Below are 117,952 nucleotides of genomic sequence, written 5' to 3' on the forward strand. Positions count from 1 at the left end.
GCTGCTCTTTATCTCCTAGCTGGGGTCACTATCTATTAAATGAAGGTAAATATTAAAATCTCAGATATTAACTATTTGCACACAAAATGACCTGAAGCTACTTTTAGTTTTCCTAACTCTTTATGTGGTATCCTTTCTTTTTGTTCTATGCCATTAAAATGATTGAATGGCTAATTAAAGACTTTGTTTAAATTAAATCAATCAATAACTGTATTTTTACATACTTGATCTACCTGTAACCTGTGTGTTTGCATCTCTGTCTCGTCCCCTTTAACTCTGCTCCTATTCTCCAGGAGCTAGGGGTTCAGCCTAACACCCAGATGCAGATCCACCTGATGTCCCCCATTACCAACCACCCTCCAACTTTTCATTATATAATCTACAGCTACTCTTATTGGCATTATCTGCTAAGAAAGCTGGCTTGCTTTATCATACTGGGCACATAATACAGTATGTGAGATACACAGATGCACTAAAAACACTAGCACTGCAAACACTCAGAATGAAGAGAGCAGCAGTGCCTGGACTCCAAAGTCTCCTTCTTCAAGTCCTCCTACCAAGACTGGCTGCCTGTTGAGAACAAGTGACAGGCAGAACCACCCACACAGCACCACCCACCCACCCACCCACACAGCACCCTACTCCTCTCTATTCCACACACCATAATTGAGTGTTTGAGTCTATGATTGCCATGTAGGTGTAAGAAAAAATCTGCACAAAAAGATCAAAGTTTATATTCAGTATTTAAATCTTAAATATTGCCAGCTGTTTCACAAGGTGTCCATTGTTATTGTTGTATCCTAGGACCTGAAATAGGCACATATACACTCCGTGGCCAGTTTATTAGTTACACCATCCGTTCACGAAAACGGTTCGCTACTACAGACAGTGAATCACGTGGCTTGCTATATAAAGCAGACAGACGGGAATCCAGTTACTGTTTGTTCTATTGAACGTTAGAACGGGCAAAACGAGTGACCTAAGCGGCAGCCAGGGGCGCCGGTTCCAGTATCTCCGAAACGGACGGCCTCCTGGGCTTTTCATGCACAACAGTGTCAAGGGTTTACAGAGAGTGGTGCGACAAACAAAAAACATTTAGTCAGTGTGCAGTTCTCATGGGCAAAAACAGCTCATTGATGAGAGATCAAAGGAGAATGGGAGGAAAACGTGCAAGTAACTGTAACAGGTGGCCCACAAACAGGCAAATGACGGCGCAAAACGGCATCTCGGGAATGCACAACTCATTGGTCCTTGTCATGAATGGGCTATTGCAGCAAACGACCACACCGAGTTCCACTCCTATCAGCTAAAAACAAGAAGAAGCGGCTCCAGTGGGCACACGATCATCAACACTGGACAATTGAGGAGTGGAAAAACATTGCCTGGTCTGACAAATCCCAGTTCCTGTCTAGTCATGCTGATGGCAGTGTCAGAATTTGGAATAAGCAGCAGGAGTCCATGGTCCCATCCTGCGTGGTGTCAACAGTACAGGCTGGTGGAGGTGGTGTAATGGTGTGGGAATGTTTTCCTGGCATACGTTAGGTCCCTTGATACCAGTTCAGGCTGTTCTGGAGGAAAAGGGAGTCCAACCCGCTTCTAGATCGGTGTACCTTATAAACTCAGTAATACATTCAACCACAAGGTTGTACTAATAAGATATGCAAAAAAAAAATCATAACATAACTACTGAAAACATATTATTTCAATGTAGACAAGACCAGGTGAGGGAACCTCAAAATAAAAACATGCCAGCAACACCAGCCTGTGTGTGAATAAAACGGAGGAGTGGAAATTAGCTGACTTTGTGATTTGTAAGGTAAGTATCTTTAATGTGTCAAGCAGATTAGACATTTTCTTTGCTCTTTCCAAAAAGTAGCAATGTTTAAGACCTTGATTTCATGTTGTTGAAATGTTAACAAAGTACCCAAAGGTAGTTCAAAGTAATGTTTTCATCTTTTAACTAAGCAAAACTAATTTAAGCAGTGAAATTGTCGCAGAAATCAGCTTCGTTTACATACCCAGGATGAAAAGAACGTCAGTTTGGCTGTAATGATGTCTGAAATTTGAGGCATTATCTCATCACACCGTTGATATGGCAACAGACGCTAATAGCTTATCAAATCTCATTGTGATGCAGGGGGGGAGGGGGACGTTTTCTCAAGTGGACATTATTTGGCATGACATGCCCGGGGCCGGGTCTTTTTTTACTGAGTCCAAATAGTTTTTAATAGTTTGCAGCTCAAACTATCTATGAAAAGATGAGACTCACAAACACAAACATGTTTTTCTCTATGACGCTCACAAGCTACACAAGAGTCATTAGAAGGTGACCGGGAGTTGCATAGGGTGGCACATAATTGGCCCAGCATTGTCCGGTGGGGCTTTACTAGGCTCACCGCACTCCAGTGACTCCTTGTGGTGGGCCGGACAACTGCAGGCTGACTTCGGTCGTCAGTTGAACGGTGTTTCCTCTGACACATTGGAGCGTCTGACTTCCGGGTTAAGCAGGCGGGTTTTAAGAAGCGCGTTTTGGCGGGTCATGTTTCGGAGGACGGATGACTCGACCTTCACCTCACCCAAGCCCGTTGGGGAGTTGCAGCAATGAGAAAATATTGTAATTGGATCGCAATTGGAAATCACAAAATTGGGGAGCAAAAGGAGGTAAAAATAACATTTGGAAATAGAAGGTTAAGGGTTCTTCTACAAAGGAAATCCAATGACATAGTGTCTATAATACTATAATGAGCTCACAGTTGCTGTCACAAACTCCAAACAGTTGTTAAGTTTTATATTAATTTCCCATTGAGCAAACAATTTATGTACTTACAGCAGTCAAATACATTTTTTTTATTTTATTACGTTTTCGCTTTGGTGGACCTTACTTTTTGTGTTGTTGGCATTTGTCAATAACACTCTTAAATGCAACTGTTTATGGTTGTCCTGACAATAAAATGATAAAACACTTCATTGTGAGGCTAAATATAAGCGCTGGACATTTAGATAAATAATGTGTCTAGTCAGTGAGATAATTTTTTATAACTGGATGAATTGCGGAGGTGTGCCTCAGCACCACCATTTTTGCCCACCATTTGTGGATGAGATGACAAAGACTGTAGTCTACATGAAATGTTGGAGTATTTAGAAATCATAACGTGATTCACTTCACCTGTTTTTCCAAAGAAAATTCTGTACTACTTATTAATTGTTGTTTGTGACTGTCTTTCTGCTGCTATTGGACAAGCCTATTAAAGAGATGAAAATAAACTGTTATTGGTATTCTGGTAAACTTTGGTAAACTTTCATTGGTCATCTGCAACCACAGAGCTTAATGTAAACTTTTCTTGCACTGAACATTCCACATTCAATCCATTTAAAATAGAAGTGGAACTACACTTTTACATGTCTTTAAAATTGGATTGTATTGTAACCAAAACTGTAAACCATCTATAACTGACAGACAATGTAATTTTTGCCTGGATTAAGCTAAATAAAAACGGAAGTGCTAATCCACTGTGGGCTCTGCCGCCTCAAACATACTGTCAATCAATCATCAATTCATCCACTCCTATTTTCTGTATAGGGGCAGTTTCTTGGACACAGATTAAGCCTAATCCTAAAACTCAATTTCACTTTTAAACCGGACTGCCTGAAATTGCATTTCTTAGACATGTTTTTAATTTTTAATTGAACCTTTATTTAACCAGGAAGGGCTCATTGAGATTTAAAATCTCTTTTTCAAGAGCGTCCTGGCCAAGATAGGCAGCACCAAGTCATTACAAAAATTAAAGACAAACAACATGAAAAACTAAAAGTATGCTAGTAAAAACCATAAAATCAACAAGAGTATAACAAAATCAAAAAGAGCTAATTAAAAACATTGACAGGTCAGGGAATCAGTCTCAAGATCATTCATCAGTGATTTAAAAATACCAATCGGGACAAGTTCTTCCAGTTTAAAAGTATTTTGTAAGGCGTTCCAAGACGATGGCGCAGAGTACATAAAAGCCCTTTTACCATATTCAGTTCGGACATTTGGAACAGTTAGCAGGATAAAGTCCAGCGAACGAAGAGAGTACCCACCACATTTCTGAACAATAAAAATGCCAAATTAAAAAGGTAGTAAACCCAAAATGGCTTTGTAAATTAAAGTATACCAGTGCCTGAGCCTACGATTGACTAGAGAAGGCCAGCCAACCCTGGTATACAAAGTGCAGTGGTGCGTAAGGGTTTTGCAGTTAAAAATAAATCTCAAAGTGCCATGGTGAAGGGTGTCAATTGATCTCGAACACTGAGCGGAAGCATTCATATATAAAATATCCCCATAGTCAAGTAAAGGCATAAATGTAGCTGATACTAGCCTCCTTTTGGTTTAAAATAGTCTCAGACTTGCCATAGTCTAGATTTTAAAAGTCTGATTTTAAAAGTCTGATTTCCAGAAGGACAATTAGAGTTAACCTAGATCTAACTGAATATTTAAATTGAACCTGGCCAGAGGCAGGTTTAGCTTCAGATTAAGCAGCAACCCATTGAATGATTAAGGAGCAACCCATTGAATGATTAAGGAGCAACCCATTGAATGATTAAGGAGCAACCCATTGAATGATTAAGAAGCAACCCATTGAATGATTAAGGAGCAACCCATTGAATGATTAAGAAGCAACCCATTGAATGATTAAGGAGCAACCCATTGAATGATTAAGGAGCAACCCATTGAATGATTAAGAAGCAACCCATTGAATGATTAAGGAGCAACCCATTGAATGATTTTGATTAAATCAATTTACATGACCGTTTCTGTACGTACAAAGAAAACACGGCTGACATTTGTTTGTTTGAGCCAAGGCTTTCTTTGGGGAAGGTGACCGTACTGGTCACCTTGAGATTTTTGGAATCTGGAACATTCCTTCGTAAAAAAGGAGATTTGTGTGGTGTAAGTGAATGGACTGTATGCAGAATAAATAGTAACTATGTTTGCAATGCTATATGTGAACTGAAGGACATTTACATCAAGTTCCCTGATGCTACTGCCCAAACCAACTACAAGGTAGAGTTATATGAATATGGGAACTTCTCGAGAGTCATTGATTGCATAGATGGATGTCATATTCTCATCAAGTGTCCCTCTACAGCAAATGCTGAGGAGCACAGGAATCTTAAAAACTTAAAAACTGGTTCTCAATAAATGTACAAAGTGTGTGCACTCCCAATTTGCAGTTCTCCAACATTGTTGCACATTGTAAAGGTGGAACTCATGCCTCAAGGATTTTCCCAAAATCCGCTTTGTATGCTCAGGTTGGAGGAGGACAACATAGTGGAATCATACTTGGTGACAGTGGGTATGCACAGACCAACTTCTTGTTCACCCCCTGTTTTCATGCAATAGGACCTGAGCAACAACGATACAACCAAGCTCACTACCAGAGGTAGTGTTTCTCTCCGCTTCATAGCCAACTCAACATGAAGGATGAGCATCTTCATATCATGCTCTACTTTTAAATACATTAGTTTTCACTAATGAAATTCCATGGACAGTTTTTTTGGTGATACGCACAATTAATATTAGCAGCACAGATGTGCAGCACAGCTCTGTTAAGCAGTGGGAAGGACGTGCCACACCCGGCACACACAGCCTACATCAGCTGGTGAGCTGCGGGGGAGCAAGCGATGAGTGTGGGCAGACAGCCACACTGGCTCCGCATCGCGCAGGCGACTCTTGCTTCCCTGTAGCTAACCAGTCACCATCAGCCTTTTTGAATTTGTAGACTCAGTCAACCCTCCCAATTTCCTCACTGCATTTCATAGACAGGTTCTGTAGACAATGTTACCCAGTCTCCCTCTTTTGCTCAGAGAACGCGGCTTGATTCTAACCCTTACTGTTCAAAAGATATGACCCATAATGGCTAAGTTTGTTTCTATCTTGCGACTTCAGGAGGTTGAAGAAATGTGGCTTGTCACCCAAAACCCTGACAAACATTTATAGATGCACAATCGAGAGCATCCTGTCGGGCTGTATCACAGCCTGGTTTGGTAACTGCACCTCCCTCAACCGCAAGGCTCTCCAGGGGCGGTGCGGTCTGCAAAACTCATCACCGTGGGCAAACTACCTGCCCTCCATGACACCTACAGCACCTGATCTCACAGGAAGGCCAAAAAGATCATCAAGGACAATAACCACCCTAGCCACTGTCTGTTCACACCGCTATCATACAGAAGGCGAGGTCAGTGCAGGTCCATCAAAGCTGGGACCGAGAGATTGAAAAACAGCTTCTATCTCAAGGCCATCAGACTGCTAAACAGCAATCACTAACTCAGAGAGGCTGCTGCCTACAATGAGACCCAATCATTGGACACTTCAATAAATGGATCACTAGTCACTTTAAACAATGGCAATTTAAATAATGCCACTTTAATATTGTTTACATATCTTACATTACTCATATCACACAATACTAACACAATACTTATTTTCCACCATAATTTGCAAATAAATTCATTAAAAATCCTACAATGTGATTTTCTGGATAGTCTTTTCTCATTTTGTCTGTCATAGTTGAAGTGTACCTATGATGAAAATGACAGGCCTCTCTCATTTTTTTAAGTGGGAGAACTTGCACAATTGGTGGCTGACTAAATACTTTTTTGCCCCACTGTACATACTGTATTTTATACCATCTATTGCACCATGCCTATGCCGCTCGGCCAACGCTCATCCATATACTATCCATATATGTACGCATTCTCATTCACCCCTTTAGATTTGTGTGTTTTAGGTGGTTGTTGGGCAATTGTTAGGTTACTTGTTACATATTACTGCACTGCCGGAACTAGAAGCATAAGTTTTTCACTATTCTCACATTAGCGTCTGCTAGCCATCCAACGTCTAGAATTTGAGCGAGGTAGGCGGTGAAAATACTCGGAAAACTAAATTGGTAACAACCCTGTTAAAAAATCTGCTATGACATTCTCGGCAATGTCTGGACGGATCACCAAGGAGTGTGTTGTATACCTCCAATGAAGTTGATAAATACACATAATATGCTAGGGGAATAATTATGATTGTATGTATTGTAGACTAGGAGCTACGCTATTATTAGTGTGATTATTAGACCTTGGCCAGTGCACTGAGGGTTAGTCCTGCTACAGTTTGATTTATGACTTCCGTGAGTCAAGGCCTGGCTGAGGCCACATCATCCCAAGATGGGTGAATTGGGATCTATAGTACTTGGACTAGAGGGAGGATGCCCTCTACTGGCTTCTCAACACCACTTCCTGCATTACGTGTACTTTATTAATGCCAGTCAGTGTAAGTCTACCACAGACAGAATCCACGAGAGAAAACGGAGCATGACATTAACATGGTTCTTAATATCCATTTGACAAAGATGTTTATTTGACATACATTAACGTGGGGTTCTGATCAAAGACGTCATACCCATAGGAGGCACAAGGGCACGTGCGCCCCCTCTGATGTCTTTCTTCCAGATGTTAAATTAATGACTAAACTTAAGTTATCACAATGATTTATAAAAATATCTCTCAACAGTATTTTGCGGAGGGGTCACACTGACTGGACCAGGCAAAGTCCCCCCCCCCCCTCCCCCATTATCCCTAGTAAGTGGTTTCTTCCAAGGTGCACAATGGGGAAAAGATATGCTAGGCAGGATGCTAGATACTCCAGTGCATGCAGACAGTATCGCCGGGGGAGTAGGAGATCCGGTGATGGGCAGGTCTTGCAGGAGGTATGTTTGTACATTTAGTTTTGATAAAGCTATGTAGCCTATTGATTCCTTCTTGATGAACAAATCAAATGAAAATATTTTGTTTCCTTGTAATACTAGCCACCTAGCAATTTTATAAAGTTGGTTTAAGCCAGCCAGCTAGATAGGTTCCCAACCTCATAACTAAGCAACCAAGCCATTTCAGGCTATCAATCAAGTAGTAGCTTGTCTAACTATCTTAGCCTGCATGCCTGTTGGCAAGGTTGCTAGACTTTAGAAAAGCAAGCAATTACTAAATGCACAGAATAAGGCTCATGTTCCTTTCAATCTATTACCCCGATTTTTAGCAACGTTGCAGAGAAGCCTATTTTGTTTCTTTAAAAAAAGAACCACCAGTCAGGAGGATACAGAGAGCTTAGATATGCAGAAAAATACTTGGTTTAAATGTTATCTGGCACCTTATAATATCATGATATTTGTGTATCAATTATGATGCCATGATATGTGCCTGTATTGATGATGCGTGTTATTATCCCATGTACTGTGTTGTAATTAGGATGTAATATTCTAAGCATGTTAGTGCATTATATTGAGATGTGTGATTTACAACAGTCAGAATGACACTGTCATTAAAATGACCTATGCAGAATTATATTTATGTATTTATACATAGAAATAGGCCAAATGATTATGGCTCTAGATTGCAGGAAAAAACTGTTTCAGGTGTTTAAGGAAATGTCAAATTCTTCAACCTCATATACTTTGTGCCCCCTCTAAAATAATGCATGCATGACACCCCTGGTTCTGATGAATTGAAACCGGTTGTGCCTTCAATTCAATACAACTATCGATCCCAGTAAGAGCATTACCCGCATGGCCACACACTGGTTGAATCAGCGTTGTTTCCACGTCATTTCAATAAAATGAAGTTGAACCAATGTGGAATAGACATTGAATTGACATCTGTGCCCAGTGGGTAAGCATACATAGCATGAATAAGTCTACACACAAGTCTACACATAGCATGAATAAGTCTACACACAACTCAAACCTACTCATACAACTCAAATTCCTTAAGCTGTCTGAATTTATTTAGAGGAACAATATACTGTAATAATTAGCTGATTGTGAAAGAGATGGCTTTAAAATTATATATATTTTCAACCCTTTCCTGCCCTAAAGTTTTATATCTATAGAAGTCATTTGATCAAATCATCAGATTTGTTGGTTACACAACTGACGTGGCATTTCCTGTCAAAGCATGTTTTAACCCTTCTGACACACCTGTGGCTTATCTGTATTGTGTCATCCCTTAGTGACATGCCCTTACTTGTCAGTCAAAGTTATTTCCAAGTAACTATTAAGTAAATATGACTATTTTAGCCTTTTGGTCATAAATTAAGGTATACAAATACATTTGAAATACTTTTTTAAAAAATTGGTCAAATCCACCTCGCAGGGATCAGTGCTACGCCACTGCTTTTAACTATAAGTTGCGTATAACTATAAGAAATCTAAGATGTGTCAAATAAATGACATCCAACTCAGGACTCCAGCTATGCATTTGGTTTGTTAACTTGCTAGCTAAGTGGCTGATGTCAAGATCAAGCTTCTTGGTTACAGCAGAGACATTCAAATCCCTCCTGGATCAAGATCCCTGTTGCCTAAATTGTTTTGTGCATCATTTTTTTTGCTGTTGAAGTAGTGCCCCTTGTGTGCACTTCCGGTAATACTGTAAACCCCAGTATGGAAAAGAAATGGTAAAACGGTATGATAATCTGGTATTGTCCAACCCTAGTATGAGTAAAGACCTTAAAGCAGTAACTATAGAATAGTGATAATTCAGTTGAAATACATTAGATTTTCCCAAGGGTGCTTTAAATACAAAATATATATATATTTTTTTAATTTGCTGGATTTTTTATTATACAATGTTTTGCTGACTTTATGATTATATAACTGTGCCAGTTTTGCATGTGAGCAAAGAATGACCTCACATTGATTACATTCCTTCCTGGTAAAGGAAACAAGTTTTATCTGCAAAGCCAACCCCCAGGTGTGGTGGACAGTATCTCAACAGTTCATGTTCTAAGAAATCTATGCTCTATTTTCACCTTTTGTGAAACCTATGTTCTAGGTTTAATTTCTGAAAAAACTGACAAAGGAAGTGTAGTGTCATTGTTGCTAGGTAACGATCTAGTGGTTGTTGATCCACAGCATAAATACTGAAGCAGCACTTCCTGAAATGCCCACACAACACTGTGACTGACGTGTAAGCACACTAGATGTGAGACACACCACAATGGTTTGGCCATTTTATACGGTGGGTTCCATAACATGCAATACATGTGTTGGTGTCATCGTTGCATGGGTGGGTAAGTGTGAAATATTGATTTGCAAAGTCAAACAGAAGGGATTCAGGGACTTTGTGGTAATCAAATCAAATCAAATGTATTTATATAGCCCTTCGTACATCAGCTGATATCTCAAAGTGCTGTACAGAAACCCAGCCTAAAACCCCAAACAGCAAGCAATGCAGGTGTAGAAGCACGGTGGCTAGGTGGCCATTCCTCTTCTGGCTGTGCCGGGTGGAGATTATAACAGAACATGGCCAAGATGTTCAAATGTTCATAAATGACCAGCATGGTCGAATAATAATAAGGCAGAACAGTTGAAACTGGAGGAGCAGCACGGCCAGGTGGAATGGGGACAGCAAGGAGTCATCATGTCAGGTAGTCCAGGGGCATGGTCCTAGGGCTCAGGTCCTCCGAGAGAGAGAAAGAAAGAGAGGAGAGAATTAGAGAACGCACACAGGACACCGAATAGGACAGGAGAAGTACTCCAGATATAACAAACTGACCCTAGCCCCCCAACACATAAACTACTGCAGCATAAATACTGGAGGCTGAGACAGGAGGGGTCAGGAGACACTGTGGCCCCATCCGAGGACACCCCCGGACAACGGATAACCCCACCCACTTTGCCAAAGCACAGCCCCCACACCACTAGAGGGATATCTTCAACCACCAACTTACCATCCTGAGACAAGGCTGAGTATAGCCCACAAAGATCTCGGCCATGGCACAACCCAAGGGGGGGCGCCAACCCAGACAGGATGACCACATCAGTGAATCAACCCACTCAGGTGACGTAATCAAGCAAGTGAAGTGAAATGGAATCCACAGTGGCAAGAAAAAGTATGAGAACCCTTTGAAATTACATGGATTTCTGCATAAATTGGTCATAACATTTGATCTGATCATCTAAGTCACAACAATAGAAGAACACGGTATGTTTAAACTAATAACACACACACACATTTATACGCTTTCATGTCTTTTTTGAACACACTGTGTAAACATTCACAGTGCAGGGTGGGAAAAGTATGTGAACCCTTGGATTTAATAACTGGTTGACCCTCCTTTTGGAGCAATAACCTCAACCAAATGTTTTCTGTAGTTGTGGATCAGACTTGCACAACAAGTCAGGAAGAATTTTGGACCACCTCTTTACAAAACTGTTTGGGTTCAGCAATATCCTTGGGATGTCTGGTGTGAACCTCTCTCTTGAGGTCATGCCACAGCATCTCAATCGGGTTGAGGTCAGGACTCTGACTGGGCCACTCCAGAAGGCATATTTTATTCTGTTGAAGCCATTCTGTTGTTGATTTACTCCAGTGTTTTGGGTCGTTGTCCTGTTGCATCACCCAACTTCTGTTGAGCTTCAATTGGCAGACAGATAGCCTTACATTCTCTTGATACATTTGGGAATTCGTTTTTTCCGTTGATGATAGCAATCTGTCCAGGTCCTGAGGCAGCCCCAAACGATAATGCTCCCTCCACCATACTTTACAGTTGGAATAGGTTTTTGATGTTAGTGTGCTGTGCCTTTTTTCTCCAGTGTTGTGTGTTCCTTGCAAACAACTCAACTGTAGTTTAATCTGCCCACAGAATAATTTGCTAGTAGAGCTGTGAAAAATCCAGGTGCACTTTTGCAAACTTCAGACGTGCAACAATGTTTTTTTTTGACAGCAGTGGCTTCTTCCGTGGTGTCCTCCCATGAACACCATTCTTATTTAGTGTTTTACATATAGTAGACTCGTCAACAGAGATGTTACCATGTTCCAGAGATTTCTGTAAGTCTTTAGCTGACACTCTAGGATTCTTCTTAACTTCATTGAGCATCCTCGCTGTGCTCTTGCAGTCATCTTTGCCTTACGGCCACTCCTAGGGAGAGTTGCAAAAGTGCTGAACTTTCTCCATTTATAGACAATGTCTTACTGTGGACTGATGAACAACAAGGCTTAGGTCTCCTCAGATCTCTTTTGTTCGAGGCATGGTTCACATCAGTCAACCTTTCTTGTGAGTAGCAAACTCAAATTTTGTGAGTGTTTTTTTATAGAGCTAGGCAGCTCCAATCTCATCGATTGGACTCCAGGTTAGCTGACTCCTGACTCCAATTAGCTTTTGGAGAAGTCATTAGCCTAGGGGTTCACATACTTTTCCCAACCTACACTGTGAATGTCTAAATTATGTATTCAATAAGACAAAAAAACTACAATAATTTGTGTTTAGTTTAAGCACACTGTGTTTGTCTATTATTGTGACTTAGATGAAGATCAGATCAAATTGTATGACAAATTTATGCAGAAATCCAGTTAATTCCAAAGGATTCGCATACTTTTTCTTGCCACTATGTTAGGAAGCGACAGTAGACCACCACCACCTTTGCTCAGTCCAATGTTCAGAAACGCATGCATTTGTGTAAGGTCTGTAATAAGAGATTGGTGGCCAAATCAGTAAACGTGAACAGATAATGTAATAACTTTTCCGGTGGGTATTACATTCAGGTGAGTCCATTTTTTTGTGAATAAACAAACCACAGATAACGTAATACCATACTCCACCCTGGTGACAAGGGTTTGAATAATCCTCCTTTCATGTCTGTTTTCCTCTCTTCATGTGTAACCCACTCTACTTTCCTACAGTTTTGTAAAAAACTAAAATATGAATAAAGGAAACGGAATTTTGATGTGATTAATAGAAAGCAGCTGACTTTCTTTACATTTCTTCACCACACTAACATCTAAAAGCGAAACAACAAGTCAAACAAAAGTGTCAACTGTTTATTACATCTTCATAATGTCATTCAAATAGGCTTTCAGCCTGATCATTGGAGATACTTTGCATACGTCACCAGGTTAGACAGAGTAAAAAGTGGGAGGATGCCGCTGGGGACACACCTATTCCCTAAATAGGGAAGTGTTCCATTTGGGACTCGACTGTACACATACACCACACACACACACGCAATTTCAAACTATAAAACTAGTATTTAAACATGTCCTGTCAATGAAAGGGAAGTCATTTATATCGTTGACCCTCTGTACAATTCCATTACATGTAGCATCTTTGCATAATATAAATAACAACTCAAGGTTGTGCCAAGGTTCATCCTCTTACTTAAAAAAAAACTCAAGCATTGGGATGAAAAGTAAAATAATCCATATCAATTTGATTCATATGATCTAAAAGGAAAAGTTGATACTAGATCAGCACCCTACTCTGGGACGCTTTATGAAGACGGATTATACTACCGAAGGGAAACGGAGGTACTTGAGCCAGATAAAAACTTTATTGACTTGACACTGTTATGCTTAGATCAGAATGCCTCAAAAAGCATTTCACCCAAATCAGAGTACATATCCAAATAACATACAATAATCAATAGTTTCCCAATTGTTTACCCCTGATGCTAAGCTGTATCTGAAAAATAGACTTGAGTTCACAGCACCCACTCAAATAGGATGAGAGAGTTAGAGAGAGAAGTTCATTGCCAGGGCATGGATAGAATCCATCTCGGTTTCTGAAAGTCCCACTGTAGCAAAACGGGCGCCTGGGTCGTATTCAACAGGGCAGAACGTAGAAAAATATTTTAAAGCATATTTCAACTGAAAATGATTTTTATTGGACTGGAAGTCTAAGTAGTCCCTTCTTGTTTCAGTACGTTTTCTACCATTTGGTGCCTAATGAATAGGACCCGGTTTCAGGAGCCCTAGTGGGGAAGCCATGGCTTGCTCTATGTGATGTCCTTCAGTCTCGGTGGCCGGTGAATGTTTCTGATGACGCACTTCACCATCCACTCGATGCCTTCGTTAACCCCCTGCCTGAGAGAGAACTCATTATGAGCAAAGAGTACTGCTTTTCTTAAAGCAAAGATGACAAATAGTCAATTTCACATTTCTCTCTCTCTCACACACACACACACACACACACACACACACACACACAAAGGAGTTCTCTCAGACCAGATGCACAACAGAGTAAAGTGGAATAGAAGACTGTTCTTACCCTGTTAGGGCTGTGCAAGGCTGCACCAGGCAATCTCGTTTACCGATCTTTGGAGCGCAGTCGCTAAAAGCGGTTTTGATGTCCGGCACAGACATACAGTTCTACCGAAAAAACACAAAGAAATATGCCTAAATGGATACGATCTTAGAGATTTTCAAAGAGACAGAATTGACCTAGCAAAGGGATAGCTGTATGTGGTGGAAATTGTCAATCACATTTATTTCAAGAGTAAAATAACGCCGCATTAAGATGAGCTTGAACACTGAGTATACCAAACATTAGGTACATCTTCCTAATATTGAGTTGCACCCCCCTCCCCACCTTTTGCCCTCAGAACAGACTCAATTTGTCGGGTTATCCACAAGTTGGGATGCTGGCCCATGTTAACTCCAATGTTTCCCAAAGTTGTGTCAAGTTGGCTGGATGTCCTTTGGGTGGCGGACCATTCTTGATACTCACGGGAAACTGTAGAGCGTGGAAAACCCAGCAGCGATGCAGTCCTTGACACAAACCGCTGCGCCTGGCACCTAATACCATCCCCCGTTCAAAGACACCTACATTTTCTGTATTGCCCATTCACCCTCTGAATGGCACACATACACAATCCACGTCTCAAGGCTTAAAATCCTTCTTTAATCCGTTTCCTCCCATTTCATCTATACTGATTGAAGTGGATTGAAGTGAAATAAACAAGGGATCACAGCTTTCACCTGGTCAGTCTGTCATGAAAAGAGCAGGTGTTCTTCATGTTTTGTACACTCAGTGTATAGTACGGGTATGGTGTAACATATTATAACACAGAGTCATCTACGACAAGTATGCATGAGGGATGGAGGACTACTTTGTTGTATTATATATATCATATTATAGGCCAAACAACTTCTGCTGGCAACAGGCCGTGTCATATTTTAGTTTATACAAGGCATGGTTAGTTTAGACTTCTTTTCAAAACAACCCCAGACTGGATTATATAGGCCTACCTCCACATCCTGCTTGTTGGCGAGCACCAGGAGAGGCACACCTTCCAACACCTCACTGCTGATCATTTTCTCTGGAAAAAAGAAAAATGGAACCGTCAGTCCAAGCTATGGTTCAATACTCGATTGACTGGATTTGCTGACTCCCTCTCATGAGATGCTAAAACACAACATCACCGTTTTTGCTTTGTACTGCTCGATCTTGAAAACTTGACTGCTGACATGCACAATTAGGGTCGCTGCATTGCATTGGGTAGGATTAGGCAAGATTTGGCAGCCGGTTATAGCGGCACTTTGGTAATTGGCTGCCCCTGTCAGGAATCCCTCGTCGGCTACTACACAGCCGACGGCGCCCCAGCCACCAGCTCAGAGCCGTTGCTCATAGCCGCCCCCACCCCATTCCCGCTTCCCTCGAAGTTCACAACCACTAGCTATGGTGATGTGTTTTTTGTGATTATCCAATTGTGAAACTCACACTCTCTCTGATTGTATTAACAGTGAATAAAATACTAAACGATTGAATGAACTATCCCTTTAAAGTCGTTATATTGGTGCAAGGCAGGGGCTAGGGAGTTTCCACCATATTTCTCACACCAGTATATTCCTTTTACATCCATAATGTGGAGTGTACATTCAGTTAGTCAATCAGACTGTAGCCCATGACAAATACCACTCTATTTGCCCTGTTGGCGTTTGGCATTCTTCTCTAAATGCTTCAGGCAAGCTAGTGAGGAACTCACCAAATGCCTCTTTTGATTCTGCTAGTCGCTCCTCATCGGTGGAGTCTATAACATAGATCACACCGTGGGACTCGGCGTAGTACTGTGGATTCACAAAGTCATGTTTCAGTAGTCAACCTCAAATCATTGTACTTGAATAACAAAAACAGACATGACATCTAGCTACATATGGTGTGTGTGTGTGTGTGTGTGTAACTTGTCGGTGCTGCTCACTTTGTCCCATAGCGACTGAAGCTCCTCTTGACCACCAAGGTCCCAGAACATTAGACGAGCTTTGCCCACATCGATTGTGCCGACTGCGTGAAGGAAGCAGTCAGAAGAACATATTAGAATGGCATGGACTCCTGAAAACCAATGTGCTACAATTGAATGCAGCACAACAAGCTCAGTCTTACTGGTTGTCTATACTTACTGTTAAGTCCAACTGTAGTGGTGATCTTGGACAAATTCATTCCCTTGTAGTTCTTACTGAACTTGGTCTTGGTCTGTTCCAAAAAGGTCTGTGTGTAGAACATACATGACTAAATCAAACAAGCAGCAGTTGTTCATCCAACAGAGACAAACAAGGGCAATGCGCGGTGCTCAGTGTGCTCTTCCAACGAGAGAAAACTGCTATGAGACAGACTTACGGTTTTTCCTGCATTGTCAAGTCCTAGGATCAAGATGCAGTATTCGTCCTTCTGGAACGCGTATTTGTACAGACCAGATAATAAGGTGTACATCTTCGAATTGTAAAAAATATATATATATATATATACAAAAAATAAACACTTGCTGGTGATGCGCAAGGCAATAGACAACTCACATTGTGGAAATATTCAGCTGTGTGGCTAGCCACGTTAGCAAGTCAAGTTAGCTAGCTGTTGTTATGACTTGCTATTTGCCTGTGGTTTGGGGCAAGCAAGCTAACATTACCTGTCCGTAATCGATACTAGCTAGCTGACTTACTGCCACCAAATACTAAAGTGAAATATAATGCGCCAATCAAGGCACAAATACCTGGCTAGCTACAGTGCAGTAGCTTGCTAATGCTAGCCAACGTTAGTTAACTGTCTAGCTCAAGTTAGTGCTGCTGCGTGTAAAACGAGATTTGCGAGCGGACAACCTTCAGCAACTTACAAACTGAATAAGGAAATCAAGCTAAAAGGATGAGCTATGTCGACAAAATGTCATCTAGCTACCTTGACAGATGGATATTATTTTATCTCAACTACTTTGGATGTAAACACGGTGGCCATCAGTATTTAGGAAGTAGCTGGTAAAGCAATGCACTGTGGTACTTCTTCTTCGATGGGGTTTAACGGCGGTTGGCATCCAAATGTTAATGATCCATTACCGCCGGCAGCTGGACGAGGCATTGAACAAGAAACAACAAAAAAACATTCCGGGAAAGGGGTAAAACGACTTCAAACAAAATAAAACACGTTAACTAAAAATGGTTTAAATAAAATAAAACATCATACTTCAATCACTGTCCACTCCAAAATACATCCCTACACATTCACCGACAGAATTGATTGCACAGCCCCAAAAACGTTCAGCGGCATTCTTTTCCGCTTGTGTTGTACAGTTTATGACCATTCAAATGAATAATACAAAGTCCCCTTTTTTAACATGCAGCATTTCACTATCCCTCGGTTGATGAGAAACCTTGTAGTCGTCGTGGCTCTACTAACGTTTCTTCTTCCCAGCCCCTCCTTATTTCAAATGGTATCACCGCCTCCAGATAGAAGACACGCTGAACACATGTTTTTTTTTCCTTTCTCACCAGATATGAGTGTTTTGTCACATCCTGTCAGTATCATTTGTTTTCATTAATTTAGCGCATTGGGCCAGTAACCGAAAGGTTGCTAGATCAAATCCCGAGCTGACAAGGTAAAAATCTGTTGTTCTGCCCCTGAACAAGGCAGTTAACCCACTGTTCCTAGGCAGTCATTGTAAATAAGAATTTGTTCTTAATTAACTGACTTGCATATTTAAATAAAGGTAAAAAATAAATGCTGTGGTGATGTTTTTCAGCAGCAGGGACTGGGAGACAAGTCAGGATCAAGGGAAAGATGAATGGAGTAAAGTACAGCTCCTGAGCGCTCAGGACCTCAGACTGGGGTGAAGGTTTATCTTTCAACAGGACAACAACCCTAAGCACATAGCCAAGAAAACCCAGGAGTGGCTTCGGGACAAGTCATTGAATGTCCTTGAGTGGCCCAGCCAGAGCCTTGACTTGAACCCAATCTAACATCTCTGGAGAGACCTGCAAATAGCTGTGCAGCGACGCTCCCCATCCAACCTGACAGAGGTTGAGAGGATTTGTAGAGAAGAAGGGGAGAAACCGGGGAAAGGTCATGATAGCCACTGAAACTTCTGAGTCTGTCTCACTAGTAACTATAAGCAGTAGTATAATTTCTGAAATTGTTATACAGTAAATCACCAGTATACTAAACACAAGACAAAGTGGAATCCACATTTATTCAAATGTAGTACTTTCTACAATGTCTGTGTGCATCACAGTTATCATAAAGATATCAACAACACATTTGTTTAAAACTGACTTACCTTGAAGAGCAAGCAGAGACCGTTAAAATTCCTACATGATGATAACACTACCGAAGACATTTTCTCGACTATGTGAACTTCTCTTTTTACCCAGATTTGCTTCCATCCACTCATCTTCAAATATTTACATGTTCACCTTCTGTGCCATTTCTTTTCATGATACATTCACATTATTATTAGTGATATATTTTCTCTTTTCACTCTTCATGAGTGTCATCTCCCTTTGTATGTTTATTTTGACTACATTCCGTTGGAAATCAAACTCCTCTTTAGCACAAAATGCAGGTGGCACAAAAAACTGACTGCCATCCATTGTCACTTTGTGTCACCACGCTGTCAGATCATCTCGCTCTCTCTTTCTCTCTCTCTCTGTACACTATAGAGGGGACTGCCTTTCACTAAAACACAAGACAAATGCTGCCAGTCCCTGTCCTCATTCAACCCAGGACACTCAACCCTAAGGCACTTACACGATCACTTCAAATGGGTTGATACATTGTACTGTATTGTATGCTTGCCATTATCTATTGAAAATGCATCCCTTTTAATATTCTTTTAAATTTTTTCATACAATTATAATACTTTTTTTAATTAGATGGAACATTTTATATACAATTTATAGAATTTGATCATGTGTTCAACAAATGTATTTCCCTGGTCAAAACTGTTCATTTGAATGTACATTGCACAAATTATATTGTTCAGTCCATCATTACTGTACATCAACAAGAAATGATGTCACTGTTAAGGCATGTTCTGTATTGTCCTGATAGGAGTCATGCATTTGCAGTATTATAGTATACCAAGTCTTTCCATCAGCAAAAACAGTGGCATACTACAGTTTTGTTCACAGCTATAGGTGAAAACATCACAGAGTGCGCTTGAGAATAAGGAAAACCAGTTTTTGTTTTTCTCAGAGAAGAGGAAGACTGACTAACCCTCCATTTTGTGACAATACAGCTCAAGAGTGTGAAAATGTCCTCCCGTTGCCGTCGGGATTCTCCACCTTGATGACACACTTTGGATTTGGACTAGAAAACAACATGTAATATACTCACCTGTATGCTGCTCTGAAAGCTTGAGCATTTTGTTCAGAAAACAATATTGTGAAGAATTGAGTAATAGTCGACATGTAAACTCAGCAAAAAAAGTAACGTCCCTTTTTCAGGACACTGTCTTTCAAAGGTAATTAGTAGAAATCCAAATAACTTCACAGATCTTCATCGTAAAGGGTTTAAACACTGTTTCCCATGCTTGTTCAATGATCCATAAACAATTATTGAACATGCACCTGTGGAACGGTCGTTAAGACACTAACAGCTTACAGACGGTAGGCAACTATGGTCACAGTTATGAAAACGTAGGACACTAAAGAGGCCTTTCTACTACCTCTGAAAAACACCAAAAGAAAGATGCCCAGGGTCCTTGCCCATCTGCGTGAACATGCCTTAGGCATGCTGCAAGGAGGCATGAGGACTGCAGATGTGGCCAGGGAAATCAATTGCAATGTCCGTACTGTGAGACGCCTAAGACAGCGCTACAGGGAGACAGGACGGACAGCTGATCGTCCTCGCAGTGGCAGACCACGTGTAACAACACCTGCACAGGATTGGTACATCCGAACATCACACCTGCGGGACAGGTACAGGATGGCAACAACAACTGCTCGAGTTACACCAGGAACGCACAATCCCTCCATCAGTGCTCAGACTGTCCGCAATAGGCTGGGAGAGGCTGGACTGAGTGCTTGTAGGCCTGTTGTAGTAAGGCAGGTCCTCACCAAACATCACCGGCATTGATTTCTTTCTGCTTAAAGTATAGTCATTCTAAGAATTATTGTTCATGTAACACAACACATAGTTGTCGTCTTCCCGGTCCTGACCATTCTGCCTAACCTGACCTCGAGCCTGCCTGCCGTTCTGTCCTTGATTGATGCTGCCTTACATTACTGACCTCTGCCTGCCCTTGACCTGCCGGTTGCCTGCCCCGTTTTGTAATAAACATCTGAGATTCGAACTGTCTGCCTCCTGTGTCTGCATCTGGATCCTGAGTCATGTTAGTACGAACTGGCCATGACTGATCCAGCAGACTCGGACCAGCTCCGCAACGCCGTCTCCTCCCAAGGAGCCACCATTGGAAAATACAAGGAGTTACTTCAAAATCTTATGGAAGGATTCCAGACCTACGCGGAACGCCATGACTGCGCTTTCAATACATTGCTGGAGCATTTCTGCTGATTATCTATTACGCAGCCAGACACAACAGTACTCTCCCAGCAACCCCGCTGTCAGCAGAGAGTCTCCCCAACTCCGGCTTCCCGAGAACCCCCTCCAGAGCGCTACGCTAGAGATTGCACAAACTTCTCTCTTTGACGAAAGCCCAAGCACTTCCCCAGCGTTTCCCCAGATCAAGTATGCAGACATTTGCGCATCTCTAGTCAGAACAGGCCTTGCAAAAACCTTTTCCCCCTGGCACATTTTCTGGCTGGAGCCCACATTGCCTTCATTGTTGTTTTCCTTATAAATAATAACTTTGCATTCCTATCTACTGTAGCATACCATATGTAGATACAGTGAATTCGGAAAGAATTCAAACCCCTTCCCTTTTTCCACATTTTGTTATGTTATGTCGAAACTGGCAGTTCTAAATAATCGTTCTAATCACATGGGTGTGATCATACGCTTCAGGGACCACTGTAGAATGATCACACCTGTGTGATGGTACATGTGAAAGGGTTAATCAGAGAGGCAACAAAAGAGACCAAAGATAACCCTGAAGGAGCTGCAAAGACGTACACTCCACAGAGCTGGGCTTTAAGGAGGAGTGGCCAGAAAAAAGGCCATTGCTTAAAGGAAAAATATAAGCAAGCACGTTTGGTGTTCGCCAAAATGGATGTGGGAGACTCCCCAAACATATGGAAGAAGGTACTCTGGTCAGATGAGACTAAAATGGAGCTTTTTGGCTATCAAGGAAAACGCTATGTCTGGCGCAAACCCAACACCTCTCATCACCCCGAGAACACCATCCCCACAGTGAAGCATGGTGGTGGCATCACCATGCTGTGTTGTTCATCGGCAGGGACTAGGAAACTGGTCAGAGTTGAAGGAATGATGGATGGCACTAAATACAGGGACATTCTTGAGGGAAACCTGTTTCAGTCTTCCAGAGATTTGAGACTGGGACGGAGGTTCACCTTCCAGCAGGACAATGACCCTAAGTATACTGCTAAAGCAACACTCGAGTGGCTGAAGGGGAAACATTGAAATGTCTTGGAAGGGCCTAGTAAAGCTCAGACCCCAACCCAATTTAGAATCTGTGGTATGACTTAAAGATTGCTGTACACCAGTGGAACCCATCCAACTTGAAGGAGCTGGAGCAGTTTTGCCTTGAAGAATGGGCAAAAATCCCAGTGGCTAGATGTGCCTAGCTTATAGAGACATACCACAAGATTATTGCAGTTGTAATTGCTGCAAAAAAGGTGGCTCTACAAAGTATTGACTTTGGTGAATAGTTATGCACACTCAAGCTTTCTGTATTTTTGTCTTATTTCTTGTTTGATTCACAATAAAAAATACTTTGCATCTTCAAAGTGGTAGGCATGTGTAAATCAAATGATGCAACTCCCCCCCCCAAAAAAATCTATTTTAATTCCAGGTTGTAAAGGCAATAAAATAGTAAAAATACCAAGGGGAGTGAATACTTTCGCAACCACTGTATCTATCCTGTTGACTAGTCACATTATCCCTACATATCTGCCTCGACTCGGTACTGGTACCCCATGTATATACCCAAGTTATCGTTACTCATTGTGTATTTACTCTTCGTGTTATACAGTAATTCTTACATTCTTTTTCCTCTCTGCACCTGTTGTTTACAAAGCATGTTACAAATATACTTTTATTTTATCCAGCACAGTGCTTTTTCTCTCACTCACACACTGCCTCACTGCTGGTAACAACCAACCAAGAGTGAGAATGAAGCAGTCAGTGGAGGCGGGAGAAGTTGCTCACTTTCTAGCAGCAGATGCCTTTTGAAAATAAATGTCCCTCGAGGAATACAGCGACTCGTTTTTCAAAATTATTCATTTATTTATTGGGGAGGACCATTTAACCTGCTTCTAACAATTGGCGGAGCTCCAGCTCCTGTGCCATTGGTCAGAAGCATATCTTCAGGTTTTAATCATGTGTCTAATCTAATTCTGGGATGTGGTGAAACTCACTTTCATGAGATGAATTTGGAATAACTTGCATTCTGTGATTTTGTTTGTTTTCACATGTCGAGTCTTGTTTCTCTGTAACATAGACAGCATATAGACATAAACTAAAACAGGAAACACCCATGCTCAGGTCTGTTCAACGCTGGTCCAACCAATCTGATTCCACGCTTCAAGATTGCTTCGATCATGTGGACTGGGATATGTTCCGGATAGCATCGAACAACAACATTGATGTATACGCTGATCCTAGGATAGGATAAAGTAATCCTTCTCACCCCCCCCCCCCTTAAAAGACTTAGATGCACTATTGTAAAGTGGCTGTTCCACTGGATGTCATAAGGTGAAAGCACCCATTTGTAAGTCGCTCTGGATAAGAGCGTCTGCTAAATGACTTAAATGTAAATGTAAATGTAATTCAGTGAGTGAGTTTATTAGCAAGTGCATCGGTGATGTTGTACCAACAGCAACTATTAAAACCTTCCCCAACCAGAAAACGTGGATTTATGGCAGCATTCGCACAAAACTGAAAGCGCGAACCACTGCTTTTAATCAGGCAAGGCGACCGGAAACATGACCGAATACAAACAGTGTAGCTATTCCCTTCGCAAGGCAATCAAACAAGCTAAGTGTCAGTATAGAGACAAAGTAGAGTCGCAATTCAACAGCTCAGACATGGGAGGAATGTGGCAGGGTCTACAGTCAATCACAGACTACAAAAAGAAAACCAGTCCCGTCGCGGACCCAAATGTCTTGCTCCCAGACAAACTAAACAACTTCTTTGCTCGCTTTGAGGACAATAAAGTGCCACCGACACGGCCCGCTACCAAAACCTGCGGACTCTCCTTCACCGCAGCCAACATGAGTAAAACATTTAAACGTGTTAACCCTTGCAAGGCTGCAGGCCCAGACAGCATCCCTAGCCGTGTCCTCAGAGCATGCACAGACCAGCTGGCTGGTGTGTTTACGGACATATTCAATCAATCCCTATCCCAGTCTGCTGTTCCCACATGCTTCAAAAGGGGCACCATTGTTCCTGTACACAAGAAAGCTAAGGTAACTGAGCTAAACGACTATCGCCCTGTAGCACTCACCGTAATCATAAAGTGCTTTGAGAGACTAGTTAAGGATCATATCACCTCCACCCTACCTGACACCCTAGACCCACTCCAATTTGCTTACCGCCCCAATAGGTCCACAGACGATGCAATCTCAATCACACTGCCCTAACCCATCTGGACAAGAGGAATACCTATGTAAGAATGCTGTTCATCGACTACAGCTCAGAATTTAACACCATAGTACCCTCCAAACTCTGGGTCTCGACCCCGCCCTGTGCAACTGGGTCCTGCCTTTCTGACGGGCCGCCCCCAGGTGGTGAGGGTAGGAAACAACATCTCCACCCCGATGATCCTCAACACTGGGGCCCCACAAGGGTGCGTTCTCAGCTCTCTCCTGTACTCCCTGTTCACCCTTGACTGTGTGGCGATGCACACCTCCAACTGAATCATCAAGTTTGCAGACGACACTACAGTGGTAGGCTTGATTACCAACGACGAGACGGCCTACATGGAGGAGGTGAGGGCCCTCGGAGTGTGGTGTCAGGAAAATAACCTCACATTCAACGTCAACCAAAACAAAGGAGATGATCATGGACTTCAGGAAACAGCAGAGGGAGCACCCCCCTATCCACATCGACGGGACAGTAGTGGAGGTGGAAAGTTTTAAGTTCCTCGGCGTACACATCACGGACAAACTGAAATGGTCCACCCACACAGACAGCATGGTGAAGAAGGCGCAACAGCGCCTCTTCAATCACAGGAGGCTGAAGAAATTTGGCTTGTCACCAAAAACACTCACAAACCTTTACAGATCCACAATCGAGAGCATCCTGTCGGGCTGTATCACCGCCTGTACGGCAACTGCTCCGCCCACAACCGCAAGGCTCTCCAGGAGGGTAGTGAGGTCTGCACAATGCATCACTGGGGACAAACTACCTGCCCTCCAAGACACCACCCGATGTCACCACCCGACAACAACCATCCGAGCCACTGCCTGTTCACCCCGCTATCATCCAGAAGGAGAGGTCAGTACAGGTGCATCAAAGCTGGGACCGAGAAACTGAATAACAGCTTCTATCTCAAGGCCATCAGACTGTTAAAACAGCCATCACTAACATTGAATGGCTGCTGCCAACATACTGACTCAAATCTCTAGCCACTTTAAAAATAAAAAATTGGATGTAATAAATGTATCACAAGTCAATGCCACTTTAAATAATGTTTACATACCCTACATTACTCATCTCATATGTATATACTGTACTCTATACCATCTACTGCGTCTTGCCTATGCCGTTCGGCCATCGTTCATCCATATATTTATATGTACATATTCTTATTCATTCCTTTACACTTGTGTGTATAAGGTAGTTGTTGTGAAATTGTTAGATTACTTGTTAGATATTAATGCATGGTCGGAACTAGAAGCACAAGCATTTCGCTACACTCGCATTAACATCTGCTAACAATCTGGTTAGTTAGAGACTGAAGCATTCACTGTACTCGTACCATATTGATCGAATCAATGAAAACAATCTTATGATAAACAACGTTTATTATACAGTTTTCATTAGGTTCATGGATTAGAGTGTTACTACATGGCAATGCTACATAATAAGTAAAATATATATTCAAGGTATACTTAAGCAATAAGGCACGAGGGGGTGTGGTATATGGCCAATATACCACGGCTAAGGGCTGTTATTAAGCAAGACGCAATGCGGAGTGCCTGGATATAGCCCTTAGCCGTGGTATATTGGCCATATACCGCAAACCCCCGAGGGGCCTTATTGCTATTATAAACTGGTTATCAACGTAATTAGAGCAGTACAATCTATGTTTTGTCATACCTGATATACCACGGCTGTCAGCCAAACTGCATTCAGGGCTCGAACCACCCAGTTTATAATAAGGTTCAAAACATGCCGGCTAGCATTGATTCCAAAAGATGGAGTATTTCAGTTAAACTAAAACAATAATGACTGAAATCATAGTCAACATTTTCATAACAGCTTTGAAATGCTTACAGCAGTGTTAGGCAACTAGATTCAGCTGTGGCCCGATTTTTGTCAGAGTGAATGGTCGGGGGGGAGGAAAATAATAATAACTTGTACACTGCAAATTGACCACTACTAAGCCCAAAAAGACATTGCATTTCAAAATAACAATAATTTCATAGCTTGATTACATTGAGACACAATCACATGCCTCTTTTTTTATTTGTAGAAATACAGATTATATATTTTTTTTTTGCTGAATTCTTCGTCTTTTTTTTCTAAAAACTTTGGTGTGCCAAAAAAACATAAAATCCATGTGACTGTGAAATTGATACTTTCAGTAAAATAAAATGAATATAAGTACAATAAGTCCCCCCCCCCCCTCTCAAAACAAATGTAAGCTTGCAAGGGTTGAAAAATACAAGTGACATGAAGTATCGCTCTGTCTGTAGTCCTTTTCAGAACTTTGTCTTTCTAATACTTATTTGTTTCTGTTTTGCTCCAAATAACTATGTTTAAGCATGCTGTGTGCTAACAGTGATGGTAATACCTTGAGTGAGACAACATTCAAAAATACATTCACAAGCATATTTTGTGTTCAGAATAGCTCTTTCAAACGTGGCCTGTAACAAAGGTTGGAAAAAACCAAACGTAAAAGACATCCAAGGCATTTGAGAAGTATACTCTTTGGAAAAGAATTGAATGTAAACAAGCAAGAAAGGCAGCGTAGATGTGAAAATATGTAACAAACAAAACAAACAGGATATTTCTTGATATCTTTGCGGAGTTGATAATTGTTGAAAATGTGTATTCTTCCCTGCAGTAAATTGTGTTGCCAGTTGAACCTAGGAAATATAATTGCTTTGCGTCTTCTGGGTCTTTTCATTTAGAATGACAGGAGTGAAGATATGTCACCAGGACATTTACAAGGCAGTTGCTGAAAAGATCATTTTATCTCATGCAAGTCTGCATTTTAAAAGGGTTTGAAGGTAGCTCTCTATTTGATTATTCATTTAATAATTTATGGAGTAATTTAATCTCTGGATGAACCTATTTAGATCCAGTTGCAGAATGTATCTGTTCAATCATTGTGTATCCACAATACAGAGTGTGAATAAAAAATGTCTGCTGTCAGTAATTCATACGTGTGTACCTTTGCCATCAATATTTGTCTAGATATTCTGATCGGCACTGGAGGAAATGGAGGGAAAACAGCAGCCAAAATATTGGCAGAGCGAAGTTTGACTAAAATAAATAATCATAAAGTAAAAGTAAAACATTACACATACATTCTTAAATGTTTTTGCCTTGGAAAGGACACAATTAATTAAAAAATATATATATATGTTGAAATATCAATGGATAAAGGGGCTTTTCAAAGGATAAAACAGTTTGTTAAATGCCCCCATTTGGCTTAAATCAAATATCATGTCAACGCTTGTGAGTAAGGCTTTTGCAAAAAATATGAAATGTTAATTAAATAACATGCCTGAATATTTTGTTAACATTTCTATCATCATGAAATGATATTATAAACTTTCATAAAAATGTGATGCAATCAACAAATATAAAGCGTTCATCTAACTATAGCTGTTGTAATTTTATGTTAGTGAATTCTGTTAATGTTTCCAGTTGTGTCATATTATGGATGTAGTTGGCAAATAGTGCATTTGAATACTATTTGGCAAACAGCTGCAAGGTGTTTGTGCTTGCACATGCAGCTTGTTTTCCAAAAACGTCACATATTTGTCTTACAGCAAATGAATAAACAAATAAACATAATTACAATTATGTGATATAAAAAAAAACAATAAAATACATCTTTACAGATCATAAAGACCAAACAAAATGTTCCAATATTGGTTGTACTCCACCACTTGCCAAAGAAAGCATCTTTGTGGATATCACAAATATAATATTGTGGGTATCGAATATGTACAATCTCTATAGTGAGTAGTGTAATGTGAACATCGTCAGTGCGTTTGTGCCTTGTGCACATTTATGCAAAGAAGCCTTAAAGGGTTGTGTACCACAATTACTGCTAAAATAGTGCACATAGAACTGGTTATCACATGTCCTTATATCCAAATAGGGTTTATGGACACGAGCCATAATGTTGACTATAATATTACATTCCTTTGAAATAAATATATTTAGCTGATCAACCATAAAGCAAAACATGTCATCTGTTATCCACTGTAAATAACTAAGTCATTTGGGATGTAAATACAATGCATGACAAGTTAGATGAAATTGGGAATCTCTTATGCCACAAAAACAATCAAATGCAACAAAAGAATATGGATGTCATAGTTTTGAACAAATTCAAGTGAATTCTTTAAATCTGTAACCATCTCAATGATAATATAAGGTTGGCAATTAATATGCATTCCGTTCCCGAGTAAAAGATCAAAACATTCACTGACAAACTTAACCTTGAGTTAATGAGTGTGCGAATACTTGAGAACAAATGTGTGTGCTTTAAGTCAAGTTTCCGCAATCATTCCCAGCATGAAAAACTACAGGCGCTTTCTCAGCAAAAACCGTTGGAGCGTGGTCTGATAACCATTTTTCTCACTCATTCAAGAGGAGCCAGGTTATTCGGTTCTCACAAGTACCATTGGTGGTAACACCTAGCATATTGGGCAGTCAACTCTGAACTCTAAGGCAGAGTGACCATTTATATGAGCAGTTCCAGTTTTGGCCTACTTGGATCCTGACCACCCTCTGCCCCCGTAAGCACCTTCCCCGGTGGCAGAGTGGGGCGAGGGGGCACAGAGGTCCGAGTCAGTGTCGGATTCACCTTCTGCGATGTAGGGCCTTACTTTGGCGCAGCGGGCTACAACGCTGAAGTAGCTGTTGTTCAGGAAGTCCAGATTTTCCTTGGACTGGGAGATGCTGAAGCCGCTGAACGAGCGCTCCAGTTCCTCGTGGTCCACCGAGGGGATAGAGATGGACGTGTCGCTGTCTGCCTTGCCCTCTCTATCCCCCTCACCACTGCCACCACCGCTGTTGCGGTGGGACCCCCGATTGCTCCCACTGTGGCCTCCAGATGAGCGCTCATGGGCCGGTGGAGGAGGGATGCGGACCAGGGAGGGATCCCCTACGGGGGAGGGGGAGTTGTCCTGGCTGCGCTGGTGTACCTCACTGACGGGGTGCTGCTGCCAGGAGGTGGAGGGGTAGTGTCCCCCTAGGCCGGAACAGGCTGGTGGGGGGTCGAAGTTCTTCTGTCCGGCCGAGCTGTTGGAGCGGATGATTTTGGTGATGGAGCCACTCTTCGCCATGTGGTCCACAGGGCTGTGGTAGGGCGGTGCCGGGTCGGGCTCTTTGGACCCAAAGTAGGCGTCAGTCTCCGACTGGGGGATGCCCATGCGCTGGATGTAGATGTTCACCAAGAAGTCCAGTTTTCTTTCCATTGACATGACCTGCCCAGAAGGAAAGACACCATGACATGATGGAGAATTGGAAAGCCCAAGGGACAGACATTGACACAGTCAATACTGCCATTAATTGCTAAATAGAATACCTTACCTTTTTCTCCACTTTCCCCAAACGCCCCATCATGCTTGGGTCCTCCTCAACCCCCCCGTCTGTGGTTCCTTTGGGACGGTCTTTATCTGTGATCGGAGTACCTCGACCAACAATCTGGTCAACTCTACCGGTTCAAAACACAAAACGGGAAATGTCTAGAATAAAGCCAATAGAGCCAACCTGTTTGAAATTGACACAGCCGGCAACATTTCTTTTAATCAACCTTCAAAAGTTATGTCCACAATTGTAAAGAAAAAGGATGTATATAACCCCAGACATTCTCTGACCCTATTGCAATAGGTAGATGAGTGCAGGTTTAGAGAGGAGAGCACCACACACTCAGGTATATATCTCTCACCTGCCTAGCGCTGAGCACAGTGGGAGTGGGAGTGGGATGGGCACATGCATGGGATGGCATACGGAGAGATGGAGGAGGAGGACCCAGGGCCTCACAGGGTGCAGGGTTAGGGTCATCTTTTCTTTCAACTACTCATCATTGCCATTCATTGGCTCTTGAACCCAGCAAGACAATACAGCAATACATTCATTTATGTTTGTATGCCTACTTAAAGCTGTTAAAAGAATGACATAATACCTGTCTTAAGAGGGTATTACAGGTTCTATCTAACAAAGGACGTAACACCCTATGAAGTTGCCAGGGATGGTAATATAGTTGCCACAGACGGTCTGCTTTATAACATTGTTATGCCAGTTGTCAGAAATGTAAAGCAAGTTGTCACAATCAGTCATGACAAGGGATCTATGACTGCTATGACAAAGGTTCTGTACGCGTTCTGAAAGTAAAGTGTGACTCGAATGTTTACACTTCAAGGGAAGGTTGTTTCAAGTAAAGTGTCACTGAAAAATTGCTTGGACATATTGGATCAGCTATACTTATTGCCCTAAAGCACAGCCTGGTCTCAGACTAGAAGTAACATAGTAAATGTAAATCCGGGATACTCAAATATGAATAGAATCAGGAAACTAGGCGTATGTCGCAAGTCATGACTTAAACACGAGAGTCGTTTGAGCATAATTATAATTTTTTTAAATCAAAATGTTTTTCTTGACAGAAATGCGAACATTCATGTGCCTTAATAACAAACTTGTATATCATCTGTAAATACGAATAAAATTGTTAAATTACAGTTGGTTAAGCCACAGAAAAAGTTAGCAACCTTCCCACTAGCCATGATTGGCTGAGATAATGCGTGGGCTGGACATGTCGAGAGAGGAGTTCGGATTGGTCTGCCATAGAAGCTCGTCAGTCTGGGTTGGTAATTCTCTCAAACGCAACTTTAAAAAAAAATGTATTGTGTGCAGCTGCATAAGTGTGGCTCTCCACTTTCTGGAGGATCACATTTTTAAATCAGTGGAATTCGAGTATGATAGCGAAAGAGATGGAGGAAACACCTGTCTCCAGATTTCATCTTCAAACTAAGGGCAACCGTGGCATGGCATTCCTGACAGGGAGACGCATCCATGCACAATGATGTATACAGGTAAGAAAGTCTAGCGATAGCTAGCTAACATGACATTTTCAGATATTACACGTTTTCTAATTTTGACAGAAAGGGGTTTAATTTAAAGCTAACATTAGCTGGCTGGCTCCCTAGCTGATGTTATTATTTTTTTCCCAGAGACGCTTGCTGTTCTAGTTAGAGCCTAATGTTAGCTAGCTAAAATTGAATATGGTTGGTTATCTTCCAGCACTGTGGCATTGTTGGCACTGTTCATTGTTGTTTGACTAGCTAACGTTAGCTGGCTGGCTCGTTAGTTAACGTTTTGTGACGTGTGTGAACTTACACTTTGTTTACCTAACTAGGTACATTGTTTACCTAGCTAGCAAGCTATATGTCTTAAGCTAAAGTGTACTGTTAGCTAGCTAGCTAACATTAGCTGGCTGGCTCCCTAGCTGACATTCTTTTCCCAGATATGTGTACTGTTCTAGTTAGAGCCTAATGTTAGCTAGCTAACATTGAACATGGTTGGTTAGCTCCCAGCACGGTGGCATTGTTGGCACTGTTTATTGTTAAACTAGCTAACGTTGGCTGGCTGGCTGGCTCGTTAGTTGACGTTACTTGAAGTGTGTACAACACCCGCTGAATATGGCCGGTGTCAGTAAACGTCTGCAAAAAAAGCGTAATTAAATTGTTGCCAGCAGAGCTGGTTAGGCTGTTTTCATGTTATCCAGAGGTAAACGAATCATCGGCCAGAGCGTCAAGTGTGCGCTTTGAGATCGAAACGAGACGGATGGGGCTAAAGCTTAGGATGAGAACAATGCTGAATGGGTGTAGACAAAGAAGAGTTATTCACAAGATAGCAAAACCGGCGATTTTCTCAAAAGTGAGTTTACAAGTTTCAAAGCAGAATTACTTTCCTGTTGTTCCTCAAATGCAGTGTTTGATTTACCATTTTGTAGCTCTGAGTCTCTACTTTTATAAAACGTTTTTAAAAAAATCTAATTTTGCTATATAAGACTGAATCCAGGTTGTGAGTCACAAATTAGTATGATATGCTACATTTGGTATGGCAGAAGACAGAAGGTTACTTAAGGCAAAACGGTTGGTCAGGTTGAATAGGTGGGCGGATATCGCAATCGCCTAGCAACCCAAAGGTTGCGTGTTTGAATTTCACCACAGATAACTTTACCATTTTAGCAACTTTTCAACTACTTAATACATTTTTATAGATTTTTTATACCCCTTTTTATCCCCAATTTCATGGTATCTAATTGGAAGGTACAGTCTTGTCTCATCGCTGCAACTTCCGTACAGACTCGGGAGAGGCGAAATTCGAGAGCCGTGCGTCCTCTGAAACACAACCAAGCCGCACTGCTTTTTGACACAATGCCCACTTAAGCCGGCCGCACCAATGTGTCGGAGGAAACACTACACAACTGGCGATCATGTCAGTGTGCACTGCGCCCGGCCCGCCACAGGAGTCGCTAGTGCGACAAGGACATCCATGCCGGCCAAACCCTCCCCTAATCAAAATGACGCTGGACCACTGCGCCACTCAGGAGGCCCTACTTAATACTTTTTAGATACTTTGCAACTATTTACATTTTAGTTAACCCTTAAGCCTAATCTTGACCCTTTTAGCTAACCCTAATTTTAACCCTTGAACCTAACTCCTAACTACTAAACTTAACCCTAACCTCTAGCCTAGCTAACATTAGCCAGGTAGCTAATGTAGCTACAACAAATTGGAATTGGTAACATGTAAGTTTGCAAATTCGTAACATATTGTACATTTAGCAAATTGTAACACATAAAACAAATTGTAATTCGCAACATTTCATACGAAATGGATGATGCACATCCACAGATTAATACATACCATACAAACGTAACATATTATACTAAACGGAGTGTTCCGGATTTACATACAGAATAATACTAAATGCTCTTGAGACCAGGTTGTAAAGCACCATGAACCTTATAAAAACCATCCATAACATCTATGCAAGATTGAAAACTGACTGAGGCCTATTTATAAGAGAGTTGGCACTGAACTAGACATTTTAAACATCTGAATAAGAGAGCAATATCCTGGAAGAAAAAAAATTCACAGAACGGCTCCATGGTCAGGCAAAACATGCTTACCAATTTTGCAAATATCCGAAGCGGCCAAGAATAGAAAACTATCCAACTTCTAAAATGTAGATTGTGCATCATGTGGCATGCTTCAATACACTTCATGCCAACATGCATCCAAAACCGAAGAATTTACTGTATTGTTCATAGGCGCCTCACAGGTCATAGGCTGTAAATGAATTTGGCTATCTTTACATATAAGCCCTTCACATTGTCAATGTGTTGCAGGCAATATCAATTAATCGAATGTATTTATAAAGACATTTTTACATCTGCAGCGCAACCCTTTTTTGCTCGGCTACATGACTTGACTACTTACCTATGAGCTTCACTTCTCCTATGTCCTACAGGAGCATTTACCATATTCTTAACTATTGGATAAACCATGCTAGTCTTCTTTTACTTTAATTGTACTTTCCATTAATTCTCTAGTACGATTGTCACAGTATAGTGAAAGAAAAATAGGAATTTTACGTGTTCGATACACCGAGTGCACAAAACATTAGGAACATCTGCTCTTTCCATGACAGACTGACCAGGTGAATCCAGGTGGAAACTATGTCCCCTTATTGATGTCACTTGTTAAATCCACTTCAAATCAGTGTAGATGAAGGGTTAAAAAAATATTGTTAAGTCTTGAGACAATTGACACATGGATTGTGTATGTGTGCCATTCAGAGGGTAAATGGGCAAGACTAAAGATTTAAATGCCTTTGAACATTGTATGCTAGTAGGTGCCAGGCGCACCGGTTTGAGTGTGTGAAGAACTGCAATTCTGCTGGGTTTTTCAAACTCAACAGTTTCCCGTGTGTATCAACAATGGTCCACTACCCAAAGGACATCCAGCCAACTTAACACAACTGTGGGAAACATTGGAGTCAACATCAGCTTTCTACACCTTGTATAGTTCATGCCCTAACGAATTGGGCTGTTCTGAAGGTAAAAGCAGGTGCAACTCAATTTTAGGAAAGTGTTCCTAATGTTTTGTACATTCAGTATATGTGTATACTCCCGTATATAAAGCTGATCAGCACTCAAATGGCGTCAAAGAGACTATGAATCACTGAGTTTGAGTGATTTTATCCTGAGAATAACTGAATAATTGCTGCAAGATGCTTGCTACTTTGATCAAGTCACTGCATCACATTGCGATATAGACACAACTAGTCACACGCTGTCATAGTAGGCCGAGACAAAAAAAGGTTTCTCGCTGCTTGTCAAGAGAATAGATAATGAACTAAGGGATAAGCTCTTGATGAGAGAGATGTAGTCTGGTGAGGCCTAACCTATGAGAGTTTTTTGGTGACTCTTTGGGTCCATCAGTTGAATACTTCTTATGGCGGGGAGTTGAGGGTCCAGGGGGACCAACAATCATATCTATCCTGGCAAAGTGAATAGAGAAGACACCAGCACAATGCAGGATGACGGCGCAACAAGGACCAGTCCGACAGGCACACATCAAATGAACGAAACCAAAACAACAGAACCAGGAGACAAAAGACAAGGACAAATAAGTGAAAATATATTCCAGACATATTTGCCAATAGTAAAACAGCAAATTGCTGATTTCATTTGGTAAATTAAATTGGCCACTACACTGTAGCTGATATGATATGACAGTGCAGCCATCATTTTAAGAAAGTGAGGAGATTTTAAAGTAATTTTTTTTCGTCTTCTAAGTAGGAATATATTTACATATATGTGGTACCATTTGTAAACTCACAACATATATTGTACTTATTTGACAACGATGCCCCTGAGATGAGACTGAATGCTCAAGATCTCGCCTTGTGTTATCCATGGTGGACAGACACTTACTATTGTTGTGTAATGCGTATAGACGTTGAATTCAGATTCAATGCGTTCTGACCTTTGGGGGAACAAAACTCACAACTCTATAATTGCAACAACAAAAAAATGTCTGGGTTCACTTGGTAAGAACAACCTCATGGAAAATGAGCTTGGTCATGGTTATCAGGGTTGTGTCTCTGGATATTGAACCCTTTATGGTAAGTCTCTTAACATCATAAAATATGCATGAAGCAGGTCAGGCCAAATGCTAATTGGCTTGATAAGAGTTGTATTAACATGCATATGGGACAGTTAGAAAGAAACAGACTACATCAACGTTTCATTGAAATAACCACTTATCGTCACTGAATCGTCATCCGTATCGTCATCCGTAGCCTATCCAGTGATGTGGGTGGGACTCAGGAATATCATGAATTATCAATCATCCAATGATTCCAGCCAACAGGGGCTGTTGTTTGCTCACGCCATTGACAACATGCCATTTGGTTTAGGAATATTTGATTGACAGATCATAACATAGTCAACAATAGGTTTAAGGAATTGAATTTAGCTATGAATTGTGTGACAGCAAAGCATGGCACTGAATCAAGTATAATTATTTTAGGTTGTTATTATAAAAAGAGAACTTGTTCTCAGTAACTTACCTGGTTAAGTAAAAGTAACAGTATTTTATTTGGCCCCTGAATCTTTTTTTATTGTTGGACATGAGACTGTAAAAACACCAGAAAAGTGATTTCATTTTGGAAATCTGTTTCAAAGTATTCCCACGCATCATACAGTACATGTGATTTTTTTAAATTTTATTTATTTAACCTTTATTTAACCAGGTAGGCTAGTTGAGAACACCTTTATTTAACCAGGTAGGCTAGTTGAGAACAAGTTCTCGTTTGCAACTGCGACCTGGCCAAGATAAAGCATAGCAGTGTGAACAGACAACACAGAGTTACACATGGAGTAAACAATTAACAAGTCTACACATCTTTTGTAATTACACTACTGTTCAAAAAAGTTGGGGTCACTTAGAAATGTCCTTATTTTTTAATGAAAAGCAACAAAAAAAAGTCCATTAAAATTACATCAACTTGATCAGAAATACAGTGTAGACATTGTTAATGTCCTAAATGACTATTGCAGCTAGAAATGGCAGATTCTTTATGGAATATCTACATAGGCGTACAGAGGCCCATTTTCAGCAACCATCACTCCTGTGTTCCAATGGCATGCTGTGTTAGCTAATCCAAGTTTATCATTTTAAATGGCTAACCAGTCTCAACGTCAACCTTGAAGAGGCGACGGGATGCTGGCCTTTGGGATGCTGATCATGGACTCTGATTATTCTGACACTGTCTTTAAGGCCCTCGATTAGATCAATGCAATCAGTGATCGATATAGAGGGGGACTGGAGGGCCTTCATGGTAAAATCACTGATATCACATAACTTCGCAAATTCTTCCACATCCTTTTAACATTTTTAACAGTGAGCTTTGTTTGGACATTTAGCTAACAAGCTAACGGTGAATAGCTACACAGTGTAGCCTAGCCTACACAGCGATAGCTACTGTTTACTGCATATTGTATCAGTGCGAAGTGAACCCACTCATTATTTTGAAATTGATAAGATTAAAGTTTTTTTTAACAACTTCCTTTTACTGTTCTTTTCCAGGTAAATAATCAAGATAATTCAATACATAGCCCTAAAAAAAAATGTTTTAAGTACAGCACTAGATTTTATGTAAGAAGTCCTTGCGTGTCCTGAAAGGCATCTGCCAAATACAATTTAGTATTATTATTGTCAATACATATCCCTTTTTGTTTTCCCACCCCTATCCCACTGCTGTGCATGTTTAGGCCAGTGCTTGACTTAGACTGAAATAGGTGTCGGTACCATTTATATTTAGGTGCAGAAACTCCTCAATACTTTTGAGCAAATATTCTATAGGAGGTGCAAGAAGTCAAGCAGAAGAAAAAGGTACTCAGTTCCGGTGAGCTCCTGCCCAAGTCAAGTACTGTTCTTAGGTAAAAAATACAGTAGAGCAAAATAATGTATATTTTTTATATATATTTTTTGCTTAATCTGATTGGTTGGGCCTTTGACCACCCACGCCCACACCCCTGTGGAACACTCAGGAACACTCAAAACCTCTGGCAAAGCCATTCTGGTGTGTCTTTGGCATTCAAATCAAATCAAATGTTATTGGTTCCCTTCACGTGTTTTAGCGATGTTATTGCAGGTGTAGCCAAATGCTTGTGGAACTGACAGTGTTTTAACTATTTGAGGATATGAAATACACAGACAATCATAATAGCAGTCAAAATAGTACCGGCACCTATTTCAGTCCAATTGACTGGGAAGTTTGTCAGGATCAGAAGAAATTTGAAAGTAGCAAAGCACAGGTAAAAAGTTAGAAGAAAACCCACCGTAGTCTTCTGAAAACCTAACCCTGGGATAGAGTTAAAATAGCAGGACAATTACACATATTTTAATGCCACACCTTTGAATGGCTTTCCATGAGGTGTTGATTGTTCCTGAGTGGTTCAGTCTGAGTTCTGACTTAAATCTGCTTGAAAATCGGAGACACGGTTTGAATATTGCTGTCCATCAATGATTCCCAACTAAATGTACTGAGCTTGAGCAATTGTGATGTACTTTGAAGGTTGGTAGAATCTTTTCAAAATGATTCACAGTTACAATGGTTTCAAAAGGTGCTTCCACCAAGTATTACCCCTGCGGTGTGAAGACATACGCAATCAATACAGGTCTCAGAGTGAGATAGAGAATAAGAGAGAGAGAATAGGAGGGAGGGTATCTTGCCTGGACTGGAGATTTTTGATGCGGGCCAGCATGTCCAAGTGGCCGGCTGAATACTGCTCTATGACATCCATCACGTCGTACGGCCGCAGGCTCTCTTTGAACTTCCTCTTGGAGACCATGAACCTCATAATGCTGAGGAGAGAGACGTTTGCGATATGAACACAACCTCAATAGGATATTTTAATGGGACATTTCATCGATCATTATATTGGGTTGGGGACAACTATGTGGGCCATGAGATACCTCAATTCAACTTTTTACATGTCTGTATAACAGTGTAAACCGATTTTCCCAGATTGAGATTGGGATATTCTTATCAACCTCCTGCTCTTCAAACTTGAATATACCAGCGCTGGGTAAAATAAATCATACAGATAATGAGAGATAGAGATTGACCTGACCCAGACACACTCTGAAAGACAAAACTTGTCTTGGCTTACCAAATGGACCTGATAGTGACCTTGAGTCCGGGAGTTAGGTCCTGAGGGACAAACTCACAGTGGCAGCTCTTATTGTCGTCTGCTATGTCCTCTCCAGGGAGGCTGGCTTCTACGAAACACAACAAGCACACGAGAGCTCCGGTGTTAGCGTGTTCCTGTGGCATGGGGCGGATGGAAACACTGAACTGTCACCTGCACTCTCCCCTAACCTCGACTCATTCAGTCTTTAAGGATATCAGTCTGCATGGAACCAAGCGAAGGCACGGCTATTAACTTGCACAGCCCAGGGTTACAGTGTGGGATTGGGCGTCGAATCGAGGGCAGGTTAATGGCAGTGTCGGTTCATCTCATTGGCTGATGCAGGATAAGGAAAAGGAAAGAGGGGGGGAGGGGGGGGGGGGACATAGCGGTACCAGTTTCTGAGGTTAATGGCTTCACCTGACTACTGTGGCCCAAAAATATTAAATACGGAGGCGTGACGTGGCGTGCCGAAGCCAGTGTGCTCTTATCTTAAGCTACGCTAGCAGCTAGCGTCGTTGTGCATGACACTGAGACAGTCAGCAGACAGGCCACTGCAGTGGACCACAGCCTAGTCAATCTGCAGTTTGAGACACTTGAGTTCAAGGTGTAGGCCTATTCAGAGTGGGATACAGAGAAAGTTGTTACAGTATTTCCAACTTCCGAATGCCTATTATGGCAGAAGGGGGACTATGTGCCTATATGAGGTTCAATGCAGAGACATAACAGTACAAAACATGGATGTTCAATAAGCATCTATATACAAGCCATAGCAGGACAGCTAACTCCGCAATCAATATATCTAGCTATATCTTGAAAGTAAACTTAATAATGGAAACAGTGTAACACTGTAAACCGGTCCTACTCTATATAATTCATTATATTTGGCATAAAATATACTCCTTTCAAGATCAAACTTTTTTTATGTGTGGCTGAGTCACTGGATTTATTGTAAATTTGACTGGCAGGGGGAGCAGAGAAGGAGTTTGGATATTGGCTTGTGCAGTCACACATTTAACTTTCAATTATTGTAGAAGTTGCTTTTCTATTTTTGGGATCTAAAGGCCAGACTCAAGTTGGCAGCAATTTGCATCAGAGAAATAAGAGGTTCAGACTGGTGACAAGGCTGAGTAAATCTTTCCCTATATATTTCAATGTTGGTGTTGTATTCGAGATGGTAAGGATTTCTCCCTTTTCAAGACCATAATGGTTTATGGTGTGCAGGAGGCTTTGTTCATCTTTAGTTCTGTGTATCTAGTGTATGTAGTATGTGTATCCAGCATAATCAAGTATGTCTATGAGCTCAAGTATGTGAACTCTGAGCTCAAGAAATTTGAGGTAGATATCTGTATTGACATATAAAGAGCTTGAACTTGCCTGAAGGTGTCAATAATTTTGGGCCACAGCATTGACCTATCCCAGTTTCACTCCAACAGACAAAAACCTTGTGCGCCTAATGCCAAAATACAGAGCCGTGAAACTGCATCACTTCTTCCCCAACATGGCTTCCATTTTTAGGGGAGGGGGATCTAGTGTCACGGTTCTATAGTGCTGTGCTTAAAAGACCCTTAGTGGGCACCGAAGGCCAACTGACAGATCAGACAGCTTCCTTCATGCAGGTTAGAATGCAACAGCGGCAGCCATTTTGAGTTGAGTGCATGGCTTTCGGGCTGCTTGCTTGTAGTTGGAGTGGGCTATTATGAAAATGATGGGGCCCACCCATTACTGTGCTCATGGAATGGGTCTACAGTTGGGCATGCATTATATTGCTTCAATCATATAAACACTTGTTTTTATTCATTTTGATCTGGTGGCCATCCCCCAAGCAGACATGGGATTTTTTTCTTACTGATTAACCCCTCAATTGCTGCAAAGGAGGTGGAGAGGAGAAGGAAAAGACAATAAAATAAACCTGGTTAAATTGTGGGATGAAATCATAATACAATCACCAAAAACCAGGCTTATTAGGAAATTATATACAATATCATGATGTAAAGAACCCGAGGGCAGTGGTGATATTCAGTTGTCTCAGTGGGTATCTTGTCATGTATTACAGAATCTCTCTGAAGGTACAATGCAATATGGACAGCAGGGGTATTGGCCAGATCTGCATCGTGGGGTGATGAGTAAAAATGATGGGCATCAAATGTAGTTTAGGACAGTAATTAGTGGAATGGACTGAAGAAGAAAGGACTGCTGCAACAGGATTTAATAACCCCTTAAGAAATACGCAAAATCCATTATAATGCAAAACATAGGCGCTTACATTTCCTCATGATTAGGGCATTCACAGAAAGTGTTACCAAGATTTTCATACTAGTTGCAGTCACTGTTTCTAAAGCAAAATTGTGAAAAGGAATGTTGTCACAATGGTTATTTGACAGTGAAAACCCTACACTGTCATGCAGCAACCAGTGACAAAGCTGTGGAAATTTGCATCGGGATGTTAAAATAAGTTACCAAGCAAACTCAATTAAAATGTCACTCTGAAAACAAGGTTCCAAAGCTGTTTAAGCTAAGGCTTCATATGAACATGACCCAACTGATATAGTATCGTAATGAGGCTAAAGCAGCAACTCTGTAAAGCAGCCAACTCATTTAGAAGTATACACATTGGTATATTTGTCAGATTTGAATTCATTTCAATGCTCAGATATGACAAGATGTGATATATTGTACAATGGTCAAATAGTGCCAAATCAGTATATTCAAAAGCATTTCCCCAAAGGATGGATCAATCTAATGTCACATACTTGAACATATTATGTGCATAGTGTTACAACTATGAAACATATTTGTAGGTTTTGTGATAAATGATCAGTAGGTCTCTCACAACTGCACTTTGTAACATGTAAGTAAGCATGTCGGATCTTTTGTTTTCCAAAGGTGTGCAGTTGAGGATTCCTCCCAAGTCACAACTGGTTGCTGCATTAGAGTTACAGGCAGTGGAAATCAGTAAATGCAGCATCATAATGCCTTCATAAGACTGCCATAGAAGTGGCATAAGGCCTGCTACAGTATCCCATTACATGTAAGCCCAGATGGCATTATGAAGTGTCGAAACATACAATCAGATTCAAATGTCTCACAGTTCTCGCTTTGTAAGTGTTACGTCACTTTGCAAAATGGTAATGACATATCGTGACAGGCTTTATGTCATCATTTTGACACTATAATTTGTCATGATCGTGTTGTGTTATAGAGGCATCATGTCAGGCTAACTGAAATGTAACAGTTAACTTGAGTCCTATCAATTCTTTTTTTTTTTTTACTAGTCTGGGAATCCAAAATGAATTGCTGTTTTACCGAGTAATAATAATCATGACGTAACAGACATATCAACAGAGGTCAGTAACAGTCATTACTATAAACTGACAGATTGTTATGGCTTGTTACTGAGGTTGAGATGTTACCTTAACCATGCTACTAAATGATTGCTGTAATTTAGCCAAATAATTTTGCAACAGTCATCAGCTAATGGCATGAGACTGAAATCAATGAGAGACTGATAAGTGCACAACACTGATTACATGCACACTCGGTTTTTGGCACTAATTTAACTCCATATAATAACTTTAGAAAATTGTTTTAAGCATCATTTAGCATTATTTTGATCTGGTTGATCACCAGAACATATGTGAGAAATCGGATTTAGGCAGATTTCTCTCATTTCATGTTCAAATCCTCCCAGTGTCTAAAATGTATTGTGTAGCTCAATGGTTCCCAAACTTTTATAGTCCCATAACCCTTCAAACATTCAACCTCCAGCTGCATACAACCTCTAGCACCAAGGTCAGCGCACTCTTAAATGTTGTTTTATGCCATCATTGTAAGCCTGCCACACACACTATACGATACTTTTATTTAAACAGAAGAATGAGTGTGTTTTTATCACAACCCGGCTCGTGAGAAGTGACAAAGAGCTCTTATAGGACCAGGGCACAAATAAAGTAACTTTATTGAGCTACGCCAGGTATTCCCTAACCCCCCAGGGGTACATCAGGGGTACACCAAGTAAAAATGTGATTCACAATTCTTTTCTTTTTTTAAACAAAACTTTTTTTTTTAAGCATTTTTATTCACATTTTCAAACAGTCCATTTAGTCCATCTATACACGTGGGTGAGTTTTTTTCTCTCGCCTGAGTAGCCTTGTTTCACTGCCAAAAATAAAATTAAACCATCTAGTTTTCAGCCGAAATAACAACACAATGTCAAATACAGGTAGCCTAGTCAAATAATTAACATCCAATCAAATTAACTGTTACTGTCTCGCGGGAATACTTATTTTCCACCATAATTTGCAAATTAATTCATTAAAAATCCTACAATGTGATTTTCTGGATTTTTTTTCTCATTTTGTCTGTCATAGTTGAAGTGTACCTATGATGAAAATTACAGGCCTCTCTCATCTTTTTAAGTGGGAGAACTTGCACAATTGGTGGCTGACTAAATACTTTTTTGCCCCACTGTATGTTGTTAGCCCAGCTAGCATGGACACTGAAAGTTGTGAATCTGGTGCCACCGAAGAGCTACTGCCCCCTTACCCGGGAAAGCACCGAACAACTACATTGTTCTGGGGTTCACTTATATTCGAAGTAGAGCCTTTCCTCAGGCACAGTGTGTTATATGTGTAAAAGTACTATCTCACAACTCGATGAAACCTTCACTCTTGCACAGATATTTAGAAACAAAACATGCCAATTTGAAAAACGAAGCCACAGGAGTTTTTTGAGCGAGAATTAAGACAAATTTCGAGTAGTAAGACATGTATAAATCCAACAGATACCACTAATAAGAAGGGACTAGAAGCGTCTTATATGGTGAGCTACCGAGTGGAGGACACTGAGTGGAGGACACTGCTAGGACACTGTCACGACTTCCTCCGAAGTCGGTCCCTCTCCTTGTTCGGACGACGTTCGGAGGTCGATGTCACCGGTCTTCTAGCCATCGCCGATCCACCTTTCATTTTCCATTTGTTTTGTCTTGTCTTATCTTCCCACACACCTGGTTTCAATTCCATCAATTACAGGTTGTGCATTTAAACCTCTGTTTCCCCCCCCATGTCCTTGTCCGGTATTGTTTATTGTAGTGCTTGTGCACGTTATGTCTGGTGTGTGTCGGGTTTTGTACCCATTTATTGATTGTTCTGGTTTCCGGTGGGTTTTTATTATTAAACTGCACCGTTGGAAACACAGTTTTTGCTCTCCTGCGTCTGACTTCTCTGCCGCCAGTACGCACCCATTACAGACAGGCAAGCCCCATGCTATTGTGGAGGACTTAATTCTTCCTGCTACCGTGGATATGGCTGGGAAACTGCTGGGGCAAAAGGCCCCAAAAAACTATACAGACAATATCTTCATCAAACAACACTGTTTCACGATGCATCAGTGACATGGCAGGAGATGTTTTGAAACAATTACTGCTTTGCATATAAGCCAGTGAATTATATGCGTTACAGCTGGATGAGTCAACAGACTTGGCGGGCCTGGCACAGCTCCTGGTATATGTCCTTTATGTTTATGGGGGGTTAATTAAGGAAGACATCCTCTTCTGCAAACCATTGGAAACCAGGACAACAGGAGAGGATATTGGACAGCTTTGTGACATCAAATGGACTTTGGTGGTCAAGATGTGTTGGCATCTGTACTGATGGCGCAAAATATATGACAAGGAGACATAGTGGAGTGGTAACGTGCGTGCAAGCAGTTGCTTCCGATGCCACTTGGGTACACTGCAGCATCCGCCGAGAGGCTCTTGCTGCCAAGGGAATGCCTGACAGCTTGAAATAAGTTTGACACTACAGTGAAATGGTTAACTTTGTTAAAGCAAGGCCCCTAAACTCTTGTGTATTTTCTGCACTCTGCAATGATATGGGCAGCGACCATGTAATGCTTTTACAACATACAGAAGTGTGCTGGTTATCAAGGGGCAAAGTACTGACACGTTTTCTTTACTGACCATAACTTTCACTTGTCAGACCGCTTGCATGATGATGAGTTTCTCACACGACTGGCCTATCTGGGTGATATTTTGTCTTGCCTGAATGATCTGAATCTAGGATTACAGCGACTCTCCGCAACTATATTCAATGTGCGGGACAAAATTGAGGCTATGATTAAGAAGTTGGAGCTCTTCTCTGTCTGCACTAACAAGGACAACACACAGATGTTTACATAATTTTGTGTGCAAATGAGCTCAAGCTTACGGACAATGTCAAATGTGATATAGCGAAGCACCTGAGTGAGTTGGGTGCGCAATTACACAGGTACTTTCCTGAAACGGATGACACAAACAACTGGATTTGTTATCCCTTTCATGCCCTGCCTCCAGTTCACTTACCGATATCTGAACAAGAGATCCTCATCAAAATTGCAACAAGCTGTTCTGTGAAAATTTAATTTAATCAGAAGCCACTGCCAGATTTCTGGACAGGGCTGCACTCAGAGTATCCTGCCTTGGCAAATCGCGCTGTTAAGACACAGATGCCCTTTGCAACCACGTACCTATGTGAGAGTGGATTCTCGGCCCTCACTAGCATGAAAACTAAATACAGGCACAGACTGCGTGAAAAATGATTTTCACTCTCTCCAATACAACCCAACAATGCAAAGTTATGTGCATCCTTTCCAGCACAACCTTTTTATTAACCTGTGGTGAGTTATTCACAATTTTCAATTAACAAATAAGTTTTTTTATGTAAGATGGTTAAATAAAGAGCACAATTATTGATTATTATTTGTGCTCTGGTCCTATAAGAGCTCTTTGTCACTTCTCACGAGCCGGGTTGTGACAAAAACTCACACTCATTCTTATGTTTAATAAAGGTATCGTATAGTGTGTGTGTGGCAGGCTTACAAAGATGGCAAAAAACAACATTTGAGAGTGCGCTGGCCCTGGTGCTAGAGGAGGTACGCAGCTGGAGGTTGAATGTTTGAAGGGGTACGGGACAATAAAAACAGTTTGGGAACCACTGAGCTACACAATACATTTTAGACACTTTGGGAGAATTTGGACAGAAATAAAAAAAATACGTCTAAATCTGATTACTCACATGAGTTCTGGTGATTAGTATTGACAGTACATGGTTTATGATGATGTTATCATAATCAAAAACAAAGTAAATCAAACAGACAACAGGAAGGTGATGCCATTGCCAGCAAATAAAAATAGATGTTATCCTGTACTATATTCTAACGTCTTTACAGCTGCGGCAGGGTAGCCTAGTGGTTAGAGCGTTGGACTAGTAACCGAAAGGTTGCAAGTTCAAATCCCCGAGCTGTCGTTCTGCCCCTGAACAGGCAGTTAACCCACTGTTCCTAGGCCGTCATTGAAAATAAGAATTTGTTCTTAACTGACTTGCCTAGTAAAAAATTAAATTAAAAGTTTGCCAAACGGAACAAATAAAAAAAACGAATTCCAAACATGGGCTGGGTTCTCAGACACAGATCAAGCCTAATCCTGGACTGGAAGACACTTTAAAAATGGAGATTCTTCATTGAGCATGCTTTTTAGTCAGAGACTGGGCTTCTGTGTCTGGGAAATCAGCCCAAAATGCACAACAAACCAAAAACAAAACATGATAGCATATCTGTACATGAGGTAATAAATCCCTTTATATATTGCTTAACGGTGTGTTGATTGTGGATGTTGAAACAAGCATCTCTGTTTGCCTGACCTGGTGAGCTCTTCTGTCTGAATTCTTCATCCTGCATCTCAATCAGCACTTTAGCACACCGTCAAATAGAGAAACGAAAAGGAATCGATGAGGATTGCGTTTTGCCTAGCGTGCATCAAATGATTGTTTTCTGTCAACGTACAGAGAAAAACGCCATCGAGAGCAACAATTGGATGAACACAGACACATAAAACAGACCGGACATGTTTAACAGAACTGCCTCGTGTAGGGCAAACATATGCTGCCATGCTGTTTAATTCATGATTCATATCTATGCTTAATTAACAGTAACACTTAACCACTTTAAGACTTGAACATCTAAATACTTTAAGGGGTGGTGACAATGCTCATAATATACTACCACTAGGATTGTTATAAGACATGTAATGGGAACTCATGAGTTCGCCATGAAACTGTTTTATAGAGCTATATAGAGGACAGCCGTTATTACACTGTCATCATCAGTTCAAAGGTTTGTTATAACCTGCTATAGTCAGAGTAATGTAGCCAACCAAATCCTTATGACAGCATTAAGTGGCATTATGACCATTGTTATAACTGGTCTCTGTCACCTAACTTTAAAACGTCAACGACATCAGCAGAACACAATCACCACACTGTATGTCTTTCTCTAATTGTACTGTTCCAAGTCTGTTTCAAAGGAACCAAACAGAAAGGTAACAAAGATACCACAGATAATAGACAAAAAAAGTGTGACACCCGGGAAAGAACAGGGCCACAATGGATACAGCACATAACACAACATGCAATTTGAACTCTCACAGCACAGCACATCACACCACACAAACAAACTCATTTCCAAGACGGCCGCTTGGATGACATTGCAACACTAAAGCCACACAGAACAACACATCATTCAAAAGCTAGACGGAAACTCAACATATCAAGTACCACAGAAACACACTGTGTAAAGATACTCCTACCTTCCGAGTTTTGGCGCGAGGCGGCGCCCTTCATGCGGAAGGCTTGACGTGCCCGGCTGCGTTCTCCGAAACTCCAGCTCTTGGGCACTTTGTTGGGGCTGTCTTCATTGCTGTTGTCGGCGCTGGGGGACCTGTGAATGGGTTGGCCTTGGCCTTGACCCTGGCTGCCTTGTCCACTGGGGCCCTGGGGTGAACCTTTCCCTTTGGTCCCTGAGCTCCGGGGACTGGAGAAAACACGCTCCTTCAGGCTGACCTTCTGACTGGAGGGGTCAGGGGATCAAGAGACGTTGAGAGGAGATGTCATGTGATCGCCACTCAATCAATACGAGTCAGTGTTGTTCTGTGTATTCATGCAGATCTTTATTTACCAACTTGCAGTTATGGTAATCAGATGCTATTGATGTTGCCAAATGTAGTGGTTTACTAGCTGTACAATGTTTTGGTATTGCATTCATTCAGCCCCAACTGAATATTGTCGGAGTATCACAACAGACGCCTCACAAGTTACTCTAATTACTTGGCAGTAAGTAATCAGTTAAAATATGCTTTTCAATAAATCTCATTTTATAGGACTTGTCTAAAACACAAACACCTTACCCAGTCCTTTTCACACTCACAAGCTCAACATATTGGTGACCGTATGACTAAATCTCCTGAGTAAGTATGTGCACTACTTATGAGCATGGCCACGAGTTCATGAGAGGACAAGGTCAGAGCACAACATTGTGCCACGCTCATAAATAACGTTGTCATTGACGCCACGCCGTCATGCAGCATTAGTCAGAAATTTGATGGGTAAAAAAAAAGGGACTAGTGTCAGTAGGTAGCCCACAGGCTCTCTGTGTTGTTGTGTCCTTGTTTGTGTCCCAAATAGCACCCTATTCCCTATGTTGCGAATTTCGGGTGCCATTTGGGACACAATCCTTGAATGCAAAGAAGTTTGTTTGTTTATTTATTAGGATCCCCATTAGCTGTTGCTTATGCAGCAGCTAGTCTTCCTGGGGTCCACACAACATACAAAACATAACATAATACAAATCATTGATAGACAAAAACAGCTCAAGGACAGAGCTACATACAAATAAGACTAATACGTCTGAAACCTGTTTTCACTTTGTCATTATTTGTCATTACGGGGTATTGTGTGGAGATGAATGAGGAAAAAACAAACAATTTAATTCATTTTAGAATAAGGCTGTAACGTAACAAAATGTGGAAATAGTCAAGGGGTCTGAATACTTTCCGAATGCACTGTATGTGTATTAAAAGTAGTCAAAAGTTTAGCATTTGGTCCCACATTCCTTGCATCCAATGATGACATCAAGCTTGTGACTCTACAAACATGTTGGATGCATTTGCTGTTTGTTTTGGCTGTGTTTCAGATTACACTTCTACGTTAATGTGGATGCTACCATGGTAACGGATTGTCCTGAATGAGTTGTGAAAAATAATAATATTGAGTGAGAAACAGATTCCTCACAAGTCCTCAACTGGCAGCTTCATTAAATAGTGCCCCCAAAACACCAGTCTCAACATCAACAGTGAAGAGGCGACTCCGGGATGCTTTGTTGAAGCACCTGTGGCAGCGATTACAGCCTCAAGTCTTCTTGAGTATGGGAGTTTCTCCCATTCTTCTCTGCAGATCCTCTCAAACTCTGTCAGGTTGGATGGGGAGTGTCGCTGCACAGCTATTTTCAGGTCTCTCCAGAGATGTTAGATCAGGTTCAAGTCCAGGCTCTGGCTGGGCAACTCAAGGACATTCAGAGACTTGTCCCGAAGCCACTCCTGCATCGACTTGGCTGTGTTCTTAGGGTTGTTTTCCTGTTGGAAGGTGAACCTTTGCCACAATCTGGAGGTCCTGAGCACTCTGAAGCAGGTTTTCGTCAAGGATCTCTCTGTACTTTGACCCTGTTCATCATTTCCTCAAACCTGACTGTTCTCCCAGTCCCTGTCGCTGAAAAACATCCCCACAGCATGATGCTGCCACAACCATGCTTCTCCATAGGGATGGTGCCAGATTTCCTCCAGATGTGACGCTTGGTATTCAGGCCAAAGAGTTCAATCTTGGTTTCAGCTGACCAGAGAACCTTGTTTCTCATGGTCTGAGAGTCCTTTAGGTGCCTTATGGCAAACTACAAGCAGGCTTTCCTGTGCCTTATACTGAGGAGTGGCTTCCGTCTGGCCACTATACCATAAAGGCCTGATTGGTGAAGTGCTGCAAAGATGGTTGTCCTTCTGGAAGGTTCTCCCATCTCCTCAGAGGACCTCTGGAGCTCTGTCAGTGACCATCGGGTTTTTGGTCACCTCCCTGACCAAGGCCCTTCTCCCCCGATTGCTCAGTTTGGCCAGGCAGCCAGCTCTAGAAAGGGTCTTGGTGGTTCCAAACTTCTTCTATTTATGAATGATGGAGGCCACTGTGTTTTTGGGGATCTCCAATGCTGCAGAATTCTTTTGGTACCCTTCCCCAAATCTATGCCTTGACACAATCCCATCTCGGAGCTCTTCCTTCGACCTCATGGCTTGGGTTTTGCTCTGACATGCACAGTCAACTGTGGGACATTATATAGACAGGTGTGTGCAAGTTGTAGAAACATCAACCATGTTCAATGGAAACAGGATGCACCTGAGCTCAATTTCAAGTCTCGTAGCAAAGGGTCTGAAAACATATGCAAATAAGCTATTTCTGTTTTTTCTTTGCAATACATTTGCAAAAATGTCTAAACATGTTTTCGCTTTGTCATTATGGGGTATTGTGTGCAGATTGAGAAGGGCAAAAAAATATCAAATCAATTTTAGAATAGGATGTAATGTAAGAAAATGTGGTTAAAAGTTAAGGGGTGCACTGTATATACAAACAAGTTATTTAGGTCAGAGCGGGGGGAGTCGTGGGTCATGTGGTACTGTTTTATTTGTTTTTTAAAGCTCATTTTGCAGATTGTAAAATGAGATGGGAGTTCCATGTGACCATGTCTCTATATAAAAATCATTCAGAAAGTGTTCATACCCCTTGACTCATTCTACATTTTGTTGTGTTACAGCCTGAATTCCAAATAGATTAAATTGATAAAAAACATTCTCCCATCTACAAAAACATTTTTGCACATATATTGAAAATTAAACACAGAAATATCTCATTAACATAAGTATTCACACCCCTGAGTCAATACTTTGTAGAAGCACTTTTAGAAGTGATTACAGCTGTGAATCTTTCTGGGTACATTTCTAAGAGTTTTCCACACCTGGATTGTGAACATTCTTCAAGTTCTGTCAAAATGGTTGTTGATCATTGCTAGACAACCATTTTCAGGTCTTGCAATGGACATTTCAAAGTAGATTTAAGTCAAAACTGTAACACGGCCAACATTCTTCTTAAGTAACTCCAGTGTAGAGTTGGCCTTGTGTTTTAGGTCATTGTCCTGCTGAAAGGTCAATACATCTCCCATTGTCTGGAAAGCAGACTTCACCAGGTTTTCCTTTAGGAATTTGCCTGTGCTTGGCTCTATTACGTTTCTATTCATCCTGAAAAATGTGCCTGTCCTTAACGATTACAAGCATACCGATAACATGATTAAGCAACCACTATGCTTGGAAATATGAGTGGTACTCAGTAATGTGTTGTATTGGATTTGTTGCAAACATAACACTTTGTATTCATGACAAAAAGTTTCCTTCCTCTCCTGTATCTTTGTAGTGACTCTGTGTATTGATACGCCATCCAAAGTGTACAGTTGTGGCCAAAAGTTGAGAATGACACAAATATACATTTTCACAAAGTCTGCTGCCTCAGTTTGTATGATGGACATTTGCATATACTCCAGAATGTTATAACGAGTGATCAGATGAATTGCAATTAATTGCAAAGTCCCTCTTTGCCATGCAAACGAACTGAATCCCCAAAAAACATTTCCATTGCATTTCAGCCCTGCCACAAAAGGACCAGCTGATATCATGTCAGTGATTCTCTTGTTAACACAGGTGTGAGTGTTGACGAGGACAGGCTGGAGATCACTCTGTCATACTGATTGAGTTCGAATAACAGACTGGAAGCTTCAAAAGGAGGGTGGTGCTTGGAATCACTGTTCTTCCTCCGTCAAGCAAGGAAACGTGCCGTCATCATTGCTTTGCACAAAAAGGGGGCTTCACAGACAAGGATATTGCTGCCAGTAAGATTGCACCTAAATCAACCATTTATCAGATCATCAAGAACTTCAAGGAGAGCGGTTCAACTGTTGAGAAGAAGGCTTCAGGTCGCCCAAGAAAGTGCCAGGACTGTCTCCTAAAGTCGATTCAGCTGCGGCATCGGGGCACCACCAGTACAGAGCTTGCTCAAGAATGGCAGCAGGCAGGTGTGAGTGCATCTGCATGCACAGTGAGGCAAAGACTTTTGGAGGATGGCCTGGTGTCAAGAAGGGTAGCAAAGAAGCCACTTCTCTCCAGGAAAAACATCAGGGACAGACTGATATTCTGCAAAAGGTACTGGGATTGGACTTCTGAGGACTGGGGTAAAGTCATTTTCTCTGATGAATCCCCTTTCCGATTGTTTGGGGCATCCGGAAAAAAGCTTGTCCGGAGAAGTGTGTCATGCCAACAGTAAAGCATCCTGAGACCATTCGTGTGTGGGGTTGCTTCTCAGTCAAGGGAGTGTGCTCACTCACAATTTTGCCTAAGAACACCGCCATGAATAAAGATTGGTACCAACACATCCTCTGAGAGCAACTTCTCCCAACCATCCAGGAACGGTTTGGTGACGAACAATGCCTTTTCCAGCATTATGGAGCATCTTGCTATAAGGCAAAAGTGAAACTAAAAGTGATAACTAAGTGGCCCAGACCTTAATCCCATTGAGAACTTGTGGTCAATCCTCAAGAGGCGGGTGGACAAACAAAAACCCACAAATTAAGACAAACTCCAAACATTGATTATGCAAGAATGGGCTGCCATCAGTCAGGGCGGATTGCAGAGGTCTTGAAAAAGAAGGGTCAACACTGCAAATATTGACTCTTTACATCAACCTCATGAAATTGTCAATAAAAGCCTTTGACACTTATGAAATGCTTATAATTATACTTCAGTATTCCATAGTAACATCTGACAAAAATATCTAAAGACACTGAAGCAGAAAACTTTGTGGGAATTAATATTTGTGTCATTCTCAAAACATTTGGCCACGACTGTAATTAATAACTTCACCATGCTCAAAGGGATATTCAATGTCCGCTTTTTAAATTTTTACTACCAAGAAGTGCCCTTCTTTGCGAGGCATTGGAAAACCTCCCTGGTCTTTGAGGTTGAATCTGTGTTTGAAATTCACTGCTCGACTGAGGGACCTCACCGATAATTGTTTGTGTGGGGTACAGAGATGCGATAGTCATTCAAAAATCATGTTAATCACTATTATCGCACACAGCGTGAGTCAGTGCAACTTATTATGTGACTTGTTAAGCACATTTTTACTCCTGAACTTATTTAGGCTTGCCAAAACAAGGGTGTTGAATACTTATTGACTCAAGACATTTCAGCTTTACATTTTTATTCATTTGTTAACATTTTTATTCATTTGTTAATTTTGAAAAACATAATTCCACTTTGACATTATGGGGTAATGTGTGTGACAAAAAAAACGAATTTGAATCCATTTTCAATTCAAGCTGTAACACAACAAAATGTGGAAAAAGTCAAGAGGTGTGAACGCACTGTAACATTGTGCGTTGCGTTAAACCCACTAAGTACAGTGAAGGGCAAGGTGTGCTGTTCTATTCTGGGCCAGCTGACGCTTTCTTATGTTATTCTTTGCTGCACCTGACCATATATAACCGTGAAATAGTCCATATGTGATCAACTAGAAACAGTAGGACTTGTTTGGTCGAGTGTTGGTCACCTTAGTGACATGGCTGGTACTCTCAACGTTGGTGACTGTTTTGAACAGTCTTCAGGTTCAGTGTCGACTTTGGAACTGACCAAAAATTTGGGTTGGAGATGAGTGAAATAGATTATTTTGACCTCGTTGTAAAATTATGTTTTGATACTGACCTTGGGGAGGACTCCGGTTGGGGTTCCTTCCTGTTTGGTCAGGAAACACAAAACACACACACACACACACACACACACACACACACACACACAGAGTACATTATATTGTCAATAATCTGTCAAATCTGATATAGTAGTATTGATGCTATATTTTTTTATAGATATAGTAGCACACTATATTTTCCATGAATGATGAATTCAGATTTTGTTTCTGACCTGAATGACAGTCCCGACTTGCTCTTCAGATTTCTTAGTAGATCCAGTTGATTTAGTGGCGGGATCAGTCTACTTATAAATAAAAGACAAAAGATGTGTTGGTGTTACAAGGAAGAAGAGAAAAACATACCCCAGCACAGCTTTACTGCATATAGAATGGCTTGGTTTTGTTTCAAATGTTCTATATGAATGTATATTATTCCCGATGCAATCACTGCCATTTATGGGTAGTAGGCCATTTATGGGTAGTAGGTAGTAGATTTCAATTTTACTTGATTTCAAATGCCTCCTTACCAAGAGCTTGAATTCTGTGAGGATGTTTTCAATTCCCCTGTAACCAGAACTACTTCATAATTTTTTGGGAATGCAGATAAGAGAATGTGACACAGTAACAAACAACTGCAATTACTATCCCATTCATTAATCGTCCAAAGTTTTGGAAAAGATACTTGTCTTACGTAATATAATGTTTCATTAAACTTCACTGTAGTCATACAGCCTTTGAATTCAATTTGACACCCCAACTTTCAAAGTAGCCTGTTGTTCTTTATGAGACAGGCACATTCATTTATCGAAGACTTGCAGTACCTATCCAATGGAAACCTTTCTCTGCAGATGAGATAAAAAGTACCCAGTCCTTCGGCTTTGGGCCCACTATGCGACAATCAGATATGGCCCAGTTGCAGGCCCGTTTGCCTTTTCCCCTTCAGCAATCAATCAATACTCAAGCTCAAGTTAGCCATCTATACACCTGGCATAGAACATTCACATTAACAAAGACTAATCACTACCAATACACTTAGACAAGCCTGTGACATCACACAGGGGACCAAATAGTCACAAACTAACTAAAATTATGAACCAGAATTCATTAAATTGGAAAACATCACAATAAATCCATTATTTATTTATTCAGGTCTAAAGAAACATTATGATATGAATAACAATTTATTTTATAAGAACAGAATATGAGTTGGTCTACTGTATGTTATCTGGCAATGCTCAATGCCATAGGCTTGTTCATTTAGCTGAAAAGATATGCTTATAAGTCCTGTGCCATTATTTAAAATCTGCTTATTTCTCCAACGCTCAGTTGTCCTGAGTCTGCACAACACTGCCAGGACCTAGAATCAAGGGAGACATTCAAGTTTTTTAATCCTATATCGCTTGACACATTCATGAAAATAGTAATGGCCTCTAAACCTTCAAGCTGCATACTGGACCCTATTCCAACAAAACTACTGAAAGAGCGGCTTCCTGTGCTTGGCCCTACTATGTTGAACATAATAAATGGTTCCCTATCCACCGGATGTGTACCAAACTCACTAAAAGTGGCAGTAATAAAGCCTCTCTTGAAAAAGCCAAAACTTCACCCAGAAAATGAAAAATTATCGAATCTCCCTTTCCTCTCAAAAACCTTTGAAAAGCTGTTGCACAGCAACTCACTGCCTATCTGAAGACAAACAATTTATACGAAAAGCTTCAGTCTGGTTTTAGACCCCATCATAGCACTGAGACTGCACTCGTGAAGGTGGTAAATTACCTTTTAATAGAGTCAGACCAAGGTTCTGCATCTGTCCTCATGCTCCTAGACCTTAATGCTGCTTTTGACACCACATTCTTTTGGAGAGATTGGAAACCCTAATTGGTCTCCAAGGACAAGTTCTGGCCTGGTTTAGATCTTATCTGTCGGAAAGATATCAGTTTGTCTCTGTAGATGGTTTGTCCTCTGACAAATCAACTGTATGTTTCAGTGTTCCTCAAGGCTCCGTTTTAGGACCACTATTGTTTTCACCATATATTTTAACATAATGTTAACATTCATTCCTATGCGGATGATACACAGCTGTACATTTCAATGAAGTATGGTGAAGCCCCAAAATTGCCCTTTCTGGAAGCCTGTGTTTCTGACATAAGGAAGTGGATGGCGGCAAATATTTTACTTTTAAACTCAGACAAAACAGAGATGTTAGTTCTACGTCCCAAGAAAAAAGAGAACTTCTGTTGGATCTGACAATTAATCTCGATGGTTGTACTGTCGTCTCAAATAAAACTGTGAAGGACCTCGGAATTCCTGATCTCTCTTTTGACGAACATATCAAGACTATTTCAAGGACAGCTTTATTCCCATCTTCTTAACATTGCAAAAAAATCTGAAAAGTTCTGTCCAAAAATGATGCAGATAAATTAATCCATGCTTTTGTCACTTCTAGAATAGACTACTGGAATTCTCTGTTTTCTGGCTACCCGGATAAAGCAGTAAATCAACTTCAGTTAGCTCTAAACGCGGCTGCTAGAATCTTGACAAGAACCAAAAAATTTGATCATATTGCTCCAGTGCTAGCCTCGACACTGCCTTCCTGTTAAGGCAAGGGCTGATTTCAAAGTATTACTGCTAACCTACAAAACATTACATGGGCTTGCTGCTACCCATCTCTCCGATTTGGCCCAGGGGTGTGAAGGTAAACAGAAAGGCACTGGAGTGACGAACCACCCTTGCTGTCTCCGCCTGACCGCTTCCCCTCTCTCCACCGGGATTCTCTGCCTCTAACCCTATTACGGGGGCTGAGTCACTGGTGCTCTTCCATCCCATCCCTAGGAGGGGTGCATCACTTGAGTGGGTTGAATCACTGACGTGATCTTCCTGTCCGGGTTTGGCGCCCCCCTCAGGTTCATGCCGTGGGGGAAATCTTTGTGGGCTATACCCTGCCTTATATCAGGGTAAGTTGGTGTTTGAAGATATCCCTCTGGTGGTGTGGGGGCGTGTCATTAAGCAAAGTGGGTGGGGTTATATACTGCCTGGTTGGCCCTGTCCAGGGGTTTTGTCGGACAGGGCCACAGTGTCTCCTGACCCCTCCTGTCTCAGCCTCCAGTATTTATGCTGCAATAGTTTGTGTCGGGGGGCTAGGGTCAGTCTTATATCTGGAGTATTTCTCCTGTCTTATCCGGTATCCTGTGTGAATTTAAGTATGCTCCCTCTAATTCTCTCTCCCTCCCGGAGGACCTGAGCCCTGGGACCATGCCCCAGGACTACCTGGCCTGATGACTCCTTGCTGCCCCTAGTCCACCTGGTCGTGTTGTTGCTCCAGTTTCAACTGTTCTGCCTGCGGCTATGGAACCCTGACCTGTTCACCGGACATGCTACCTTGTCCCGAACCTGCTGTTATCGACTCTCTCTCTACGGCACCTATTATTATTTGACCCTGCTGGTCATCTATGAACGATTGAACATCTTGGCCATGCACTGTTATAATCTCAACCCGGCACAGCCAGAAAAGGACTGGACACTACTCAGACTCTTGTTCCTCTCTAGGTTTCTTCCTATGTTTCTGCCTTTCTAGGGAGTTTTTCTTAGCCACCGTGCTTCTACATCTGAATTGCTTGTTGTTTGGGGTTTTAAGCTGGGTTTTTGTAGAGCACTTTGTGACATTGGCTGATGTAAAAAGGGCTTTATAAATACATTTGATTGATTTGATTAATGTATATTAAAAACAATATAACTGAACTTAGCTGAATCAAATAGAAAGGATATTATTCCCATTCTGGAGCATGTGCGCATATGAAGTGTTTATGTTGACCATAAAAGTGACCATTTGAAACAGGTCCTAGATGCTAGTGCGTATGGCCCATCATTATTTTCTTATCAAACAATAACCCATAATGACAAAGCAAAAACAGGCTAATTTATTTATTTAAAATAAAAAACTGAAATATCACATTTACATAAGTATTCAGACCCTTTACTTTGTTGAAGCACCTTTGGCAGCGATTCCAGAATCGAGTCTTCGTGGCTATGACGCTACAAGCTTGGCCCACCTGTATTTGGGGAGTTTCCTTCCATTCTTCACTGCAGATCCTCTCAAGCTCTGTCAGGTTGGATGGGGAGCATTGCTGTACAGCTATTTTCAGGTCTCTCCAGAGATGTTGGATTAGGTTTAAGCCCAGGCTCAGGCTGGGCCACTCAAGGACAATCAGAAACTTGTCCTGAAGCCACTCCTGTGTTGTCTTGGCTGTGTGCGTAGGGTCGTTGTCCTGTTGGAAGGTGAACCTTCCCCCACAGTCTGAGGTCCTGAGCGCTCTGGAGCAGGATTTCATCAAGGATCACTGTACTTTCCTACATTCATCTTTGCCTCGATTCTGACTATTCTCCCAGTCCCTGCCGCTGAAAAACATCCCCACAGCATGATACTGCCACCACAATGCTTCATAGTAGGGATGGTGCCAGGTTTCCTCCAAAAGTGATGCTTGGCATTCAGGCCAAAGAGTTTTATCTTGGTTTCATCAGACCAGATAACCTTGTTTCTCATGGTCTGAGAGTCTTTAGGTGCCTTATGGCAAACTCCAAGTGGGCTGTCATGTGCCTTTTACTGAGGAGTGGCTTCTGTCTGGCCACTCTACCATAATGGCCCGATTGGTGGAGTGCTGCAGAGATGTTTGTCCTTCTAGACGCTTCTCTCATATCCACAGAGGAACTATAGAGCTCTGTCAGTGACCATCAAGTTTTGGTCACCTCCCTCACAAAGGCCCTTCTCCCCCGATTGCTCGGTTTGGCCATGCGGCCAGCTCTAGGAAGAGTCTTGGTGGTTCAAAGCTTCTTCCATTTAAGAATGATTGAGGCCACTTTGTTCTTGGGGACCTTCAATGCTGTAGAAGCTCTATGGATAATTCCTTCGACTTCATGGCTTGGTTTTTGCTCTGACATGACCTGACAACTGTGGGACCTTATTTAGATAGGTGTGTACCTTTCCAAATCATGTCCAATCAATTGAATTTACCACAGGTGGACTCCAGTCACGTTGTAGAAACATCTGAAGGATGATCAATGGAAACAGGATGCACCTGAGCTCAATTTCGAGTCTCATAGCAAATGGTCTGAATACTCATGTAAATAAGGTATCCGTTATTTTAAAAAAAATACAAATTCAAAAACCTGTTTTCGCTTTGTCATTTTCCGTTATTTAAAAAAAAATACAAATTCAAAAACCTTGTCATTTTTCCGTTATTTAAAAAAAAATACAAATTCAAAAACCTGTTTTCGCTTTGTCATTTTGAGGTATTGTGTGTACATTGCTGAGGAAAATGTTTTATTTAATCAATTTTAGAATACGGCTGCAACATAGAGTGGCAGAAGTCAAGGGGTCTGAATACTTTCCCGAAGGCACTTTATATCTACATACAGTTGAAGTCGGAAGTTTACATACACTTAGGTTGGAGTCATTAAAAATCGGTTGTGAAGAAATTTGTGAACAAACTATAGTTTTGGCAAGTCGGTTAGGACATCTACTTTGTGCATTTTTCCAACAATTGTTTACAGACAGATTATTTCACTGTATCACAATTCCAGTGGGTCAGAAGTTTACATACACTAAGTTGACTATGCTTTTAAACAGCTTGGAAAATTCCAGAAAATGATGTCATGGCATTAGAAGCTTCTGATAGGCTAATTGACATAATTTGAGTCAATTGGAGGTGTACCTGTGGATGTATTTCAAGGCCTACCTTCAAACGCAGTGCCTCTTTGCTTGACATCATGGGAAAATCAAAAGAAATCAGCCAAGACCTCAGAAAAAGAATTGTAGACCTCCACAAGTCTGGTTCATCCTTGGGAGCAATTTCCAAATGCCTGAAGGTACCATGTTCATCTGTACAAACAATAGTACACAAGTATAAACACCATGGGACTACACAGCCTTCATACTGCTCAGGGAAGAGACGCGTTCTGTCTCCTAGAGATGAACGTACTTGGTGCGAAAAGTGCAAATCAATCCCAGAACAACAGCAAAGGACCTTGTGAAGATGCTGAAGGAAACAGGTACAAAAGTATGTATATCCACAGTAAAACGAGTCCTATATCGACATAACCTGAAAGGCAGCTCAGCAAGGAAGAAGCCACTGCTCCAAAACTGCCATAAAAAAAAGCCAGACTACGGTTTGCAACTGCACAACTGCACATACTTTTTGGAGAAATGTCCTCTGGTCTGATGAAACAAGAATACAACTGTTTGGCCATAATGACCATCATTATGTCTGGAGGAAAAAGAGGGAGGCCGAAGAACACCATCCCAACCGTGAAGCAGTTGTGGGGGTGCTTTGATGCAGGAGGGACTGGTGCACTTCACAAAATAGATGGCATCATGATGAGGGAAAATTATGTGCATATATTGAAGCAACATCTCAAGACATCAGTCAGGAAGTTAAAGCTTCGTCACAAATGGGTCTTCCAAATGGACAGTGACCCCAAGCATACTTCCAAAGTTGTGACAAAATGGCTTAAGGTCAACAAAGTCAAGGTATTGGAGTGGCCATCACAAAGCCCTGACCTCATTCCTATAGAAAATGTGTGGGCAGAACTGAAAAGCGTGTGCGAGCAATGAAGCCTACAAACCTGACTCAGTTACACCAGCTCTGTCAGGAGGAATAGGCCAAAATTGACCCAATTTATTGTGGGAAGCTTGTGGGAGGCTACCCAAAACGTTTGACCCAAGTTAAACAATTTAATGGCAATGCTACCAAATACTAATTGAGTGTATGTAAACCACTGACCCAGTGGGAATGTGATAAAAGAAATAAAAGCTGAAATACATTATTCTCTACTGTTATTCTGACATTTTATATTCTTAAAATAAAGTGGTGATCCTAACTGACCTAAGACAGGGAATGTTTAATCGGATTAAATGTCAGGAATTGTGAAAAACTGAGTTTAAATTTATTTGGCTAAGGTGAAAACTTCTCACTTCAACTGTATCTACCTCAATTACCTCATGCCTCTGCACATCGACTCGGTACTGGTACCCTGTGCATATAGCCAAGTTATCATTGTGTATTTATTCTTTGTTATTATTTCTCTTATTTATTTATCTGAATTGTTATGAAGGGCCCTCAAGTAAGCATTTCACTGATAGTCTACACCTGAAGCATGTGACAAATAAAATGTGACAAATAAAGTGTTCTATGGATTTGCTCCAAACATAGTATTCAGGACAAAATGTAATTTCTTTGCCTAATTCTTTGCAGTATTACTTTAGTGCCTTACTGCAAACAGGACGCATGTTTTGTAATATTTGTTATTCTGTACAGGCTTCCTTCTTTTCACTCTGTCATACATGTTAGTATTGTGGAGTAACTACAATGTTGTTTATATATTCTCAGTTATCTTCTATCACATAAATTCAGGCTGTAACAACAAAATATGGAAAAAGTCAAGGGGTTAAATACTTTCTGAAGGCACTGTATTTCTATAATAATGATAATAATAATAATAATAATAATAATAATAATGTCATGCTTTAGAAATTAATTCACATGGTCCTTTATGGTTGAGCTGATAGCGCACGGTTGTTGTGAGTTACCTCGGATAAAAGCTGCTAAATGGAATTTATTATTATAAATGAGGTAAATGTCTATTGGCTTGGACTAGGAATCCATCAGCCCCTTAGCCCCTACGCAGATCCTGATTGGACGGCTTCATTAACCTTCAGTTTGAGGGGGAAAAAGCAGTGGGCAAAGGTTAAAGCTGGGATCGATCCTGGACACTAGAGAGGTGCAGACAGGCCCAATGTAAATATTGCCGCTGATTTGCTATATGATCAATACCTGTACATCGGCACGGACACGGTGCGCTCGTAATAATCCCACGTCGACTCCAGGTCTGGCCGGGTGAGATTGGTGGCGTAGAAGCGCCACGCGGCCTGAAGGGGGAGAGAGAAAGAGACAGAGAGAGAGAGAGAGAGATGAAATAGAGAAGGATAGAGAGATGGATGAATAATACATGGAAGAGATAGAGACAAATAGAGAGAGTGAGGGAATGGGAGTAAGACAAATAGAACGCGAGCGAGAGAGAGCAGGTCATGGTTTTGAAGGGTAGGTAATGAATACAGCGGTTTCTTTATGTTCACTTTGCTGCTATCTATCTCGGTGCTCTGATAGTGCTTTGAAATGAACGAGATCATTCAAATCTTTACGTGTTACAGTATTACCTTTTTTTGGAAGGAAAACTATTTCACTAGTATTCACTAGTATTAATTAGTATTAATGAATTACAGGTCGTATTTCATAGAAATCTGGAAACGCTGGACAGTTACTTTAAGGTAGCGAGGTGTGACAACCACATAAAGCAGCTATCAGCAAAGTCAGTGCTAGAAAATACAAGGCATGAGTGTCAGTGCAAGAAAGGCAAGGGTGTTAGGTTTTTGTCAAAAAAATTTTTTTTAAAGAATACTGCCCAAAAATGAATTATAGAAGTTGACTAAGAGGTGGGTCCAGGATCCAAGGACTAGAGTACCAGGCATTGTGACAAGGTGTGTGCCACATGGGACTTTTTGCGACATATAAACAAGTGAGCATGGTAACATCATGTACAATGCGTCTTGAAAAGTGGACCCTGAAACCGTTATTTTCAGCTCTTGTAGATCAAAGAGTATATTGTGAAATTTCCAGTAATGGTCTAAGGTACTCCACCAGGATACCAACACTCTAAATGTTGTTGTTTTTTTAGAGTGGGTAAGCGCCCTGCTTTGTTCACCTGAATAAGCCCTGCCGCAGGATTCCGACGCTTCTCAAAGTGTTTTTGTCGATGTTGCTCCTGGACCTTCAAGGCAAAGCCGGAGCCCAAGATCCCCTTAAAGATACAGAGAAACCATTAGTCACAACAACAAGCCTTTGGAAAACATTATCGATTCACAATTAAAATTGCCAAGTCCAGTGAGTTACTTCAGAGTAACACTTGACTATCAAATTGCAGATGCTTCAGGCACTCATTCTGAGTTTCCTATAAGCACTTCCTTGCATTCAGTGCACATTAATAAGTTAGCTCAGCCATTTCTTCACAAATCAATAGTCTTTAACTTACTGCTGGAAGTGCAAAGAAAGACACTCCAATCAAGGTGAAGGTTGCGGCCAGAAGACGCCCGTTCCACGTTATGGGAAACTTGTCTCCATACCCAATGGTAGTCAGGGTGATCTGAGAAGGCAATCGGCAGACATCTTGAATGACATCTTTTATCAATATTCAAAGTGTTTCTTCATCTGGGCTCCCGAGTGTCACAGCGGTCTAAGACACTGCATCTCAGTGCAAGAGGCGTCACTACAGTCCCTGGTTTGAATCCAGGCTGTGATTGGGAGTCCCATAGGGCGGCACACAATTGGCCCAGCATTGTCTGGGTTTGGCCGTCATTGTAAATAAGAATTTGTTCTAAACTGACTTGCCTAGTTTAATAAAAAAATAGCTATTAAATGTATTTCACTTTCATGGTAATTGTGGAAGTGTGACACAAGTGGGTTAAATACCACCGGCATGTTAAGTCCCAAAGTTGAATCACACTAGTATCCTTTAGATTTCACACAAATACTGGGTGTTTTATGAGGACCTATAGAAATGTTCCTATTAAGAAATGCTGGGTTGTGGGGACATGATGAAATTCTTCTGTCAAGCACTGGGTATTTTTATGGGGACATGCAAATATTTGGCTTTAAACAAGTGTTGAATGTTTTGTGGAGACCCGCAGAAATGATCTTATAAAAATGAGCGCTGAGTGTTTTGTGGGACCTGCTGACAATCTCCTGTCCAGCCACTGAGTGTTTTGTGGGACCTGCTGACAATCTCCTGTCCAGCCACTGAGTGTTTTGTGGGACCTGCTGACAATCTCCTGTCCAGCCACTGAGTGTTTTTTGGGGGGACATGCTAGCATTGTCCTATTAACAACTGCTGAGCGTGGTTTGTGAGGACCGGTGAAACAAGGCTTAGAGTGATGACTTACCAGGCCCCACCACAGCGCGTCTGCGTAGGTCTCAAACTGGTCGTTGTCCTCTTTCTCGGCCAGATAAACCAGGAAGGACGCCAGGATGAGGCAGAGGAAGCCAATGTACCACGCTGTGATCAGCTCCTGCAAAAACGTCAAGGTGTCAGGAAGGACTAAACAATATACTGTAGCTCCTTCATTTAGTTCAGGGACAGAGTATCGAAGCAATAATACTTATGAGCAAGGAAAACCTTGCTTTATCAAATCAATATATGCCAGGTATCGCGTATTTACGTTATGACCAGAGTACCAAAGCAATATTAACTTAACCTTTTACACTCGTGGAAATCGGCCTATATGGAGAGGGCCGAATTTAAACGTTTCTAAAAGAAGGACTATTAAGGGATGATGCGAATTTTCGCAGCTTTTCGCAGCTTTTTGTTAAAAATCGCGCAACATTTCAAAGTCCTGCTACTCATGCCAGGAATATAGTATATGCATATGATAAGTATGTGTGTATAGAAAACACTCTGAAGTCTCTAAAACTGGTTAAATCGTGTCTGTGGCTATAACAGAACGTGTTAGGAGTAAAAATCCCTGGGAAAACTGTTCACCAAAAACACAAAAAAAATATTCATCCGCCAGTCAATGTTTTGTCTAAGGCGATAGAAAATAGATGAGGCTCCGTTTACAATGCCTACAGCTTCCACACGATGTCGCCAGTACTGGCATTTCATGGCTGGTTTGTCCTTGGTGAGATGACGTATAGGCGCACCGGAGGAAGTTATGAAAGTGAAAACATGGACGATGATTTCAAGACTTGCTGCTATCGAATACAGATCGCCCCGTGATCAATTTGATAGATTATTAACGTTTATTAATACCTAAAGTTGGTTTAGAAAAGTAGTTTGAAGTGATTTGTAAAAGTTTATAGGCAACTTTTTTCATTTTAAAAAGTGACGTTGCGTCTTGTAAAGGTGAATTTTCCTGGATCAGACCGGCCTTCATAAAATGACATTTTGGGTATACAATGACGGATTTCATCGGGAAAAAGACCCAATTGTGATGTTTATGGGACATATAGGAGTGCCAACAAAGAAGCTCGTCAAAGGTAATGAATGTGTTATATTTTATTTCTGCGTTTTGTGTAGCGCCGGCTACCGCAAAATCTTTTGTTTAGGTCTCGTTCAGGTATTTCGGGGGGTGCATGCTATCAGATAATAGCTTCTCATGCTTTCGCCGAAAAGCATTTTACAAATCTGACATGTTGGCTAGATTCACGACGAGTGTAGCTTTAATTGAGTATCTTGCATGTGTGTTTTAATGAAAGTTTGAGTTTTATCGAGTACTATAGGTGGCGCTCTGAAATTTCCGCTGACAGGTTAAAAGCACAAGCATTCTGCATGTCATCCTTGTAACTGCGGATCAAACATAGCGATCATAAATGTTGATACTGTACATCACATGAGCTTTTAAATAAGGAAAAGTGACGTGCACATTTGGACTAACGGGGGCGTGTGGTTTGTTTGTATAGTATTTATTATAATCCTCAACGTGTCATCTTTCAGAACACATTGATTTACAGCATTTCCCTCACAACAGCAAAATGTGTAGAAGTTGCCTAATCAGTGGCAGGAATGGAGGCACTGTACAGCCACTGCATTGCAATTTAGGCACTTATCAGTGACAAAATCTGACATTTTCAACCCTTTATGGGATGACACTGGCTGTGAGTGGAAAGGGATACAAAGTAAAAATAAATTTAAAAAATGGTTGTATGGAACAAGAGGATGGGAGTGTGGTTACATTGGATTTATAAATGAATGAAATTGCCAGAGGAGTCATACACTAAGAATGAGTTCCTATAGTCTAAATGGACAGTTCAACATCTCCAAGTGTTCCCAACACCAGTCCCAAATGTGTATGAAAGTATTTATTGCACACCGTATCATGTCCCAAAACAATTGATGTAACTAAGACATGTTATCACGGTTATATTCACCTACGTGATCAAATATTGAGAGAACAGAATGCCACAGCTACATGGGGTTATACACTGAGTGCACAAAACATTAGGAACACCTGTTCTTTCCATGACAGACTGACCAGGTGAAAGCTATGATCCCTTTTTTGGTGTCACCTGTTAAATCCACTACAATCAGTGTAGGTGAAGGGCAGGAGACAGGTTAAAAGAAGGATTTTTAATCCTCAAGACAATTGAGACATGGATTGTGTATGTGTGCCATTCAGAGGACAACATTTTGAAGTGCCTTTGAACGGGGTATGGTAGTAGGTGCCAGGAACGCCGGTTTGAGTCTCAAGAACTGCAACACTGCTGGGTTTTTCCACACTCAACAGTTTCCCGTGTGTGTCAAGAATGGTCAACCACCCAAAGGACATCCAGCCAACTAGACACATGTATGGGAAGCATTGGAGTCAACATGGGCCAGCATCCATGTGGAATGCTTTCTACACCTCGTAGTCCATGCCCCGACAAATTGAGTCTTTTCTGAGGCCAAAAGGGGGTGCAACTCAATATTAGGAAGGTGTTCCTAATGTTTTGTGCACTCAGTGTACACGGTATAGTAAACACTATTAGTGCATTGATTAATCAATATAAGAACAACCTGATGTAATAGGTTTGACCTACAACTCACATACACAGAGGGACCATGTCCTTCAATAAAACGGTCAACCCAAAGAATGAGGTTTAGGAGTAAATACCTCCTTTAGTGAAGTTCCTACATGAGGGAAATAAAGGTCAATATCAATTGTCAAAGTGCTGTAAAACTCAACGCTTTACTATTGATGAGAAATAACCCTTTTATTGGGCATCACTGAGCAGCGACTAACATGATAAAAACCTGTCCGTAAACCCAAAATGCATAAACTAAAAGTCAGATTTTGTACCACAGGAAATTCTCTGAAACCAAATGTGTTTTTCAATCCAGCAAATGTTGTAACCTAGAAATATGTCAGGTTATAATTTGGTAATAAAAGATCCAGTGCTGGATAGAGTATCAGGTCCACTTTGTTTGAGGGACTGACTGGTGCTGAAGTCAACACAAGGAAATACTGTGGTTGGCTACTCTGAGAAATGGGCACTTTCCCCCTCTTCAAAGAGAATGGCATTCCCTGGCATTACCTATCATTCCGGCTGCTGAGGCAGCTCCCCCTGTTATCCATATTTAACCATATTTAACCATGGGGAGGAGATATAGAGAGAGACAGAATTGGGGATGAGATGGAGAGAGAGGGAGGAGGTAAGCGAAAGGGAGAGAGACAGAGGCAGAATAAGTGACAGAGAGACAGAGATGGCGAAAGAGAGAGAGAAACAGAGAGAGAGAGTGAGAGAGAGAGGAACAGAGAGAGAGAGTGAGAGAGAGAGAGAGAGTGAGAGAGAGAAACAGAGAGAGAGAGTGTGAGAGAGAGAGAGAGAGAGAAACAGAGAGAGAGAGAGAGAAACAGAGAGAGAGAGAGTGAGAGAGAGACAGTGAGAGAGAGAGAGAGTGAGAGAGAGAGAGAGAGAGAGTGAGAGAGAGAGAGAGAGAGAGAGAGAGAAACAGAGAGAGAGGGAAACAGAGAGAGAAACAGAGAGAGAAACAGAGAGAGAGAGGAAAGAACGAGTGATTGAGGGGGCATCCTGGATGTGAAACATCAATGTGGCAAAATAGTCATGACCCTGACAGATGGCTGTGTGGAAATAGGCACAGCTCAACATCACAGAGACAGACATGGTGGTTAATTATCCCTGATTCCCTGGCTTATCCCTTCAGTGTTGGCAGAGTTGGGATTTTATTTACACCTAAAAAGGACACGTAGAAATGTACTGGGTTTTTCTCACTGACACAACAGCTTCCCTATTCCCCATGTGGCAAGCGCTGGTTTAGAAAAGACGGGAAACTGCTGAGACGACAAAAACGAACTAGCAAACAGAATTAGTTGGGCTAAAAATAGCCTCCACTTTCTGGGCTGGTTCACGTGGAATTCTGTACCAGGTTTGTGAGGACACAACGTGTAAGAGAGCCTGCATCAGTCATTGATAGATCATAGTCTACAGTCCGTTCAGAAAGTATTGAAACCTCTTTTGTTTTTCCACATTTTGTTATGATACAACCTGCATTTTAAAAGGATTAAATTGAGATTGAATGTGTCACTGATCTACACACAATACCCTATAATGTCAGTGGAATTTTGTTTGTAGAAAATGTTAGGAATTAATAACAAATGTAACGGTGAAATGATTGAGTCAATAAGTATTCAACCCCTTTGTCGTGGCAAGCCTGAATAAAAAATGTGCTTAACAAATCACATAATAAGTTGCATGGACTCAGTCCATGTTCAATAATAGTGGTTAACATTATTTTTGAATCACTAACCTCTCTCTGTACCCCACACATACATATTATTGTAATTGAGTAGGGAATTTTAAGCACAGATTCAACCAGTGAAGTTGTTCAATGCCTCACAAAGAAAGGCACCGATTGGTAAATGTGTAAAACAAACAAAAAAAGCAGACAATGAAAATCCCTTTCCCTTTCAATCAATATACCAAATCCTTATAAAGATACTGGTGTCCTTCCTAACTCAGTTGCTGTGTAGGAAAGAAACTACTTAGGGATTTCACCATGAGGTCAATGGTGATTTTAAAACAGTTACGGAGTTTAATGGTTGTGATATGAGAAAACTGAGGATGGATCAACAACATTGTAGTTAATCCACAATATTAATCTAAATGACAGAATGATAAAAAGGAAGTCTGTACAGAATAAATATATTCCAAAACAGGAATTCTGTCTGCAACAAGGCACTTTTTAGGATAAAACTAAACGGAATAAAGCTAAGCACAGGTGAAATAGGAGAGGAAACCCTGGTTCAGTCTGCTTTTCAACAGACACTTGGAGACAAATTCAACATCAACAGTGTTTATTGTCTGTTGCTTAAGACGCAACAAAATTACAGCCAATTCTGAATGAAAAGTTCTGATATCGAAATCCCTAATTTCTTTAACATTCCCTAATCCCTCAACCCTTGCTCTATTTACGTGAAACATGCATCAATCACATGCACGTGAGAAATAGAACCTGACCTTTAGCAGATCATAATTACATCAATAAATTGGTTATAACAAACTCCGAACACACGTGACTGCAAAATGGATACAGATGTGACAAATAAACTCGAAACAGGGGAATGTTTACTGGTTGCTCAGGAGGCAAGGGGGAAGTCAGATGTGTGTAATACATTTGAATAGTTGCGGAAAGATACTGGAGATCAAGAAAAAGAAGGTAAGGAGCAAGTGTTGTGTGTCAAACAGGTGCTGTTAGATTACAATATAAATTTTCGGACCGTTTGGAACAATGTAAACAACACTAAATAAATCATAAGTGTACCAGTGAGTCTGTTGTAAGCAGACTAAAAGTAGTTGCATTCATTCGTGAATGTAATTTCCGAAATAGATCTGTTTATTTATTGTTTACACAAATTATTCAAGGGTCCCTTGATTGTATTTCAAATCATGAATGACTCATATCCTGTATGATGACATGAACGAATGAATGATTGATTGATACAGTACTGTAGCCTATATAATAAGTATTGAAAAATACAGTGCATTCGGAAAGTATTCAAACCCCATGACTTTTTCCACATTTCGTTAAGCTACAGCCTTATTCTAAAATTGATTAAATAAAATAAATCCTCATCAATCTACATACAATACCCCATAATGACAAAGTGAAAACAGGTTTTTTTAATTGCTTGCAAATTTATAAAAAATATAAAACAGAAATACCTTATTTACATACGCATTTCAAGTCCTTTGCAATGAGACTCGAAATTGAACTCAGGTGCATCCTGTTTCCATTGATTGTACTTGAGATGTTTTTACAACTTGATTGAGTCCACCTGTGGTAACTGTAATTGACTGGACATGTTTTGGAAAGGCATACACCTGTCTATATAAGGTCCCACAGTTGACAGTGCATGTCAGAGCAAAAACCAAGCCATGAGGTCGAAGGAATTGTCTGCAGAGCCCCGAGACAGGACTGTGTCTGACAAGATTCTCGGGTCTGATGAAACCAAGATTGAACTCTTTGGCCTTTATGCCAATTATCACGCCTGGAGAAAATCTGGCACCATCCCTACGGTGAAGCATGGTGGTGGCAGCATCATGCTGTGGGGATGTGTTTCAGTGGCAGGCACTGGGAGAATTGTCAGGATCGAGGCAAAGATGAACGGAGCAAAGTAGAGAGAGATCCTTAATGAAAACCTGCTCTAGAGCGCTCAGGACCTCAGACTGGGGAGAAGGTTTCCCGTCCAACAGGACAACAACCCTAAGCACACAGCCAAGACAACGCAGGAGTGGCTTCGGGACAAGTCTCTGAATGTCCTTGAGTGGTCCAGCTAGAGCCTGGACTTGAACCCGATCGAACATCTCTGGAGAGACCTGAGAATATCTGTGCAGCAACGCTCCCCATCCAACCTGACAGAGCTTGAGAGGATCTGCAGAGAAGAATGGGAGAAACTGCACAAATACAGGTTCGCCAAGCTTGTAGCATCATACCCAGGAATACTCGAGGCTGTAATTGCTGCCAAAGGTGCTTCAACAAAGTACTGAGTAAAGGGTCTGAATACTTATGTAAATATTATTTAAGTTTTTAATATTTTATACATTTGCTAAACAGATGAATGAATACTGTTATGGGGTATTGTGTGTATATTGATGAGGGAAAAAAACAATTTAATCCATTTTAGAATAAGGCTGCAACATAACAAAATGTGGAAAAAGGGGCTGAATACTTTCCGAATGCACTTTGTTTTAAGACTAAACAGAATGCGCTCTTAGGCCTACAGCTCGATGGTGGTTATACAAGGCTGCTATTTTAAGCCTACTAATGACAATGACATTACTTATTATTATTATTATAATAATAAATGATGATCATGACAATAATAGCAATAATAACAATAAGTAGATCAATACATTTTTTTGATTTATTATTAATAAAAAAAATTAAACACTAAATCAATTATAAATAATACTAAAGATATCAGTAGGCTATTAAACAAACACTCAAACAGGCAACATGAGCAGGATCTGTCACTATATAGATATATATGGATGATTTATAAAGCCAGGCTCATTTAACAGTTAGGCTATTGATTATAGACTTAATTCAGTTTGGGTTTCTTCTCTTCTCACTTTTCTTAGACGATTAAGGCAAGGGATGTTTTCTCGTCTCCTAACTCCGCTGCTGCCACCACATCATTATTCTCAACACTAATATGCTGGTGAACTTTGCTACCTAGCAACATGGAAGGTTCTCCCGTCTCCACAGAGGAACTCTGGAGCTCTGTCAGAGTGACCATCGGGTTCTTGGCCACCTCCCTGACCAAGGTCCTTCTCCCCCGATTGTTCAGTTTGGCCGGGCGGCCAGCTCTAGGAAGAGTCTTGGTGGTTACAAACTTCTTCCATTTAAGAATGATGGAGACCACTGTGTTCTTGGGGACCTTCAATGCTGTAGAAATGTTTTTGCACCCTTCCCCAGATCTGTGCCTCTACACAATCCTGTCTCAGAGTTCTATGGTCAATTTCTTTGACCTCATGGCTTGGTTTTTGCTCTGACATGCACTGTCAACTGTGGGACCTTATATAGACAGGTGTGTGCCTTTCCAAAACATGTCCAATCAATTTAATTTACCACAGGTGGACTCCAATCAAGTTGTAGAAACATCTGAAGGATGATCAATAGAAACAGGATGCACCTGAGCTCAATTTTGAGTCTCATAGCAAAGGGTCTGAATACTTAAGTAAATAAGGTATTGTTATTTATTTTTAATACATTTGCAAAAATGTCTAAAAAACTGTTTTTGCTTTGTCATTATAGGGTATTGTGTGTAGTTTGGCAACTTTAAAAAAATTCATTCATTTTAGAATAAGGATGTAATGTAACAAAATATGGAAAAAGGGGTCTGAATACTTTCCGAATACACTGCATATTATGAGGTAATCAATTAGCAACAATATGCATTAAGCTTAGACAGAACACCAGTAAGAACACTCCCAACCACCTGCCTTGGTGCATTCTGCTCATTACTCCCAAGGCTCTGTTAAAGATCAACTTACAGTAAAAACACACTGCCTTCATCATTGTTAATATATTAGATCACGACAAGGCTGCACAGCAATCTAGCTGTTCGATCTCACAGACAGACAGAAGAAAGACACGGTGTGACAAGCCAAATTCAATAAGAGGAAATAGTCCATGGCCGCTTCGGCTTCTGTCTGTGTCAGACTCCGGACCTGATCCATTTTGCCCTGACACTCCTCTAACAGAAGATCCCTTTAGGTTCTCTGCACATCACTGCCCTCTGCTCTTTCTCTCTGGCTCTCTATGGGGATTCTGTTGCTATGCATCTCTGGGACTGGGAGAGGGAGACACTCTTAATTCCCAATTGAGAGTGCTCCATTTATCAGACCAAGTGTGTGTCCCGAATGGCACCCTATTCTCTATATGGGGTACTACTTTTTACCAAAGCCATATAGGTCAAAAATAGTGCACTACATATGGGATAAGATGCAATTTGGAATACAAACCTAAACTTCATGAGCTTTTGACAAATTGGAGGGTACATTTAGTCGTAGTGGGTATGGGATTGGTCACAGCATGTCTCGTGGAGAGCGCGATGATGAGTGTGTTGTTTTCTGTGCTACGGGTGTAGTAGAACAATCTGAGAGCCGTAATGTTTCTAGAAGTTATTATTTGTTTGAGCAGCCTGTCAATCAATCTGGTTAGGGGGAGGGGACAGTCATATGGCAGTTTGATCAATGAACTTGGATAAATACACTTGACATGTGGTATCAGTTGACTTGACTTGTCTGTGGAAGCACATGTCCAGATACTGGATTTATAGACACATGCTGCAATGAGGGCAAAGAGCCAGATTGGAGTGGTGAGGTACACGCATCAGTTCAATGAATCAAATCTCACACACGTGCACACATAGATACACGTGTACGCACACACGCAAGCACCCACCCAGTCATTTATTACCTTGCTGTGAGCGTAAACAACAGATCCCAGGAGTTTCCAGGTGCCTCCACGGCGGTCCATCCGGATCATGCGCAAGATCTGCAGGAACCTCAAACTCCTGATGGCAGAAGTAGCAAAGACATTCCCCTGGGTTCCAGCCGCCAGCACAGAGATGGATGCAATCAGAACCATGACGTCTGGGAAAGAAACATTTTACTTTTATTTGTGCGCATATATATATATATATATATACACACATACACACACACACACACACATATATATACAGACACACCCCCCTTCAAAAGTTTGGGGTCACTTAGAAATGTCCTTGTTTTTTAAAGAAAAGCACATTTTTAGTCCATTAAAATAACATCAAATTGATTAGAAATACAATGTAGACGTTGTTCATGTTGTAAATGACTATTGTAGCTGGAAACGGCAGATTATTTATGGAATATCTACATTTTCAGCAACGTTCACTCCTGTGTTCCAATGGCACTTTGTGTTAGCTAATCCAAATCCATCATTTTTAAAAGGCTAATTGATCATTAGAAAACCTTTTTGCAATTATGTTAGCACAGATGAAAACTGTTGTTCTGATTAAAGAAGCAATACAACTGGCCTTCTTTAGACTAGTTGAGTATCAGCATTTATGGGTTCGATTACAGGCTCAAAATGGCCAGAAACAAAGCCATTTCTTCTGAAACTCATCAGTATATTCTTGTTCTGAGAAATTATGGCTATTCCATGTGAGAAATTGCCAAGAAACTGAAGATCTCGTACAACACTGTGTACTACTCCCTTCACAGAACAGCACAAACTGGAGTGTGATGAGTGGGAGGCCCCGGTGCACAACTGAGCAAGAGGACAAATACATTTGAGTGTCTAGTTTGAGAAACAGACGCCTCACAAGTCCTCAACTGGCAGCTTCATTAAATAGTACCCGCAAAACACCAGCCTCAACGACAACAGTGAAGAGGCGACTCCGGGATGCTGGCCTTCTAGGCAGAGGTCCTCTGTCCAGTGTCTGTGTTCTTTTCCCCCCCATCTTAATATTAAATTTTTATTGGCCAGTCTGAGAGATGGCTTTTTTTCTTTGCAGCTCTGCCTAGAAGGCCAGCATTCCGGAGTCGGTTGACGTCAGAACTCAGACTGCGCTTCACAGCACTGTATGGGTATCGACTGATAGCCGTTCTGAACATGAGCACCGCATGCAACAAAATGTTGCCCCATCCCTCCTGCTAATTGGTCAACTTTTGCACATTTTCTGTTGTCGGAGTGAAGGAAAATGCTGTAAATTAAGAGGACTCAATGTATTTTGAAAGATGAGACGTTAAGGGATTATAATAAATACTGCTTTGATGTCAAACAAGCAAGCCAAACACAGTCCAAATGTGCACTTCACATTTCCATATCATAAAGCTCATCTCATATACAGCGTCAACGTTTATGATCACTACAACCATAGGCTCGTTCTTTTCAGAACAAACCATGTTTGTTTATTGTGAAGAAAATTTCCCGCGGCACACGCACCTGAATGCACTCAAAACAAAATGAATTATGATCTGTTTCTCTGAATTGCCTTGTGAAAACCTAACACTGTAAGATTGGATTTTATAACTTTGCTAGTCATGTTGGCAATAGAACAAGCTTTCAAATGATGCCCACCTGACCAAGATTGCGATTGATAATTGTCAAGTTTTGCATTGTGTAAACAGTAATTCTGTGATGGCGGTGATTCAGGGTTGTGTTCCAAACAAAACAACTTAATGTGCTCGCTTTAATTCCTCAACGGCACAACTAGGAGATCTCAAAAAGGCACCATATGCACTGATCAAAAATATAAACGCAACATGCAACAATTTCAGAGAGTTACAGTTCATATAAGGAAATCAGTCAAATGAATTCATTAGGCCCTAATCTATGGATTTCACATGACTGTGAATACAGATATGCATCTGTTGATCACAGATACAGCATAAGTCGGAAGTTTACATACACCTTAGCCGAATACATTTAAACTCAGATTTTCACAATTCCTGACATTTAATCATAGTAAAAATTCCCTGTCTTAGGTCAATTAGGATCACCACTTTATGTTAAGAATGTGAAATGTCAGAATAATAGTAGAGAGAAGGATTTATTTCAGCTTTTATTTCTTTCATCACATTCCCAGTTGGTCAGAAGTTTACATACACTCAATTAGTATTTGGTTGCATTGCCTTTAAATTGTTTAACTTGGGTCAAACGTTTTGGGTAGCCTTCCACAAGCTTCCCACAATAAGTTGGGTGAATTTTGTCCCATTCCTCCTGACAGAGCTGGTGTAACTGAGTCAGGTTTGTAGGCCTCCTTACTCACACACACTTTTTCAGTTCTGCCCACAAATTTTCTATAGGATTGAGGTCAGGGCTTTGTGATGGCCACTCAAATACCTTGACTTTGTTGTCCTTAAGCTGTTTTGCTCCAACGTTGGAAGTATGCTTGGGGTCATTGTCCATTTGGAAAACCCATTTCCTCCCTCATGATGCTATCTATTTTGTGAAGTGCACCAGTCCCTCCTGCAGCAAAGCACCCCCACAATATGAGGCTGCCACCCCCGTGCTTCATGGTTGGGAAGGTGTTCTTCAGTTTGCAAGCCCCCCCCCCTTTTTCCTCCAAACAATGATGGTCATTATGGCCAAACAGTTCTATTCTTGTTTCATCAGACCAGAGGACGATCTTTGTCCCCATGTGCAGTTGCAAACCGTAGTCTGGCTTTTTAATGTCTGTTTTGGAGCAGTGGCTTCCTCCTTGCATAGCATGTTATGTCGATATAGGACTCGTTTTACTGTGGATATACAGTGGGGCAAAAAAGTATTTAGTCAGCCACCAATTGGTCCCAGCTCTCTGCAGGTCATTCACTTGGTCCCCCCGTGTGGTTCTGGGATTTCTTCTCACCGTTCTTGTGATCATTTTGCCCCCACGGGGTGAGATCTTGCGTGGAGCCCCAGATCGAGGGAGATTAGCAGTGGTCTTGTATGTCTTCCATTTCCTAATAATTGCTCCCACAGTTGATTTCTTCAAAGCAAGCTGCTTACCTATTGCAGATTCAGTCTTCCCAGCCTGGTGCAGGTCTACAATTTTGTTTCTGGTGTCCTATGACAGCTCTTTGGTCTTGGCCAAAGTGGAGTTTGGAGTGTGACTGTTTGAGGTTGTGGACAGGTGTCTTTTATTCTGATAACAAGTTCAAACAGGTGCCATTAATACAGGTAATGAGTGGAGGACAGAGGAGCCTCTTAAAGAAGAAGTTACAGGTCTGTGAGAGCTAGAAATCTTGCTTGTTTGTAGGTGACCAAATAATTCCACCATAATTTGCAAATAAATTAATTAAAAATCCTATAATGTGATTTTCTGGATTTTTTTTCTAATTTTGTCTGTCATAGTTGAAGTGTACCTATGATGAAAATTACAGGCCTCTCTCATTTTTTTATGTGGGAGAACTTGCACAATTGGTAGCTGACTAAATACTTTTTTGCCCCACTGTAGATACTTTTGTACCCGTTTCCTCCAGCATCTTCACAAGATCCTTTGCTGTTGTTCTGGGATTGATTTGCACTTTTCGCACCAAAGTACGTTCATCTCTAGGAGACAGAATGCGTCTCCTTCCTGAGCGGTACGATGGCTGCGTGGTCCCATGGTGTTTATACTTGAGTGCTATTGTTTGTAAAGATAAACGTGATACCTTCAGGCATTTGGAAATTGCTCCCAAGGATGAACCAGACTTGTGGAGGTGTCCAATTTTTTTCCTGAGGTCTTGGCTGATTTCTTTTGATTTTCCCATGATGTCAAGCAAAGAGGCACTGAGTTTGAAGGTAGGCCTTGAAATACATCCACAGACACACCTCCAATTGACTCAAATGATGTCAATTAGCCTATCAGAAGCTTCGAATGCCATGACATAATTTTCTGGAATTTTCCAAGTTGTTTAAAGGCAGAGTCAACTTAGTGTATGTAAACTTCTGGCCCACTGGAATTGTGACACAGTGAATTATAAGTGAAATAATCTGTCTGTAAACAATTGTTGGAAAAATGACTTGTGTCATGCACAAAGTAGATGTCCTAACCTATAGTTTGTTAACAAAAAATTTGTGGAGTGGTTGAAAAACAAGTTTTAATGACTCCAACCTAAATGTATGTAAACTTCCGACTTCAATGTACCTAAAAAGGTAGGGCCGTGGATCAGAAAACCAGTCAGTATGTGGTGTTACCACTATTTGCCTCATGCAGCGAGATACATCTCCTTCGCATAGAGTTGATCAGGCTGTTGATTGTGGCCTGTGGAATTTTGTCCCACTCCTCTTCAATGGCTGTGCGAAGTTGCTAGATATTGCCAGGAACTGGAACAGGCTGTCGTACAGGTCGATCCAGAGCATTCCAAACATGCTCAATTGGTGACATGTCTGGTGAGTATGCAGTATCATGGAAAAACTGGGACAATTTCAACTTCCTGGAATTGTGTACAGATCCTTGTGACCTAGAGCCGTGCATTATCATGAGGTGATGGCCATAAAAGTGATTTGAAATGGCTTAGGAACTGTGCACACTTGTAGACACTCTTTAGTCCTCTCACTTAAACTCTTGTCATTTTTGTTGTCTTGTTTTGCACCTACCCCACATTTTCCAGGAATATTCTTATGTTACTGAATGTATCTAGAGTATTTTCAGATTTCTTTATCAACAAATGCAGCTAAAAGTACAGTAAACGTAAGATGCAAATCAAAATCAACAGTGTAATGTTTGGATTCAGTCTTGTGTCAGGTGTACTGCTGTCTCCTCAACATTGATCTAATAATTTCCCCATATTCCCCAAACTGTTCCCTTTTTAATTGCTACCATGCTAATGCATATGCATTTTATATTTCTCTGTAAGAAACATTTCAATTTAGCCCTAACCATATAGATCAATTCCCACGAGTGTGACGGGTTAAGTGACCACTAGTAGACAGTTTTATCTCACTGACGACTCCGAACAGGCAGGGGTGACACAGAAGACCACAGGGGTGACACAGAAGACCACAGGGGTGACACAGAAGACCACAGAGGTGGTTGCATTCAAACTCACCGATCACACAGAAGGGCTTGCGGGAAAACTTCAGACGGCCACTCCATCCTCTGTATCTGCAGCAGCATCCGGCGGCCCATATCCTCACGATGTACTCCACACCGAACACTACGATGGTGACTATTTCCTAAAGACAAAGGCTTCCTGTTATCACAGAGGTGCCCATGCATATTACATATTATGATAGTGCTTTGATATATACTTGAATTTTGAAGGTTGTCAAAGTTATTTTGTAAGTGGATTCATATGATACTGTATATTACATGTGCGTATATAGCCAACTGAGGTAAACAATAAGCAACACGGTATGAATAGGTGATCTAATGAACAGCGAATACATGCCATTCACCCCATGTGTCTGTGTTACTGGTGTGTCTTTTGTTGTTGTTACGTGTGCATTCTACATTTTACATACATATCACTTCTCTTTCTTTTCTTCACAGTAGTTACCTGGCAAGAATATAGTTACTTGACATGCATCACATTTGGATAGACAGTACCCAAACACATACTGGTATAACAGGGGTACTCAACTCTTACCCTATGAGGTCCGGAGCCTGCTGGTTTTCTGTTCTAGATGATAATTAATTGCACCCACCTGGTGTCCCAGGTCTAAATCAGTCCCTGATTACATGGTAACAATGAAAAAATGCAGTGGAACTGGCATCAAGGTCCAGAGTTGAGTTTGAGGGCTGTACAGTATAAATGATCTATCATATTTTTTTTCATTACTATTATACAATATGAGCTTTTAAACCCCACCCCTCAGCTACTCTCAGTCCATCCCACCCATCTCCATAAACCGCCTTCTTTTGATTTCCATGTGTCATATATTTTTCAATTTTGCTATTTCACATAAATTCTTAACCTTTCTAATCACATAGTATCCACAGCTTTTAAAGTTAAAGATTCATATTTTTATATTGTTGATTGATTTGACTATGTCTTTCCAAATCTCCCAACAGTGCTATTTGTAGGGTTCATTTTAGGTAAATGTGATTTTTCAGCCATTCAAGAACCTGTGACCAGAAACGAGCCACGTACTGGCAATACCAGAATCAGTGATCTAATGATTCTGTCTCTTTACAGCAAAATCTGCAGAGCTGAGATGGTTGTATGCACCCTATACATCAGTGTTACTTATAAATTTCATGAACTCTACAGTAAGTGGGAGACAAAGTGCTTACCAGTATGTACAAGGCATCTTCAGAGCTCTTCTCATACTCCTTAATGGTGGAAAACACAGAGAGGACCAGACAGGAGAAGACCAGCAGAAAACTATGGATAACAAGATAAGAGAAAACATATTAAGGTCAATCTGTACCATGTCCAATCCAATCAAAATACACTTCAATTACAAATAGTCTTCTGTCTCCACCGATAACAACTATAAGTACCCCTATATACCACAGGCAAGTCAATAAACCTGCAAGTAATACCAATTTCACACACTGAGAGGTCTGATGGGGTTTCAGAGGCTTAACAAATTCAATTGATTAATATGGAATTGCTGAGCTTCACTGTATCCCTCTCCCAAGTCATGAAGACACATATGAGCTATTGTAGGAGATACAATAGATTAGTCTGACAGTAGACGGTTAGGAACCCAAGAGGGTTTGAGTCCTATAGATCAGAGCTGGGGAGGAGGGAAAAAGTCAATATGTCATTTTTCACTCTTTGGTGAAATAGATTTAAATGGGGAGTAGTGGGTGTTACAGTAGACAGTGATGTGAAGGTCGGGGTTGGGGTTGGGGCAAGGGGGAGACAAGGACATTTGAGGAGAGGAAGCTAAACTGAAAAAGGCAAAGGAAATAAAATAAGAAAAATATTGAAGACAGTATTGGTATTTCCAGAGTACTAGACCACAGGTGTAGAACTTTCTGGTAAAATAAATAAATTGTGAAACGTCCACGTCTGTTTTGGGATATTACAACAAAAAGTTATGACAAACACCGAACATTGTTTTCTTTCCCCCCAGACGTCATTACACTCGCGATAGTACAGCAGAATATGTACTGCACATTTTTTTTACCACGCTGCGCTCCTCAGCTCCGTTTAGTCAACAACAACAAAAATAAATAAATGTGCCTAGAGCGACCAGTGGTGCTTTCACCTTATGCAGATCTAAGCTTTACATAAACACATATTAAACCAAAATGGATCCAAAATAGAGGCCCCCCCACCCCATAACAATTGCAATTAACTTTCCCATTAATCGTTGACACTGCTTTGGCAGATACAGTGGCTTGCGAAAGTATTCACCCCTCTTGGCATTTTTCCTAATTTGTTGCCTTACAACCTGGAATTAAAATAGACTTTTGGGGGATTAGTATCATTTGACTTACACAACATGCCTTCCACTTTGAAGTTGCAATATATTTTCTCTTGTGAAACAAACAAGAAGACTAAAAAAACATAACACTTAAGTCAATACTTTGTACAGCCACCATTAGCAGCAATTACAGCTGCAAGTCTCTTGTGGTATGACTCTATAAGCTTGGCACATCTAGCCACTGGGAGTTTTGCCCATTCTTCAAGGCAAAACTGCTCCAGCTCCTTCAAGTTGGATGGGTTCTGCTGATGTACAGCAATCTTTAATTATTACCACAGATTCTCAATTGGTTTGAGGTCTGGGCTTTGACTAGGCCATTCCAAGACATTTAAATGTTCCCATTAAACCACTCAAGTGTTGCTTTAGCAGTATGCTTAGGGTCATTGTCCTGCTGGAAGGTGAACCTCTGTCCCAGTCTCAAATCTCTGGAAGAATGAAACAGGTTTCCCTTTAGCGCCATCCATCATTCCTTCAATTCTGACCAGTTTCCCAGTCCCAGGCAGATGAAAAACATTCCCACCGCATGACGCTACCACCACATGGATGGGGTTCTCGGGGTGATGAGAGGTGTTGGGTTTGCACCAGACTTAGCGTTTTCCTTGATGGCCAAAAAGCTCAATTTTAGTCTCATCTGACCAGAGTACCTTCTTTCATATGTTTGGGGAGTCTCCCACATGCCTTTTGGCGAACACCAAACATGTTTGCTTATTTTTGTCTGGACACTTCTGTAAAGCCCAGCTCTGTGGAGTGAACGGCTTAAAGTGGTCGTATGAACAGATACTCCAATCTCCGCTGTTGAGCTTTGCAGCTCCTTCAAGTCCTCTCTTGGCAGGTTTGTAGTGGTGCCATATTCTTTAAATTTTTTAATAATGAATTTAATGGTGCTCCGTGAGATGTTTAAAGATTTGGATATTTTATTTATAACCCAACCCTGATCTGACTTCTCCACAACTTTGTCCATGACCTGTTTGGAGAGCTCCTTGGTCATCATGGTGCCACTTGCTTGGTGGTGCCCCTTGCTTAGTGGTGTTGCAGACTCTTGGGGCCTTTCAGAACAGGTGCATATATACTGAGATCATGTGACACTTAAATAAAGTCCGCCTGTGTGCAATCTAACTAATTATGTGGCTTCTGAAGGTAATTGGTTGCAGCAGATCTTATTTAGGGGCTTCATAGCAAAGGGCGTGAATACATATGCACGCACCATTTTTCCGTTGTCCATTTTTTTAATAGTTTTTGAAAAATTAATTTTTTAAATTTAACTTCGTCAATTTGGACTATTTTGTGTATGTCCATTATATGAAATTCAAATAAAAATGACAGGTTGTATTGCAACAAAGGCAAGGCACTGTAGCTGCTACTTTGAAGGTTTTCCTTGCAGTGATAGAATCTTCTGGCCAGTATCAATACACTTATTGTAAGTTGCTCTGAAGACTTTCTAAGAGCGTGACTTCATTGTAAAATGTCAAATGACTTCATTGTAAAATGTCAAATGACTTCATTGCAAAATGTCAAATTCTTCAAGGACATTGAGCGAGACATCTGCTAGGAAGTATCTATTATGACTGACAATGCTTGCCTTGGCACATCGACGTGTGACGCAAAACATTACAAACCAGGGTAAATGGATACTTGCTCGTCACCATGACAGAGGCAGACTCCCAAAAGGCATCCTATTCTCAGATTTATAGTGAACTATATAGGGAATAGCGTGCAAATTGGGATGTAACCATATAGTACAGCCAGTGCTCTAGCAAGCACATGGTCGCTGCAAGATGATTCCTCAGGCCTCCCGATAGGTCACTCGACTACTCGGAAACAGTTGTCGGGTATGTCGTTAAAAAAAATCCCACGTCAGTGTGTTTACAGTGTCACCATTTGAAAAATAAACTGATGAATCATTGAATGAGCGGTGCTATGTCAAGGACGACTAGAGAAAAAAAAAGTTAGAACACTAGTTAAAACCTGTACATATAATCAACTTTTTATAAGACTGTATGAACATTTACAATGGCTTGTAATAACTATTATGTGTTATGTTTATATGTAGCAACATTTCAACTGAATCAAAAATGCCTGCAGGCTAGGAGACCTGGGTTCAAGACCCACAAAGGGTGGTGCAATGTAACTGTTTGCTACAAAACATTTAAAAACCGAAGATCGTAATTACTTGATCTTTAGAAACACTTGTTTTGGGATTTCCATATTTGAACCATACAGTGGATCAGTTTACAGTGAGCATTTTGGTGTGGGTCAATTCAGATAGAAGTGCAACTGAATACAGACATAGTGAACACTGTATTAAATGACTCCAGATGAGAAGAGATCTCCTCTAATTTTAGCCCATTGATTCTGAACAGATGACATTGGTTGACCTGAGGGCACTGGACACAGGAAACAGCAGATTGGATGTCCTTGACCCGGTTTTGATTGGAGTGCACTGAGTACACCAAGATGGTCACCTTCTCCTGGTCGTATTCATTAGGGCACACCGTAACAAACTGTTTTGCACGGTAAAACGTAAACAAGCGTCTTATTGGGCAAGTTCAGGTAGTTTCGATTCCATGTTTCAGTCTGTTTGCTTCCGTTTGGTGCCTATTAAGAATCTTACATTTGTCTTTGAAAACACTGTCTACTGTATGGACCACAACCAAGAAGATAGAGGCTTGGATGTGAAACATCAAATAACTTGGCACAGATGCTGGATGCTAAGTGCAATTACATGAATAAAATCAAAAGATAATGGATCGGTGCACTGCCGTCATTGATAAACAGATCCTTTTCAATTTTTTTCATGACCAGCCAGACCAATTCATGTTTCCCCTGAAAAAGAGATACTGTGGCTTCACCATTCCCCAGAAGTGCACACTCGTTCACTCCCCTTCAAGCATTTAAAAGCCTTAGCTTGTTGCAAGTTTAGCTGGAGGGAGATAATAGGAATATAGCCTAAAGCTCTATAGGCCATGCTCTGTTTCATGTCTGGGCCTGCTCCTTTGTAAAGGATGACTAACAGGGTTTTAACGGATGGGGCCTTTCCTTTTGTAGCACTTATCTCTGCCTTAGCGTATTAGTCAGGGTCCTAGAGAATGGTCTCTCTTTCTCTCTCTCTCTCTCCCGCCCTCCTTTTATTTATTTTTATTTTTTCTCCCTATTTCGGTCTTGTTTTCTCTCCCTCTCTATCTCCCCTCTCTGTTATCTTTCACCAGGCTCTGGTCATTGATAAACCACTTCTTCTGGCTGTTTCTGAAGTAGTAGAAGGCTGTTCTTTCTCTCTCACAGTGCCGATGGGGTGAGCTAAAGTAAGCAGTCGCGCCCTCTCGCCTCGGGCTCAGACAGATTCTGCCAGACAGGCTGGAAGAAATACAGCCCACTCAGCAGCAGCAACAGAATCAGTACCGTGGCAGCAACAGCAGTAGCACAGGGAGGACAAGGATCAGGAGCCAGAGGAAAAGCCTGGCCTGTTTCAGACCTGCTCCACTCCATCCCTGCCAGCCCCGAGGGGAGAGGGGGGGGGCAAGGGGGGAAAGAGAGAGAAAAAAAGAGAGTGAGTGCACACAAGCCCCCACAGTGCTCCAGTTCCAGTCCTCCAGCTAGGACCTCGGGGGACCAAAAACAATATTTCAACTCAACGCACCAAAAAAATAACAGACAGCTGAAAATCCATCACCCCCTCAGCAGGGTAGCCCTGCAGTGTTGTCTCACTTTGGTTTGTGTGTGTGTGTGTGTGTGTGTGTGTGTGTGTGTGTGTGTGTGTGTGTGTGTGTGTGTGTGTGTGTGTGTCTTCCGCCCATGAATGCGTTTGTGTGTGTCTGTGCACAAATATGTCAGCACCAATACGTGTGTATTCGCATGTGTGCGTGTATCAAATTAAATTGTATTGGTCACATACACTTATTTAGCAGATGTTAATAAGGGTATAGTGAAATGCTTGTGTTCCTATTTCCAACAGTGCAGTAATATCTAAGAAATCACACAAATCTAATAGTCAAATGATGGAATAAAGAAATATACAAATAATTGATCGAGCATAGGTGTGTTTGTTTTTAGTCATCCCAGACATCAATTTCGCCCTGTGACACTGTCTGTGGTTAAGCAGGTGACTGGTGAAGCAGCAATCAATTACTGCAGCTACAGCCACAAGCTCCTGGCTGAGTCCCCTCAGTAAGCCGAGCACTTCTCCGCCGCAATGTGCCATGCAAATGAGTTCATGGAAAAGCTCTCTCCATCAGGGAATACGAGCGTCGTGTCAGGTTAAAGGTTTGCGCTTCCATCTTAGCACAGCGACTCTGGCGAAGCCTTGGATTGGATTTGAGGACACCGAGCTAATTGGTGCCACCGCCAACGTTTCTGTCTGAAGTATTTTTGTACATGTCGAACACAGCCCGGTTTAAAATGGAGGCCCGCTTTGAACTCCGAGGGAGTGTTGCTCGCTGGAGCGATCGATCGGCTAGGTTTGGTGCTGTGAGGTTGTTGTAGCATAAGCCGGGAAGGTGGAAATAGAGAACGTGGTAGTGAACTGTGTAATCTGATGGTCAAAGACTAACATGGGGAGGATTCATGAAAAACAAAGCACTGTACATTGAATCGAAGGCTAGTTGTACGATAGGTTTGTTTTGGAAAGTGTTGTAGTATCAAGATGCATTAGGTGTACAGTGTATATATATACAGTGGGGCAAAAAGGTATGTAGTCAGCCACCAATTGTGCAAGTTCTCCCACTTAAAAAGATGAGAGAGGCCTGTAATTTTCATCATAGGTACACTTCAACTATAACAGACAAAATGAGAAAAAAATACTGAAAGACCCAGCCACGTTTCATCTTCAATGCCCTTACTGATGGAAGGAGGTTTTCACTCAAAATCTCACGATACATGGCCCCATTCATTCTTTCCTTTACACGGATCAGTCGTCCTGGTCCCTTTGCAGAAAAACAGCCCCAAAGCATGATGTTTCCACCCCCATGCTTCACAGTAGGTATGGTGTTCTTTGGATGCAACTCAGCATTCTTTGTCCTCCAAACACGACGAGTTGAGTTTTTACCAAAAAGTTCTATTTTGGTTTCATCTGACCATATGACATTCTCCCAATCTTCTTCTGGATCATCCAAATGCTCTCTAGCAAACTTCAGACGGGCCTGGACATGTACTGGCTTAAGCAGGGGGACACGTCTGGCACTGCAGGATTTGAGTCCCTGGTGGCGTAGTGTGTTACTGATGGTAGACTTGTAGACTTGTTACTTTGTTCCCAGCTCTCTGCAGGTCATTCACTAGGTCCCCCCGTGTGGTTCTGGGATTTTTGCTCACTGTTCTTGTGATCATTTTGACCCCACGGGGTGAGATCTTGCGTGGAGCCCCAGATCGAGGGAGATTATCAGTGGTCTTGTATGTCTTCCATTTCCTAATAATTGCTCCCACAGTTGATTTCTTCAAACCAAGCTGCTTACCTATTGCAGATTCAGTCTTCCCAGCCTGGTGCAGGTCGACAATTTTGTTTCTGGTGTCCTTTGACAGCTCTTTGGTCTTGGCCATAGTGGAGTTTGGAGTGTGACTGTTTGAGGTTGTGGACAGGTGTCTTTTATACTGATAACAAGTTCAAACAGGTGCCATTAATACAGGTAACGAGTGGAGGACAGAGGAGCCTCTTAAAGACGAAGTTACAGGTCTGTGAGAGCCAGAAATCTTGCTTGTTTGTAGGTGACCAAATACTTATTTTCCACCATATTTTGCAAATAAATTCATAAAAAATCCTACAATGTCATTTTCTGGATTTTTTTTCTCATTTTATCTGTCATAGTTGAAGTGTACCTATGATGAAAATTACAGGCCTCTCTCATATTTTTAAGTGGGAGAACCTGCACAATTGGTCGCTGACTAAATACTTTTTTGCCCCACTGTACCAGGATTCCCCAACTGGCGCCATGCGGGCCAAGGTGGTTTTATTTGGCCCATGTTTTCTGAGCACCAAAAAATATTATTTTTTTCTTGAATTTTCATTGTTGGACATAAAACACCAGAAAATCAGCTCCAAGGGATTTGGGAAATCTGTTCCCAAGAACTGTATTTCCACCCATAAGAGAGAGACACATGATGATATGTAAATGTACGCAAGTTTAGAAATTATTACGTTTTAATCAAATATTATATCTGTTTGGGCTTCTTGCGGTCAATTTGCAGTTTACAAATTATTTGTCATTATGTTCCGGCCCCCCGACCATGCGCTCAAGAAAGAAATCGTCCCGCGGTTGAATCTAGTTGATGATCTCTCATGTATCCTGAACAAAAATATAAACACATGTAAAGCGTTGGTCCCATTTTTCATGAGCTGAAATAAAAGTTCCCAGAAATGCTCCATGTGCACAAAATTGTTTACATCCCTGCTAGTGAGCATTTCTCCTTTGCCAAGATAATCCATCCACCTGGCAGGTGTGGCATATAAAGAATCTGATTAAACAGCGTGATAATTTCATAGGTGCACCTTGTAATGGGGACAATAAAAGGGAACCTCTCTATCAATAAAATGTGCCGTTTTGTTACACAACACAATGCCACAGAGGTCTCAAGTTTTGAGGGAGTGTGCAATTGGCATGCTGACTGCAGGAATATCCACCAGAGCTGTTGCCCGAGAATTGAATGTTAATTTCTCTACCATAAGCTGCCTCCAACGTCGTTTTAGAGAATTTGCCAGTACATCCAACCGGCCTCACAACTGCAGACCACGTGTAATCACACCAGCTCAGGACCTTCACATCTGGCTTCTTCACCTGCGGGATCAACTGGGAAGGGGGAGAGGGTTTGCTGAGGAGTTTTTCCCCCCTGTAATAAAGCCCTTTTGTGGGGAAAAAATAATTATGATTGGTTGGACCTGGCTCCTAAGTGGGTGGGCTTCTGCCCAGTCATTTGAAATCCATAGATTAGGGCTTAATGAATTTATTTCAATTGACTGATTTCCTTCTATGAACTGTAACTCTGTAAAATTGTTGAAATTGTTGCGTTTATATATTTTTTTCAATATATGTTGTGACATGGATCAATGTTGTCTGGCATTCCCTAAGCTATAAGAGCAAAAACCTTGAGGTGATGGGCATTTGAGGTGTGTGTGTGCCCTCTCCTTGACACGGCCACCTCTGAGGACAGAGAGGCATTATTACATCCCATGACAAGGCTGTCATCAAAATGCAGGCTTGCCTTGACCTCTCTGACCATATGATGTTAATATCAACAACAATAAATATAGATTGAGGCTTCTGACTACACTTGTATTTGTTAGTGGTATTTGTTTCACTAGTCACTAGTCCAAAAATGTTGAGCATTTTTTGGGGGATGATATGAAAAATTGACTTAAATGGAATAAATACCAAAAGATTTTGGAGTTTTCCTTTAAGGGAAAACAGTATGCCTTTGTCCCAAACCACACCCTATTTCCTACATAGTGTACTAATTATGACTAAGGCCAATAGGGCTTGGGTCAAAAGAAGGGCACTTTGTAGGTAGTAGGGTGTCATTTGGGATGTAAAGTATGACTAAGACAATGGAGGTTAAAACCAAAACAGGAAAAGTTCTGAAAATTCCGCCATGAAAATTGAATTCTGCTGTTACAAATAACAGCCTTAGGAAAACCAAATGGCCAAGAACATTGTAGAGAAATTAATCATTGTGTTAATCAAAATTATATATATATAAAAAATGTAACTTTTAGTGATATCTCAAATTACTGGTGTAATCCCACCGAGTCATGACACTCCATTTCAGAACTCTTTCATTTACTGAGGATATTGCCTTCTACTCACTTCCTGAGCATACAGCCATCTATAACTGTGATATAAGTTATTCCAATGGGAAAAACACCATGTAAATAAATAATACCATCCATCCAAATACTTTAGTAATTCTACTCTGTGATAAACATATTCATATTCAAAAACTCATTAGTCAACAGTCCTCGAGCATTCACACCCCCTTCATCTGTAAGCAGCTGGTCGGAGATTGAGGGATGGCTTAAAGATATGGCTTCTTCTAAAGGGAAGCAGACTGTTTTATATTCCGAGCATGCTGAAGTACTCTCGGGCTCGTGAATCTACAAAACACCTCAGATGTGGCTGGCCATGGAGTGCACTCTGTGTTTGAATAGACAATCAGCTGTGGGGTCAACATTGAGGTGTGTGTATGGGTGCAGGGTAAGTTACTTTCTAAATGTAAATATGTTACAGTTACTAGTTACCTGTCCAAAAATGTTAAATCTCCAAACTCCATAACGTAATCTGATTACTTTCAGTTAATTTTGCATTACTCTTAAAAGGCATTACAAGAAGACAAAACGGATCCATCAAATGCATTTTTGTGTAATCAGAGTGGTCTCTGAGTTGTCGTCAAACCGGGTAACCCGCTATTTCCTGACAAACCTGGAAATGTCACTCTAAAGCATACACATATGTCTGGATATGTTTAGAGCTTTTATCAACATGAAAATTCAAGCCTGATGCAACCTGAGCCCTACATTAAAGACATTTTATGAGGCAAAGCCCAAATCATTTCACTGATACTGTATCCAATACATAGGTTATAGGCTCATTACAGACAGTAGAAAACATAAAAGCCCATAGATGTGGCTATGCTCTCTTGAGTAAGTACATGAAACAAGCTCCAGTAATATTTTGGAGTGTTTCATTTATTTTTATTTTATATTACTAGGCAAGTCAGTTAAGAACAAATTCTTGTTTTCAATGACGGCCTAGGAACAGTGGGTTAACTGCCTGTTCAGGAGCAGAACGACAGATTTGTACCTTGTCAGCTCGGGGATTCGAACTTGCAACCTTTCGGTTACTAGTCCAACACTCTAACCACTAGGCTACCCTGCCGCCCCGTGGACAGTATTACTGTATTGTATTATTTTATATAGACTGGAATTAAACACGTGATGCACGCGATGCTGGTGCAGGCCTTCAAAGTTACAATTCTAGGCTTGCAAATTTAGAGTTTAATTTTGAAATATAATATGGTCTATAAAATAAAAAAAGGCTGATGCACCATCTTAACTTTCATAATATTTTGCCTGATGTTGTGCGACGTGGGTATTACCTCTTTCTCTCTGTCGTTGCTTCTTTCCTTCCTCGCTCTCAACAGTTATCCTTATCTTCATCACTGTAATGACATGCTTGAATGCTATAGGTCTACAAAAAGATGCAGACGGGTTTCTCTTCAAAAAGAGTGATGGGTCAAAATAAATCACTTCTATTCTATAGCCTATCGCTATTGTGCGTTCTCTCTTCTTTCAAACAGCGAGTTCTTTTGGCTGCTGTATTTAATAAGACGTGTCATTTGTACAGCGCTTTCATTACAGAGGAAAGATAAATACAAATTACAATAAAAACGCCGTACATGTAGAATTAAGGCAGGTAAAATAGCAATAGTAAGGTAGGTGCACAATACATTTTAGATTGGGATCAGGACTATGAAGAAGACAGTAGAGGTGGATTTTAAGGCCTGTTTTAAAATTTCCGATCGATGGCGAGGCTCCGAGATGGTCAGGGAGAGCATTCCATGGGCGAGGGGCAAGGAAGCAGAAGGCTCGGTCCCCCATAGCTCCGAGATGTTTCTTGGGGACTTGAATCAGTAGGGTGTGGCTAGAGCGGAGAGTGCACTGTGGCTCGCTGATTGAGTTGAGGTCGCTGACGTAGGTGAAGCTCGATCCATTCAAGGCATTAAATACAAGCATGAGAATTTTGTAGTCGATCCTGTAGTTGACCGGTAGCCAGTGGAGTTGGCCCAGGATCGGTGTGATGTGGACTGACTTTTTGGTCCTGGTCAGGACCCTAGCAGCACTGTTCTGGATTATTTGGAGCATCTGTGGTGATTTGGCAGGGAGGCCCCAAAACAGCACATTGTCAATCCGAGAGCAAACGAAGGCGTGGAGGAGTTTCTCTGCATCTGGTTGGAAAAGAGTGATGGTATATCTTTTAGATTGATTATTTTTTTTAAATATTTGTTTTATGTGGGCATCGAAGGAGAGAGAAAGATCAAACTTGACTCCTAGGTTGAAGATGACATGTGGATGACCTGGCCGTTGATTGTACAGTGGTTGCTCGACTACAAGTTTTGAGATTACGCTGGGGGACTTAGAGGTAATTTGTGGTTTAGTATGGTACCCTGCGTCACTGCTTCATTGCTCCAGACCAGCGCAAGGGGGAGTTAGAGCACAGCTTATACTTTCTGGTCCCAAGGCCCTAATGTGTCTTTAACTGACAATGCATGGGCGACATAAAACCAAATAGAAACTGATATGTGTTCCCGACTTCAAAATTGAATTTCAATTAACTGAATGATGGGGATGAAGAAGGTGATTGAATTTAGAACAATAGTGTAAGAATTGCTATTCCTCTGTCCTGCACACGCACACCCTGAAAAATACACTTGTTTTTTTGTTACTACTCGTCAGTATTACTTACTAAAACTGTTGTTACACTAAGGTTTTTATTCTAAGAGAAACAAAAATGTTCAATAATATCCAATTATGTGTTGACTGAATGTAATTAAGTGATGTCTGCTAAATAATCAAGTCGATGGCGTGGTCATATAGCCTCGGCACCTACATAAAGCTGAGGGACTCACTCATTCACTCTTTGGATCAAAATAAATAAGTACCAACATTCTTTCTGATAGTCTTTAATAAAGAAATGTTTTGGTTATCCTGATCTGGACACCATGTATTATAATATCCCATTATGGGCTATTAGCAGGACAATAGACTCTTGCACAAAGTATCAAAATACAGAGAGATTGTCACGTTCTGACCTTTATTTCCTTTGTTTTGTATTTATTTAGTATGGTCAGGGCGTGAGTTGGGTGGGCAGTCTATGTTTGTTTTTCTATGTTTTGGGGTATTTCTATGTTTCGGCCTTGTATGGTTCTCAATCAGAGGCAGGTGTCATTATTCATCTCTGATTGAGAATCATACTTAGGTAGCCTGGGTTTCACTGTGTGTTTGTGGGTGATTGTTCCTGTCTCTGTGTTTTGCACCAGATAGGGCTGGTTTAGGTTTTCACACGTTTGTTGTTTTGCTAGTTATTTCATGTCTAGTTCCTTGATTAAAGAACATGAATAACCACCACGCTGAATTTTGGTCCGCTTCTCCTTCACCACAGGAAAACCCTTAGAGGTGTTGGCAAGGCAATTGGTCAGCATTAAAAACTTTGTGCATGGGGCCTCCTGAGTGGTGCAGTGGTCCAAGACACTTTCGCTCACTTTAGGTCATTTGTAAACAAAATAATCTCCAAATTATAATTATTTTTTAAACAAGCCATAGAAAGGTGGTTGCAATTTCAGTTTAATCCTTAAACTCAAATATACTAATTGATTTAAAAAAAACTTTATTGGCTGTACTAGATTTTCTGTTCCTCCTGAACGCCCTAATCTACTCACTTAAATTGAGATCCTGGTCATGGTGCATGGTGTTGTTACAGCATAATCAAAGTGAGGACAATAGGCGATCTTCTGTATACTTATGGCCTATAGTTAGCTGAAAGTCACACCTTTCCAGTACTCCTCACCCTGCCCCTAACTCCACCCTTAACACAGTTACCATTCAAAAAAGAGCTGTTTATCCAAATAAAAATGACATTGTGACCAAAGAGAACAGACAAAATGGACATTGTTTTCATCAACCAGCTTCTTTCTATGCTGCCACCCATTCCAGGGTTAGGACCATAACCACCAGAGGACTTGAAAATGAGCCGGAGCTGAGAGGATCACCAAAACTAGAGGTATTTTGGTTTCAGTGCATTTTCTTAAACAAATATGTATATACCCTATCAATGTGTAGTCATACTGTGTAATAAAATTAATAATTAAATAAAGGTAAAAAAAAAAAAAATCTAAATAATTGTGTACGAAAAACGGGAATGTGTTTTTGCAGAGCGTACAACCATGCTGACAACCATGCGTGGAGATCAGTGGACAAAGAGCTGGAGAGCGGGCCACACAAAAAAAAAGCATGGTTGCCAAGAAAGCGGTTAGTTTTGCTAGATTCTTAAAATGTGTACACAGCATGTGTGTGTTAGAGTTAATTCTTAATTGATCTACCGTTTCTATCATAGGCCACTGTAATCGATGGGGGCTCAGGGCTGTAACATTCTGCTCATCTGATGAAGGTGCACATGGATCAGATTCAAACTTTGAAGACTGAGTCGAGACTGAATCGAGTCATTGAAGGCAGACCAGCAGAAAGAGAAACATTATCTGAGGGTAGAGATACGGGCGGCAGCTGATGCATTGGTCCAGAGCCAGGCGGTATTGGCAGAGAGTCACTCGTCATTGGCAGAGAATCAGGCGGCATTGGCGGAGAGTCAGGCGGAGAATAATGTTTTGAAGAGGGCAAGAAACGAGATGGAGTCACAATCCATGCCGGGCACACCTGTGAGCTCTGGAACTCCACCTCCAACAGGCAGAGTCAACATACCTGGCGGGTTCGTCAGGTCGTCGGTTCACACTGACATTTCCATTCCTCTTCTGACAAAATAACTTGACAAACTGCTCACCGGGCACAGCAAGGTCTGTCTGTACCGTTATGCTGTTCTGCTATTCCAAGGATGTGTAACCGAAGCGAGATACCACGAGTGGACACAGAATACCAACTGGGATGGATCCCGAGGCAAATGTGGCTTACCAGTGAATTTCCAGGTGTTCATCATTAATACTGTGTCTCAGAAGTTTCTGCCCAAGACTGGTGCTACCCGGAAAATCATTAAAGATGCTTTAAAGATGAGTTAAATGAGGTCACCGAGAAAGTCTGGACATGGCCTGCTCTCCCTTATGTAAGAAATTAGGCACTTTACCATGTTTACTACAGTATGTACTCTAGGCTGTTTACTTGTCAGACTGCACAGTAGCCTAATAAACAAATGCAAAAACTATCTTCAATATGCCTTAAATGCTTTATTATCCAAATGTTTAGGTCAAGACAGCGCTGCTCTCAGACAAGCATGGGGACTGGTCTTGATAAATCAAGATTAGTATTTTCCCTGAATCTTGGTTAGACTACAATTAAGGTGTGGAAATGTTAGGACTATTTTGCTCTTACTATAGTACTGTAGCCTACTCCCGACCAGACACGTTGTTTAGCGCCATTATTGGCTATTAGCAGGACAATAGACTCTTGCCAAGAAGGAGGATAGGGGGAGAATTGTATCGTCAAATGTATTTCTTAGTTAGGTTGGCTGTATCACAACCGGGCGTGATTGGGAGTCCATTAGGGCGGCACACAATTGGCCCAGTGTCATCCAGATTTGGCCAGTGTAGGCAGTCATTGTAAATAATAATTTGTTCTTAACTGATTTGCCTAGTTAAATAAAAGGTAATGTTGTACAGCACCATATTTTCCTAACCCTGAGGGTTTTCGTTTTTTTTAATTTTATAGAAACACCATAATATTAATCATACTAATAAAGCTAGATATCTTAAAATGAATCCTTCTTACAAAAAAAGCTTTTATGAGGTCGCTGACGTAGGCTTTTGGTTCCTCTCCCTCCAAAAACAGAAATAAATCATTCAAAATAAACTTATTTACAAATTAGTAAGAATGTCTGGAGGGTCATGTGACCTACAAACGCAATGGTCAGAAGACTCTGAAGCTCCTGCCGATAATTCCTCATTCTATATTTTGTTGAGGTTATCTACTTCAAGGTTTTATACTTTCTAGTGGAAATATCTGGTGGAAATATCTGGGGCCAAGAAACATACGGGTTCACCCACCAAAATGGCAAATAAATGCCAGAAAACTGAGGTTACTAATGATCCTAGCTTTAGCAATGCCATCGCATTAGCTTTAGCTGAACAACAAGAGAGGATGAGGTGGTGGTTACACGTGCTGTTGGTGCAGCAATTCAAGGAGTGAAGGAACAAGTTGCTACCTTGCAAGATAAACTGGACACCCACGTGGGATCAGTTCGAGCACTAATAGAAAAAGTGGATCACATTCAAACTGAGCCAAAGGGCCTAAAAGGAGGTGAACATCTGCATTTCTGAACTTGAGAAGATGCGTTTCAAAATGGCGTCGCTTGAGGTTCAAAACAGACGCAATAACACAAGGGTCACAGGGCTTACTACAAACCGGGAGGGAGGTGATGCAATTGCTTTCCTGCAAGAAATGGATTGCGTCACGTGGTACTACTCCGATTCAAATGGAAAGGTCCCACAGGATCTACAACCAAAATGCAAAGAAGGACAACCCCAAGACCATCGTCTTCAAGGTTTTCAGATACCAAGACCGCAATGCTATTCTACAAGGAGTGCGGGAAGCAAGAAAGAATGCACCCATCCAAGATGCCATACGTTTTGTGCAGACTACAGTGCCTTCACAAATGAGTGAAGGAAAGCATTTGAAGATGTCCAGAGGGTGTTGTACACGCAGGGCATACCCTCTTTTCTGATCTATCCCGTTACCCTGCGACTTACTTTCAACGGACAGCAGGTTGATAAGGAGGCGGAGAATGAAACGGGAGCAACTGGGCGCTAAAGACGCAGTTAACCGGGTAGCTAACGTTTAGTTGACTACTCAACTCTTATATACAGCGGGGAGAACAAGTATTTGATAACCTGCAAAATCGGCAGTGTTTCCTACTTACAAAGCATGTAGAGGTCTGTAATTTTTTATCATAGGTACACTTCATCTGTGAGAGACGGAATCAAAAATCCAGAAAATCACATTGTATGATTTTTAAGTAATTAATTAGCATTTTATTGCATGACATACGTATTTGATACATCAGAAAAGCAGAACTTAATATTTGGTACAGAAAACTGTGATTGCAATTACAGAGATCATACGTTTCCTGTAGTTCTTGACCAGGTTTGCACACGCTGCAGCAGGGATTTTGGCCCACTCCTCCATACAGACCTTCTGCAGATCCTTCAGGTTTTGGGGCTGTCGCTGGGCAATACGGACTTTCAGCTCCCTCCAAAGATTTTCTATTGGGTTCAGGTCTGGAGACTGGCTAGGCCATTCCAAGACCTTGAGATGCTTCTTACGGAGCCACTCCTTAGTTGCCCTGGCTGTGTGTTTCGGGTCGTTGTCATGCTGGAAGACCCATTCACGACCCATCTTCAATGCTCTTACTGAAGGAAGAGATCTCGTGATACATGGCCCCATCTATCCTCCCCTCAATATGGTGCAGTCATCCTGTCCCCTTTGCAGAAAAGCATCCCTAAAGAATGATGTTTCCACCTCCATGCTTCACAGTTGGGGTGGTGTTCTTGAGGTTGTACTCATCCTTCTTCTTCCTCCAAACACGGCAAGTGGAGTTTAGAACAAAAAGCTCTATTTTTGTCTCATCAGACCACATGACCTTCTCCCATTCCTCCTCTGGATCATCCAGATGGTTATTGGCAAACTTCAGACGGGCCTGGACATGCGCTGGCTTGAGCGGGGGAACCTTGCGTGCGCTGCAGGATTTTAATCCATGACGGCGTAGTGTGTTACTAATGGTTTTCTTTGAGACTGTGGTCCCAGCCCATCTTCAGGTCATTGACCAGGTCCTGCCGTGTAGTTGTGGGCTGATCCCTCACCTTCCTCATGATCATTGATGCCCCACGAGGTGAGATCTGGCATGGAGCCCCAGACCGAGGGTGATTGACCGTCATCTTGAACCTCTTCCATTTTCTAATAATTGCGCCAAAACTTGTTGCCTTCTCACCAAGCTGCTTGCCTATTGTCCTGTAGCCCATCCCTCCCTTGTGCAGGTCTACAATTGTATCCCTGATGTCCTTACACAGCTGTCTGGTCTTGGCCATTGTGGAGAGGTTGGAGTCTGTTTGATTGAGTGTGTGGACAGGTGTCTTTTATACAGGTAACGAGTTCAAACAGGTGCAGTTAATACTTCTTAAAGAAAAACTAACAGGTCTGTGAGAGCCGGAATTCTTACAGGTTGGTAGGTGATAAAATAATTAAGTCATGCAATAAAATGCAAATTAATTACTTAGAAATCATACAATGTGATTTTCTGGATTTTTGTTTTAGATTCCGTCTTTCACAGTTGAAGTGTACCTATGATAAAAAATGACAGACCTCTACATGCTTTGTAAGTAGAAAAACCTGCAAAATCGGCAGTGTATCAAATACTTGTTCTCCCCGCTGTAACTTTATTTTGGACAGGAACTTCCCCTAGTGCCGGGACCGAAAACGGAGGACGCTTTCCTTCACTGTTGGAGCTAAGGATTAACATTAGCTGGCTAGTGGAGCTGGAGGTTGGTTCAACCTGTTGACTTTATTTGGGACGCTTTATATGATTTCTTCATTATTATTATTATTATTTAGTACCGGATTGCAGAAAATATGGTTATGTTTTCACTGTTTGAACTCTTGGATTTACAGCAATCGTCAGACTACCTAACGTTTCAACAACATTTAAATAGAGGAATGTTGAAGTTGGAACGTAATTAGTAGGGGTTGATAGCTTTGGAGGTGATTAACATTTATAATTTCATTGTGTCCCTATTTTCCTAAACCACTGTAGCCAGGTTTTGTTTTCATGTTTGGCTACACAGCTTCACAAGTGTCATATCGCTTGGTTATATCACCCTGAACTTGTCTACTTTCAAATATTTTTTTGATATTTTGGATAAACTGATTGGAATATATTTTATTTAGGAGGAATAGGCCAGAGTTCTAGAGAACTACAGAGCTGCGTTGTGTGGATGTCACACTTCTCAGATACCGGACGGGGGTTCTGGCGGCAAGTGGGGGGAGGGTACTTAATCTCGGTTACATGTCACTACTTATCGAAGGTAAATCTAAACCACTTTCAGTTCAACTCGTAATTACCAGGATTGTTTTTGACAATGGTTAAAATGTCTCTTTTATGCCTGAATGTCAGTGGGTTGAATGCAAAAATTAAGAGAACTCAAATGTTTAGACCAAACATATTGATATTGCATTCATCCAGGAATCTCATTTGCTTACAGGATAAGGTGTATAAAGTTGCTGCTTCGACTAGTGGAGCCTCTATGTCCAAAGGCGTGGTTATTTTGATAAAAAGGAATTTAAACTTTAGTTATCGAAAAGACTAGCAAAGATACTTCAGGCCGCATAGCTTACATTTACAAGTCTATATATGGCAAGAAAGTAGCATTTGTGTCTATCTCTATGCACCCGCTGTTTTTGAGGAGAGCATTTTCCCTGGGCTTACATGAGAATTGTTATCACTTTCAGAGTACGAATTGGTCATAGGGGCAGATATGAATGCCGTTTTCGATCTCAAGCTTGATTGATCCACGCAAACGTTTTCACATGCCCAACAATCAGCATCATTAGCGTTGAATGCAATGACGGAACATCTCAATAATCTCTGATGTGTGGCGAGTTCAGAATCCGGGCATCAAAGATTATACCTGCTTTTCTGCATATCACAAATCATACTCTAGAATTGATGGTTTTCTATTCGCACGTACTCTAAGTATGTGCGTTGCGCCAATACAAATAGTGCCTGTGACGCTTTCAGAACATAATCCCAAGGTTACTCAAGTGGATGTGATCTTTAAGGTAAATAAAACATACGACCCTTCTTCAAAACGAATTGTTCGTGGCTGAATTTCAAGCCAAAGTAGTTGAATTCTTAGCTAAATAATTCTGCCCTTGAACAAGGCAGTTAACCCACTGTTCCTGATTTACCTAGTTAAATAAAGGTAAAATTTTAAAATTTAAAAAACAAAGGACTCTGTAGAGGACCCAAGGTTTACATGGATGGCTACTGAAGGGTTTATCAGAGACTTTACATCTTCTTTTGCATCTCACCTCAATAAAGCCAGGAATCACCGAATCAAGTTATTGGCGAAAAAATTTGAATCACTTGAACAGAACCTGAAAAGGAATTACTCAAATCATGTCAGCAATGATTTTTAGGGTGGTTAAACTGGAACTGAATGATTTAATAAGGAGGAGAGCTGAGTTCATCATGCATAGAGTGAGGCAGAACTATTATTTTAATGGGAGAAAACCAAGCAGGCTTCTAGCATTAAAATTGAAACAAAGTGAATCTTGTACTTCTAGAAAATCTATTCAACCACCAGTTAAAGGTTTACTTTCTCATCCACAGGAAATGAATGCTACATTTCAGTCTTTTTACCGGAGTTATATAAACCTTCTATCCAGTTTGAACCAGACAACTGCAAGCAGTTTTTAGATAATCTTGATTTGCCCGTATTGGAGGAGATGCAATCTGCGGATCGGGGCCGACCCATCACATTAGAGGAACTGGAGTCAGCACTGAAAAGGTGCTAAAAGGGTAAATCACCTGGTCCGGATGGCATTCCACCTGAGCTGTTACAACATTTTTGGGACATTTTAGGACCAGTATTTTTGGAGTCAATTCATTCGGCCATCGACAAGGGTTAAAAAATATATATATATATTAACCTCTCTACTGCCAAAGAAAGGGAAAGATAACACAGACTGTGCAAATTATTGTCCGTTCGGACCAAAAATGTTGTTTAAAAGTATTGGAGTTACGGATGGAAAAGTATTTGGATCAAAGTCGATTCACATGGACCAGTCAGGTTTTATGAAAGGTTGCCTTGCAGCTGACAATTAATGCACGATTAATGCATGTAATACATGAACCACAACAGCTGGACACCGTGTGCTGTGTTGTCTCTAGATGCTAAGAAGGCTTTTGACAGGCTTGAATGGCAGTACTTGTGGGCCGTTTTGGAAAAATTTGGTTTGGGAAATAATTTTAGCGATATGGTTCGTGTTTTATATGCTAACCCTGTTGCTATGGTTTCTACTAATGGCATACACTCAAGTTCATCCCCTATTTTTCGGGGATGTAGACAAGGAAATGGCCTATTCCCACCGTTATTCATTTTGTCGCTAGAGCCTTTAGCAAAACATTTAAGGCAGAATGTAGTTGCTACTCCTATTCTGATTAAATACTCCTCTCATACCATTTCACTATATATATTCTATCTTCATTATCCACATTTCCCTGCGGTGAACAGAGGCAATGGGATTCCGGTCGGACCTCCTTTACTAAACAGAACACAGCGGCATACATGCTGCAGGCATGGTGCCGGTAACTCTGCTGAAACACAGAGGTAAACGAGGCATCACATAGAACTCTGACTGTTTGTTTGAGAATAATAATGGTTCAATTATAAAGTTAGACGCGTTAAATTACACCAGTGACTGTTACCACGGAAACTATGAAGCGTACACTCAACATAGAGAAACAATGATAACAAATGTCATGATTTGTCATTCTGCAATAAAGTTATATATGGGGAAAGCGTTATAAGAAACAAAAACGGGACCATACAGATAATTGTATGCATTCATATATGTGTTTTATATGTTATGTGTATCGCCATGTGTATAGTGCAAAGTGAGTGTTAACGTGCATGAAATTAAAATGGCCTGGGTTTTACCACGCGGTCCAAATTGTGGCCATCACACACATGAACGCACACATTAACACACGAATGTCAGTATGGTTGCACACTCAGAGGTATAGCCTTGCACATAGACTGTACATGCTCTCAAACATACGCACAAACACACAACTACGTAGAGTAAAACTACCACTAACACTTACTTAAAGCCTTCAGCTATCATAGTTTAGAACTTGTTATAATAAAGCTTATACTGTGTGGTTTGGTCTGTGTATGTATCAGCATTTCAACTGATTCAAAATGGCCGGCATTTAGTTATTATGAGAAGACACTAAGTCATTATAAAACGGTAATGCATGTTAACAACAAGTCCACCAATGAAAGTGGACCTTTGTAGCTCAGTTGGTAGAGCATGGTGCTTGTAACGCCAGGGTAGTGGATTTGATTCCCGGGACAACCCATTTGTAAAATGTATGACTGTAAATCACTTTGGATAAAATCGTCTGCTAAATTATTCAAAATGACCGGCATTTAGTCATTATGAAAAGATACTAAGTCATTATAAAAGGGTCATATATGCTAAGGACAAGTCTTACAACACATAACCACATCATAATGCATTATAACCTACCTGTTGGCTTTAAGTAAAGTGTTGTCACACTACAAAACCTTGTCCCCGGGCTATTGGGCAAAGCATTTGGCAGAAGTGTCTGGGAACGGGATTGCCACACTACCACCTGCAACATACTGCACACATCTTCCTTGTTAGCAGTGAGAGTGCCTGGAGTCTGGGCTCGGCAAGCACACCAGTCCAACTGGGAGACTGGAGCTGGTAGCACCCTTACCCAATGGCAGTCACTGTTTTCAGCCTCATTAGGCACTTGGCCCACAGCCTTTTGCCAGACAGATGTTGCCTCTACAGCTGCTATTACGCCTTCTCAATGCTACCTCCTGGTTCCCATGAAGATTTTTGTTGTACATTTTGGTAATTTAGTTGAAATGAATCACACTTCGGCTACAATATAATGAGACTTCCCAGTGGCACTAAATCAAAGTAGGACCAATGTGGGCCCGTCCAATACTTTTCTTTGGCCCCAGCCTCGGTCATGGAAACACAAAAGGCTGAATCTTTAGGCCAAGCACCGATGTAAATCCCAAAGGTGGAAAAAGGACATGAAACCTAAGTCGGGTTCATTGAATGTTCTTTTGAGCTCCTTTTTTTTTTTAGCTTAAGGCAGAATGGGGCAAAATGTTTATTTGGGGATGAGTGAGTGTGCATTAAAATGTTTTAAAATACTTATCAGTATTGGGTGATTAGGAAACAAAAACAGAAATACATCTAATCTGATCGAGTGCCTGGACTAATTTGACAGGAGTACCTGGACACAGAGATTTATATCACTCAAAGCTTTAATTGTGGATGCAGTCCCCCTCTAGATACAATCTGTTGCATGCTGGCAATAGTCTCCTGTATCGAGACTGCTGTGAAACTCTCCTCTCATCCCTCAACAATCTTGTCAGACAATTCCTTATCTCTCTCTTTCTCCTCTTGCTTTATCACTGCAAACGCCAATCAGGCTTTCAGGCACGGTTCTCATGTTGAAGGGGGAATCAATGTGTCCCGTTGTTATCTCCTAGGCGGTGTGTTAGTGTTCCAGGGAGCCAGATGTAATAGTCAGGCTGGCAGGCAGTGCCTTGGTCTTATCAGTTCTACTCAGGTGAGCTCACTATCTACCTCCCGAATGACTCATTAATGCTGAGGCGCCACTAGCTCAGACCCAGCACAGCCCAGGATAGACCTCAAGGCCCCCTGGGACCATAACTGCGCCAGCACTGTAAAATAAACCATGCCGCGACATTGGGTTGGTCACAGCAAGCATCCAATACAAATTCATGCATGTACAGTATGCGCACACGCCTAGCTATACATAGGTGTTTGTTTGGTCAATGCAAAGGGTCCATGTTGCCGCTTGCACACGAGTGTAAGCGGCAACACAGAGTTCGAGCAAAAAAAAACTAAAACAAAACAACATTCACAGTTATGTTATTGTCAGCTTGGAATCGATAGCAGTTTTATGCTAGATAAAGGCATGTTGTTTGTTTTTTATTTATTTAACTAGGCAAGTCAGTTAAGAACAAATTCTTATTTACAATGACGGCCTACACATGCCAAACCCAGACGGCGCTGGGCAAATTGAGTGCCGCCCTATGGGACTCCCAAACGCGGGCGGTTGTGATACAGCCTGTATTCTTGTCATTAGATTTTCTGTTTGATAAGCATTTCCACATGGACCATTTCACCCCTGGGCAGGTTAACCTGGGTTCAAAGTGAAAATGCCAAGGAGTCTGAACCAATGAGATATATAAACCATGGATTGCTGATGCCATGTATTGGACATTGAGAGGCCACATTGGCACTCCCAAGTAGAAGCAGTCCTGCATAGGATTGAATGGAATTCTACCAGTTGAGGCTGCTAAGGGGAGGACAGCTCTTAATAATGGCTGGAAAGGAGCGAATGGAATGGCATCAAAACACATGGAATCCATGTGTTTGAGGTTGTTGATACCTTTCCACTTATTCCACTCTAGCCATTACCACATGCCTGTCTTCCCCAATTAAGGTGCCACCAACCTCCAGTGAATTTTATAGTATTTCAATGAAATTATTCAATGACAATATTACATGTTTTTAAGCATTTTCCTGTTGTAGTGGGGACAATAACATTAGCAATCTCTGAAAAGTATACTTTAAGGAAAATGTTATGTATATATTTTCTATCTATGTTTAGCTGACATAATATAATTTAAAAGTATGAATTAAGCTGTCTGCAATATAATACATGTGGCAAAAACAAATGTAGACATTAATAAATGCATTTCTAGAGCTTCCAAAATATTTTTTTACAATTGTGGACGAGTGCCAAGATGGAGGCACGGTCGCTTTAACACAGCGTCAGTCTAGTGCAGTGGTTCTCAAACCTCTCCTCGGGGACCCCCAGCCATTCCATGTCTTTGAACTATTCCAGAGGTAGCACACCTGATTCAACGTGTCTACAAATCATTATAAGCCCTTGATTAGTGAATCAGGTGTGCTAGTTCAGGGCTACACTAGAACCACGGATCTAGTGTATATATATAAATCATTGGTCTGAACCTACTAGCCTGTTCACCACAGGGTGAACTCTGTGCCAGTGTGAAAACGCCCATATCATTTGCAAGACTTTTAATTTGTCTCTAATCAATGTTTTATTCATCCCCAGACTGACTCTAATGCATTGGCTGTACACTCCATTTGCTAGGACCAAGATTCCAAATGAGTAGACGTAGTGCTTTTGCAGGAAATAATGTTGATAAAAGCCTATTACTGTGATTGTCTATGGGAAGGAGGAAGAGAGAGACTAACTGCATATGACTTGATAAAAAGTATACTATGTTCAATCTATAGGAAGGAGGAAGAGAGATAAACAGCATAGGTGTATTATTGGATATCAGGACTTGGCAAAAGCCTACTGTATTCATTGGTAAAGAGAAAGAGAAAAACTGCCTAAGGATGTGAATCTCATGTTTCTGACCTAGGCCACAACAGTATTTATAGAAGAAATAGGATGTGAGCGATGGCAAGACAGAGAGACAAAGTGTATAAATGCTCATTGATCAGAAGCTCTACACTGTTACAAAAAATGGAATAGGCTACATACATGCCTAATTAAAGTATGATGATATTGAAATGATTTCTGCTCGTGCCAACCCACTGGGCACAAACTGGTTGGATCAATGTTGTTTCAATGTCATTTGTCAATGTATTGTGACGTGGAATCTAAGTGGAAAATACATTTGATTTGAAAAAAAGTAATCTAAAGTCAAAACCGTTGTTTTGAGTGTGACATTTTAACCACAGGATTATGTCATCATTGTAACTAAATTTCAACAGAGACAATCCTTGTATAAAATATGCTGAATTTGTACCTTTGAAACAACGTCAGATCTTCAACGGTATATCCAGTATATATATTTTTTTAACTATAACTTGGGCAGTACCTCCTACTGGATCTATAGCTACCCTTTGGTCTCCCATCCAGGGTCATTGTCTCATGGCCATCTGCACTGACTGTACGCGCACTGGCTGTGACGTTATCGCGTTGGCCAAATGTTATAAAGAAGTGAGGCACAGTGCCAGCTGTCATAGTCAGATACTGTACATGCTGATTTTTGAGAACATTCCCATAACTTGGGTACCATACAAACTTCATCAGCAAGCAGACAAATTAACTACCGTAAAGGATATTAAAAACAAGCTCACACTAGGCTGCTTGATGGTGAAAGTTTGCTCAGGTGATCGAGCATGATTTGCCAATGTAGCCATTAGCCAGTGTGGCATAACTACAGAGAGCGGAGTGATTTTCAGAATAAGGAACTAGTGTTAGGCTGAGCTAAATCTAGATTTTTTGGGGGATGGGTTACACATTAATACTTGACATGTTGAATTCACGTTTCCATCTCAACCAAAAATCGAAGTCATAAAGAACAGGAATAAATCAAATCTAACTTGATTTAAATTGTAAATGTTTGATTTGGTCCTACTCTTCAGCTTATATTTTTGGTTGAGATGAAGGCGTGAATCCAACATATCAATGATTAATTTGTAGATAAAGTGGAAATAAAGCCAGACCAAGTTCCACAGATGGAAATATCCAAGCAGGAGATGAATCGCCTTTAAATGTTGATATTTGGTTGCATTGACAACCAAACAGAATTCAATATCACATTTCAAATAAAATGAGTAGCCTATTAACTTGTTGACAAGTTAACAAATTATATGTTGGATTCACGTCTCCAACTCAACCAAAAATACAATTAATATTAAGCCGGTGGATCAGATGGAACTATCCAAGCAGTAGATTCAGTGCATTCGGGAAAGTATTCAGACCCCTTGACTTTTTCCACATTTTGTTAAGTTACAGCTTTATTTTAAAATGGATGAAATAGTTTTTTCCTCCCTCAATCTACACACAACACCTCATAATGACAAAGCATTTTAGAAATGTTTGCAAATGTATAAAAAACATTTTTTTTAATGAAATAAGACATTTACATAATTATTCAGACCATTTACTCAGTACTTTGTTGAAGCACCTTTGGCAGTCTTCTTGGGTATGACTCTACATGCTTGGCACACCTGTATTTGGGGAGTTTCTCCCATTCTTCTCTGCAACTCTTCTCAAGCTCTGTCAGGTTGGATGGGGAGCGTTGCTGCAAAGCTAGTTTTAGGTCTCTCCAAAGATGTTCGATGAGGCTCAAGTCCGGACACTGGCTGGGTCACTCAAGGACATTAAGAGACTTGTCCTAAAGCCACTCGTGCATTGTATTGGCTGTGTGCTTAGGGTCGTTGTCCTGTTGGAAGGTGAACCTTTTCACCCAGACCTGAGGTCCTGAGTGCTCTGCAGCAGATTTTCATCAAGGATCTCTCTGTACTTTTCTCCGTTCATATTTCCCTGGATCCTGACTAGTCACACAGTCTCTGCCGCTGAAAAACATCTCCACCGCATGATGCTGCCACCACCATGCTTCATCGTAGGGATGATGCCAGGTTTCCTCCAGACATGGCGCTTGGCATTCAGGCCAAAGAGGTTTTGGTTTCATCAGACCAGAGTATCTTGTTTCTCATGGTCTGAGAGTCCTTTAGGTGCCTCCAAGCAGGATTTCATGTGCCTTTTACTGAGGAGTGGCTTCCGTCTGGCCACTACCATAAAGGCCTGATTGGCGGAGTGCTACAGAGATAGTTGTCCTTCTGGAAGGTTCTCCCATCTCCACAGAGGAACTCTGGAGCTCTGTCAGAGTGACCATCGGGTTCTTGGTCCCGACCCTGACCAAGGCCCTTCTCCCCTGATTGCTCAGTTCCACTCGGCAGCCAGCTCTAGGAAGAGTATTGGTGGTTCCAAACATCTTTCATTGAACCTTTTCATAGGCGAGTTCCAAATATTTCTAACGGTTGCCCCAGCATGAGTTGTTTTAAGCACGTGATGTGAGAACGCACTCACTATTCCAAAACGTGATTGTTACGCAACATGTTAGTTAACAAGCGCTGCATGCTCATTATCTATAGGCTATGTTTCAACTTGTTCATTTCTAATTATTTTCTAACAAGTTGTATTTTCTAACAACAGTTTGAATTGAGGTGTGTTCCGCCTCCTCATTCATTCACATGGAAGTAGCCCATTTCAGTGTTCATGGACAATTTATGTTTGAGGCTTTACTGAGCCGGACAAACTTTCATTTTTGAGGAGGGCTGTTCCCCATTTCTTCCGCACATCAAGTATGCAGACATTTGCGCAGTCTTTCATGAACTGGCACATTTTCTGGCTGGCGTTCACATTGTTCCATTGAAGTTTTCATTACAAATAATAACTTTGGACATCTGTGCGTTGCTATCAAAGTAAGTGCCTTATTTTCTGGATATCGTGTTTTCGTTTCAACTGTAGCATACAGTGTATGTATGTATGTATGTATGTATGTATGTATGTATGTATGTATGTATGTATGTATGTATGTATGTATGTATGTATGTATGTATGTATGTATGGAGCATAATGCACAGTACCAGTCAAAAGTTTGGACACACCTACTCATTCAAGGGTTTTTTTTTATGTAAAAAAAATATTATCTAGACTGTAGAATAATATTGAAGACATTAAAACTGTGAAATAACACATTTGGAATCATGTAGTATCCAAGAAAGTGTTAAACAAATCAACATATATTTTCTATTTAAGATTCTTCAAAGTAGCCACCCTTTGCCTTGATGACAGTTTTGCACACTCTTGGCATTATTTCAATCAGCTTCATGATTTCAATCAACAGGTGTGCTTTGTTAAAAGTTAATTTGTGGAATTTCCTTCTTTCCTTGAGCCAATCAATTGTGTTGTGACAAGGTAGGGGTGTTATACAGAAGATAGTCCTATTTGGTAAAATACCAGGTCCATATTATGGCAAGAACAGCTCAAATAAGCAAAGAGATACGACAGTTCATCATTACTTGAAGACACGAAGGTCAGTCAATCGGGTAAATTTCTAGAACTTTGAAAGTTTCTTCAAGTGCAGTCGCAAAAACCATCAAACGCTATGATGAAACTGGCTCTCATGAGGACCACCACAGAGGATTGCAGAGGATAAGTTCATTAGAGTTACCAGCCTCAGAAATTGGAACCAAAATAAATGCTTCAAAGAGTTCAAGTAACAGACACGTCTCAACATCAACTTCAGATGAGACTGCGTGAATCAGGCCTCCATGGTCGAATTGCTGCAAAAAAAACACATGACTGAAGTACACCAATAATAATAAGAGACTTGCTTGGGCCAAGAAACACGAGTAATGGACATTAGACCGGTGGAAATCTGTCCCTGCATGTGTGGTTCCCACCGTGAAGCATGGTGGAGGTGGTGTGATTATTGAATCAATTTTAGAATAAGGCTGTAAACGTTAAAAAAATGTGGAAAAAGTCAAGGGGTCTGAATACTTTCCGAATGCACTGAATCTACTGCTTCTCCTTTAAATGTTGATATTTGGTTGCGTTGTCAACCAAACATAATTTCAATATTACTTTTGTAATACTGTGTATTAGTCTTACAAACTAATGTAACATTCAACCTTAAAATGAGTAACACATTCATGGCCACATTTAGGTTACTGTAACTACACATTTCTTCTGTAATCATATTCAAGATAAGTTCAAGATCGCATGCATAGGTCGTCGCAGGTCTGTGGGGACCTTCAGAATTGCTGCAATAATAATAATGTGCAGAATCTTAAACGGCATTGATCCCTTGCACCCAGGGAACCTCAACTACAATCCAGGTAATTGGTTCTGCTATTAGATGCAGCACTGTTATAACATCTGTTGTATAAATAAACAAACTATCTGACTTTGTATTCCCATTTAAACTTTGCTGTGCTTTTAAATGGTTGAAAGTGCAGTGAGACTAAACCTAAAATCAGACATTGTTTTTCCATTGGAATTTGGTTGAGCTTTTAGATGGTTGAAAGCATAGTGATAACTCATTGGCAATTCAACTAACTTTTAGCTGTCTTTTTGATTGGGTGAATATACAGATAACTGCTAAAATAAAGGAAACACAAACAAAGTGTCTTAATAGGACATTTGGCCACTACGAGCTACCAGAACAGCTTCAATGCTCCTTGGCATAGATTCTACAAGTGTCTGGAACTCTACTGGGGGGATGCGACACCATTCTTCCGCAATAAATTATATAATTTGGTGTTTTGTTTATGGTGGTGGAAAACACCATCTCAGTTGCTGCTCCAGAAATCTCCCATAAGTGTTCAGTTGGGTTGAGATCTGGTGGCACACACACACACACACACACACACACACACACACACACACACTTTAAACCCCCTAAATATCCTTGAGACCCCCCTTTCAATGTCACTGAGATCTCTTCTTCTAGCCATGGTAACAAAAATAATGGGCAACTGGACATTTTTATACACGACCCTATTCATGAAGGGATGTTAATTGCTTAATTAACTCAGGAAGCACCTGCTTTCAAAATACTTTGTATCCCTCATTAACTGGAATGTTTCCTTTATTTTGGCAGTTACATGTAAATTGTAATCTCATTGCTCAATGTCTTAACCAGATATTACCCAATATACACGTTGAAATGACCGTGGTATGCCCAGTTGGGAAACTATACATGAATGACTGCACGCCCAACAACCCTCACGCTACACTTCCCGGTGAGTCAGTCGTTTGAATGTCTTCACCGCCTATATAAAGAAGACAATAATGAAACAATGTTTCAGACGCCTCCCGAGACCGTGTTGGTGGCTGGAGGCATTTTTTTTTAAATCGCCCTGGTCTTGCTTTTAACCCATTTAAACAAATACTTACACGTATGCGTGGTAAATGAATGCCCATCCTCTTGGTCTCTCCAAAACATTGTAAAGAAAATTCTGCAGTCTTCTGTAGAATACAGTTCTCTTTGGAGGCTTGGGTTTGCCGGAGAGGCTGGATCTCGGTTTGCTAAGGATGCTGCCCCGTGTTGTTGCCTTGGCGTCCGCACCTGCTATGAGCAGCGCAGCATCTTTGTTTGAGTCCGTAGCCCCAGGTTCTATCCCGACAAAGCCTACTTTGAGTTTTTTCTCCGCAGCTGGACCCGGGTAAACACCGCCGTTGCCGGATTTCTTGACCATTCTGCCGAAATACTGTCATGTGGAGCTTGGAGATTTTTTCCGCCCTTTACCAGGTAACATCATCGCAGTACTGGGCGTATATAATGATTCGTAGAGCGCCGGAGACCCTGACTGTGCACGTTACTGAGGCTACCATGCCTCTCTGAGAAGCCAATTGAAATGCAGAGAAGAATCTGCCTTGAACACAATTCTCCTACCTCAGCGTCTTCCGGCCACCTGACAACAAAAAGGAAATTAGGTGAAAACAAATGCTTTTCTTATAGCCTATATATAAACAATGTAAACACTGACAGTCAATAGTTTGATTTGCAGTGTAGCCTAAAGGCTACAAACAAAAAGTGTACATATGATTTCCTCCACGTTTGGCAATCCATCTTTAAAAATTATATTACCGAATGAAATAGACTATGTTCAAGGTTAGAACCACTCATCACAAGTCTTTTTCAAGCAATAATAGCAAAGTACTTCATAAGTTAGTGTTCATCCCCCCCCCCCCCCCCCCCCCCATCTTCCCCTTAGGGACACAGACCTAATTACATCTAATGACAGGCCCTTAAAGAGATGTTTGGGAACTTTGGCTACCATGTTTGTATACTTTTTTTGAACACCAGAAGAAATCCACTTTTTTCGAGCTGAAAGACGATGTCCAGAGCTTACCCATGATGTTGCACAATGATTTGTCAATAAGTCATCGGTTTAGTCAAAGTACCAGGTAAAGTACCAGGTGACAAATTCGAACTGCCCACTTCGTGCAAATCCATGTCAATGTTGTGTCTTTTCATATAAGATGATGTGGAAATTATTTTTAGCCTACGTTTTCTTTCAGGGCTCGGTCTTATTTGAATGTTATCACCCACCAGCATGTTATTGTTTATTTATCAGAAACACCTGCAAAGTTGTTGATCTTCGCGAGTCGCAAATGAGCCTAAGGCAATGGTCAAGTCATGCATCATCCAAAACATGAACCACCAAACCGCACTTCTTAACACCCGCCCACTTAACCCGGAAGCCAGCTGCACCAATGTGTCAGACGAAACACCGTTCAACTGACTACTGAGGTCAGCCTGCAGGCACCCGGCCCGCCACAAGGAGTCGATAGAGCTCAATGAGCCAAGTAAAGCCCCCCGGCCAAACCCTCCTCTAACCTGGACGACTCTGGGCCAATTATGCGCCGCCCTATGGGACTCCCGATCACGGCCGGTTGTGATAGAGCCAGGAATCAAACCCGGGTTTATAGTGACACCTCTAACACTGCAATGCAGTGCCTTAGACCGCTGCAACACTCGGGAGGCCCACACCTCCACTTTCTTACCTAAAAATGAACAATCCATTTTAAAATGTGTAAATGTTCACAAAATGACAATTTTACAAAAGGTATAATTGCATGATATTATTGTATTTTGCAACCCCGCTCCCCCCGTCGCCCCAAGTGTCTATCATATAATGACCAGGCACACACTAAAGAAAATTCAAGGAACATGTTTATTTATTTTGTTGTACTATTGTTACATTTGCAATGGTGTTTTGTGTCCGATGTGCTCAAGATGTTTGCGACGTGCATCATAAGCAAAGTCATTGTAGCCTATCATTTCACTTCCCCTGTGAGAACCATTAGCATGGGCTGACTTGGTTTTGCTGCACTATAGCCGAAGCCTGCCAGCAGCCTACATACCAAAGATGACACCGTACTATTTACAATGTACAAAAACACATCTCTAATGGAAGATGCCAAAACTTGAGATAACCATAGATGGAGAAGACAAAGATACTGGTTTCCATTTGTGGCAAAGTTTTCCTTATTATATTTATGACAGATCCAGCTCCAGAACCAGTAGCCAGGTGGCAAAATTTTGAATAGGGTGTACGTACTTAAAAAAGAAAAACAGCAACAACAGACGATATTAGCTAGCTAGATAAGGTTAGGAATATAGCTAGCTATGGTTAGCATGCTAGCTAGCTAGCTACACTGACAGCTGCCAGTTCCCTATTTGTTGATGTTTCTCCGGTCCACATGGGAATCACCAGGACATTCTTTCCCACACAAATTCATGAGGGGTGGGAAAGTGTGCAAAACTGTCATCAAGCCAAAGGGTGGCTACTTCGAAGAATCTAAAATAGAAAATATGTGTTGATTTGTTTAACACTTTCTTGGTTACTACATGATTCCATATGTGTTATTTCATAGTGTTGATGTCTTCACTATTATTCTACAATGTAGAAAATAGTAAAAAATAAAGAAAAACCCTGGAATGAGTAGAGTTTGTCCGAACTTTTGACTGGTACAGTATAAGGAGCCTGGAGGTGAAACCTAAACAAGTATTTACACTCTAGGGCAGGAAATGCTTTAAAATAGGGGCAGCATTACAGTTTCATCAAGCAACAAAATCCCTAGTTTGAAAGCGACTGTTTACTGGAAGCTGTGCAGCGCCATTTTGAGTACTGCAAGCGTGGCCCACGTAGTCCAGACCCCTATCAATTCAAGTTCCAGCCAATGAGCTTCAGTCACTTGTCATTTGAGTGACAGCTAGCATGATGCACATTGACAGTTGCACAGTGAAAGAAGGCTGGCCCAGGCCTACCCCGCATTATCCAATGATGTTCCAGGTCGGGCCCAACAGCTCAGTAACACAGCAGAGAGAAAGAGAGAGAGAGAAAATGTCATACTGCACATATGTAATATTTGCAGATATGTACGCAATTTTCGGGGACCCGTTTTAGCTCGAGCGCTACTTTCAGAACTATTGGCTAAAAGTTTGCAAATCTTCTGGAAAGTCTCTTTAAGAACCCATCCCCCCAGAGGTATAAGCTGGAGTAGGGTGATCTTGGATTAATTTAGCATTTTCACCAATAATGGTTAAAGCTGAGATCCCCAAAAGGTGAAACAGCAACACAGTTCGTCCAAGACTAAAAAAGAAATAATCATATACAGTGGGGCAAAAAAGTATTTAGTCAGCCACCAATTGTGCAAGTTCTCCCACTTAAAAAGATGAGAGAGGCCTGTACTTTTCATCATAGGTACACTTCAACTATGACAGACAAAATGAGAAAAATATTCCAGCGAATTTATTTGCAAATTATGGTGGAAAATAAGTATTTGGTCACCTACAAACAAGCGAGATTTCTGGCTCTCACATACCTGTAACTTCTTCTTTAAGAGGCTCCTCTGTCCTCCATTCGTTACCTGTATTAGTGGCACCTGTTTGAACTTGTTATCAGTATAAAAGACACCTGTCCACAACCTCAAACAGTCACACTCCAAACTCCACTATGGCCAAGACCAAAGAGCTGTCAAAGGACACCAGAAACAAAATTGTAGACCTGCACCAGGCTGGGAAGACTGAATCTGCAATAGGTAAGCAGCTTGGTTTGAAGAAAGCAACTGTGGGAGCAATTATTAGGAAATGGAAGACATACAAGACCACTGATAATCTCCCTCGATCTGGGGCTCCACGCAAGGTCTCACCCCGTGGGATCAAAATGATCACAAGAACGGTGAGCAGAAATCCCAGAACCACACGGGGGACCTAGTGAATGACCTGCAGAGAGCTGGGACCAAAGTAACAAAGCCTACCATCGGTAACACACTACGCCGCCAGGGACTCAAATCCTGCAGTGCCAGAAGTGTCCCCCTGCTTAAGCCAGTACATGTCCAGGCCCATCTGAAGTTTGCTAAACAGCATTTGGAAGATCCAGAAGAAGATTGGGAGAATGTCATATGGTCAGATGAAACCAAAATATAACTTTTTAGTAAAAACTCAACTTGTTGTGTTTGGAGGACAAAGAATGCTGAGTTGCATCCAAAGAACACCATACCTACTGTGAAGCATGGGGGTGGAAACATCATGCTTTGGGGCTGTTTTTCTGCAAAGGGACCAGGACGACTGATCCGTGTAAAGGAAAGAATGAATGGGGCCATGCATCATCAGATTTTGAGTGAAAATCTCCTTCCATCAGCAAGGGCATTGAAGATGAAACGTGACTGGGTCTTTCAGCATGACAATGATCTCAAACACACCACCCGGGCAACGAAGGAGTGGCATCGTATGAAGCATTTCAAGGTCCTGGAGTGGCCTAGCCAGTCTCCAGATCTCAACCCCATAGAAAATCTTTGGAGGGAGTTGAAAGTCCGTGTTGCCCAGCAACAGCCCCAAAACATCACTGCTTTAGAGGAGATCTGCATGGAGGAATGGGCCAAAATACCAGCAACAATGTGTGAAAACCTTGTGAAGACTTACAGAAAACGTTTGACCTCTGTCATTGCCAACAAAGGATATATAACAAAGTATTGAGAAACTTTTGTTATTGACCAAATACTTATTTTCCACCATAATTTGCAAATAAATTCATTAAAAATCCTACAATGTGATTTTTTGGATTTTTTTCTCATTTTGTCTGTCATAGTTGAAGTGTACCAATGATGAAATGATGATGACAATTACAGGCCTCTCTCATCTTTTTAAGTGGGAGAACTTGCACAATTGGTGGCTGACTAAATACTTTTTTGCCCCACTATAGTACATACTCTCATGTTGTGTCGCGCCTGCAATGATGTCCAATAATGTCAGAGGAATTAAAATAGTTTTGTTGTTTGTAGTAACATCTTTGTTGTTGTCATGTCACAAAAGCGGCAGTGGCAGGGGGGTTGATGACTTTTAAACACCAGGCTCTAGGACAGCCAAAAACAGTGTTCCTCTAGGAATCTCCTCCACGCGCTCATAATTTGTTAGCACTGTAGAATGGAGGTTAAATCTAAGAGTAAGCTAGTTGAGGCATTTTATTCAATTTATTCTACAGAGTCTTCTACTATAGGTTGATACAGTGTCTCTCAGGGGTGTAATTCACAGGTGTGTGTGTGTGTGTGTGTGTGTGTGTGTGTGTGTGTGTGTGTGTGTGTGTAGAGTACTAAACCTTTTTTGTCAACCAATATAATTTATATCAACCTTTTACATTTAATCACTCTCTTCCAGAGGCTGAGTGGCCTTCCGGGCAAAGGCCAGATGAGCAGAATGATATTTATATGGCTAATAATGGAGGCCTGGAGGAAAAAAATAAGACCAGTATATTAAAGATGCCTGTGCCAATTTCTGTCCCTAACCTCTTCTCTGAAAGAAACCACAACCAAAGACCCAGGGCTTCAATCTATATTCATTATGTTTGTTTTGTGGTGGGCACATAAACCGAGGACTGAAAACCAACAATTGAACAAGACTTTTACATGCATATATTCTGCATTAATATGGATTTATGGTCTCTGTGGCCAAACTTTACAACTTGAAATGGAATAAGTATAGTTATAGATATATTGGAATACTGTACTTCCAACCATGTAATATGGCAATAATACCACGATAAAAAGGGAAGTTAGTTAAAAAAAATATTCGCTAGTAATAACATTTTTTTTTACATTGAGCCATTTATTTAACTAGGCAAGTCAGTTAAGAACACATTTTTACTTTCAATGACAGCAAACCGGGAGTGGGTTAACTGCCTTGATCAGGGGCAGAATGACAGATTTTTACCTTGTCAGCTCAGGGATTTGATCCAGCTACCTTTCAGTTACTGGCCCAAATCGCTAACCACTAGGCTACCTGACACCCCAACATTGTTGTTTACCTTTAAGACCTTAAAGAGGCAATCTGTGATTGGTACATATATATGCATTTTCAATTAATGACATAGTCCTTATTGTTTTGTTGAACCAATTTTTAAAAAATCATTTGTGATTATCTCCAAAGGGTAAAGGACGGAATCAGCTCACATGCGGTAAATACTGACTTATGATTTGGTAATCGTAACATACATATCGTAACATACATAAAACCTGTCTTACAGAAATATGAATATTTATTACAAGCAAATGTAGATTATATTTGGAGTAAAGTCATTCAGAACTTTGAATATACACTACCGGTCAGAAGTTTTAGAACCCCTATTCATTAAAGGGTTTTTCTTTATTTTTACTATTTTCTAGTTTTAAACAAAATATACATTTGAAGTCGGAAGTTTACTACATCCACCTTAGCCAAATACATTTAAACTCCGTTTTTCACAATTCCTGACATTTAATCCTAGTAAGAATGCCCTGTCTTAGGTCAGGATCACCACTTTATTTTAAGAATGTGAAATGTCAGAATAATAGTAGAGAGAATTATTTCTTTCAGCTTTTATTTCTTTCATCACATTCCCAGTGGGTCAGAAGTTTACATACACTCAATTAGTATTTGGTAGCAGTGCCTATAAATTGTTTAACTTGGGTCAAACATTTTGGATAGCCTTCCACAAGCTTCCCACAATAAGTTTGGTGAATTAAGGTCCAGTCCTCCTGACAAAGCTGGTGTAACTGAGTCAGGTTTGTAGGCTTCCTTGCTGGCACATGCTTTTTCAGTTCTGAGCACAAATGTTCTATAGGATCTATACCTTGACTTTGTTGTCCTTAAGCCATTTTGCCACAACAATTCTCTTGGGGTCATTGTCCATTTGGAAGACCCATTTGCGACCATGCTTTAACTTCCTTACTGATGTATTAAGATGTTGCTTCAATATATCCACACAATTTTTCTGCCTCATGATGCCATCTATTTTGTGAAGTGCACCAGTCCCTCCTGCAGCAAAGCACCCCCACAACATGATGCTGCCACCCCCGTGCTTCACGGTTGGGATGGTGTTCTTCGGCTTGCAAGTCTCCCCCTTTTTCCTCCAAACATAACGATGGTCATTATGGCCAAACAGTCCTATTTTTGTTTCATCAAACCAGAGGACATTTCTCCAAAAAGTATGATCTTTGTCCCCATGTGCAGTTGCAAACTGTAGTCTGGCTTTTTTTATGGCGGTTTTGGAAGAGTGGCTTCTTCTTTGCTGAACGGCCTTTCAGGTTATGTCGATATAGGACTTATTTGACTGTGGATATAGATACTTTTGTACCCGTTTCCTCCAGCATCTTCACAAGGTCCTTTGCTGTTGTTCTGGGATTGATTTGCACATTTCACACCAAGTACGTCTCTAGGAGAGACGAGTGTGTCTCCTTCCTGAGTGGTATGACGGCTGCATGGTCCCATGGTGTTTATACTTGCGTACTATTGTTTGTACAAACTCCTTGGTTTGGTTGGAAATTTCTCCAAAGGATGACATTTGGAGGTCTACATTTTTTTCTGAGGTCTTGGCTGATTTCTTTTGATTTTCCCATGATGTCAAGCAAAGAGGCCCTGAGTTTGAAGGTAGGCCTTGAAATACATCCACATGTACACCTCCAATTGACTCAAATTATGTAAATTAGCCTATCAGAGGTTTCTAAAGCCATGACAACATTTTATGGAATTTTCCAAGCTGTTTAAAAGCACAGTCAACTTCGTGTATGGAAAATGAGTTTTAATGACTCCAACCTAAGTGTATGTAAACTTCCGACTTCAACTGTATTTTATACAGCTTCAAACAGCCACCATTTGCCTTTATGACAGCTTTGCACACTCTTGGCATTCTCTCAACCATCTTCACCTGGAATGCTTTTCCAACAGTCTTGAAGGAGTTCCCACATATGCTGAGCACTTCGTTGGCTGCTTTTCTTTCACTCTGCGATCCGACTCATCCCAAACCATCTCAATTTGATTGAGGTTGGGGGATTGTGGAGGCCAGGTCATCTGATGCAGCACTCCATCACTCTCCTTCTTAGTAAAATAGCCCTAACACAGCCTGGAGGTGTGTTTGGTCATTGTCCATCCTAAATCAGATGAGATGGCGTATTGTTGCAGAATGCTGTCTTAGCCATGCTGGTGAAGTGTGCCTTGAATTCAAAATAAATCACAGTGTCACCAGCAAAGCATCACCACACCATAACACCTCCTCCTCCATGCTTTACGGTGGGAAATACACATGCGGAGATCATCCGTTCACCCACACCTCTCACAAAGATACGCCGGTTGGAACCAAAAATCTCAAATTTGGACTCTAGACCAAAGGACAAATTTCCTCCGGTCTAATGTCCATTGCTAGTGTTCCTTGGCCCAAGCAAGTCTCTTCTTATTATTGATGTTCTTTAGTAGTGGTTTGTTTGCGGCAATTTGACCATGAAGGCCTGATTCACGCAGTCTCCTCTGAACAGTTGATGTTGAGATGTGTCTGTTACATTAACTCTGTGAAGCATTTATTTAGGCTGCAATTTCTGAGGCTTGGAACTCTCCAGTTTCATCATATAGCGCTTGATGGTTTTTGTGACTGGGCTTGAAAGTTCTTGACATTTTCCGGATTGACTGACAATTATGTCTTAATGTAATGATGGACTTATTTGAGCCGTTCTTGCCAATATATGGACTTGCTCTTTTACCAAATAGGGCTATCTTCTGTATACCCCCCTACCGTGTCACAACACAGCTGATTGGCTCAAACACATTAAGGAAAGAAATTCCACAAATTAACTTTTAACACGGCACACCTGTTAATTGAAATGCATTCCAGGTGACTGCCTCATGAAGCTGGTTGAGAGAATGCCAAGAATGTGCAAAGCTGTCATCAAGCCAAAGGGTGGCTATTTGAAGAATCTCAAATATAACATTTTATAACACCTTTTTAGTTACTACAGGACTCCATATGGGTTATTTAATAGTTTTGATGTCTTCACTATTATTCTACAATGTAGAAAATAGTACAAAAAAAGAAAAACCCTTGATTGAGTAGGTGTTCTAAAATTTTTGACCGGTAGTGTATGCAAATGTAGATGCAGTAGTAATGCATTATTCAGCAATTAATGGTAGTAGTAGGCCTCCTACTGTAGCTACACACATGTATCTTATCACATAGAGAGAGCGAAAGAGAGAGAGACAGAGTAGGAGAAAGAAAAGACAAGACCAGGTTTCCATCCAACTTTATTCTGCGAGTAAAGTACGTCGGATAAAAAGGATGGAAACAGCTAATTAGTCAGTAAACTTTCCAAATGTCGACAAAACAAAATGCAGTAGACAAGGTGTGATTTTTTAACATTTTACTTGGCGCTCCGGTATCTTGCCATGCAGTACTGTGGTAGAGAAAACAGTCTATGACTAGGGTGGCAGGAGTCTTTGACAATTTTTAGGGCCTTCCTCTGACACCGCCTGGTATAGAGGTTCTGGATGGCAGGAAGCTTGGCCCCGGTGATGTACTTGGCCATGCGGTTGGAGGCTGAGCAGTTGCCATACCAGGCAGTAATGCAACCTGTCAGGATGCTCTCGATGGTGCAGCTGTAAAACCTTTTGAGGATCTGAGGACCCATGACAAATAGGTGGGGAATAGGGAATAGGTTTGGCTCTGCCTTCTTCACGACTTTGGTGTTCATACGCACAAAAAGCTTATTTCTCAAATTTTGTGCACAAATTTGTTTACATCCCTGTTAGTGAGCATTTCTCTTTGCAAAGATAATCCATCCACCTGACAGGTGTGGCATATCAAGAAGCCGATTAAACAGCATGATCATTACAAAGGTGCACCTTGTGCTGGGGAAAATAAAAGGCCACACTGCAGTTTTGTCACAGATGTCTCAAGTTTTGAGAGAGAGTTCAATTGGCATGCTGACTGCAGGAATATCCATCAGAACAGTTGCCAGAGAATATAATGATAATTTCTCTCCCATAAGCCACCTCCAACGTCATTTTAGATCATTTGGCAGTACGTCCAACCGGCCTCACAACCGCAGACCACATGTAACCACACCAGCCCAGGATCTCCACATCCGGCTTCTTCACCTGCAGGATTGTCTGAGACCAGCCACCCAAACAGTTTATGAAGCTGAGGAGTATTTCTGTCTGTTGTAAAGCCCTTTTGTGGGGAAAAACTCATTCTGATTGGCTGTGCCTGGCTCCCCAGTGGGTGGGCCTATGCCCAGCCATGGCTATGCCCCTGCCCAGTCATGTGAAAGCCATAGATTAGGGCCTAATGAATTCATTTAAATTGACTGATTTCCTTATGTGAACTGTAACTCAGGAAAATCATTGAAATTGTTCCATGTTATGTTTATATATTTTTTCAGTATAGTTTAATCATTACCTGAAGCTGAAGTGGTGATGGCGAATGAGGCATACATAGTTTCCATGGTTACCACCCCCAACCAGCTTTGTATCCAATCTGGAAGAAAAAAACGAACATCATATTCTATTCGATCATTCTCTATCAGTGGCTCAGTTCATACAGAGGATCTTCTCAACTCGACTGTGAATCATCACAACCAACGTTCTCTCGCAAAAGAGACTATATGAGCAGACACCTCTTTTCACCAGGCTGTGAAAAGAGGTGTCTACTTAGTAGTTATATAATTTTAAAATGTTTCTGGGAATAGCATAATTGACTATTACAGGTATAGACGTTATTGTCAGTCCTGTTAGAAAGGCAGTCTGTGGAAAGCAGCTGGTGCATCTGTGGACTGTGTATTGACAAGATGGACACCAGTGTGGGTTGGAGTGGAGTCTCACCTCGTCACATCTGGCTGTCAGGGACAAGAGGCACAGAGAGG

General features: G+C 41.1%; 2 protein-coding genes across 7 annotated transcripts; both read right to left on the reverse strand.

The window, feature by feature from the left end:
* Nucleotides 1-12,828: 12,828 nt before the first annotated feature.
* LOC115142831 (ADP-ribosylation factor-related protein 1-like) lies at nucleotides 12,829-17,454 on the reverse strand. Of its 6 annotated transcripts, none has more exons than XM_029682600.2 (8): nucleotides 16,967-17,241; nucleotides 16,415-16,465; nucleotides 16,198-16,285; nucleotides 15,999-16,081; nucleotides 15,786-15,867; nucleotides 15,049-15,119; nucleotides 14,069-14,169; nucleotides 12,829-13,884 (listed from the first exon to the last, which is right to left on the reverse strand). In XM_029682600.2, exons 3-8 carry the CDS (start codon nucleotides 16,235-16,237, stop codon nucleotides 13,797-13,799), a joined length of 465 nt encoding a protein of 154 aa, XP_029538460.1. In that variant the 5' UTR covers nucleotides 16,238-16,285; nucleotides 16,415-16,465; nucleotides 16,967-17,241; the 3' UTR covers nucleotides 12,829-13,796. The 6 variants fall into 6 exon arrangements, with proteins under 6 accessions (XP_029538460.1, XP_029538459.1, XP_064857720.1 ...); XM_029682599.2 differs by having other exon boundaries at nucleotides 16,591-17,241; XM_065001648.1 differs by lacking the exons at nucleotides 16,415-16,465; nucleotides 16,967-17,241 and adding an exon at nucleotides 17,436-17,454.
* A 7,695-nt stretch (nucleotides 17,455-25,149) lies between these two features.
* On the reverse strand, nucleotides 25,150-107,601 carry LOC115142832 (potassium voltage-gated channel subfamily KQT member 2-like). The gene is made up of 17 exons (XM_065001650.1): nucleotides 107,180-107,601; nucleotides 77,752-77,842; nucleotides 76,565-76,691; nucleotides 71,481-71,656; nucleotides 62,443-62,568; nucleotides 61,536-61,646; nucleotides 61,209-61,304; nucleotides 60,281-60,375; nucleotides 52,688-52,759; nucleotides 52,472-52,501; nucleotides 46,442-46,701; nucleotides 45,498-45,545; nucleotides 39,671-39,688; nucleotides 37,804-37,912; nucleotides 37,364-37,495; nucleotides 29,141-29,264; nucleotides 25,150-29,034 (listed from the first exon to the last, which is right to left on the reverse strand). Exons 1-17 carry the CDS (start codon nucleotides 107,479-107,481, stop codon nucleotides 28,315-28,317), a joined length of 2,637 nt encoding a protein of 878 aa, XP_064857722.1. The 5' UTR covers nucleotides 107,482-107,601; the 3' UTR covers nucleotides 25,150-28,314.
* Between the last annotated feature and the right edge of the window lie 10,351 nt (nucleotides 107,602-117,952).

Source organism: Oncorhynchus nerka, linkage group LG15 (genome assembly GCF_034236695.1).
Source record: "Oncorhynchus nerka isolate Pitt River linkage group LG15, Oner_Uvic_2.0, whole genome shotgun sequence".
In the NCBI taxonomy this organism is placed as follows: Eukaryota; Metazoa; Chordata; class Actinopteri; order Salmoniformes; family Salmonidae; genus Oncorhynchus; species Oncorhynchus nerka.

Excerpts from the sequence above, each read along its gene's own strand:
- LOC115142831 (XM_029682598.2), bottom strand. The coding sequence starts at position 16,507 with ATGTACACCTTATTATCTGGTCTGTACAAATACGCGTTCCAGAAGGAC. Across the intron at positions 16,286-16,414 it reads TTGACAATGCAGGAAAAACC|ACCTTTTTGGAACAGACCAA; the intron begins GTAAGTCTGTCT and ends TTCTACACACAG. Across the intron at positions 15,868-15,998 it reads TTCAGTCGCTATGGGACAAA|TACTACGCCGAGTCCCACGG; the intron begins GTGAGCAGCACC and ends GTGAATCCACAG.
- LOC115142832 (XM_065001650.1), bottom strand. The coding sequence starts at position 107,481 with ATGGTCAAGAAATCCGGCAACGGCGGTGTTTACCCGGGTCCAGCTGCG. Across the intron at positions 76,692-77,751 it reads AAGATGCCTTGTACATACTG|GAAATAGTCACCATCGTAGT; the intron begins GTAAGCACTTTG and ends CTTTGTCTTTAG. Across the intron at positions 46,702-52,471 it reads CAACCGGAGTCCTCCCCAAG|TCAGAAGGTCAGCCTGAAGG; the intron begins GTCAGTATCAAA and ends TGACCCCTCCAG.